The sequence below is a fragment of the Silurus meridionalis genome, chromosome 20 (genome assembly GCF_014805685.1).
Source record: "Silurus meridionalis isolate SWU-2019-XX chromosome 20, ASM1480568v1, whole genome shotgun sequence".
NCBI classification, from domain to species: Eukaryota; Metazoa; Chordata; class Actinopteri; order Siluriformes; family Siluridae; genus Silurus; species Silurus meridionalis.
In genome coordinates, this window is record NC_060903.1 from 2,239,629 (window position 1) to 2,356,159 (window position 116,531).

The 116,531-nt window shown below is 39.5% G+C and overlaps 6 protein-coding genes across 32 annotated transcripts in view; 4 read left to right on the forward strand and 2 right to left on the reverse strand.

Annotated features, from left to right (window-relative positions):
• Positions 1–1,260, forward strand: part of dlg1b (discs large MAGUK scaffold protein 1b) — a 70,344-nt gene extending 69,084 nt beyond the window's left edge. For 14 of the 17 annotated variants that reach the window (XM_046875986.1, XM_046875987.1, XM_046875988.1 and 11 more), the window contains one exon: positions 1–1,260. This exon is cut by the window's left edge and continues 248 nt beyond it. The gene's annotated coding sequence lies outside the window, so the exon portion shown is untranslated. The other 3 variants (XM_046875997.1, XM_046876000.1, XM_046876002.1) reach the window with 1 other exon arrangement.
• A 1,244-nt stretch (positions 1,261–2,504) lies between these two features.
• On the reverse strand, positions 2,505–3,304 carry si:ch211-162e15.3 (protein NCBP2AS2). 4 transcript variants are annotated; one of them, XM_046876783.1, is made up of 2 exons: positions 3,038–3,304; positions 2,505–2,959 (listed from the first exon to the last, which is right to left on the reverse strand). In XM_046876783.1, exon 2 carries the CDS (start codon positions 2,927–2,929, stop codon positions 2,669–2,671), a length of 261 nt encoding a protein of 86 aa, XP_046732739.1. In that variant the 5' UTR covers positions 2,930–2,959; positions 3,038–3,304; the 3' UTR covers positions 2,505–2,668. The 4 variants fall into 4 exon arrangements, with proteins under 4 accessions (XP_046732739.1, XP_046732738.1, XP_046732736.1 ...); XM_046876782.1 differs by having other exon boundaries at positions 2,505–2,964; XM_046876780.1 differs by having other exon boundaries at positions 2,505–2,936; positions 3,022–3,303.
• Positions 3,305–4,169: 865 nt separating this feature from the next.
• Positions 4,170–5,279, reverse strand: LOC124403210 (phosphatidylethanolamine-binding protein 1-like). The gene has a single exon (XM_046876860.1). It carries the CDS (start codon positions 4,963–4,965, stop codon positions 4,402–4,404), a length of 564 nt encoding a protein of 187 aa, XP_046732816.1. The 5' UTR covers positions 4,966–5,279; the 3' UTR covers positions 4,170–4,401.
• Positions 5,280–20,540: 15,261 nt separating this feature from the next.
• On the forward strand, positions 20,541–35,684 carry tfr1a (transferrin receptor 1a). 2 transcript variants are annotated; one of them, XM_046876136.1, is made up of 19 exons: positions 20,541–20,677; positions 22,874–22,939; positions 24,925–24,957; positions 26,030–26,267; positions 26,694–26,895; positions 26,987–27,209; positions 27,295–27,417; positions 27,528–27,623; positions 29,243–29,382; positions 29,481–29,644; positions 29,797–29,916; positions 30,005–30,090; positions 30,851–30,914; positions 30,999–31,066; positions 31,513–31,580; positions 31,663–31,747; positions 31,890–32,114; positions 32,693–32,845; positions 33,711–35,684. In XM_046876136.1, exons 3-19 carry the CDS (start codon positions 24,925–24,927, stop codon positions 33,951–33,953), a joined length of 2,331 nt encoding a protein of 776 aa, XP_046732092.1. In that variant the 5' UTR covers positions 20,541–20,677; positions 22,874–22,939; the 3' UTR covers positions 33,954–35,684. The 2 variants fall into 2 exon arrangements, with proteins under 2 accessions (XP_046732092.1, XP_046732094.1); XM_046876138.1 differs by lacking the exon at positions 22,874–22,939 and having other exon boundaries at positions 20,554–20,677.
• A 630-nt stretch (positions 35,685–36,314) lies between these two features.
• On the forward strand, positions 36,315–46,596 carry LOC124402842 (transferrin receptor protein 1-like). Of its 2 annotated transcripts, XM_046876139.1 has the most exons (17): positions 36,315–36,457; positions 38,783–38,991; positions 39,656–39,827; positions 40,033–40,255; positions 41,321–41,443; positions 41,527–41,622; positions 41,786–41,925; positions 42,010–42,179; positions 42,255–42,374; positions 43,220–43,305; positions 43,417–43,480; positions 43,582–43,646; positions 43,729–43,799; positions 44,244–44,328; positions 44,424–44,651; positions 45,493–45,645; positions 45,735–46,596. In XM_046876139.1, exons 2-17 carry the CDS (start codon positions 38,811–38,813, stop codon positions 45,978–45,980), a joined length of 2,223 nt encoding a protein of 740 aa, XP_046732095.1. In that variant the 5' UTR covers positions 36,315–36,457; positions 38,783–38,810; the 3' UTR covers positions 45,981–46,596. The 2 variants fall into 2 exon arrangements, with proteins under 2 accessions (XP_046732095.1, XP_046732096.1); XM_046876140.1 differs by lacking the exon at positions 45,735–46,596 and having other exon boundaries at positions 45,469–45,625.
• An 859-nt stretch (positions 46,597–47,455) lies between these two features.
• Positions 47,456–91,720, forward strand: tnk2b (tyrosine kinase, non-receptor, 2b). Of its 6 annotated transcripts, XM_046876810.1 has the most exons (15): positions 47,456–47,658; positions 55,969–56,125; positions 76,697–76,880; positions 77,082–77,152; positions 82,519–82,731; positions 82,970–83,122; positions 84,147–84,424; positions 84,943–85,069; positions 85,294–85,535; positions 85,688–85,882; positions 86,185–86,276; positions 87,184–88,526; positions 88,650–88,745; positions 88,892–89,019; positions 91,436–91,719. In XM_046876810.1, the coding sequence occupies exons 3-15, from the start codon at positions 76,718–76,720 to the stop codon at positions 91,440–91,442; spliced, it is 3,108 nt and encodes a 1,035-aa protein (XP_046732766.1). In that variant the 5' UTR covers positions 47,456–47,658; positions 55,969–56,125; positions 76,697–76,717; the 3' UTR covers positions 91,443–91,719. The 6 variants fall into 6 exon arrangements, 5 of the variants coding, with proteins under 5 accessions (XP_046732766.1, XP_046732764.1, XP_046732763.1 ...); XM_046876808.1 differs by lacking the exons at positions 47,456–47,658; positions 55,969–56,125 and adding an exon at positions 63,320–63,726; XR_006928853.1 differs by lacking the exons at positions 47,456–47,658; positions 55,969–56,125 and adding an exon at positions 70,977–71,780 and having other exon boundaries at positions 88,643–88,745; positions 91,436–91,720.
• Positions 91,721–116,531: the final 24,811 nt, after the last annotated feature.

Consider the following 116,531-nt stretch of genomic DNA (forward strand, 5'->3'; position numbering starts at 1 on the left):
CCAGTGGGTGTCCCACAGATCTTCCAGTTTTTTGGTTTTTGTTTTACAGAGAGAGGGGATGGATGCAGTGATGCCCAACCTGACATCCATTCACAGGACTTTGGAAACGGTACAGTTCCTTAATGTTTAAGGGAGGATACTTTTTACAGAAGAAGAGAAACATGGACTGAGCTGGATCTTTACATTTCCTTTTTTTGTTTTGTTTTGTTTTCTTCCCTCATTGTGTATGATGTTGATTACAGAGTTGAATCTCAGGCATCGGAAATCATAAAATAGCAGACAGGAAGATTATAAACGCAAAACTTTGCACGTTCTAGCTTTAAGAGCATGTCTTCTTTGACTTTTAGTTTCCTCCTACTTTTCTTTCCATCATAGTTCCATGTTTTCACATTAATCCTTGTTTTTTTGTTTTGTTCACAAATACGTCCTGTCGTCAATACTCGAACGCTTGTTCTTTTTTTTTTCGCATTTGTACAGGAACGGGTCTCATCGACGTCAATGTTTTATGGTTTTGTCCATTTTTCCAAAGTGTCTTACATACGGAACATCAGTTTACCTTTTTCCATGTAGAGAAGTCTGCCATTTGTAAGGAACTGCCATTTTGAAGGATGTCTGTGTACATCTGTCGCTGAAAAAAGCCGACGCGTAGCTAAAAGAAAATTTATTGTACAATGAAATCTTAACAGATATTTAACCCTCCACCAACTGCCTATTTTGTTATAATAAAAGTCTATAGTGAACTTTATGTAAGCACTAGTACTGCGGGAGTTATTTTCTTTACATTATAGGACGTAAACAAAAAAAAGGAACATGGGATTTTTCAGACTTATAGTACGGATATATATTTTTCCCTTTTTTTCCGTTGGCCGCCTTTATTTTCTTACACTGACGCAGCGTACTGATCGACAGGAAGTGAAGTGTTTCACTGTGAAGAGCCAAACCCTCTCACGCTGTCTTCACCTCAGTCGGCACTCTGTAGACGTCCGTGCTGTCTGTGAGAGCCGAAGTCGGCTGAGTTTTGGATCGGCCCGAACCTGAACCACCACCTGCTTTTCTAAAGCCGTCCAGGAGCTGCTCTGCTCGGGTAGCGAGACTATAGCGAGACTGATCGTCTTTTCACCTCAACACCTCTGCTTGTTAGGGACACTTTGGGGACTGAATAAATCAATCCATGTAAATAACCTACTGATTCATTCCATTGATCCGGACAAATCAGAGGAGGGGACGGCTAATTCAACGAATAAAACACTTTCTCATACAGCACGCTGTTTGTGTGGGTTATTTAAAGGTGATATCTCGTGTCAATGCTCTTATTTGAAGTAGATACATATTTCTTACAAAACAGTTTTGGGACATTTTATTATAATATTATTTTTTTAGTTACAGCAACCCAATCTTCAGAGCTTATTTCTAAACATTTTGAATTATTATGATATTACAGGTTTTGTGTAGCACTGGGAGGTTTAGATACAGCAGTGTTTGTTTGGTGGCAGTTCATTACCCTTACTTAAGCAGCTTTCGGATATTTGGATTGGTCTTCTCCTTATTGAAACTTTCACTGATTAACACATCAGGTCTGAGTTGACTTTGGTGCTTGGCCTCTATATCAATATTTCTAGATAAGAGCACTAATAAGAAAAAAAACTCCAATTTACAGATGGATAGAAGAGGGGGAAAACGTGCTTCTGTATTTGAGAATGTTTCGCACCATTGAGGTCCCAGAATCTGGATGAATATGAAACAAAAAAATATGGATGAAAGTAAAACCCCATGGCGGTATGCACCCCCAGAGTGGTCCAGAGGTTAGCGGGTGGTGCAAACGAGTTATCTCATTCTAATTACTCGTCACTCTGGAGAATCATTTTAGCCCAAAACAAAACCATCTCATCACCAAGAGTAAAAAAAATTGAACTAAATCTACACTGTCAAAGTCAGACTGAAAGTGGAAAATGTTGTAATGCATAATTTCTGAAGATCATGGGAATAAGAGGCAAGATTTGAGCAGAGGAACTCAAGCATCTTTGTGAGGAACACCAACTTCCTAAACCTCACTGGACATGTTTGGGATGACCTGGAAAATCAACCTGAATCCCAGACCCTCCTCATCAGGACCTGATCTCACTAAAGCTCTTGTAGCTGAATGAACAAAAATCCTCAAAGCGAGGAAAACTGTGGAAAGTCGTCTCAGAAAATTGGAGCTCCTTCTTATAGGAAAAGTTTCGAGACTAATGGCTTAATTAGTGCTATTCTGATCTAAGTGCATTAACACGTCTGTGAGAACAATTCACACGATATCACGTCCACACTCAGATGATCAGCTCAAAATTCACCATTCTGACACTATGATCCAGAGCAAATTGCAGAAGGAGCTTTTCACGCTTCGAAAACACTTCCAAGACACGTTCCAGATGTGGCAGAAACACTGGAAGTGCTGGGGGTTTTTTGTATAAGGGGACTATTTTGAAGGTGATGGTGTGTAAACAAAGTCTTGTAAACAGAGCCGATTTATTTATCATTATCCCCTGATTTATTTATTTTTTATTAATATTAAACAGTCAATCAGACCTATTTATATGCACATTTAGATCACTAATAATTATATATACACAGCAAAAGAAGCAGTTCTTCTGGAAACCCGACACTGAGAGTTCACACAGACTTTCACTGGTCACTTCTTGTCCTTAATTTGTCGGGACGCGTCTCTTATGCCCTCCTTCACCTCCCGGAGGAAACTGTCTCGAAGTCTCACGCCTCTCCGGCCAACCTCTCCGGAGCGGATCTGGCGGGCGGCGTCCTTGCCGGCGAGCTGCACGCGGGTGATGGCGAAAGCTGTGAGCTGCGCCGCCCGGCGGATGGGCCTCGACTCGGCCAGCCTCTCCACCAGCTGCGCGTTGTTGATCAACGCGTACACGAGCCTCCGTAACACCATGACGCCGCTGTTTACACACACACACACACGCTAAACTTCATTTCCATATAAATATGCAAATATATTATATTTTAATGAACAGCATTTCATACATCATTTCAGTCTCACCAGTGAAGCGGTCAAGGTTTCGAGCGACTAAACCAGCGCTCGGTGTTACACCATAAGTCTTCCTCGGCACTTCCGGTTTGGTTAAGTTCAGGTTTACTATCTCGCTCGAAGGACCAATTTTAAGGGAGTTTCACTATCTGGTGTGCGCTGATCAGGAGATTGTTCTCGCACCGTCGTGTCAGTAAAAAAAAAATACGGTACCAGGATTCAGAACACTCCAACTTTACTGGGTTTAAGATTGATCGTGTGTGATTCTGGCTCTTTATACTCTTAATGGAGAACGGTGCACTGTGACGTCAGAGAAAACGCTTATCATGAGTGGTAAACTGTGTCTCCCTCTAGTGGTGAAGCGTGGAAATACAACTAAATGGGAATCCTTTCCTACACTCAGGTAGAAATGATGTGCCTGATTTTTTTAGAGCATTAAAAAGAAACATAAAATGTCTCTTATCAGGTATTAAAACAGACCCGGATTATTTTACAAAGCTTAAAGCTTTTTTGTGTGTGTTAATATATATTGTAGAATTAATGCATTAACGAAAATATGTAATAAATGTAATATCCCTAACCCAGCCATTTTTCATAATAATTATAAATATTATTAAAATAAAAATATTAACACGTCTTTCTTAGATTTAAACTAATAGCTGAACCACTGAGGTACTCAATTAATTTGTATTTAATCGAGTGAAATAAGTATTTGATCCCCAATAAACCAGAAAGTATCTTTTTCTATATAAGTATTTTTTAGATTTATATTTGATTCTGTCTCTCTCAGCAGGGGATCAAATAATTATTTCTCCCATAAGGGGGCGCCATAGCAGATCATCTGTCTCCATATTACTGTATTACATATTACCTCTACATCTGCCTCTTTCAAACCAACTACCTGCATGTTCTCCCTCACCACATCCATAAACCTCCTCCTGGTGGCTTCATCCTCAGCATTCTCCTACTGATATAAGTAATTGGAGCTTTAACATTTTACTGATTGCTTTCAGGTGGGAAATATGACTGCAATTTCTATCATGTTCGCCAAAGACGTTATGACCAATCACGAGCCACCAATCACAAGATAGAACAAATTCTGCCTAGTAACAAGGATCTGATTGGACGTCGGCTCACTACAAAGTTTATATGCATTTTTTTATTGCTTTATTGAATAATACTGAAGTAAAAAAGCTTTTTTTTCCCTTCTTTTAAATGCTTTACTGCCATGCTGTTTGCATTTATCTTTAAAGCTCAAATCGTATCTCCCACTATTTTCATTTGGGCCAAATCATCCACCTCTTAAAGTAATTGGAGTAATTGGAGCTTTAACATTTTACTGATTGATTTCAGGTGGGGGAAAAAAAAACACTCCTTTAATTCCCTGCAAGCTGCTGGTAAATTTTGGGGACATAATCGTCCCACTCGGCCTGGTAACAGTTTCCAGCCACCGGATTGTCGAGGCCGTATTTCTTACGGAAGTTTTGGATTTGGAATTTTCCGCGATTGTCGCCGCAACGGTTGGACAGGACGGATTCAGTGCAGTTCAATGTTCCCGGCTGTTCATACACCAACCACACGTAACGATGGAGACCGGATCCTTTCGGAGGACAAGAGCCGACGTAGTCAGACATCACGCACCCGCTGGAGACATCGTTCCCTTTTATATTGACCACCAGGAAGTGATGCCATTCTCTGAATTTGGGGTCTTTCTTGCTCGGAACGTCCGGATCAGTCAAGGCTAAAGTGTACAGCTTGGTGGGGTCGCAGCCTTCCCACTCGACCACTGTGGGCTGGCTCTGCACCTGCGTGGGTGTGAGCACTTTCCCCAGCTCGTCGATCTCCAGAGAGCCGTATCTAACCGTCAGGGGTTTCCTCGGCTTTTCCTCCACCTCAGTCAGGGACAGAGGACCCGTCCACTGCTCTATATCTACCGGCATTTTACTTATTTAGTATTAGAAACCCTGCAGACAAACTCATACACCTTCTCCAGCTCAGAAGCAAAGAACCTCTGGTCCTTTATACTCCTGATGAAGAGAGAACGGTGCTCTGTGACGTCAGAGGTAACACTTGTCATGAGTGGTAAACGGTGTATTTCCCTCTAGTGGTGAAGCGTGGAAATACAACTGAATGGGAAATCATTTCCCACACTCATACAGGTAGAAATGATGAGCCTGATTTTTTTTTTTTAAGCATTAAAACAAAAACAAAATGTATTTTATCAGGTATTAAAACAGACCCGAATATTTTACAAAGCTACCAACGATAAGTCGCGTGCTTAAAGCTTTTGTGTGTGTTAATATACATTAAAGAATTAAAGCATTAAGGTGAATATGTAATTAAATATATACATTTATATATTAAGGTATAATCATTCATATTAATTTCATTTTATCACTAACCATTTTTCATAATAATTATAAATATTATTAAAATAAAAAGAATATTATATATTTCTTAGATCTAAACTAATAGCTGAACCACTGAGGTACTAAATTAATTTGTATTTGATCGAGTGAAATAAGTATTTGATCTCCAATAAACCATATCTTTTTTATATAAGTATTTTTTTGGATTTATATTTGAATCTGTTTCTCTCAGCAGGGGATCAAATAATTATTTCTCCCAGTAGGGGGCGCCAGAGCGGATCATCTGTCTCCATATTACTGTCCTCTACATCTGCCTCTTTCAAACCAACTACCTGCATGTCTTCCCTCACCACATCCATAAACCTCCTCCTTGGCCTTCCTCTTTTTTTTCTTTCCTGGTGGCTCCATCCTCAACATTCTCCTACTGATATACCTCATGTCCCTCCTCTGTACATGTCCAAACCATCTCAATCTCACTTCGCTCACCTTGTCTCCAAAATGTCCTACATGTGCTGTCCCTCTAATAAACTCATTTTTATTCCTGTCCATCGTCGTCACTTCCAACGAAAACCTCAACATCTTCAGCTCTGCTACCTCCAGCTCCACCTCCTGTCTTTTACTCAATGCCACTGTCTCTAATCCATACAACATCTCAGGTCTCACCACAGTCCTATAAACTTTCCCTTTCACTCTCACAGATACTCTTCTATCACAAATCACTCCTGCTATCACTCTTCTCCACCCACTCCACCCTGCCTGCACTCTTTTCTTCACTTCTCTAACACACTCTCCATTACTTTGCACTGTTGACCCCAGGTACCTGAACTTCTCCACCTTCTCCACCTCTTCTCTGCACCACTTCACTGCCCTCCCTCTCATTCACACACATGTACTCTGTCTTACTCCTACTGACTTTCATTCGCCTTCTCTCCAACGTGTACCTCCACCTCTCCAGGCTCTTCTCAACCTGCTCCCTACTCTCACCACAAATCACAATATCATCCGCAAACATCATAGTCCATGGAGACTCCTGTCCGTCAACCTGTCCATCATCACTGCAAACAGAAAAGGGTTTAGAGTCGACCCTTGATGCAGTCCAACCTCCAATTTGAACCAGTCTTTCGTTCCTACTGCACACTTCACTACTGTCACACTGTCATCATACATGTCCTGCACCACCTTCACATACTTCTCTGACACACCAGACTTCCTCATAAAATACCACAACTCCTCTCTTTCTCCACTCTGTCCTACGCTTCCTCTAAATCCACAAACACACAATGCAACTCCTTCTGACATTCTCTATACTTCTCCATTTCGCAACACACTCTCCTCACCAGTCAACACATTTCAATCTCCATCCGTTATTGCTCTAACTTGTAGCACATCCTTCCCAGCTCAGCTCCTATATATAATACACATGCTCCTCCTCATCAATTGTTCATGAAGACAAATAAAATTTCAGGCTGTTGCTGAAAAAAAAAAAAAAAACGAAAGTCTGTTCATGTCCAAATTGTACATCTTAAAAAAACAAACAAAAAAAACAAAAAAAAGATAAAAATTGTGTGTGTGTGTCATTCTTTTATTACTGTTTGCATTTTTTAATAGACACAATTATAAAATAAAATGTACAATTGCACAAAAGGGCTGCTTCCATATCCAGCTAGTATGACTCAAAAAACAAATCCAGCATGATTTCCACATGGTCATGGTCTCTGAACGACTTCATACGGGGTTTTTATTAGGATTCCACATAATCATGAAGAAATCTAGGAGTGAAAGAAATAAAATATGAGCGGAAACAAAACAGTTCAGTCGTGTACTTGTGTAGATTTTGTGTTTATCAGTGGTTTGATTAAATGCACTTTGTTACTGTACTTGAATAATTTCTTTGGCTATGTTCCAGTTTTACTGAATATTAAAGATTATGACCAACTTTTACTCTCTACTCATCTACATTTATGATTCGATAGATGTACTTTTTACTTCGCTCTATTTTAATGGACGATGATGTTACCAATGACATTTTGCACCTCTGTTGAAGATCAATTCAACATTTAACACTCCTCTACCCACATCTGCTTCCTGTGAGAGACCTTTTAGCACCGCTGTCCTCATTTTCAGTCCAAAATAAGCTTGAATTCATTCCAAAAGCTTTGAGAACCAGCTTTTGTTGAAGTTGAATAAAAAAAAAGTCCTTCTCTGAGACTCAAAGGTGCATCAAATCATTCATCTCTATTTGCTTTTACTTTATCAACAATTATTTACTTTCATTTAATTGTCAGTTGAATAGTAATCTTTCTTCGTTTGTGACATCATATTGTGGCAATATAAATAATAATAATTATATGATATATATTTTATATTATATAATAATATAATATAATGACAATATATCATATTGTCTTTTTGTTTGTTGAATGTTCGCTGCAAAACTTTGTCTTTTTTGTTAGTTTGCAGTTTGATGTGTATAATTTGATTTGTGTTTTAGGAACTTAAACTTTACAAATCCACTGTTTTTGGCTTCTCACTAACGTGTGTTTTGGTGTCGAAGACTAATGCATCTTTGAGTCAAATACTGTTCAAATCAGATACTTGAAGACTTTTTTAAGACTTTTACTTGAGTCATATAGGAATTTGTGATAGGAATTTTTGTCGGTTTTGCAGTAAAGTATCTTTATTTTTACTCAAGTGTGCGTTTCAGCTACTTTTTACACCTCTGGTGAATATATAATGGCTGGAATGAATTTCCGGAGTAAGAACGGGAGCTTTGAGGATGGATTTGGACTGTAGTTAATATCAACAGTCTGCTACACTGACTCAGGACTACAGTTTGCTTCTGATCATCATCACTGTACCCCTCAACATCGTATATCTGTAATAAATGGACATTCGGTGGCACCCAGATGAGGATGGGTTCCTCTTGAGTCTGGTTCCTCTTGAGGTTTCTTCCTTATGCATCTCAGGGAGTTTTTCCTCACCACAGTCTCCACCAGCTCATTCATCAGGGACAAACTTACACTTATAAAGAACATCTTCATTTTTTATCACTACATTATCTGTGTAAAGCTGCTTTGAGACAATGTTCATTGTTAAAAGTGCAATACAAATGAATTGAATTGGAATAGGAAAATGAAAAACTGGTGGAATAACTGATGCAGAACTCAAGTTTACTCAAATCAGTAACACTGCACTTGAATGGTTAAAACAAGCCGAACCCATGAACCCACTGAGAGTGATAGTGGCCTCGTGCCTCCTCCAAAAATCATGTGTAAACTCTCTACAGTTTGTTGAAAACTTTTACACCCAGTCATCCTGAATATGGATTATTTTTTAAATCATGTTTGTTTCCTTTTTTGCGTCTGCACAAAATCACTTAAAAATGAAGCTTTTTCAGAAAAAAACTCAAATAAAAATGTCCATCCATGTGAGGACTGGGTTTTCAGATGAAACAGCTGGTTCTAGCTGTTATTGGAGCCACCTAAAGATAAAACTGCCCCTGGCGCAGATCTTCAGTCACGTACACACCCATGTAAACAGCCCTATTCTGACCGTATCAGTAAAAATGGAGAAATGCTAAAGCTAGCATTCGGGTTTTAGCTTAGTGTACACATCGCTTTGTTGTGAACAGCGAAAAAAGTCGACTGTAGCAGTTTTAGTGTATGAATGCTTACTGTGTGTGTGTGTGTGTGTGTGTGTGTGTGTGTGTGTGTGTGTGTGTGTGTGTGTGTGTCTGTGTGTTATTTTGAATACTTAAACACACAAACACACACATTATAAAGTCTTGTGGCTGTACACAGTGTGTGTGTGTGTGTGTGTGTGTGTGTGTGTGTGTGTGTATATACGTGTGCACAAGGAGGCGTGTGTACATAATATGTGTGTGCATGGTGGTGTGTGTGTGTGTGTGTGTGTGTGTGTGTTATTTTGAATACTTAAACACACATTAAACTACACACATTAAACTACACACATACACATTATAAAGCCTTGTGGCTGTACTGTGTGTGTGTGTGTGTGTGTGTGTGTGTGTGTGTGTGTGTGTGTGTGTGTGTGTGTGTGTTAATTTCACATGCAGATGCAGATAAGTCAGTGTTCTTCAGGAGTTCCTGGACTGATACTTTATCTGCTTAAACCAGTCCCAGTGTGACCTTCTCTGGTCTATTCAGTGTACGAGTGTGTGTTCAGGGTTCACATCATTTCCTATGTCCAGGCACCGGGTGGGCAGGAGGTGGACAAAGGCGTGGTGTGTGCTGTGGTCCTTTTTATGACTGGGTGGGGTGAAGAGTTAACACTTTTCTCTGTAAAACTGGGAGGAAGATGGGGTTTATCTCAGACCCTGAGTCCTTGTACGTGTTCTGTAGCAGAAACTCCGCCTCCGATTTCACGTCACATTTTGCAGCTGAAAACGTTTCAAAAATGTCAAATTTACAGAAAAAGGTTTTCATTTGCATGTCTAGAGTTGAGCCTTTACCTCGGAATGAACATCTTTATGTCAACACCATTTTTACCCAATATTTTCTTTTAGAAAATAATCTAAATGACTGAGATCAAACGTGCGGCACCATATAATACGTTTTTGATGTTTTTAAAGTCAATATTTTCTAAGCATTCATATCAAAATTGGTAAAGAACATAAGCATTAAGAAAAAAAACATTCCAAATATCACAAGGTCATTGCAAAGTCATATTGCAGTCTTATTTACATACTTATTACTTATTGTGTATCCTGAAATCCATTTCAAATACCTAAGAAAAGTTTGATTAGTGGCTGTTAGTATCAGTGAGTTGATCACGTCCCGGATCAGATCCTGAAAAGTAAAAATAAAATAAATATTTAAATATAATTAAAGACAAATGATTGAATACTTCAACACAATTAACACTATATCATTTATATAAAATGATGTGGTTGTGTGTGTGTTTGTGTGTCTGTGTGTGTGCATATGAGTGTGTGTGGGTATGTGTGTGAAGGTGTGTGCATGGAAAAGTGTGTACAGGTGTGTACGCACATGTGTGTGTGTGTGTGTGCAGATTGAGGAGGATTGAATCTGCAGTGCGTTAGTGTAGTTTGCTTACACTGCTACTCTTTACACACACACACACACACACACACACACACACACACACACACACACACAGATATCTGTTCCTCAGGTTCTCACGGTTCATGTTTGTTTGCTGAGCTCTGAGCTTCACTCACACAGATAACGAGAAACACTTTAAATTCCTCTATGATCCTTCATAAAGGTTTATGAGGGCTTGAAGTCAGTAACCCAGATTTCCTGAGCCCAGTGATTAAAGCGTAGGTGGCAAGTGAGAAAATGATGTTGCAGAACAACTCCACCTCTCCCGCCACGCCTGCCTCACCTCTCTTGCCCCGCCTGCCTCACCTCTCCCGTCCCTCCTGCCTCACCTCTCCCGCCCCACCTCACCCCTCCCACCCCGCCTGCCTCACCTCTCCCGTCCCTCCTGCCTCACCTCTCCCACCCTGCCTGCCTCACCTCTCCTGCCCCGCCTCACCTCTCCCACCCCGCCTCACCCCTCCTGCCCCTCCTGCCTCACCTCTTCCGCCACGCCTGCCTTCACTCAGTTTCTGTTACACTTTTAGGAACTTTTCTGTATGACATTTGTTTTGAATGAGAACTAAAGCACTCTACAGGTTCCTGTTTTGGGAATCCACAGCACTGCACACAAGTCGTGACTGTTACAATAAACAACAGTTCATACTTTTCATTTCTCTGCTATTTACATGTTCAAAGGTGGCGCATACACAACAGTATTGGGACACCTGACTTTTCCAGCCACACATGGTTCTTCTCCAAACTTTCCCTTCACCTGAACCAGAAGACCCAAACCTGTTCCAGCATGATGATGCCCCTGTGCACAAAGCCAGTGCCATCTTTTCATTAGTTGGAAGTGTGTGGAAGATCTTGAGTGGTGTGCTATAGAACTCTGAACCTCAACCCTATTGAACAATTTTCCTTTCACCTAAAGTAAAGCCAGCTCCAGGAAGATTTGCTTTTCATGGGTTGGAAGAACATGGAAGATCTTACAACACGACTTTATCTCTGTATGATTTAGCGCAGAATCCTAGATCTGTTTATAACATAACTAAACACAATCAAATATTTTTTTTAAATCTTATTCAGTGACCAACCGGTTAAGACGATCAGTACAGATCTTTTTCATGTACCAGTGTGTTAAATGTCACTGCCTTCACTTGAATATTTACTTAAAAGTTTAGAAATGTTGATTGATGAGTAACCAGGGATTAAGGTTCTTTATTTAGCCGTACCAGAAAGAGCCTCAGATAAGGGCTTTATGTGTGAAATTAAATCCATGTTATAAAAGATATCAACAGCTCAATCCCTATCAGTCCTTCTAGTTTTAATAATATTTTTTTTTCTTATATTTCACAGCACCTGCTGCTACTTGTGTGTTCACAACACAATGCCTTGGGCCAGAGAAAACAAAATGAATCAGATAAACAATGGACAGAATATCACTTTCTCAGGCTTGACTTATCATCTGATTCCAGGTGCTGTTGAAACTCTCGTGTGTTTATAAAAGCCAGTGTGGTTGAAGAATGCATACGTTTTATAATCCAGGGTTTTTGAGATCACCAGCTCATTATTAACATTCAGCCATTTAACAGAAGCTTTTATCCGAACAGAACCGTGCAAGACATCATCTGCTCAGGTTTCCGTCATATGGATTACAAAAGAATATAAGAGTCACAGCAAAACACGAAGCGTTGTGTACGTGCAAGTGGGAAAAATGAGTTTATACAATATATTGAAGGAATAATTCACTTTAGTGTGTGCTGTTGAGGAAAATAATCAACAATAGGATTGAATTATGCATTTGAATCTCAGCAATCCATAAGACCAAAAACCGTATTGGACGCTTAAGACTTACACATTCTTTCCTAATGAATGATGACGGACCCACAACAAGTGCTTTTTGTGAAACACAAATGACCATAAAGTGTATATTAATAGGCTGTGATGCTCTTACCAACACTGGACAACACGTTTTACAATATATCACTTATTGAGGATTAATGTGAAGGCTCTTATATAGTTGCTGTACGTTAAAATACTGTAAAAACTACTAAAAGGTCTCACTTCACCTGCTATGACGATGCCATAAAAAATGTCATTGATGCTGGAATGGCATTAAAAGAACAAAAAATTCGGGTCTTTGCTGGACTCTTGAACAGGGCCCTTTACCCTCAACTGCTTTCAGTTGCTCTGGATAAGGGCATTCTGCCAAATACCATAAACATGTGTGTGGGCTTTTTATTCCTCTTGTAACACAGCTGTTTGTCAGCTATTGCATTTTTTAAAGCTTGTCATATCAACCTTAAATTTTGGATTCGTTTCTACTTCAATTCACAAAAGTCACAACACAAAACGAGCACAAAAAAATGATCTGGAGATTCTGAATGAGTTGGAGAATGGCCTCGGAGAAATGTGGAGTAAATTGGTAGCTTCTCAGAAAGAAAGAAAAAGAAAGAAAGAAAGAAAGAAAGAAAGAAAGAAAGAAAGAAAGAAAGAAAGAAAGAAAGAAAGAAAGATTCTTGTTAAGGGCAATGCTACCATTCATGACTCTCTCTCTCTCTCTCTCTCTCTCTCTCTCTCTCTCTCTCTCTCTCTCTCTCTCTCTCTCTCAGTCTGCTCTAAGTGTAAGTGTCAGATAAGCGGCCGTTCCCAGAAAGCACATGCACACTGTTGGGTTGGTGCAGGATGCACAGCACTGATACTGTTCAGAAGAAATAGGCGAGATGATATCCGTGAGAGGTGCGTTAGTGTGCGACTCTGTGTGTGTGTGTGTGTGTGTGTGTGTGTGTGCAGCAGCTGTAAAATGTTTATATAAAACTCTTGGCCATGAGGATGTCACCTTGAAAAGGAGCCGTTCCTTCTCACTGAAGGTTCTTACCGTCAGTCTGATGTCTCTAAAACGGTTGTGGTGTCTGTGACTGAACTTCTGAAACATAACCAAACACCACCTAGACAAGCACACGCTATTTTACTTTTACTGCTCCGATTTACACCAAATAGTCCATGATCTTGAACCTGCTGGATGTAGATCATTATTGCCAAGTCGATGGTCGATTATTAGACGCTCGAGACTTACACATGCTTTTCTATTGAATGGTGAAGAACCCCCAATATGTGCTTTCTTTGATTGCCAAGTCTGCAATCCAGGATCAACTTTTAAGAGAGTTAAGGCCAAGTCATCTGGAATCTAAATGAAAGGCTTGTTTTCCTAAAGAAAATGTCAACATGTTTTATTGGCTGCACGTATTATAATAATAATAATACTAAACTCGTCCGGTGTATTGTGCCTACATTGGGGTAAAATCCAGCTCCTGCACCATGAAAGAGACCTACAATTAATTAAAGACTCCTTCATTAAAAAAAAAAAAAAAAACACAGCAATATAAGTACATGTGAACGGATGGAGGTCATGTGAAAGGATTTTTCAGACAAAGCGAATGTTACAGAAAGTGATTTTATCTCGAAGAACAAAAAAATAATATTTTGCATGCACAATAAGTGCAAAATTACAGGGTTTTACAGTGTTTAGCATTGCTAAGAGTGTGTGTGTGTGTGTGTGTGTGTGTGTGTGTGTGTGTGTGGCCCTGAATGGATCTCATTAGTGTCCCAATTGTGATCTTAAATCCCGACATTTCCAGAGAGCCACTGTTTATTTCTTTATCAAGGTCTGAAGATTCAGCTGAAGATTCATTAATTCATACAACTGAGCACCATGTGGTTAAGGGCCTTGCTCAGGGGCCCAGGTGTGGCAGCTTGGTGTGGCTGTGATTACAGCACAATGAAATCTTTCCTTTACATATCCCAGCGATGTTAGCTGGGATTAGGTGGGGTCAGAGCGCCGAGTCAGGCATGAAATAGCACCCATGGAGCACAGAGGGTTAAGGGCCTCACTCAAGGGCCCCAACAGTGGCAGCTTGGCGATACTGGGGCTTGAACTCTTGACTTTCTGATCAGTTACCCAGAGCACAGATTTAAACATGGTATCACAAAGATAATCACCTAAACATTATTTTTAAATAAATTTTAGGAAATGGGTTTCAAGTTACTAAATATAATTTACTTTGAAGATAAAAATAGGGATGGATGAATTAAGAAGTGTGAGTTTTTATTTTATTGGACATAAAATATAAATATAGATGTGACAGGATTCACCCAAATTATTCACACCGTTAACACAAAGTTTTCAACATATCTACATATTTCATGGTTGATATTAACCGTCAGGATTATGGCAATTACATAATATTTCCTGCACATCACATGACTGTGTTATTTCACTGATCATACACACAACCATTGCTTATGATTCATAATTAGTACTAGTGATGGACAGTAAAAAAGTAAATGCAATTCGTTACTATACTTAAGTATGTTAAGTATAGTATCTAAGTTAAATATCTCTAATCTTTTTCGCGCATCTGTAAGTTACTGAAGTATTTCCGCACGATTGAACTTTTATTTTAACTTCACTACAATTCAAAATCAAATATCTTTCTCATCTACATTTTGCGAAATCAGTCGTTCCTTTTTAATTTACAAGGATAAAAACTCAACTGATCAAATACGCAGCAAGTCACCAATCATGGTTTCTGTTTTAAACTTTTAGGAAAAGTTTAGGAACATTTAAGGAGGAATAAACGATGAAGAAACTCCAGACTTGAACTCGCCACAACACACGTGGCCAAATTTACGTGATTTTTTGAAGTAGTTAAAAAAAATAAGGTTTTGGGTTTATGATCATTGTAATAGAAATCAATCAGTGTTTGAGTCATTAATATCATTCTATTAATAGATCAGTGTGCTGAGAGTCACATTCGAGTCTTTACACATAAACTGAGATGATTGAGTAAAGAGTTTTATGATATAAATAATAATAGGAACAATATAGTCATAATAAATCAGTATTTTGGATACTTAAGTACATTTGAAGGCAAATACTTTTGTACTTTTACCCAAGTGGAAGTTTAAAGGGACACTTTTACTGTTACCGGAGTCGTATTTTAGAGTGCATCTCTACTTTAACTCAACTACATGCTTTGTGTTCAATCACTGTTTAGTTTATTTCAGTCTCACTTCACACCTCATAGTTTCCATGGTTGTTGTTCCTAGAAGTTGAGTTCAGGATTTGGTTTTAATTTCTTTGTTACTTTTGCGTCTTGGTTTCTTGGTTTGTTTGTATGTTTTACATATTTTGCCAGAGTGACTTACATTTATCTTATTTATACCATTTGATGGTTAAGGACCCAGAAGAAGCAAATTAGTGATGTTGGGGTTTGACCTCATTATTCAAGCTCGCTTCCTGTCATGTTACATGGCATTAAGGTTTCACCTGAGGTAAAAGTTTTCCCATAGAGCCTGTTTTTTTTTTTATTTTGCACTCAGACTCCAGTGAACATGAGAATTGTGGTGGAAAATGAAGCTGAACCCATTTCCACATTCTTTCTCTCAAAATGCCAGCTGCTAGGAAGAAACAATTTACTGAGTCTCACAGACAAGGCAGAGGAAAATGCTAACATTGTGTGTGCCTGCGGTGTGGTCATGAATCCACACATCAGCCTTGGGAGGTTTTCCTAAAAATACAGCTTTTTTTCTTTTCTAAACACCACACCATTTTACATTGTACAGGCAAAGGTTTGTGGAGACCTGAGCATTAGATTGGTAAGTGCATTTTAAACATTACAGTCCACATTTTGTCCCCTTTATCCTTTCATAATAACCTCCACTCATCTGGTAAGATGTTCCACTAGATTTTGGAGTGTGCTTATGGAGATTTGTGCTCAGCTAAGTCAGCTGCTGATGCAGGTGAGGTGAGGAGGCCAATTCAATAGGGTTGAGGTCAGAGCTCTATAGCAGGCCACTCAAGATCTTTCACTCCAGCTTCCAGTTCATGGAGTTTGCTTTGTGCACAGGGGAATTATCATGCTGGAACAGGTTTAGGTCTCCTAGTTCAAGTGAAGGGAAAAATTCAAGCTACCACTTCCAAAGGCATCCTATACAATTGTGTGCCTGCATCTTTTTGTGTGGTAACAGTTTGGGAAAAAAACACATCTCAGCTGGAAAAGTCAGGTATCCCAATACTTTTGTTCCAATAGTGAACATTTACATCATTCAGCAGACATTCTTCTTCAGAGCAATTTATCATATATCTTATTTTCAGAACTGGGCCCTGCAGTGGTGGCTTGGTGGTGTTAGGATTTCAACACATAACCTTCTGAAAATAAGTCTACCATATCTCCCTTATGGACTGAGCTACCACCTCCTTCTAATGTATCTCCTTAACATCACCAAATTTTTGACTATTTTTTAGTTGTGTAATTTCTTCCAAGCAGATCTACTGTGAGGAAACGTTTAACGTTTTTTGGGTGGAGTTTTCAGTGTCATAAGTGGAGCTTTTACATTGGGAAAACTGAGCAGGGGAGGGTTAAGGGTCTTGCTCAAAAGCCCAGCAGTGGCAGCTTGGTGGTGGGATTTCAACTTGTGACTTTCCAAACCAAAGTCCATTACCACTGAGCTACCACCTCCCATCTTTAGATGAGAATGGGTTCTCTTTTGAGTCTGGTTCCTCTCAAGGTTTCTTCCTCACAGCATCTCAGGGAGTTTGACCACTTATTATTAGATACATTTATAGGGACTATTTTATGATACTGAAATTTACATTTGCAATCATTTTAATTCTGTAAAGCTGCTTTAGGACTGTTTTCCAATTCACTTCAATTAAATTTAAATTCTAATGAGTTTTTCAGAATAGACATTGTCTAAAAGCAGCTTTAGGAAATGTAAGAATTATAAAACAAAAAATGTAATTAGATGTAAATGTTTGTGTATTTATCCCAGATGAACAAGCCTTGGGTGGACTGTGGCAATTAACTACTCCTTTAGATGTTATGAGGAAGAAACTCTGAGAGGAACCAGATTCAAAAGTGGAACCCATCCTCATTTGGGTGACCACCAAGCATGTGATTATAATTCATTACAACATAATACACAGCAGAAAGTAAGAAATATCATGTGCACTGGGGTGTGATTATGAGTAATGTCCTTTCTATAGTCTTAGCTCAACATCTGTGATCATTATAGATTCAACATCTACTCCTACATACCAGAGCCTTAAAATGTTCGATGATGGAGAAACATATGAGGAAGGTTATTTTGAGTATTGATTAAGAGATTGTTTATACTCAAAGTACAATGTCTGAAATCTTCATTGAGTTGGATCCAACTGGAGCTGGTATATCTCTAGATGGCTCGGGATTCTCACGGGGTCGACGTGTTCTCTTTAAAGGTCCGAAATCTTCATGAGGTTGAACACAAACCAATTACAACCAAGTTGGAGACACAGAAGTTTATTGGTCGTATCTGGAATTTTCCCTTCACTTTAACTAGGAGACCCCAAAACTGTTCCAACAGTGCATAAAGTCAGTTTCATGAAGATATGCTTTACATGGGTTGGAGTGGAAGATCTCCTGCTATAGATCTCTGAACCTCAACACTATTGAACATGACTGAATGTGGACGCTGACTGCACTCCATTCCTCCTCACCTTCTCACCACACCTTCTTCAGTACCTGACTTTAATATCACCATTGTGGCTGAATGAATCTCTACAAATCTGCAAAACATCTATTGTAACATCTTCCCAGAAGAGTGGAGAGAAACATGCGAGCAAATTGATGTGCAAATGCGATGCTCAAAAGCACATACTACACCTATGACCAGGTGTCTGCATACTTTTAGCTTTATAGTGGATGTTCAAAGCTCATTGGTTCCTGTTGGGGTGTTGAATGGCACATCTTAGGAGGGTTTATCACCTCCTCTATAAGCAAAGCACTCTCAGATGCTTTGTGTATGCAAACCAGGAAAACCAATTCAGATGGTAACCCTCAAGAGAGAGAGAGTGAGAGAGAGAGAGAGTGAGTGAGAGAGAAAGAGAAGTCAATGCATGTACATGGTAATCTTGACTCACATTACTTTTGTTTGATCATATTCTCTGTTGTCCTCATTATCTGCTATAAGGTCTTGCAATCTGAGATGGCCCTCTCAGGCAATTCCCAAACCAGGCAGTGATCCATCCAGCTGCTCAGGATGCTCTCCGTGGTCCCTCCCATTAGATTCAGGGTACGTGGGAAAACAAGGTGTACATTGTACTAAATAAATGTTTAGTGCTACCGTGTACAAAGGCACACTACTGAGACCGGAGGGAGGGAGTGTGTGCGCAAATGTGTTTTTGTTGTTCATGTAAGAACAACATGGGATTAACTCTTATTAGTAAACCCTAAATTATTATTTTACCCAGTAATCCAGTAATCCAGTAATCCCCAGTACACCCCTAAGACTATAATCACTATTTGAGACACATTTGGACTTGAAAAGGTGAAGTCAATGGGCGTGTGAAACACAAGAGAGAACTGATACACGCCCATATTATCATTGACCATGGACCTGCACGTCTGTCTTCTTTCAGCTTCATTGATCAAGTGTATAATAAATAATTGACCTTTATAATAGTCATGGTTGTAATTAAAAGCAAAAGAAATGTTGAAAATGGCTTGTGAAGGACAAAGCTGATTAAGCACCAGCTGCGCTGCATTATATCATTTCTGTTTTAACAGGTGCCCCAAAATTAGGGCAACAAAATCCAAGTTGCATGTCTGCTTTCCACTTTTCCTGACGTGGATCCAGAAACCTGTTTTGGTTTGAGGGTTTTGGCGTCGGGGAGACGTCGTTCTATTTCAGGTGACCATGTAAAGTCTGCTGAGCAGACACGTCTGGAAAGAAAGAGATCCATTCAGCGCTGAATATTCAGCTTCTGAAAAGGCTCTGGGGCAGGTTTGCGGTGGGCGAGGAGGAAAATGTACAATGGGAAACGAGCCGGCTGCATGCTACACGACTCTGCTCTGGCTTCATCAAGAAACTAATGTGTACAAGCAGAAATGGTGTATTTTATGCATTTAGTTTATTCTATTATTATAATTCTATCTCTTTAAAGGGAACAGTTCATACACAGTGATATGTATGACCCGTGCAAGGTTTGTATATGACAAGGTGTGCTTTTTTTTTTTTTTTTTTGTCGTACCTTACAGACAGAGATCAAAGAGAGAGAGAAAAGAGCCAGGTGAAGGAATGACTGTGTATAGCAGCTATTACAGGAGCAAGACCAGGAAGTCATTTGTCTCATGAGCATTCATTAATAAATTTATCCCTGAAATGGACAAGGAACCTTAGAAATGGACGTTCTGTGCAACCCAGATGAGAATGGGTTCCCTCTCAAGGTTCCTTCCTCATGCCATCTCAGGAAGGTTTTTTTTTTATTTATTTATTTTAGCTCATTATCGATTAACTTACAAATTATTAGGAAAAAAAACTCTACATTCTTTAATACATTATAACTGCTTTATCTCTAAACTGCTTTGAGACAATGTGCATTTTTAAATGCTTTCAAAAAAATACAAATAAATGGAATTTAATTGAAGGTATTTTATTATATATTATATTATTTTATTTATATGGAGTCTTGTGAATGAAATGCATTACAGTTTTTTTAATGACAGACATTAAAAGGCAATGCAGCTGCATTTTCCACAACCTTTTTGACCCACCACTAGAAGTAATACTTCCATGCTCTAATCATCTCCAAATCATTATGTCTGCTTAAAAAAATTCAATAAAAAATGCAATTTGTTGGATTAAAAAAAAGGAAATGGTACATTTGGGAAATAATGCTAACGAGTTACTCTGCTGTTTCCATCACCGCACCATGATGTTGATGTTGATGTTTTGTTTTTAACAGCACAGAAACGAGGGTTTTGTTCAGACAGGATCACTGCATCCCCATGCATGTCGATTCTTATCACACAGGATACAGTAGAGTTTAGAATGAATTCTCCATGTGGAAAGGACATTTTTTTATGCATAGATCAGAGAAATCTGATTGAACTCCTGCATGGAGCATGCATGATCTCTGTCTAATCCAATCAATGCATCAATCTATCAATCAATCAATCAATGAAATATTCAAGTGCACGCGCGGGACTATCTACTCATGTCTCAATACCCGCACCTCATGCGCGCGCTCTGAGTGCCACTGAGCATGTATGGTGTCCGTGACGTTACCGGAAGTGACACACGTTCTCCCCCTTTATGGCTTGTATCTAGTAGAGTGAAACGTGCTTCAAGGTTGTCTTTCAATCAGCACGCCGGCTCGAGCGCGCGAGGACGCCAGGGTAAGAGCTTTCATTTTGCATTCTTGTTTTTTCTCTTCTTTCCCCCCCTCCTTCTTTAATCCATCTTAAAGAGAGCGTCTTTCACGGGAATGTACAGATGCGTGTTTTTTGTTTTGTTTTTTGCTTTAGGCGAACAATTTCGGGTTTTTTATTGTGCGACCTTTCAGCTTTATTTGACAGGACGTGTGTGCGCGCGCGTGCACGCGAGCACGTGTAGCTTTTATGGATCCGGTTTGTTTATTTAAGAAAATCGACACAAAAATGCACAACTGCACAAAAGGGTCATCGTGAAGGTGCAATGGAGTAAATATGGAGCTTTAGGGCAACACTGCACCTGACCTTCACAACTTTGACTCTTAAGTGCATCCTTTTATTTTATTTATTTTTAATAAATTATTTGTTAATTACATTGTTTTTGTCTCAATTATGTGCATTATTAGACTAGTTGTAGGTCTTCACGCATTTCTGCTGGGATGAGAACTTATCTGGAATATATAATATTTCTTGGTGTGTTTATTATGCAAATATATTTGGATTTTTTTTTTATTGATTTATTAATTGCACATATTAATCTATTAATTTTAAAGGTGATCTGTAACTGCACCAGCTGTTGTTTGCTCAACCTTCTGTTGTTTGCTATAATAAGAGAATTAAATTACCCTCGTACCTTAATTGGCTTCATGCCCTTTATGGTTCCTGTTAGAACCTCGAGCAACAATAACTCGGCTCCATGGGTTTTTTTGGGGCATGAAATGTTTAGAATGTAAATATGTAACTTTAAGATGTAGATTATTATGTTGTAGATAATTAACATTGGTGCAACTGTAGAGGAGTTTAATCATCACACTGAAATGACACACACACACACACACACACATGACCAATTAAAAGATGTATAAAACCCACCCACAGCCCACAGATATCTTGTGAAACTCTTGGTTCCTTATGAAACCGCACAATATTTAATACAGTAAACGTTATGGTTTTGTTGGCGGTGATTAACCGAATTGTGAAATTGTATTTTTCTTTTTTGCAATGTGACCCTCACATGATTGGACTTGAGATGGGGGTTTAATCCTCTAATGCAACTTCTCTACCTCACAAAAAAAAATCTAAACGTACGCCTGACTTCTGAATTTTTAAGAAAATATTCTTTGCAAATTATATTTCTAAAAGCATATTGTTATTATTCTGTGCTTTAATATTTCACGCCACCTTCTAATTAATGTGTTCTTGAAGTCCTCAGGCGATCACATGGTGCTGGGGATTTGGGTCGAGTACGTGGGAAACCGGACAAAAGCCATTTATTAGGATTCTGGCTTGAGAACAAGGAACACGCACATATAGAGCTGCACTGCTTCGACAGTTTTTGGGGGGCATTAAAAAGGCAAAAGAAAGAGTCCGCTATTGGCTTGTGATGAATTCCATCACCTTCAACACACTTGATGGGGTCAAACACTGCATACCTGCAGAAACCTGAGAAACCGAACACTTTAACAATCCCAAATTGAATAAAATAATGCTGATTCAGCCGTTTTTTTTTCTTGGTGAAAAACCGTTTATGTACCTATGAAGCACACTCAGATTGTACTTGATGAATTTGGATGATCATTTTTACACACTTCCCATCTCTTTTTTTCTTTTCTTTTCTTTTAATATATAAACGGATTCTTCCATTTTGATGATCTTAGAAAACAGCAGACTTCTGAAACACTGTTGTGCTACAGATCCTGCCTGAGCATGTTCACACCGACACTGATGTGATGTCAACAAAACTTGTATAATAATAATAAAACTTTTAAAATTAAAAAAAAAAAAAAAAAAAAGTTAGCCTCCAATTCAGATCAATATATTGTGAAAGCCTTGCTGCTTTCAGCTGGTTATCATGACCTGCATAACGTGAAGGTCGTCTAGGCCTCTATAGCCGTAACAAGTACAAACATGGATTTTTATTTTCTCATGAATGGGACTGTGAGAACCTCGAATGGTTTTATAAACTTGGTGCAAGCGACGTGGTGGAAATAAAATATTTTGGCGTTTTTTTTCTGATCTGATGTGTGCGACTCTCCCTGTAGGGTGTAACCCCAGCTCCATTCCTTCATACCTCTATCTCTGGGACGCACGTATTCCTGCGTGTTCAGATAGCAGTGTAGTAGAACAGTCGTCTTATGTTTCCTTTTTTTTTTTTTTTTGCAGGAGTAAAAAACGTGTGAAAGGTTTGCAAGCAGGTGTTTTCAGACTGAGGTGGTTTCCCGAACAAAGGTTTTTATTTTTTTATTTTTTATTTAAATAGTTCTGATACATTTTTTTTAATTTTTATAATTCAGTCTACTTTTATTTTATTTAAACAAGAATGAAATCAAATAAAAGGAATAAAACCTGCACTATTATTTTATAAAATCTTTGTGTATTTTGGTTTTTTTTTCTTCTTGTGGATTTTGACAAAGTTTAAAAAAAATAAATAAATTATATTTATTTATTTATTTATTTATTTATATTGTATTTTATCTCCCACGTTCAACAACATTGGTACTTGCTCCTTGAAGTAATGAAAAGCTGTATAATTACTACAGTGATGATGAAATACTCACGAAACGTCACATTCTCCAAAAAGTGTTATGACGTCATTCTATCGCTCTAAGAACAACATATTGTCTCGTCACCCAGTTCTTCGTACAAATCACGAATTTCTGCCTGCGTTAATGATATTGGAGCGCCCTCTGGTGGTCGCACGGTTTATATTTAAATAATAATAATAATAAAAAAAAAGATTTATATAATGTATTTTTTAACAGTTCTGTTTAAAATATAGTATGGTGTTTTTTTTTTTGTATTGAATGAATAAACTTGTCAAATGTTACTTGGTTAAAAAAGCATTAGTTTAGAAGTTAGACCTATACCAGAAATATAGAAATCCACTTCTTCTTCAGAGATGGACACATTTAGATCTTTTGTCTCTCTTTTGTCTTGTTTGAATTTTATAAACTACAGTAGCTTTCAGTTGATTATTTTTGTCGCTGTTAATATCTGTTGAAAACATAAGAATGGCATGTAACCTGCAACCATATATATCTGATAATATCTGCCTTATACATGCAGATATTAAAATCTCTTCTTGTGGAAATACAATCATAATTCAGGCTTAGCTGCATCTCGAGGAACAGAGTAGAGTGATTGGACGTGAGGCTCAGCGGGACCCTGAGATTTGTAGCTGTAGTTTACACCTCAGGGTTATTTACACTTCAGTATCTCACTGCAGCGACCTCCGTGGAATGTTCTGCTGTTAAAGCACAGCTCGGTGAAAGGTTAGAGAAAATGACCTCCTAAATTTCTACTGTACAGAGAAGTTCTAAGCAAATTTTACATTCGATTTACTGAAAGAATGTTTGGATTTTATAGTAGTTTTAAGTCCCTACAATTCACCTTGGCCACCATTAGTGTGTGTAGCTATATATATATATATATATATATATATATATATATATATATATATATATATATATATATATATATATATATATATATATATATATATATAATATAATTAGCCATATATAACTATATATATACCTCCTCAATCTAGAACTTTCGTAAGAACACTTTAGTCGCATCTTGTGTTTTTTTTTCTTCAGTAAAACTGTAGGTCGTGTAATTTGAAGCTACAGCTGTTGGATTTCTTTGTTACTAAAATTCCCTTTTAATAAACCATGAAGAACACGATTTCTTTAACACCTTGTCTATAAAGTGGAAATGATGGCGTATTGTAGTGTTGGATGAATTCTCTAAAGGTGCTGAAAGTCGTGTCTGGAGCTCATTGTTCAGCTGAAGAACACCTGCTCTTTGCCGATGAGGCTCTGAAGCAGAACGTCGGTTTTAGTGCTGGTTTAGGAAAATGAAATTCTGTGGTTATAATAAAAAGAGAGGCATTATTCTTTTATAGTTTCAGTCGTGTTTTTAGGTTTCCGTTCAAGTAAATGGGAAGTGAGGACATGTGCTAGCGCGGGACTTTTTTTCACAGATGGGAGACTTGCAATAAATGACTTATTATTTAAATAAACTTTCAAGTCATTTATATTATTGTTGATCAGAGAGAAAAGCATGTGATTTATCCAAAAGTCCCTGTTTAGAGTTGAGAGAGAGACGGGATTAAATTGTAACCTCGGGTCGTACGCAGTTAAATTAGTCGCATAAAATCAATAACGCTGTGAATTTTCTTTCCTTTTTTTTTTTTTTTTTTTTTTTTATAGATGGATCAAGCCAGGACGACTATAACAAAAATTGTAAGTTGTTTGCACTTTTACATTTTTTTTATTTTTAAATTTTTTTTTTAATGTTTGTAAATGTGATGGTCCTTTTTTCACTGTATTTTTGCAAAAACATGTTGATGTCCTGTAATTTTCCTTATAAATATATATTTATAATTATAATAATAATAATAATAATAATAATTAAAAAAATAATCCAGTGTTACATAATTAACTATAGGTCCATACTGTACGTTCAGGTTATACATTATATGGACAAAAGTTTTTGGACACCGGACTGTAAGATCCTTTGTGCTTTTTGAACATCCCTTTCTAGCTAATTTAGCTTATTCAGCTAAAGTCCGGTACTGATGTAGGTGAGGAGGCCTGGGGTGCAGTCAGTGTTTTTTAGGAGGCCACTCAAGATCTTTTACACACTTTACCAACACATGTGAAGCATATCTTCATGGAGCTGGTTTTGTGCACAGGGGCAGCGGAACAGGTTTCAAGTTCAAGTAAAGGGAAAATATAATGCGGCTGCATCCAAAGACATTCTATACAGTTGTGTGCATCAGTTTGGAGAAGAACCACATATCGCTGGTAAAGTCTGGTGTCCCAACACTTTTATCCTGATAATGAATAAAGTTTCTGAAGGTTTGGCTTCGTTACGAAACTGCGGATATTCACTTTTATTTATCATTTTTCAGCCACTTTTTATGTTTTATGGAAGATAGGAGCACCTCCTTCTACTGCGATTTTCATTTCTTGAGTATAGCTGTAGATCAGATGATCTGTTTTTTTTTTTTTTTTTTTTTTTTTAAGACTGAGGTGCTTTCCAGTGACACTGTATTTCCTTATAATTGTGTAGTTTCAGTTATTATATGAATACATCTGATCACAACCCTGCAAACTAAATTGTTTTTTTGAAATGTGGAAAATACCCCCCTTCCACACACACACACACACACACACACACACACACACACACACACACGTTAATGTACTGGTTCTTTTTTTTTTTTTTTTTTTTTTTTGAGCGTGATATGATACGTGAGCACTTTATACATCATTTAGTATAAAAGACAGAACGTGTTTCGTATCTCCTCAGTTCAATGGGACGGAGGGCACCTACACGCGATTCCTGACCCAGAACATGGAAGAAGACTCCAGTCATGTGGAGATGAAGCTTTCGTCTGATGTGGACGAGGAGGTCGAAGGGAACGGAGTGGCTGATCATGGAAAACACCATCACGCTCGGCCGGCCTACGTCAGCAAGCCTGGCCTGTGCAACCCCAGAAACATCTTCATAGCTGTGACCGTGGCTATTCTTATAAGCTTTCTGATTGGTAAGAAGAAGCTTCTGGTTGATATGTTTTGGTTTTACACAATGCTGGCAATACAATGGATTTTGTTTTTCAAGACTTCCTTAAGTCTTCATGGTGCTCACTTCATGCACAGGGGCATTGTCATGCTGGAGCAGCTTCAGGTCTACTAATTTGTGCATCAAATTTAACAGTTTCGAGGAGAAGCACATGGTTGGAAAAGCCAAGACTCCCAAAACTTTTCTTCAAAGTCTATTGTTTTAGCTTGATCCTGAGCTTAAGCATCTGGTCTAAAGGTCTCCTGGTTTCTTCCCACCTTCCAAAACCCATGCAGATAACGAGACTGCCATTTCATGCCATGTCATCAGTCCTTCCAGGAGAAGATTTTGTATTAAAGTGCTTACTGGAAAATCTGTAAACCTTTACTTAGTAACGCCTCTTGATTTGCAGGACTTTTGATCGGCTCTAATATGTATAAAAGATCGACTGAAGAGGCTTCAAGCTCTTGCAAGACTTCTTTTTTTACCCCTTCCTCTGCTCCGTCTGATGACGAGGCGATTCCGATCGAAACGGTTCCCAGTCTTGACTGGAGCGACATCATGGCTTTGCTGAAACGCAAACTGACCACAAGTGGCATTGAAACCAGCCTCAGGTAACTCGACTCTCCTTCTACCACATTTACGCTCATTTGAAACCCTGGTAAAATGTACAAGTTGAATTTCACTTTTCATGCGAATTTTTAGGGAGTTCTCCAGCGACAGTCATCAAGCAGGATCCGCAGGAGACGAGATACTTGCCAATAAAGTCTTAACCAAATTCAAGGATAACGGAATGGAGCCCTGGCTCGATACACACTATGTTAAGGTCCAGGATCGTCCTGCTAGTGGGGTGAACAAAGTGACGTTCCGTGGCAATACGTTTTCCGAACCTGGCTATTTGTCCTACAGCGCAACGGGAACGGTGCAGGTTTGTATCCAGAACTTTTTTCCCCGTTAGTCTTTCTAATTGCATGTGATACAAATGTGCTTAGTTTATCGATTTGATTTCCCAGGGTGCACTTTTGTACGCCTATTATGGACAAGAAGACGACTTGAGACGCCTGCAAGACATCGGCATTGACATGTCTGAAAGAGTCCTCTTGATCCGGGCAGGAAAAATTAGTTATGCTGAGAAGGTTGGTGATTTTTTTTTTTTTATTGATTCTGTGTGTAATTTTTTAAAGCGTCCCTGTCAGTTTTATAGCTAAAAATCAATTATTTGCCATCCATCATTTCAAAATTTCAGGTTGCTAATGCTGCCAAAGTGAACGCCAGTGCAGTGCTGATCTACCCCGACCCTGCTGATTACCCGTTTGCCGAAAACGTTGACTTGCTTGGCCACGTAAGTATCTGCATAAGGGTCATGGAAAAAACCAGCCTGTTGGGTGGATGAGGAGAATTGGGCCCCCAATCCTGCAAAAAAAAAAAAAACACGACCATCATCCCATTTAATTTTCTTGAAATGGAGAAGGATTTCTACAGAAATCCATTTAGTTTATTAACTGATGCGTTCGGTGCGTTTACATTTTTAGAATTGTAATCGGTTTAAAAATCCAATCCGAATGAAAATGCTCCATATAAACACCTGAATCGTAATTAAAAACGCCTAAACCGAATGAAATTGTAATCGGTTAGAGAGGGGTGGGATAAACCTTTTTATAAACGCATTACTTTGTGAGACCAATTAGTCGAGGGACAAAATGCGCCTCCTCAAATATCAGTGCGGTTTTCGGAAGCATCCTGTTCCCCTGGCATCCGTATCAGATCTCATAACGGTCCATTAATCATTCCCTTGCAGCAGATATATATTTTTGAATGCGCTCTTGTGAACATCGAATTGCTCACAAGCATGTAAAACAACCGTGACACGCATAATTGTGCAAACGTGTGAACGACCGGCGACTCGTTCGAAAGTTTAGTTTCCATTCCAGGTCACTGAATTCCAGCAATACAACCCGCTCCCACCAGTCCTCATTACGGATCTTCATCCACGTGCTTCTGCTTTTCGCAGGAGGGGAGCTGGGGGATTGAGATACTTCTCAGAGATGCAAAGCCAAAAATTTGCCAGCAAATTCACGCTGTTGTTTAAGAGCAACATTTTACGTAAAAACTCGTGCATAAGAACTAATGAAATTCCATGTTGACAGGAATATAAGGTGGCAAACAGTATAAAGTATAAATTGTCACATTAAGACAAAATGACTGATTAAATAATTGATATCTGTTTTTACTTCAGCGTTTTTGTTTTTTTTAATATATTTTCTATTCCTGTTGTTTAGAAGGTGTTTATTGATTTTTCTAAAACAGTAACTCAGACAGTAGTTATGGTTATATAGCAAATGGGGAAGTTGAGAGTAGCTCTGTGGTTAAGATGTTGAAGTTCTGCTTGGAAATTAAAAAACCACCAGCAAGCAGCTACATTGTGCAAGGCCCTGAACAATCATCATCTTCGTTGTATAAATCTGAGAAATGGAAGACGTCCAGTTTTGCATTAAAGTGTGCATCAGTGAATAGTTTATAACCTCAACATTGATTAGATGGACATTCAGGGTCACCTAGATGCAGACGGGTTCACTTTTGAGTCTGGTTCCTCTCATGGTTTCTTTCCATCTCATGGAGATTTTTCTTGCCGCCATCGCCAATGGCTTGATTGTACAGTATAACTCCTGTAAGGTGATGGACAGATGAAGGAGTCTCCAGTGTCGGTGCTTATCATCCTGGCTATTATAAAAATCATGTTTTTGAAAGTAAACTAAGGAAATGTATAGGGAGTTCCACAACATACACAAAAGTATGGTTAGATAACTGATGTGAGACTAGAAATAGCTAGCTGTCTGGCTGGATGCTAACTGGGAGAATCTGATGTGGGTCTAGTTTGGTGGAAACTATAGAGAAGGTGTTGAACATAGGATTTTTTTTCCCCTAATTTCTTCAGCGCAACATCTGGTCCTTTTTGCACAGGTCCATCTGGGCTCTGGTGATCCGTACACTCCAGGTTTCCCATCTTTTAACCACACTCAGTTTCCTCCTGCTAAATCCTCAGGCCTGCCAAGCATACCTGCCCAGACCATCCGCGCCAGTACAGCTGCAGCGATCATGAGGTGAAGCACGTCAATGTTTAGACTTTTCTAAAAATTGCTTTTTTTTTTTTTTTTTTTTTATCATACAGTAATAATAAAGAATCCTTTCTGATTCTCAGGGAAATGGAAGGTCGTAGTCCTCCTCATGGATGGGGTAATGGAGGTCTGCAAGATTACAAGCTCGGTAGTACTAACGACATTGTCTCCGTGGAGGTCAACAATCTTCTCACTGAAATACAGATCCATAATGTGTTTGGAGTCGTTAAGGGTTTCATAGATCCAGGTGGGTCATGTGACTTTCTGTGTACGATAACCATTGGCGTTTCACATCACATCAGTAGCTGCTTCATATGCATCGGCCTCAGTTATAGGAGATGCACAACCCTAATGTGTGTGTGTATATAGTATCTTACAACAATCCATCTTTTGGTTTAGATCGTTATGTGGTGATTGGAGCTCAGAGAGACGCCTGGGGTGCTGGATTTGCCAAGTCCACAGTCGGCACTAGCTTACTGCTCGAGTTAGCCCGAGTTATTAGCAGCATGGTACATGAAGGTGAGGTTTTAACAGAAATGTGGATCTTATTTTTTTTCATGTGTAAGAGAAACACATTTCTAACATTTTAACCAATTTTCCTCTGAAGATGGATTCAAACCCAGGAGGAGCATCGTGTTTGCCAGTTGGAGTGCTGGAGAATACGGCGCTGTTGGTGCTACAGAGTGGCTTGAGGTTTGAAAATTATTTAATGCGTTTATCCTGTGGAATATAATGTGCAAATTATTCAAGTACAGCAGAGCTGAATGCTCAAACCTGATTGGTCAGAAGGGGTTGATCGTCTTGTTCAGCTGTTCTAATCATAGTTTTAGCTGTAAGACAAATCTCAGATTTATTTTAATGCATATGTAGGAAGGTACCCACCAGGTACCTTCTAGTAAGTAATTATTGCCATAGTAACCACTCATTCGTAGGGCTGTAACTCAAAACGAATGTATAAATGGGATGTTTTCGGTAATAATTGATTTACAGGAACTAACAGATATCACACGTTTTATACTTGACCTCAATAATTTCTAAACTCTCAAGTGGTTTATTATAGTATTTGTAGTGTTGCAGCATTTGAGAGAAACATGTATGTATATTTTGTTGCTATGCAAAAAACCTGTCATTTACTTTGATCAAACAAATATATTAATGTCCAGATGTTCCAATTTATTATCATTGAAAAATCGTCCCTTCGCATGAATAACAGCTTTACACACACTCGGCATCCGGACAGTTCCTTTGTCATTTACTGTCCAATTCTTTGTTTTTGCCTTTTAGCTTTTTTGTTGTTGTTGCTTAGATGCGAAAGGAACATGTATCTCAAAAAACATAAGTCTGTGTTTCCAAACCTATGACAGATGCTATATAAAAAATATATATATATATATATATATATAACACACACTAAAACAATACTGTTTGTTGGAATGTTTGTTTTCCCCTACAGGGTTATTTGCCTTCTTTGAACATGAAAGCCTTTTCCTACATCAGCCTGGATGGAGTTGTTGCAGGTACTTCATCCATCATTCGCTTCAACATGAAGCACGAATTAAAACTATCAAAACTGACACTAAACACAGATTAATTTTGTACAGGTTCTGGAAACTTCAAAGCAAGTGCAAGCCCGCTGATGTATGACCTGATCCAGAGTACTTCAAAAGAGGTGAGAGTTTTCTGAACAAATTAATTATTTAGCATTAATTTACTAAAATTACATACAGGTGGTCCCCGAGTTACGATGGAGATGCGTGCCGATGACCCCATCATAACCTGAAAATATCATAAGTTGAGACATGGGCCAAACTACCCAGAAGTCTTAAAGAACGGTGATCGGTGCAATTAACTATACAGTATTTATGCATGTGGTAGCGGGTGCATGGACGAGTGGAGGGCGGAGCATACGCTGCTATGTTTGACTGCCACAAGAAAATTTTCATATTTTTACAATTTTGTCGTATATCCTATCGGAAGATCAAAGAATCGTATCTATCGCAACTTTGGGACCTTTGGGACTTTGTGTGCTTGTGTATATGTAAGTGAGTAACTTATTCCCATTTCTCTCTCTCTCTACTTTTTTTTTTTTTTTCTTTCCCAACTCCCCCAATGTAGGTTTCTTCACCCACTGACCCCAGCAGAACTATATTCGCACTGGCTGGATCGAACTTTGAGACAAATGTGTAAGTACTACATTCCCTTTTAAGATCGACTGCCTGAAATAGGTGAATACGGCATCATGTGAATTGTGGCTTCCTTCCACAGGATGGAGCCGATGAGGATGGATGATCCTGCCTATCCGTTCCTGACTTTCTCGGGCATCCCTTCTGTCTCTTTCCGATTCACTCAGGTGAGAAAACTCTGGATTCCCGTTGGAAAGAGGGTGTTAATATATCTTCTGTATTAATTCTGTAATAACCGTGTAAACTTTAGCTGGCTCGAGTTTGAGATGATTACTTATTGGCTTTTTTTTATTTATTTTTTTTTCCCAGGATAAACCATACCCATTCTTTGGTACTTTGCTGGATACCAGGAGAAATCTGGAGAGTAAAGCATCGAACGTACCCGCACTGATAAAGTCGGCAGGCGAGGTGGCGGGTCAGATGGCGCTTCGGCTGGTACACGATCATCTGCTGAGACTGAATACGGAAAAGTACCTCAACATCATGCGCTTACAAGTGAGCAAAATCAACAAGGAAGTGATGAGCCTGCAAAGGGTAAGTCTCAAAGCTGCATCGAATGAAGGACTTTTAAAGTCACAGGGAATATTGCATTATGTTTAAATCATTTTTATATATATATATATATATATATATATATATATATATATATATATATATATATATATATATATATATATATATATATATATATAATTAGATTTTATTTATTTTTCCTGTGAGACCATTAAAGGATTCAGATGGCAGGGCAGCAATAGTAATGCCGTACCTTCTACATAGGAGTATAGCTAATTTTGTTTCCCTGAACAGTCCCTGTTTTGGCCACGTCGTCATCAGCATTCAGTCCAGAAATTTCCTAATAATGTGGCCAAATTCTAATAATCTTTCTAATAACTGAATAAATAAAAAGTCCATGTGAGTGGGATGGAGGATTCATCTTGCCCCATAGTTAAAGGATTACAGGACCGACATTTATTTCCCTGCGACTTTAAATTCCAATACATTCCTACTATTGCCCTAATTACACTATTTGAACCAGTTTAAGTGATTTTTGAAGAAGAAGGAACCAAAAAAAAAGATGTATATCTCTATCGCTCTTTCTTTCTTCTATTTAGAGTGGTCGCCTTCCAAAGACTCTCCAGATGAAGTGGCTGATGTCAGCGTTGGGTTCGTACGGTCGTGCCTCCAGGAACCTGATCAGCACAATCCAGAATAGCGACCTCGAAGACATCGAGCAGTGTCGCATCATTAATGACCGGATCATGGGGGTAAATTTAAACCTGTTCTAATTTTAAATTGGTGAGGCATCACAAGCTGCAGCACCGGTGCTTTGAGTGTGTTTCGGGCCGTCAGGTTTCACTATGGCAACAAAAATATGAAAAATCAGGATTTTGTTTAGTCCCTTTTATCTCTTTGTGCACATGGTGGTAAAGCTGTTGGTGGTTTTTTTTTTTTTTTTTTAGATATTTGGTTTGTGACTTATTGATGCTTTTGAATTGTTTCTGCTTTTTTTTTTGTTTGTTTGTTTGTTTTTTTCCTTTATTTGAACTGACCTTTTTTTTTTCCAAAATATACTGTCTCTATACACACCAAACAGACATAACATTATGACCACCTGCCTAATATTGTGTTAATCCCCCTTTTGCTGCCAAAACAGTCGTGAGCCATTGAGCATCAACAGCATGAACTTCAGCTGAACTTCAAACTTCAGCAGTTTGAGCTACAGGAGCTTGTCTGTTGGATCGGACCACACGGGCCGACATTCCCACGTGCATCAATGAACCACTGTTCCTTCCTTGGAGCATGTTTGATGCATACTGGCCACTGCAGACCAGGAACAGCCCACAAGAGCTGCAGTTTTGGAGATGCTCTGACCCAGTCGTCTAGACGTCACAATTTGGCCCTTGTCTGCCTATTATATCCCACCCACTAACAGGCGCCATGAGATCATCAGTGTTATTCACATCACTGGCCATCGGTCATAATGTTATGCCTGATTGATTTATATGAGATGCAGGAAAAAACTTCCATTGACTGCTTAGTGTGCTTTACTTTCGGCTTCTCCCATTAGGGGGTCACCACAGCGGCTGTAGAACATGTGACCGTGACTCATCATTTTGTCTGCATCTACAGGTGGAAAGGGATCTGCTGTCTCCGTACGTCTCTCCCATGGAAACACCGTTCAGACACATATTGCTTGGCTCGGGATGGTGCACCGTTCAAGACGTCCTCACACAACTGGCCGTGATCAGAGAAGGCGTAGTCAGCGCCAACACCGACCTGCTGAAGAATCAGTTCGCTCTGACCACCTGGACGATCCAAAGCTGCGCCAATGCACTCGCTGGGAACGTATGGGACATGGACAATGAGATTTAGGTGAAATTCCGGTCCAGTTAATAAACGAGGCGCTTCAGATTAAAACTCTAGTCCCCTTGCGTAACAGATAAACCGGTCTGTTAGGATGCCTTAATCCGACACTGTGCTGTATTTCAACCAAAAATCTCGCTCGAGTAAATAAAGCGCTCGTCCATTCCCGTACAGGCGAGCGGCGTCATGACGTAGCCATTAAAGCGGTACTGTAAATCAAATGAAAATTACTGCTTTCAAACGGGTTTTTTTTTGGTTGAAATATTGAACAGTGTCATCCGATTAAAATATCCTCTCGAGAATCCCAAAATATACATGAAAAAATAATGGCAAAAGAATACCAAAACCTGGTGCTTAATGAACTCGGTTCTAATTTTGTAAAATGTTACCTCATACAGTATTTTTTTTTTTTTTCAACAATTGTGCAAAAAAAAAAAAAAAAAAAAGAGGTCAGGCTATTAAAGGTGTAGCTCAATTCATTTCAAATAAAAAAAATAAATAAAAAAAAAGGTTTGTTATAAAAATCTGAGCTGACGTTTGTTCAGAAACCTTTGTAATACAAAAGCTGGCGATTGGTTCACCAAGAAAACAAAAGTTCAGCATTCGTCACCCCCGGCACCAAACTTAACCAGTAACGGCTCATCCCCTGTTAAAGAATTGTATCAGGTGAGAGGGGGAGGAGAAAAAAAAAACGATCCAAAGCTGTTACACAACGAGCTGAACGCTAGCTTCACAACGTGGCACTGAGATCTCTATTTATTTATTTATTTATCAGTGACAGGGTTCACTATAAATAGCGTTTTGTACCACTTTTTTATAGAAATTTATAATTATCGGAAGCAGTGCCTTCCATAATTATGACAGTTATACTGTCGAAAAATGACAAACTATAGCAAAAGCAGCATCTGCTACGGAGGGAAGCTCGTTTCCGAATTAAAGAACGAAGAAAAGAAAAAATATTCACGACCAGGGACCGTCACATTGCATGGTTCGGTGCGGAGTTGCACACTCGAGTGTCGTCTACGTACACACGTACACACACACACACACACACACACACACACACACACTATCTGACTCTGGTCTCTGGTGTTTTTTTGTTTTTTTACACTCTTGACCTTAAGCATTATCGGGAGCAGCGTCTTCCATAACGCGAGTGAAGTCGATGGTAGTTTTTGCCTACCAGCGTGTTGATATCGAGAGCAGGGCCTCTCATATTTCACTGTATGGTGGATGTTAATTATCGGGAACAGTGTTTCTCATAATGATGTACATATTCTCTGCATGGACAGTGCAGTCATCTCGCTAAAACTCACCTGCTGTGTTTCAGCTGTTAGTGCTTTCTTTTTTTTTGAAATAGCAACAAATCTGATCAATCAGGAAGCTCTAGAAATAAATCTGCATTTATGATGGGCATTTCTATAATTCTAGAGATTGTGCTTCTCAACTCTCTTGTTTCTCGTGTGCGATTTATTTTTCATTTTTCTTTCCTTGTTTGTGCCTTATATGATCTGGTGAATGATTATATTTGTTTTGTTCCTAACAAGAACTAAAATTGTACAATATGATCAGCAAATCACCAAAGTTTTGCTGTTTTTTCTGCTGAATCTTTTTTTTCCTAATTAGAATTTTTTTTTTCTCCTCTAATCAAACGCAGTTGCTTGCACTCGGGCAATTGTAACCTGTTTTACAATCTGTCCAAATGCACATTGTTAAATGCAATAAATATGTACACCTTCATTTAAATGTCTCTGCTCAAGTGTGTGAACTGCCCTGGCCTACCTGCTTTCAACCGTTTATGAAGAATTAAATGTATTATTATTTTTATTTTTTTATTTTTTGTATTTACTATAAAGAGTGGAAAGGCTGCTTAATAAAATAATAAATAAAATGGAATAACTTTGGCATTAGATATGAGCAGTGTGGATTTGGGGTTATTATTTAATTAGAATCTGTGGAAAAATGTGTCCTGTTGTTCTGAAAATTTATTCCACTCTTTACAGGGGGGGAAAAATAACTTTTACTAAAAACTTTTTTTTTGTAATTTGAAAAACATCAAGGAAGCATTTGAGAAACACAGTTGAATGCAAAATCCCCTTTCACTGGCTTTATAATCCAAATTCATGTTGGATTACCTGTCCGTCCATCCTCCTGTACTTTGATACCCCCCCCACCTCATACCATTATAAATGTAAATTAATCAAAATGAGTAACAGTTTTTTCTTCATCTTGAATTGCAATGATGCAGATATGTTCAGCATTAAATTCATTTTATTAAAAAAGTAATATTTTTAAAACAATACATTAAAATTTCATATGTGCATTTACTGTACATACTAATTCCCATTAGGAAGGGGATTAATTACAAATGTAAAGGTTTGGACCCTGAGCCACAGTGACTTTTATGGCTGTTTTGCCAAACTCCAGGAAGCAGGATGTGACCCTCATCCCCCAGAACACTCACATGACTGCTGATATTTTGCAGAACTCTCTTTCTCAGGACGATTTTTCAGGTAATAAGCATTAAATGATTAGCTCAAGGTGAACTGTAGGGAAGTTTTAGGGGGATAATGGAGGGATGAGATGGATGACAGTGAGGAGGAACGTGTGTGTGTGTTTTCTGTTTACTTTTATCCGACTTTGCTGGTCACGTGACCTTGTCTCTGGTTCTTTACGCTTATTTATATATAGATAATGAATGAAACGGAGGTTGTATAAATATATACTTATTATTAACCTGCTGTCCTTTTCATTGTGCTTTCGGGTCTCGCATGCTTCCTGATCTCATAGATCTCACGGTTCTTCTATTTCATGTCCAAAATCCGGACATACATTAATACACTACACATTAAACTACACTACACAGTGTAGTGCACTTTCCTAGTGACGTAGTACGCAAGTTTCTCAAAAGCAGCCGTTCATTGAAAGAGACGCTGCATTGACCTTGATTTCATTCACTGCTCAATCAAACTGCAAACAAAAACATATATACACCAGGCACTTTAATAATCTGCTTCATAGAAGTATATTATTATAAAAATATCATATGAACTGACAATATTTACTGTATTTACAACCCCAATTAAACAAGTTGAGACACTGAGTAAAATGTAAACAAAAACAAAATTAAATTCTTTGCAAATCTCATAAATGTCTATTCTCTTCACAACAAAACACAGAAAAATACATGTCAAATGTTTAAAGTGACAATATATTTCATAAAAAATAAATATAATAATAAATAATATAAATAATAATAATTTTGAATTTGATGGCTGCAACACGTCTCACAAAGGTTGGGACAGGACTAATGTTTACCGCTGTGTCGTCTTCTATCCATGTACATCTGGGAACTGAGGACACCAGTTGCTGAAGTTTTGGGAGAGGAATGTACAGACAGACAGACAGACAGATCTTTGTTGTCATTGCATAGTACAGGTTCACAGCAATGAAATGCAGTTTAACATCTACCACAAATGCAAATAGTAGCAATTTTGCAAATCGACATATGCAGATAAATATGTCAGTGGTTATGTGTATGTATGTATGTATGTATAATACACTATTTATAGCCAATCATCCTTCTGACCTGTTGTCAGTTAACCTCATTAGTTGCAAAATGTTTCTCCAACTGATTCATTTCATATCAATATTTACTTTTTCCAGACTTTTGTTGCCCCGTCGCAACCTTTTTTTTGGAGATGTTTTGCAGCCGTTAAAATTCAAATTTACTTTATTACTTCCTTCAAATTGTACATTTACTCAGTGTAAACATTTGATATGGTTACTGTGTCCCAACTTAAAAACAGTTCCACAGGTGTCCTACAAGTTCTCCAGGTTCCTATTTATCCAGTTTACTGTGTACACTTTACTAATAAACAATGTGTGTGTGTGTGTGTGTATATATATATATATATATATATATATATATATATATATATATATATATATATATATATATATATATGAACTTTCTGCTTAGTAGAGCCAAAGAAACCTGTGTATTTGGTGGTAGACGCACACACAAAACACACACTCTCTGACACACACACACACACACACACACACACACACACACACATATATATATATATATATATATATATATATATATATGTGTGTGTGTGTGTGTGTGTGTGTAAGAAGAGAGAGTGTGAGAGTGTGTTTTGTGTGTGCGTCTACCAAATAGACTCTCTCACACACACACACACACACACACACACACACACACACACACACACACACACACACACATATATATATATATATATATATATGTGTGTGTGTGTGTGTGTGTGTGTGTGAGAGTGTGTTTTGTGTGCGTCTACCAAATACACAGGTTTCTTTGGCTCTACTAAGCAGAAAGTTCATACTGCATATTAAACAGAGATTACACATTATTTAAGATCTTTTTGAGGCTGGACGGATCGTGGCATTGGCTTTGCCATCAGTCTTTTTGTATCTTGATGGTTGGAAATTGGTTGTATTATTGATTGTCAAATCAAATTTATTAATATAAACATTTAAAATCATTTTAGTTGGAAGGATGCTGAGATTTAAAAGTAAATTGAAAGTAAAAATGAACATGCAGATAATGATAATACTAATAAAAAAGCAGACAGACTCAAATATAAATATATTGGTCTAAATCCTAAAGAAGGGAAGATGGTAAATTTTTTCTTTTAATGTGGAATTACATTGAAAAAACAACAACAAAACAATGAGAAATAGATTCTACAACATTTTAAATACAAAAAGATCCTGATCCACACTATGTATTACATAAAATGCAGAAAGATTGAACTTGTATATACAGTAAGTTTAACATGTGTCCATAGTTCATCAGGAACTTCCCATCAAACCCTCATGGAGGATAACAGCAGTCAACTGGAACTGATAATGTCTGATATGGATGTGGAAACTGAGGGGAACAGAGGTGAAGAAAGTGTCACTGATCACTTCCATCATTCCATCATCAGACCAAGCCAGCACCGTCTCAGGAACGTCTGTGTCATGATTACTGCTTCTCTTTTTATATTTGGCTTTGGTACGTAACTTTATCTGATGTTGTTTGGTCAAAATAGTTGTTTTGTCTGGTTGTTCTCTCCTGTTTATGCTTTAAACGGCCTACGTTGGATGGTGTTTTCAAAAGAAGACAGGCAAAGAAACTCTTGCAATACAGAGAAAGTCCAGCAGAGGAGGAAAAAAACATGCTAAATCACCGACACAATTATTAACGTAATTTTTTGGCAAAAATCTAATTTACATAATGTTTACATAACTCCGATGGCCTTAGGGGAAAGTTTAAGTAAAATAAAAATGATCACAAGCTCCCCATAGTGTGGCATTGCTACATGTGCCAACTTTCCTCACATCCTGGGAGTGTGTATGATCTATGCTAAAAAGTTTTTACTTGTTGAAGTCAAGTAAAGTTTTTTTCTATAGCGTTTTTTACAACAGACATTGTCTCAAAGCAACTTTACAGAATAGTTAAGGTGAACAATGTGTATTTATCCCTGATGAGCAGCCATGGCAACTGTGGCAAGGAAAAACTCCCTTAAATGTTATGTGGAAGAAACCGTGAGAGGAACCGGAAATAAAAAAATATATATTTTGTTCCTGGGCTTGATAAACAAATGTCTCAGTTTCCTGGTGGACAAATGGCTCGTCTCAGGATGTAAGTGTTTGTTGTTCTTGACTTTATCTTCCAGGATCCTTGATTGGCTACGTTGCTCATACAATGAGAGACGGAGACCATCCAAGCTGCACAGAGTCTACTTCCTCTGAAGACAGGGTTCAGACAGAACCAATCTTAGACTGGCACAGCATTGTATCCTTGTTAAAAAATCAACTAAACACAAGCAGCATTGAAAACAGTCTTAGGTATGTTTATACATAATTATCTAATAAATAACCCAAACTCCACTGCCAATATCTGGATTTCATTTATTGAACATAGTCTAGACTGTCTAGGGCTAGACGTCCCTGAAAAGGGCTAGTGTTGCTAAACCAGACACAACTAATCTACAGTTATGGCATTGTCTAGGTCTTTGAATAAAGTCTCTTTCTCTTTCTGCTTCTCAATCAGTGAATTCTCCAGTGCCAGTCATCAGGCAGGATCTTCAGGAGACGATGTGCTCGGCGAGAAAGTGTGGAAAAAGTTCATGGATTATGGTATGAAGCCTTGGACCGATTCGCACATTGTTAGGCTTCATGTCCGTCCTACAAACAGCACCAATACAGTGATGTTCCGCAATAAAACGTTTCCTGAACCCGGCTTTTTGGCCTACAGTCCAACTGGAAGAGCACAGGTTTGTGTTTTATATTCAGCCTGAATATGCCGTATCTCACAAAAGTGAGTACACCCCTCACATTCCAGCACCCAATTTAGTATCTTTTCAAGGGACTATAGAAATGAAACTTGGATATAATTTAGAGTGGTCAATGTGCAGATTGTACAGCAGTACAGATTTACTGTCCTCTGAAAATAACATACAGACATTACTGTCTAAATAACTGGTAACAAAAGTGAGTACACCCTCAGTAATAACAGCTGCAAAGTGACATGTCCTGTTCATCATGTTTATGTTTTTGTCTGCTTGACAGAACCATACAAATGTGTGTATCTTGTATTAGAGCAGTTAAAATTTGGTGCTTTGAGTCCAATTCTCTCATACTGACCACTGGATGTTCAACATGGCAACTCATGGCAAAGAACTCTGAGGATTTGAGAAGAAGAATTGTTACTCATGAAATCCAACATGTACTGTAATCAATGATATTTACTCACCGCTCATTATGTTATAATTTCGTAATATTTTGCCCGGTGAGTGTATCTGTATATTGCAAATGCAACAGTACCCAAAATAATACACAGGGTATATACAAAAAAATATACCAATATATAAAGATAAAATAGTATTTTTATCTAAATCTACAATTATACACAATTACATATTCAAAATATTCAGAATGGATTTATGGCCAAAAGTATTGGAACGCCCGACTTTTCCAGCCATATGTGGTTCTCCATGAAGCGGTGCTGTACATGGGTTGGAAGTGTGTGGAAGATCTTAAGTGGCCTGCTATCGTGCTCAAACTCTATTGAACACCTTTTGGGATGAATGTGAACTCTGACTGCACCCCAGGCTTTCTCACCTTCTCACCTACATCACTACCTGACTTTACTAACACCTTTGTGGCTGAATGAGAAAAAGAGAATCTCGAGGAACATATTCCCAGAAGAGTGGAGGTTATTTTAACAGTAAATAGTGAATAAATGTGGAATCGGCTGTTCAGAGAGCACATACCAATCTCAAACTTTTATCCATATGTGTACTTTCTTACAGTATGTATGCTTTTTTTTTTTTACACAGGGTGCAGTTCTATATGCACATTACGGACAAACTGAGGACTTTAAGTCCCTACAAGACTTAAATATAAGCTCAGATGGAAAGATCGTCTTGATCAGAGCTGGAAAAATAAGTTTTGCGGAAAAGGTTGGCACATTTCAGTTGTATACATATTTATAATTTATTTCTGTATTATTTTCTGTAGAAATCTTTTAACTTTTGTTAAACAGGTTGCTAATGCTGCCAGTGTGAACGCAAGTGCAGTGCTGATCTATCCAGATCCTGCTGAATATTCCTTTGATGAAGAAACCAATCTATTTGGTCATGTATGCATACACACACACACACACACACACACACACACACACACACACACACACTTGCTGCACCACCATTATACCTTCATGCTTTATTCTGCATTTTTTTTCTTATTCTTTACAAAAAGAGAGGTTCTTTGTTTCTTCAGATTGACATCTTTATTTTGCACAGGTTCATCTCGGCTCTGGTGATCCGTTCAGTCCAGGTTTCCCGTCTTTCAATCACACCCAGTATCCTCCAGCTAAATCCTCAGGCCTGCCTAGCATACCTGCTCAGACCATCAGTGCCAGTACAGCTGCAGCGATTATGAGGTAAAATTTGCAATTCTGAGAAGTTCCACAGGAACACCGTTCAGTTCTTGTGTGTGTTCACCGTGTCTAGATGATGATTTTCAGGAAAATGGGAGGTCATGATCCACCCCATGAATGGGCTGGCGGCGGTCTGAGAGATGTAACATACAAACTTGGTGGAGACGATGACGTTGTCTCAGTGGAGGTCAACGACAATCTCAGACTTACGAAGATCTTTAACATGTTTGGGGTCATCAAGGGTTTCGTAGATCCAGGTACACAATCAGTTTTGACTCCAGATTTAAATCTCCCATGTCTTCATTGAACTCATCTCTTTCTTCTGGTTTTAGATCGTTTTGTGGTGGTTGGAGCTCAGAGAGACGCCTGGGGGCCTGGATTCGCTAAGTCAACAGTTGGCACGAGCTTGCTGCTTGAGCTAGCCCGAGTTATCACTGAAATGATGAACAAAAGTGAGTCAGAAGTTACAATTATCTGATACAACACCCTAGCAACCCGATATCAACACCCTAGCAACCAGATATCAACACCCTAGCAACCACTTAGCAACACCCTAGCAACCACATAGCAACACCATACCAACCACCTGGGATTTTATATCACTGACAAAACAATCACAATGCAATAACAAACTAACCGCTTTGTAAACTGTAGCAACCACACAGAAACACCCTAGCAACCATATAGCAACACCCTAGCGACCACCTGGGATTTAATACCACTGACATATAAACCACAAAATAATACCAAACTAATGGCTTTGAAAGACAATAGGTCCCTGCAAGACTATAGCAACACTCTAGCAACCAGATTTTAACACCCTAGCAACCACATAGCAACACCCTAGCAACCACCTGGGATTCGATATCACTGACAAAACAATCACAGAGCAATAACAAACTAACCGCTTTCAATACTGTAGCAACCATACAGAAACACCCTAGCAATTACATAGCAACACCCTAGCAACCACCTGGGATTCGATATTACTGACAAAACAATCACGGAGCAATAACAAACTAACCGCTTTGAATACTGTAGCAACCACGTAGCAACACCCTAGCAACCACTTGGGATTCGATATCACTGACCCATCAACCACAGAGCAATAACAAACTAATCACTTTGAATACTGTAGTAACCTTCTAGCAACACCCCAACAATCACCCAACAACACCATAGCAACCACATAGCAACACCCTAGCAGGCTCTGTCAAGCCGACATCACGTTCATCCATGTAAGTTATTTCGGTTTGAAAAACTTTTTACCTCACGTACACCTGTTATTTTTAACAAGATGGATTCAAACCCAGGAGGAGCATCGTGTTTGCGAGCTGGACTGCTGGAGAATACGGAGCTGTGGGCGCCACCGAGTGGCTGGAGGTTGGAACAGGAGTGTCTGTGTAGTGTTTGTGTGTGTTTAGTTAAATGTTCAACTCATTGTGACTCTTCAACTGATCATCTTTTCTTTTTTTTTCCTTTTTACATCAACAGGGCTATTTGTCTTCTTTGAATATGAAAGCCTTCTCCTATATTAGTCTGGATGGAGTTGTCACAGGTGTACTTACATTTGGAAAATGAAAAAGAAACAAACTTAAACTCTGTAAGACCTTTTTCCACTTATTCATATTATTGTATTATTGTTATTTATAATGACAGGTTCTGTTTTCCGAGCAAGTGCAAGCCCTCTGATGTATGACTTGATCGAAAGTGCGTTGAAAGAGGTGAGCTTTTCCCGGCAAGACTTTTAATGATAATAATTGATTATACAGAGAGGATGGAATTAATACCTGGTTTATGTTGAAGGTGTCTTCCCCAAGTGACCCTGGCAAGAGTTTGTATTCGCAAGTGGCTGGAAAGAACTGGGAGGCGTCTGTGTATGTATTTCAATTGGTACTGTAGCTCAGTGGTTAATGCATTGGACTCTGGATCGGAAGGTCACAGGTCAAATCCCAGCATCACCAAGCTGCCAAGGGTCCCTGAGCGAGGCCCTCAAGCAAAGCCCTTAAGTCGCAACTGCTCAGTTGTAAGGCCCTCTGGTTGAGCCGTAAATGTAAATAAAACAACACACTTTCTGAAATTTGTCATAGTCAGGGTTGAGGTGGATCCAGAGGCTTTCTCAGAAATACTGGGTCTGAGAAAAAGTATATATCCTCGATTGGACACTTGATGGGATGGGATGGAATACACACTTGTGTACTGATAGAGGCAATTTAAAAACGTTTTTGGCTGGTGTGAGGAAACCGAAGAACCCTGGTTGTGCATAGAGACACAAACCTGAGGTCAGGATTGAGGATTTGAATTGTAATTTATTTCGACAGAATGGAGCCGATGAGGATGGAGGACCCCGCCTATCCATTTCAGACCTTTTCTGGTATTCCATCAGTGTCCTTCCAGTTTACTGCGGTACGAACCACAGCTATTAGGGTCATCATTATTATTATTATTGCCACACTGTTGTACTTTTGTATAATTTTGCAGTTCTCTTCCTTCCTTTTTAGAATAAACAATACCCATTTTTTGGCACCATGCTGGACACCAGAGAGAATCTGGAAGCTCAGATGTCTACAGGAATGCTTGTGTTGGTCAAGGCAGCAGGCGAGATGGCAGGGGTGATGGTTCTTCGTCTGGTGCATGACCACCTGCTCAGTCTGAACGTGGAGAAATACAAGAACGTCATGCGCATACACGTAGGCAAAATCAACAAGGAAGTGATGCGTCTGGAAAAGGTAATGCCTTTTTACGGATTTATGGAAAATCTAAACATCACAGATTATTCACAAATGTTTTGTTCTGTTCAAACAAACGATTTCTTTCATTCAATTGGATCCGAAACTAAAAAAAACACAAACCTCAATGTGGTTTCTAAATTATTCATGGTCAGCGAATTTGCTCGTGAAATAAAAGTGTCATATCAGATGAGTTTAAATCCAAGGGGTCAACAGCGCAAAGTAATGGAGAGTGTGTTAAAGAGGTGAGAGCCACAGGCAGGAGAAGAAGAGGAAGGCTAAGATGAAGGACATGGGAAGACATGCAGGTCGGTGGTTTGAAAGCGTTAGATGTTAAGGATTTGAGCGAGTTTGACAAATTGTGACGTCTAGACGTCTGGGTCAGAGCATCTCCAAAACTGCAGCTCTTGTGGGATGTTCCTGGTCTGCAGTGTTCAGAATCTATCAAAAGTGCTCCAAGGAAGGAACAGTGGTGAACCAGCGACAGGTCGTGGGGGACGAGGCTCGTTGTTGCACGTGAGGAGCGAAGGCTGGTCCGTGTCGTTCCGATCTGACAGATGTTTGTACATTGGTCAAGTTGGACCTATGAAATGAATCGATTCATGTGACAACAGCAGCCAGAAATGTGTCTTTTGATTAAATTTGAGACATCACGATTATTATAATACAATATAATATTTGTGTGTGTGTGTGTGTGTGTGTGTGTGTGTGTGTGTGGGTGTGTGTGTGGTTGTGTGTGCGGGTGTTAAACTCACTGGATCATGAATATTCATCATTCCATTAAGTGAGAATTGTCAGTAAAATGTCCTTCGTTCAGGTATACGTTTGCTGAAATTTTCAGTTCAGCCACCTCACAGAGCACGTGCAGACCCAGTGGTTGACGTCAGCTTTGGGTTCCTACATTCGAGCTTCTAATCGACTCATCACCAGCATACAAAACAGCGACCTTGATGACCTTGAGCAATGTCGCATCATCAATGACCAGATCATGGGGGTAAATCAAAACCGGTCCTGATCCTATCTTTGCCTGGTATGTAGACAAAAAAACAAACCATGATGTGTGTTTTCTCTGTGTGTCTGCAGGTGGAGAGGAATCTTCTGTCTCCCTACGTGTCTCCCCGAGACACTCCGTTCAGACACATTCTGCTTGGCTCTGGATCACACACTCTGGGAGCTGTGTTCACACACCTGGCCTCCATACACAACGGTACCGCAAGCATAGACGCAGTTTTACTGAATAATCAGATCGCTGCGGCTGCATGGATGATCCAGAGCTGCGCCGGGGCGCTCGCAGGGAACGTGTGGGACGCGGAAAACGACCTTGATTAAAAAATAATAAATGAATTGCACTATTGCAACCAAAGGCATTATAAAAAGTGCCTCTGATCAGGCACTTTCTTATCACTAAAAACTGTTACAAAGTGTGTACCATATCGTTGACGGCACACAGGTTGGCACTGTTTGAAGAATTATCTGCTTTACTGTTCCCTGTGAAAACTTCAGAACTACTGTCAGACCTTTTGTTATAAAAAATTTATGAGTCCTTTCTGACCAATCAGAAAAGAGGAATTTAAAAAAGCTTGTATATGATGATGATCTGAATATCATCCAGTGTGTCTGGGATTACATGAAGAGACAGAAGGATTTGAGGCAGCCTGCATATACAGAAGATCTGTGGTTAGTTGTCCAAAATGTTTGGAACAACCTACCTGGTGTTCCTTCAAAAACTGTGAAATTGTACTTCGAGGAAGAGGCAATCACCGAATACTGATTTGGATTTCTCTACTTTTCATTTACTTTTCTTTTTGTTGATTGATAAAAATAAAGTATTAACACTTCTATTTTTGAAAGCAGCCTTACTTTAGAGCATTTCTTCACCATAAATGCTTAAAGCTTTTGCATAGATTTGTATATATATGTATATGAATAAAGCTGATTATCTCTTCATCGTGTTAGTGGGTGGATATATTTATTAGGCAGAAAGTTAACATTTTGTCCTCAAAGTTGACATGTTAGAAGCAGGAAAAATGGGCAAATTGGCCAAATTGAGACGTCTAGACGTCTGGGTCAGAGCATCTCCAAAACTGCAGCTCTTGTGGGATGTTCCTGGTCTGCAGTGGTCAGTATCTATCAAAAGTGCTCCAAGAAAGGAACAGTGGTGAACTGGTGACAGGGCAGTGGTTCCGATCCAACAGACGAGCTCCTGTAGCTCAAACTGCTGAAGAAGTTCATGCTATTAATGTTCGATGGGTCAGAACTGTTTTGGCAACAAAAGGGGGATTATCACAATATTAGGCAGGTGGTCATGTCAATGTGTAATTCTCTGTGCCAGCCACAAAGGGGCGCTACAAAGCAGCAGCAATTTATATTTCACTTACACTTGTATAGAAATAAATAAAAAAGGTATTTAAAAAAAATTCTCCCCATGAAAATGTAATTACAATTAATGAAAAGGTAAAAAAGAAAGAAAGAAAGAAATGATTGTGCGGAAGAAATAAGGATGTCAAAATAACAGGGTATGTCGCGTCCCCTTTAAAAGTAGAGTCGTCACGGGTTGCCAGATTGTCGTTTTCACCCACTACCAAAGATGTTTAATCTGGACCTGCAATTAAAATACACAACATACTTTATATTTTATTTAGCCTTTAAAATAATGTATCACAAATGCAAGGATTATTTGACATTTGGAAATAAGATTCGTTGTATCATGTAAGTTGTATGACTTGTAACAAAACACAGAAATTTGGGATTACGGAAATCTGGCAACCCAGTTGCCAATGGAAGCGTATGGTCCGGGAGAAAAGGTATAGAGCGCGCAGGGATTGGAGCAATGCGGCGGGTGAAGGGAGATTAATGCGCGTAATCTCCGAGGAAATAATGTAACACCGCGTTTTATCGCGAGGAAAAAGTTACAACAAGTTATAAACTTCATTTGAACTGAAATAAGCACAAAGGAGAAAACTTGGAGAAGTTGTACCGCGGAGCGCCGCCGCGGATGAACTGACAGGTAGGACTCAGTAGTGGTGCGTCTGAACTGTTTGTTTGTTCTGTTGAATTATAATCACGTTTTATTTACCAAAACTACACTCAAAGCGAAGATTTTTTTGTTGGTAATAAGTAAATAAAACAAATGTCTTGAACCAGTTCCGTCCTGTCAATTCAGCCCCGTGCGCTGTCGCGGCTCGGTTTCAATCCGCGTCCTCTGGTACTAAGTAGTACACTAGAATAGCACGTGGAGTATATAGATTAAGGGGCCAATGAGGAAGGTCTTGGATTGGGTAGCGGCCATGGGCTCACCTGTGCAAACGAAGGCAAATGGCGCGAAATTTCAGCCAGGTATGATGATTATGATGTTTTCATTATTGTAAATATAACAAATACGTCTTTTGCATTGCACAGGACGCACTAATGAAAGAAACTTGTTCGAGACAATGGATGTGTCCCAAACGCATGCAAGTGCACAATTGGGGCCCTTGAGAAAGGCCCTCAATCCTCAGGGGCGCTGTATAATGGCCAACCCTGCACTCTGACTCTCAAGTAAAAAAAGAAATCACCTTTTTTTCTTATTTGTCACGTGTATTTTATTTAGATTACTAAATCTGGCGAGTAGAATGAATGCGAAAGTGGGATCATGTTGTGTACGTGACCAGGTGTGCACGTGGTAAAAAGAGCAGACGTTATAACCCACGTGGTCGGAATAGCACCAGTTGTACACAGACTTTTGGCACAATGACTTATGAAGGTCGGTGCTCCCTGCGACTTTGCGTGCAGCCTTGTGCTGCCACCTGTTGGTGAAACTAGTCTCGAAACCTTTTCATACCACCTTTCTCTCTCTCTCTCTCTCTCTCTCTCTCTCTCTCTCTATTGTTGCTCCAAAATATGTAAACAATTAGTTGGAAAAAAAAATAATAATAAAGAATAAATTGATATTCGTAGAACTTTCCATTTCTGAACTTTGAATCTGGCTTGAGATGTTGCTCTTTGGTTATCCATCGAATGTAACAGCTTTTATAATGTGAGTTGTGATTCCTACTATGGAACCAAACGTAGACCCCTGGAGACCCTTTATACCAAATCAGATTTGGATGCATTCAGAACCTTCTAAATATCCTGTGATTGTATTTCCAGGTTGTTCCATATTCAGGAGGTTTGAGGGTCTTGTTCAGCTAAACTCTGTAACTCGAGGCTACTTTTGGCATCGTGCCCTTAATCGTAGCAGTAAATTCATCAGGCGGTGTAATTTGCTTGCCTAATACTAGGGATAAAAAAAACCCAAAACATCTCATCATTTCCAGTCTGCGCTTGTGTTCTGACCGTACAGCATGACTCACGTCTGGCCTGCAGGTAGGGCTGAATAGCGTGTGAGATTAAATGTACCCGAAACACGGAGTCGACGTGAGCTTTCATGCCCTCTCGCAGACGTTTCTGGCGAGTTAACGCCGTGTTGGGACGAGGCCTCGGCTGCCGTGTCTCTGCGCGTCGCAGGAGGAGCCGTTGTCGAGCAACCGATGCCTCGAGGCTCCGTATCTCAACCGAGGCGCGATAAGAAGCCCGACGTGTAGCGACACGTCTCACAGAAGAGGCCGCAACACACTGACCCTCTGATCGTCACGCAATTCCACATGGGTGTTGCTCAAAAGCTGTGGTTCCCTCTGGAAGTCCGAAAGCACGATGGCGATTCGGACGTTTGCGTACGAGCGTCACGTGAATATACACTATAAACGACCATGCTGTATTAATTGTCTTCTAAAACTGAAGGCATTTATGTCAAACTGGGACATTTTATTTTACAGGTATATAAATGGATGCTAGCGTGGCGGTACTACACGCAGTAGTTAGCGGTGCCTTTCCCAGGGTTCCTACGCATTTTGGAGAGGTGTGGAATTTGATTCGAGCGATTCCCAGGTTTATTAACAATTATTTAAAAAAACGTGATTATGTTTACGTATTAATTTAAGGCGCATTTAGAAAAATGTGCGATCAAGTTGCGATTAATCGCGAGTTAACTCGTGACGATCACGCGATTGATCGCGCTTAAATATGTCTAAAATGTAAAGTTAAGGATTTGTAAAAGAACGTTTTTATAAAACAAAGGCTACACTGAAAACGTTTAAAAAGGTCGTTACCGCCTTTAAACGTTTTCCAAACAGTTTCGGAAGGTAAAAACAGAGAGAACGACGTGTTTTTAAACGAAGACGTATTCGTGTAGTGTGAACTGAATCCGCACAGCTGTGGTCGGTTGTTACTTTGTGACGCAGCAGTTGCCATGACGGTACAGCGCCCCCTACAGTATGACTGAACACATGCAAAACAACAGAAATCCGAGATTGTAACGTAAAGCGTTATTTCAGATTTTAAATATGGTCTTTATTATTGAATATTGAAATGAGAATTGTTTAGGAACCCTGTATTACAGAGTTTTTGCAGATTCTTTAACTCATGAGTCGACTAGTGAGAATTGCTTCAACGTCCTGAAACTGAGAATCCAGAACTGAGAAAAAGTCAGGTACTGATGTAGGTGAGGTGAGGAGGCCTGGGGTGCATCCAGAAGGTGTTCCACAGGGTTGAGGTCAGAGCTCTAAAGCAGGAGATCTTCCTCACATTTCCAACCCATGTGCAGCATATGTTTGTTCACAGGAGCATTGTCATGGTGTAACAGATTTGGGTCTCGTAGTTCACATGATAGAAAAATGCTATGTACCACATCCAAAGACATTCTGTACGATTCTGTGCCTCAAATTTTATGGTAACCGTTTGGAGAAGGACCACAAATGTCAGGTGTCGCAATATTTTAGCCCACGCAGTGTTTAACAGTCTCTCACATTTTGGTGTGATGAATGATGACTGTCGTAGCCTTGGGCCAAATTTATAACGGGCTCAAACCCGACCCGGGTCTCAGCGGCCAGTGGAGAACGTTTAGTCCATTTCAGTGCATGAGCTCGTATTGCTCGCCAATGCGCTCGTCATTTCTATAAGATGAGCAGTGATGAGAATATAAAAATATTGAATGTTTGTATAAGAAGGGATCGCTTCAGGGAATCTCCGGTTGATTGTAGGCGGTGATGTCATCGTCGAGCGATTCAGCAAACTCGAGATGTTTACCTATGGCGGGTCCTCTATAGAGAAGAAAAACACTTGGATAGAGATTATCCACGTTACAGCGTAGGCATAGATTAAAATAAAATAAAACCTTTAATTGAATTTTGGGGCACATGACGATATAATAATAATATTGTGAGACATTTGGTCATAGTATTTTTTTTTTCCCCTAATAAATTTTAATTCTATATGTTTTCAGTAATATTATTTTTTTATTTTTATTTTTTTTAAACAATTGACTGAAAGCAGCTTTTTAAATGCCAAAATATTTGTATATAATAATTTTTCTTTTTTACTTTTGTTAGGAAGGAAAGGCAAATGAAAGATTTAAAAAATTAATTAAATTTCTCCTGATTTTTCCTGTTAATTGTTTTTGTTAGTTTGTTTGTACAATGCACATTTTTTGTTGGGGGGAAAAAAAAGCGTGATTTTTTTTTTTTATGTATTAAACATTAATCGTTAAATTTTTTTAAATTTATACATTTTTTTAATGCAACACATGCAGTTTTGTTTTGCTCCCATTATACAAACACTTTCATTATATTAATTATGCATCGCAAAAAATCAATCGAAAAAGATCAATTTATGATTTAAAAAAAAAAAAGAAAAAGGGATTTAAATAGATTTTTGGGCCACATGACGATATATCATCATACATTCAGTCGTTTTTTATTTTTTTTTTTCTTCGAAACTGTGGCAATTACGATATGCTTTCAATAAAAGGTTTTTAAAAAAAATATTAATAATTGACTAAAAGCAACTTTTTTAAATGCTAAAAGTCAAATATAAGACCAAATATAATCTTTTTTTTTTAAAAAACCTTTCAGTGTTACGAAGGAAAAGTAAATGTAAAGCTGTAAAAATAATTCTGAATTAAAATCCGAATAATTTTTCCTGTAATTTATTTATTTATTTATTTGTACAATGTAAAGATTTTTTTTTAAATCAAAAATAAGTTTGTGTTCGATATTAATAATAAAACTTTTTTTAATACGACACTCGCAGTTTTGTATTAATTCTAATTATTTAAACACTATCGTTATACTAATTATGCATCTAAAAAAACCTTAAAAGGATCATGATACGATATTTTTGTTATATCGGCGAACCCTTAAATGCATTCATTGCTAAAGATTTCGGTTTTGGCATTAGCTTAGAAGAAAGGAACGATAATAAACACAGTAGTGGGTAACAAGGTTTTATTACAATTATCACAAACTCAATTAAATACTCCTGTAAAAGTCCAAACCTGTGTAATAACAAGTTTTTCAGTTGTTTTTATAGATACATAAACATTGATTATATGGAAAAAAGTATTGGGACACCAGGTTTTTCCAGCTACATGTGGTTCTTCTCTGAAACTGTCTTTCCCTTCACTTGATCTAGGAGACCCAAACCCTTCTGAAAATGACTGCACTCCAGGCCTCCTTACCTACATCACCTTTGTAACTGAATGGAGCACAAATCTCCACAAAATCCAGTGGAACATCTCCCCAGAGGAGTGGAGGTTATTATGATAGGAATTGAGGACTAAAAGTTCAAAAAGCACAAATTGTATTTTAAAATAGCAACAAATAATTGTTTTTTTTCTCCAGAAATCTTGTTTTTGATTAATGCAGTGTTTGTTTTTTTATGTATTTATTATTTTTTTTTTACATAGGCTAATTCTGACAAAGTTAGCATCAGGTACGGTGATGTCATCCTCGGCGATGAAAGGCGTCAGTGTACACTGACTACACATGACTCAGCAGCCATTCTTCATGCCATCTGAGTAATGTTTGGATACTAATCCCTGAAAAGCTGAGCATTCTCCCTCCCTCTCCTGTAGAACTCGGTTCAGATGAACAATAGAGAGGCACATGTGTGATCTGCTGCCTTTTGTTCATCGTGCAACAGGACGTGACTGGGCTCACAATTATCTTTATTGCCAACTATCATGGGTTTCACGTCTGAGGAATTTGTCATGGTGTGCTATAAAAATACTAAAACACTAGTACAATAAAATAAGAGATAAAGAGGATTGTTCAGGGGATCTACATGGGGAATCCCACTTCATCTAGAATTTTGACATTGGACTTCTTTGAACATTTGGAGGAGTTGGTGTTGGATTTATGATGATCTCAGATCTTGAGCTATTTTAGGAGTTGCTCAGTAGCTCCTGGTTCAGCTGGCTGTATGAGACTGTAGAAAGCACACATTACTCATAATCCCACGCTCCGGTGCTCATGGGCATCGTTCCTGAAATCTCATGGTTTGTTCAGATGCAGCTTTGCAAACCGAAACCGTGCTGCCATGCTCTTTTTAGAGAGAAGAATCTTTCAGAACCCTCGGGGGTTCGTCTCCTGTTCCGTTGTCGTTATGAGACTTCTCAGCTGTTCTTCAAGTATCCTTTTACTTCCGGGCGCCGGAAACGATTTCGTATCTCTGTGTATGTGGGTGTTTTTTTCTTCTTCTTCTTCTTCTCGGGTTTAAAATGCAGCTGGACTCGTGACACTGGAAGGTGACTTCTGGCCTTTTTCTTCACGACCATCCGTTTCAGATTTTGTTTCATTAAATTTTTTTTTCAAAGACTGACCTTGCTTTCGTTCAGTCTACATTATAAGCTGGAGTTTAAGGATCTTCTGACTTTCTCCGGTGTCTCCCCTAAGGCTGAGTAATCGTATATTGTGTGGTTTTTTTTTTTTTTTTTTTTTTTAGCCCCGCCCACTCCCCCTACTTTCTTGGGGAAAAGCAGCAAGATCTAATGAGGACTTTAAAAAAAAATGGATTGTTCATTTTAATTGTGCAAATTATGTTCATATATTTAGATTTTATAGTCAAGAGTAGAGACTTCCATTGAGGTGTAATATGAGACATACTGGTCACGTTGGCTTCATGGTTATTGGCATCATGTTTACCTTTATGCCATTTGGCAGACACCCATGTCCAGAGTTACATCTATCTTATTTATACACCTGAGCAGCTATAGGGTTTAAGGGCCTTGCTCAGGGGCCCAGGTGGGGCCGGTTTGCGTGACTGGGATTTGGTAGTGAAGGACGATGACAAGTGGGAGTCGTTAGGAGGAATCGATTTACATTTTAAAGCCACGATGTTCAGAACATCACACAAACATATAGAAGAAACTGTATAAAACATTTTAGATCAATAAACCTTTAAAATCAAATAGCTGCATAAAGGCCAGGAATTTCAGTCCACATCTCGGCAAATCAAATGAAATCGCTAAACTTTTATAAACTAAATATACTTAAATACTTAAGCATATTTACAGCTTTAACATACTAGGCTGTATGTTGTAGGTCTATATAACCAAAATGGCACGATCCGTGTTTCATATCGCCTCCACGAAGATTCGCTTGCGAGATCGGTTCAGGCTCCTCCTATCGAAGCATCGAATCGTCGACTTTTCAGGGTCACTCCTAATTTAGTCAAAGTGTTGAAATAACCTACAATTTAGGACACATTGGAAGAAAATCTGGATGGCGTGGATATTTTTTGGGATTTTATCTCTTATTGGCTCCTTGACTGAATGTCCAGTAAATAGCTTGAGGTTCTGCCTTCAGCTCCTCCAGACATCATTACAAAACACTTGTTTTTTTGGGCCTGGAAGTCGGTCATCTGTCATCCGCTCTCACAGTCGAAGCGTTCAGCCCGTGCCTTCGGAGGAAACGCAGCGCTTATACACGACGAGACAAAAGTGCTCTTTGTGTAGTGGACGGCCGAAAGGGGGCGGAGTCTCTAGGGTTTTTTTTCCACTCCAGGTGGGCGTAAAGTGGAGGAGTGAATCGGGCCGGCGCCAGAGAAATTCCCAAACGTCCTGATGATTGGCGGCTCATTAGAGACCCCGCCCACAAAGCGGTCTCGAGTGGGAGCTCTTCCAAAGCTGTTAACGTTACGTAGTACAGGCATAAAACATTTTTGTTTGTTACATTTGGAAAAAAATTCACCTGAGAATAAGTTTGGTAGGTACTTTTTGAACTCCCCATTCCACCTGTAGTCTCCATTTGCTCTTATAATAAGCTCCACTCTTCTGGGAAGATGTTTGCCTAGATTTGTGTGAGATCTCATTCAGCTACAAGGCATATCTTCATGCAGCTGTTCACGTGAAGAAGAAATTCAGACTTTGTGCTTTCGCTAACGTGTTCCTGCTCGTGTTCTACAGGAAGAGCTCCTGATATGTAAATTCCCAGCCTTTCCGAATTTGCTTATTTGATGATGTCAGACTTCGTGGCTACACTGCGTCTATTCATCCATCCTCCTCCATTTCTCTGGAAGTATAAAGCTGACCAGTGTTTCTTTAACTCACAGTTTTCCTGTAATTTATAAAACCTCCTCCGTCTTCTGCAGAAGAACAATAGCGTATTTACTGAAGCGGCCGAATTACGCTCGTCTTAGCGTACAGGTTCAACACAGCGGTTGAGAGATTGAGATTATTCAGCAGGAACACATTCGAACCAGAACACCCCCATGCACACACACACACACACACACACACACACACACACACACACACACACACACTTCTGTTTGAATGACACCATATGACATCACGTCCTAACAACAATACTGACGTTTACAGTCCTCGACTTGAAAAGACTTAATCATGAATTCACGAGTAGATCTTCACACACTTGTATTACACAATTCCAATTCTCGTTCGTCGCCCTTCGAGTACATTTCTGATCCAACTTTTTTTTGTTTGCATCTGTTGATGTCCACAAAACTCCTTAAAAGGCAGATTTACAGAACACAAACCACAAAATAAGCAAAAAAAAACAAATCGGCAAAACAAAAAGCCTCTATACACAAAACCAGCTCCATGAAGACTTGCTTTACATCGGTTACAGTGGAAGATCTTGAGTGACCTCTAGAGACGTGACTCCCCAGGTCTACTCACCTTCTCACTTCTGATCAGTACCTGCCTTTACTGAAGCGTAGAATGTATATAGAATGACGAAGAATATGTATGCGTCTTGAAATGTACGTTTATATATACAACCTATTATTTATCACACTTTGTTTTTTTTTTTTATAATTATTATTAATCTTGAAAGCATACACAACAATGCCAGGGGTATAAAAAAGGAACTAAAGTTAGCGCAGTGTCACTGATTTGCTTTGCACATGCATGAAAACACTAAAGAATCCAATTGTTATTGATACATCCGGACATTTACACTTAATAGTGTGTGTGTGTGTGTGTGTATGTGTGTGTTAATAGGCTGTTGCTGTGATGGCAGCCCTCACAGATCCAAACTCTTCTCCATGAGTTTTGAACCATGGTCTGGACTCACGTTGAACCCAGGCTCGCTTGAACCAGCTCGCATGCTCACACACACTGTGCCCAGTGAGTGGCGTGATCAGGAGCTACACAGCTGGTAAGAACACACTGTTTGTGTTACAATCGTGTGTGTGTGTGTGTCTGTGTGTCTGTAACCTCTGTTGTGGTGTTGTAGCATAAATGAATCCCAGTGTGGTACAATTTTAGTTCAGGATACCCATACATGTAAAAGTGTGTGTGTGTGTGTGTGTGTGTGTGTGTGTGAACATGCTCCTGTGTTCAGATATGCCTGTAATGCTCGTGTCACATAGTTCTCTCGCTTCGCCTCATCCATCATTAGCAGTAAGCTGTTCGGAGGCCGAAACGCAGAGCAAGAGCGCAGGGTATCTCATTCCCGTTCTGCCTGGAGTGCCGTTATTCGAGCCTCCACACCTCCCTCTCTCTTTCTCTCTCTTCAACGACCGACTGCAGCCTTGATCCGCGCTTCCGCACCCTCGCAGCCTTTCGCACGGCTCCTCTTTCCTCCGCGATGAAAACTTCACTCGTCAGACTGCCAGGTAGGCGTTGGGGTGGGGCAGGCACGCGGGGGGTAATTGAGCGTGGTGCACGGGGGCAGTTGTGTATCCGCACAATACAGCCAACAGGAAACAACACGCACGAGACAAGATTTCAGTGGAAATGCTTCAAAAGGTGGCCTGCACTGTGGTCTTTATTAAAGCTGAGGTAGGCTGAAGTGTGTGTGTGTGTGTGTGTGTGTGTGTGTGTGTGTGTGTGTGTGTGTGTGTGTGTGTGTGTGTGTGCGCGCGCACGCGCGCTCACCAGAGGAAGTGGTGTAAGCGAGATCCAACAGGTGTGCGCATCATGAAAACATGCCGAGGACGGAAATGATCCGACTGTTTCAGCACTCTGGCTATAATTAGAGCTGAGAGTTTAAAAACGGCCTGATTGCTGCCTCAGAGGTTTTTATCAGTACAGGAAAACGTTGAGACACACCAGGATGATGTGTGTGTGTGTGTGTGTAATCCGTGTGGAATGTTGTGTAATTAAACATAATGAAGTGTTCTGTATTTTATAAATTTTTTCTCTCCAAAGAGAAGTGTCACAGTGTAGACTTGGGGTCTGACAACCACAAGATGTTCACATGACCGTCTGTGCTTCCGTTTATTACTTTTTTTTGTTACACAGCTGTGTGACAGGAATAAAACACATCTCGGGGGGAAAAAAAAAAATCTGCCCTAAAAATATCAGTGTCAGAATAAACGTGTGATTTGCATCTGCACAGGAAAATTCCTGAACACCTTGTGTCTTTGAGTGGACATCATATGACCACGTGTGCAGTGCCCTCACCCTCACCCTCACCCTCACCCTAACCCTAACCCTAGATACGCTGAGGCTTCATGTCACGTCCTAAACGCTGTGGGAGCCTTTATACAGAGTTCAGTGCCACTGAGGGGGAAGAGCGACTATTTTTACTTGTGTGTGTCAAAAATAGCAGTAAGTGCTGCTGTAAATGCTGTGAGGGTGGAGGGACGAGACGGACAGCTCTGTCTTCTGTGCAGAGACAGAAGGAAGAGCAGCTCGGTCATTCTAACCCTAATGTCCCTGTCTCTCCCTCTGTCTACCCTCCTGTTTCTCATTTTTTTCACCTGTCCCTTTGCCTGTCTCTCCTCCTATCTCTCCTCCTGACTCTCTCCAACTGTCTCCCTTCCCCTCCTGATTCTCGTCTCACCCTGTCTCTCCTCCTGTTTCTCGTCTTTTCACCTGTCCCTCCGGCTTTTCTTTCCTTCTGTCTCTCCTACTGACTCTCTCGAACAGTCTTGTTTCTTGTCTCTACGCCAGTGCCCCCTTCTGTTTCTCGCCCCTCCGCCTGTGTCTCCCTTCTGTTTCTCATCTCTCCTCCTGCCTCTCTGCATGTCCTTTTACCTGTCTTTTCTCCTGACTCTCCGTCTCTCTGCCTGTCCCTCCTCCTGTCTCTCCTCCTGACTCTCTTCCTCTGTCTCTCCAACTGTCTCCTCCTTTTTCTTGTCTCTCCACCTGTCCCTCCACCTGTCTTTTCTTCTGTCTCTCCTCCTGTCTCTGTCCCACTCTGTCTGTCTCACTGTTTCCTGCTCTTTTCTTTTTTTCTTGGTTCCTTTCTTGTTTTTTGTTTCTTGCTTCTTGCTCTTTTCCCCATTAATTCTTTTTTCTTACTTGTGTGTGTGTGTGTGTGTGTGTGTGTGTGTGTGTGTTTTGCTCTCTCTCATCGCCTCACTTTTTACACTGCGATCACTTTACTCTCTCTGAGTTCACCTCCTGGGTCTGTGTCAGTAATGCTGCTGCCACCCTCCATGTGTTTCCACTGCTGGAGCATCTCCAATCCCTTATAATCCTAGAGCGTTTCCAATATCTTTCAATCCCTGAGTGTATCCAATCCCTTTCAATTCCCGGAACGTATCCAATCCATTTCAATCCCTGAGCGTATCCAATCAGGGCAAGTTGGTACTTTAGTGGTTAATGCTCTGGGTTATTGATCGGAAGGTCGGGGGTTTAAGCCCCATTATTGCGACGCAGGAGCAGGGCACACACTGCTACATCACACTGCTACATCAGCGCTATAACCTGACTGACCCTTTGGAAAGACACACACTGGTCTATAGAAGGTCCCACTGTAGATGCATGTCAGAGCACAAACCAAGACATGAAGTTTTGTACATGTGATTATTTTTTTGTTGTTGTTCGATTTTTTTGCTTCTTGAGGAAGCAAAGAAAAAAGTACAACACATCATGAAGGAATTTGTCCTTTAAGTAACCGCCCCCCCACCCCACCCCCTTGATCTCCTGGTCACTACATTTTCTTATCAGAAGTGCTTTTATTTCACTGTCCCCTGAAGAGGAAGTGTGGTGCAGGTTGACGAGGTCACACCAGCGTGATGCAACTGCTCGCACAGAGCGTCTCTGTTCTGACGAGTCCACACCCACGCACCTACATGTACACTCATTAACCCACGTGTGTGTGTGGTATGGCCGCCCACGCAGTCAAAAATCTGCTTCACTGCTTTTTTCAGTCGATAGCGTTATACAATGGCTGAACAAACTAAAGTCAAGTCAGACGAGTACCGAGGTTTCATTAGAGCCAAAAATTACCAGCGAGTAAATGAGAACTACATAGACAAAAGTTTACACCTGACAAGATTGATATGTTCTTTCTTTTAACATCCCATTCCACATCTAGTGTCCATTTCCTGTTATAATAACCTCTAATCTTTTGAGAAGAAGTTCCACTAGATTTTCTGGAGATTTTGCGTGAGATTCATTCAGCCACAAAGGGTGTTAGTAAAGTCAGGTACTGATGTAGGTGAGGTGAGAAGGCCTGTGGTGCAGTGAGCGTTCACATTAAACCCAGTTCATCAGTAGGGTTGAGGTCACAGCTACATAGCAGGATCTTATCCACACACTTCCAACCCATGAAAAGCAGATCTTCATGGAGTTGGTCTTCTGCACAGGGGTATTGTCGTGCTGGAACAGGTTTGGGTCTCCTGGATCAAGTGACACACACACACACACACACACACACACACAATATCCATCCAAAGACGTTCTATGCAGTTGTTCCTCCAGCTTTGTGGCAACCGTTTGAGGAAGAACCACGTGTGACTGAAATAAAATGGTGTTCCAATACTTTTGACTTGAATTGCTCTTAGCTCTTTTTCCTGTAACTCTGTTGCCTCTAGTGGCGATCGTGTGAAATACATTAACCTCATGCCACAGCTGTGCTGATGAAAGTGTGTGTGAAGGTCAGGCATGTGTGATGGAGTTCACACACTTCTTTTTCTTCTTCTTCTAACGGCTTCCCCCATTATTGGTGTCCCAACAGCGGATCATCCGTCTCCACACCCCCCTGTCTTCATCTGCCTCTTTCAAACCCACTACCTGCATGTCTTCCCTCACCACATCCATAAACCTCCTTCTTGGTCTTCCTCTTTTCCTCCTTCCTGGTGGCTCCATCCTAAATATTCTTTTACCGATATACCTCATGTCCCTCCTCTGCACATGTCCAAACCATCTCAATCTCACCTCCCTCACCTTGTCTGTAAAACGTCCTACATGCGCCGTCCCTCTAATAAACTCATTTCTAATCCTCTCCATTGTCGTCACTCCCAAAGAAAACTTCAGTTATCAGTGAGTGCTAAGTAAAGATATAGAAAGGAATAAACAGAGAGAGAGAGAGAGAGAGAGAGAGAGAGAGAGAGAGAGAGAGAGAGAGAGAGAGAGAGAGAGAGAGAGAGAGAGAGAGAGAGGGGAAACGAGAGCTTCTCTGCCTTGTGGTTTGGAACATGCTTTTATTAGGTTTCATATTAATTTGTAATGAAGTGTGGGATTATAAGATGCAGTATGGGACTTTGGGGTTGTGGGATGCAGTGTGGGATTGTGGGATGCAGAGGTAGCGTGAGAGAGAGATGGAGTGAGAGTGTAAGAGAGAGAGACTGAGAGAGAATGAGTGAGTGAGAGAGAAATAGAGTGAGAGCGATGGATTGTAATTCACACCTGGGTCACCTCGTCTCCCCTTTGCACCTCTCGATATATTGTGCACTAGAGGTCGACAGGCTGTCACTCCAAAAATCCATAATGATAGTTTTTCCGGGTTGCATTATACAGTACGAGAGCGACCTCTAGAGGTAAATCATTGACGCCACATGCTGTTTATTTGAAGTGTCTTTTATTTTTATTTTGTATTTTTTTTTTTTTTTTTGGATGGAACGTTTTTTATTTCTTTGGAGTGTTACTTTTTGTTTCAGTTTTAATACATGTCTAATATTTTCCTCAATATTTATTGTTTGTTATAAAATATTTTATTAAGTATTTATTTTTTTTATTTTTATTAAAGTTCAGTACTATTTTACATTTTTTTGTTTGTTACTTTTTCCACTATACATTTGAAAAACTATCAGTGGAATAATTGGTTATCGGCAAATAAGGTCGACCTCTAGTGTGGACTTCAGCTGCAAAATTTAGTTTACAGGAGACGTGTGTGTGTGTGTGTGTGTGTGTGTGTGTGTGTGTGCAGTCAGGTGTCACGTTCAGCTCAACCGTGCCTCCTGAGCCGCAGACTGGCGTCCGTCTACGAGGTCGTATATTACGGCTGGTAAACGTATTCCGCGTTAAACATGAAGTGCACATAGTTCTTTATGAGGATCAGGCCTCAGGCTGTTGAAACGTTTCCCTTACCTGCGCTCTGCTCTCATGTGTGGGGACGTAGAGGAAATTGCATTTATGTTGTATTATATTATATTATTAAGCGTGACCGTAACTGGAAAGCGGCTGATGCTTTGCGTTTATCATTGGGTTCATACGAAACTGCTCGAATTGAGCTTATGGATTTACGTGGGAAGGAATTTCAGATCCTGTGGTGTAAAAGGTGATGGAAACCTGAGCACACTTTGTTGAAGAACTTGAACCTTAGAGATCTTTGTTACCATTAAAACGACAGATTTTCTTGTGATTGGAGGATTTTCAGAACTAAAGACTAAAGAGCAAAATTTTTATTAGTAGTAATGGGCTGTATGTTGTATTTTGTGTGTGTGTAACCCAGTACCCGGAGACTCTCTCCTAACAGTAGGTGGTGATGAGGGGGTGTCTCAGATTTAATGATGTCACTGCTGATGCTTTAACCATCTGCTTCAGGACAGAGTAGGAGGAAGAGAGGACTGGGGTTTGATGGACGGAGAATTTAAAGGGAAAAAATGCAATCCCTGTCACATGATCATAGCACGGATGATTGGTTTTAGTATTTCGGTACCTGTCAATCTTTGCACACGACAGGCTTCTAAAGCTGAAAGGAATGAGGAACATCAGCCTGTGCAGGAAGCTTGGAAGGTAATGGTATTACAACTCGTTACAAACACGGTGTGCAGGGGGGGGGAGCGCCGGCGGTAGCCAGCCGGCGGTATCATGAACTCCACGGGTAGTAAATCCATCATGAAGAAATGTAACACGAGTCGGATAAACGTGCAGAACGTGAAGTTTGTTGTACGCGTCAGAATGTACGTTGTTTTTCAGCATTCAAAGTCCAAAATGAGCCAAAAGACTGTATTTGAAAAATGAGGCCTCGCCACTGCACCTGTGAGAAAGATGATATTGGGGAAGGAGGTGTGGCCTATCGTATCAGCCAAGGAGGCGTGGCTTTTGTCAATCTCCATAAAGGGGGTTTGGTCTCTGTGCCTGCCGATCTCAACAAAGATTTGTCTTCTGGTTTTGTTTTTTTTTGGCGGGGGGGGCTTTGTTTCCATCATAGTGAAGGAGGTGTGGCCTCTCAGTTTCAGTGAAGGAGGTGTGGCCTCTCAGTGTCAGTGAAGGAGGTGTGGCCTCTCAGTTTCAGTGAAGGAGGTGTGGCTTCCCAGTTACAGTGTAGAAGGTGTGGCCTCTCAGATACAGAGGAGGTGTGGCCTCTCAGTTACAGAGGAGGAGGTGTGGCTTTCCAGGTCCAGTGAAGGAGGTGTGGCCTCTCAGTTTCAGTGAAGGAGGTGTGGCCTCTCAGTTTTAGTGAAGGAGGTGTGGCCTCTCAGTTTCAGTAAAGGAGGTGTGGCCTCTCAGTTTTAGTGAAGGAGGTGTGGCCAACCAAAAGTCTGTGGTTTCTTCCTATCAGTGTTTGCAGTAGGCGTGGTCCTCATTATTAGAGCTGGAGGTGTGGCTTTTGCTTGTCAGTCTGAGTGGAGGAGGAGTGGTCTTTGCGCCTCATTCATAACAAAGGAGGCGTGGTCTCTGCTTCCTCTTCAGTTTTCTGGGGAAAGTGATTTAGGTGAATAAATTGACCAATTTGCACTATAACATTATTTTTGTGTCTCTTATAAAAACACATCATCTCTGAGTTATTAATGATTTTCTTTTCAACATTTTGATTTAAAAAATTTTTTTTAAAAGAAGATCGGATAATTTCAAAACAGGGCTGTGACCTCTCTTAAATCGATATTAGAGAGAGAGAGAGAGCGAGAGAGAGAGAGAGATGGAGAGGGTGAAGGAAAACACCTCTCTCTCTCACTCATTTCATCCGTCTATCCAGTTGATCTCCCAGATGGCCCTTGCATTTCTCTCTTTCTCTCTCCATCACTTAATCAATCTCTTCTTCTCACTGTATTAATTCCCCCTCATTACAGACAGCTTCTATCCCCCTCCTTTCCCTCACTCTCATTCTGATTGGTCGACGTGCCCTTTGCTCACTGCCATGTTGTCGGGGGGGGAACCGATCTCCACGAGCACAGCTCTGACTGAAATAACAGAATAAAACAGGAGGAATAGAATAAAGGACATCATGGGTGAAGAGTAAACATGGTAATAACCAGGGATTAGGATTAGGCTTTAGCCGAGCAATCGGTCCAGTGGATTTACGAGAAAAATCATACACACAAAAAAAAAGAGCAGATTACGTTCACGTGCAGATTCAGCCAATGCGGACCTGCTGGAAAAGAAAACACAGCTGCAGGCTTTAGGTGCAGTACGGGAGCACCAAGGCATGCGTCAGCACTTACACACACACACACACACAGGCTCCTGAGGATAAAGCAGGCATTCTCTCCAAGGGATGAACATGAACAGATTCAGTAAATCCTGACACCAGAGGCATGTCTGCGTGAAGGGAAAGCTGTGGAATTCCTGTCTGACCTCACCATGGGGGAGACCGCCGAGTACCGGCGCCTGAGCAGCAGCGAGTGCGACGATGACGAGGTATTTCAGCTTCCACATCCCGTACTGTCGATCGCATCCGAAGCCCAGCTGCAGTATTGACTTTTATTTGATTTTTTTTAAACCTGGCAAGTCAATAGGACATTAATTTACTACCAACGCGGTATAAAATAACATCTCTTGCAGTATGAACCCGAACACTTCAGGGGGATTATGCAAAAAAGTACTTAACGATCGACTGGTGTCATTAAGATCCATACCGGTTACCACTCTAAAGACGATGAAGATGGACTTCTCACAACTTTTTTTATTCCTCTTTTTATTCACTACAGCTATTAATGTTGGGGAGCATCCAGAATAAAACAGGGTAGTGTCAGTTATTACTGATTTTATCGTAGCTATATACATTCGCCTTGTAACGTTACTGAGAAAAATGCGAAGCTTGAAGACTTTCCTGTAGCTGAAAACTTTTACAGTTGTTGGCTGTAAACGTTAATCATATACTTTATTATATATATTTTCAGTGCAAGAATCTTATTTATATATACGTATATATTCATACATATAGCATTATACATATAACACACAGTGTGTTGAATGCAGTGTAAAGGCATTGAGGAGGTGAAGGTGAATGATGCTGTATTCTACAGACTTCTGTCTGGGCATTGCTAATGAATTTGATCTCCATTCAGTCTGACTCTCTTTGTGTGTGTGTGTGTGTGCGCACGCACGCATGCTGGTACTGTTTGCTCCGAGTTCTGCATGTGCTCAGCTGTGTAAATGAGACCGATTGATATCTTATTGTCTTGGCCCATAGAGTTTTAGAAAAGTGCTAACAAGGCTGTCTTTGGGCGCCTCCACATGTGCTCACTCGCACTCGCTCGCAAGATCGTCCGTCTGTCTGAGAGGAAAAAGAATCGCATTCGTATCATAAAGCTCATTAATCTGACTAAAGGCGGCGTGATGACTTCTCAGACGTGTATAACATAAATGCAAATAAACTTTCATTGTCACTAATCTCCATTTACACAGCCAAAGTGAATGAATTGGAAATAAACACCAGAAGCTGGATGCAGTAATCAGGTCAGGGACGAGTCGCTGAGACTTTAATCACCAGAGTCCATTCATTCCATGCGATTAGAGAATCAAATTACTGCCATGATTAATAAGCCAGATTGTAAATGAGTCGTGTAGAACAATGAAATCAAGTGAAAACTGAATACAATACGATTTCTGAACATCCTATTCCACATTCATACATTTTCTGGGAAGATGTTCCAGTAAATTTTGGAGTGTACTTGTGGAGCTTTTTGCTCATTCAGCCACAGTCAGGTAGTGATGTGGGTGAGGTGAGGAGGCCTGGAGTGCGGTCAAAGTTTCCATTCATCCTGAAGGTGTTTAATAGGGTTTCAGCTCTATAGCAGGACACTCATCTTCCACACACTTCTAACTAGAGGTCGGCTGATTTATCGGTTTTGCCTATCACTCAGCACCATTAGTTGATTGCTGAAACTATCTGCAAAAACCCGCACAGTTTTTCCGGGTTGCGTAATACTGTCCGAGAGCGGCCTCTAGAGGAGAATCACTGACTTGCTGCTTATTTAAAGTGGTTTTTTTTTTTTTTTTTTTTGGATGTAATTTTGATTTGGAGTGTTACTTTTTTTCAGATTGAATGCATGTCTTTCTTAATACATAGTTTGTTATCCGGTATCCATCTGGAAAAAATTATGTTGATTAATCAGTTATCGGCAAGTACGATCCAACTTAGCTATCGGTATCAGTCGATCTCTGTAAAGCAGATCTTCATGGAGCTGGCTTTGTGCACAGGGGCATTGCCATGCTGGAACAGGTTTGGGTCTCCTTGTTCATGTGAAAGGGAAAATTTCATACTGCGACCTTTGGATGCAGTATGAAATTTTCCCTTTCACATGAACTAGGAGACCCAAACCTGTTCCAGCATGAAACTATACTGTTGCTCACAGATGGTCACCTCTTCTCTCAGCCTGGCTTCCACTATTCTTTCCCATAACTTCATTGTGTGACTGATCAACTTAATTCCTCTGTAGTTACTGCAGGTCTGCTCATCCAAAATCTTGTTGAACAATCTTGTTTAAAACTCCACTGCCATCTCTCCTAAACAACTCTACGCTTTTACCGGTATCTCATCTGTTCCTACCGACTTTCCACTCTTCATCCTCTTAATTGCTGCTCTCACTTACTAATCCTATCCACTTCCATCTCCACACCATCCAACCTTCTCACTCTCTCATATTTTCCTCATTCATCAACTGCTCAAAATCCTCCCTCCATCTTCTCAACACACTCTCCTCACTAGTCAACACATTTTCACCTCAATCCTTTATTGCTCTAACTTGCAGCACATCCTTCCCAGCTCGGGTCCTCTCCCTGGCCAATCGGTACAAATCCTTTTCTCCTTCCTCAGTGTCCAACTTCTCCTACAGCTCCTCATATGCCTTTTCCTTTTCTTTCACCACATCCCTCTTTGCCTACTTTTCTCATCACTCTGTCGATCTCAAATCTGTATCTCCAACCTCTTTCTCCTTATGCTCTCCTGCACTTCCTCATTCCACCACCATGTCTTTGTCTTCCTTCATATTTCCAGATGTTACACCAAGTATCTTTCTAGCTGTCTCTCTTATCACTCCTGCAGTAGTTCCCCAATCATCCAGCACCTCTTCAGCACCACCCAACTCCTGTCTGACCTCTTCCCTGAACCTCAGATATATTTACAACAGAAAATATTAATCACAGCAATGTTTTACTTCTTACCAGCTTTAACTCCTTCCAGAAATGCTAAATAAACGCTTCTTTACCGAAGCTGTTCTGTATGATACACAATCCCTGCCTGATCTGCTGTAGCCACTTCACTACCTGACCAATCGGAATTGAGAATCCAGAATGGTGTGTGTGTGTGTGTGTGTGTGTGTGTGTGTGTGTGTGTGTGTGTGTGTGTGTGTGTGTGTGTGTGTGTGTGCGCGTGTGTTGCATATTCCTGGCATAAAGGCTGGGAGTGCAGTGCTCTCATTTTTCTCACAGTAAGCAGTATTTAGCGCATCCGGGATTGTGGTGACGTCTCTCGCTCTCTCTGTCTTCCTCCCACACTTTATCGCCCGCCTTTGTATTGACTCTGGTGTTGTTCTTTCTGTTCTCTCCGTCCTGTGTGTCATGTCCACCATCATTTAATCAACTGGACTGTGTGTTTAGAAAAGGGGAGGTTAGGGGTGTGTGCTCATCTTCTGTCTAGGCTTAAGGCTCCAATCCCTTTAAAGCACACACACACACACACACACACACACACACACACACACACACACACACACAGGCTTTGTCTGATTAAATAAAAGAGATAAAGCTGTATAAAAAGACCTTGATTACACGGGATATGCTTTAAAATGTCAGGTATATATGTATAATAACAGGTTTGTGATGTATCTATTATTGCTTTTAAAGAAATATTAATATTAATGAGACAATTTTAATCGAATTCGGGTTTTTTTTTTGACAACTCGTCACATCCAAGCAGCTTTGCAGAGATAAGGAGGTTATAAAGGTGTATAAAAGTACGTACAAGTTCAGTGCCTATTAGTTTGTTTCTCATAATTGTAAATTAATCCCTCATAAGAGCCAGCAGCGAAAGAAAATCTTCCTGAGACTTCGCGAGGAAGAACAGTTGAGAGAAACCAGACTCGAACGCATCCTCTTCTGGGTGGCGCCATTCAAGTTCCATCGTAGCAGACTTTTTGATCTTTGATATTTGAACTCATGATTTTTAGATCTAAAGTCCAATTCTTTAACCACTAATTTGCCACCTCCCAACATTTCAGGAGACTCAGGAGATGCGACTTTAGTACCATGTGACTTTAGTCTTTGGGTAAATGGTGAGTTTAGTGCTAGCTTGGTGACCCCCAGGACATCATGTGACTGACCAGCTGTCTATACAGGTTTAAAAATACGCCATAAAACGATATTGTGAAAAAAAATATATTTGTGTCAAAAATGTAATGAGTGAAAGTAAAAAGTACTGATACAAAAAAAAATCTACGTAAGTACAGAAGCGAAGTAATTTGTACTTCATCACTTCCCATCTGCTTTATAATCTCATTTAGGTGCTTAGGTTGAGACCTGGTGACTTATAGAATATGATGATATCACGTGAATTTTCTCTCTATCAAACCGTTTCAACGAGGACCTGAGCCCTGAGGATGAGGGCAATGTTCTCCTGTAAGATACAAAGTCCATTACCATGACTGTGTATATGCTGCCCTCATTTGGCTGCCTTAGGTACTGCATCTTCCCGAGTTAATCCGCTGCGGGACGTAAATTATAAAAGCGACACCAAGACTTTTTGTGTTAGAATGATGTCGAGTGATCAGCCCTGACCATAGATGGGATTTGGATGAGCAGATGCTTTTAGAGGCAGAGAGCACAGCATGCTAAGCAGAAGATGGAGGTGCTACATATGGAGGCACGGTGTGAAGTCTGCACCTCCTCACTGCACAACGCCAGTCACGAAGACGTGTCAAATCACTAGGGGCGACTGCTTCCTGAGCATACACGGACATATAGGGAAGTTTGTCGATATCGAACAGTGTGAAATAACATCCGTTTGTTCTGTAGGGGGTCAAGCTGAGGTTATTTGCGTTTTCCCAACTGGATTTGGTTTACCAGTGATTTCACATCCACTTAAGTAGCTTTTTTTCTTTTCTAAAGTATTTCCATTTGAGGGCATTTTAACTTCACTACAATTCATTTACAAATGTCTCACTTTCTACTCAACTACATTTCGCAAAATCACTCGTTCTTTTTAATTTACTGTCGATTAAAAAACTTTAACCGGTCAAACACGCAGCAAGCGACCAATCAGGATCGAGCGCACGCTCTGTTTTACACGTGTTCTGATCGGCGCTCGGTGTATCAACTGATCACCAACATACAGTTCAGCATCAGTTCAACATCAAGCAGAACGTTTAGAGAGGAATAAATGATGAAGAAACTCCAGACTCGAACTTGAAAAGAAGGTTTTGGGTTCATGATCATTGTAACAGAAATCATTTTGAGTCATTAATATCATTCTATTAATAGATCAGTGTGCTGAGAGTCACATTCGAGTCTTTACACATAAACTGAGTTGGTTAAGTAAAGATTCTTGTTATAAAATGCTAAACCTATGCTTTTCTGCATGTGCATCCCAGTGAAAGAGGAAAGAACTCTGGTCTCAGTTGTGGTAAAGGAGGTGTGGCCTTGATACCTGTTAGTCCTAACAGAGGAGGCGTGGTCTCAGTTGTGGTAAATTAGGTGTGGCCTTGATACCTGTTAGTCCTAACAGAGGAGGCGTGGTCTCAGTTTAGAAGAAGAAGAAGAATAGCCTTTATTTGTCACATATACAATACAGCACAGTGAAATTTGATCTTCGCATATCCCAGCTTGCTTAGAAGCTGGGGTCAGAGCGCAGGGTCGGCCATGATACGGCGCCCCTGGAGCATAGAGGGTTAAGGGCCTTGCTCAAGGGCCCAAGAGTGGAAGCTTGGCAATACCGGGGCTTGAACCCCCGACCTTCCGATCGGTAACCCAGCGCCTTACCCGCTGGAGCTACCACCCACTCCCCTTGTTGTGGTAAAGGAGGTGTGGCCTCGATACCTATTAGTCCTAACAGAGGAGGGGTGGTCACAGTCTGTCAGTGCTGTAACAGAGGTGTGGCCTTGATACCTGTCAGTCCTGTAAGGGAGGTGTGACCTCGATACATGTTAGTCCTATCATAGGAGGCGTAGTCTCAGGTGTGGCCTCGATAACTTTTAGTCCTAGTAGAGGAGGTGTGGTCTCAGTTGTGGTAAATTAGGTGTGGCCTCGATACCTGTTAGTCCTAACAGAGGAGGCATGGTCTCAGTTGTGGTAAAGGAGGTGTGGCCTTGATCCCTATTAGTCCTAACAGAGATGGTGTGGTCACAGTCTGTCAGCGCTCTAACAGAGGTGTGGCCTTGATACCTGTTAGTCCTACCATAGGAGGCGTGGTCTCAGTTGTGGTAAAAGGAGGTGTGGCCTCGATAACTTTTAGTCCTAGTAGAGGAGGTGTGGTCTCAGTTGTGGTAAATTAGGTGTGGCCTCGATACCTGTAATTCCTAAAAAACGAGGTGTGGCCTCGATACCCGAATACTGAACAATGTTATACGGTATCACAAAAATTAAATAAATAGAATCTTGCAATGAATTGTCAAGTTTATACCTTCTACATTGAAATGTCGATCACATCTCCAAATTTTTATCAATATTCTGTATGTTTATTTTGCCTTATTGCTTTAAAAAAAAGGATTGATAAAGAAATTACTTTAGCTAAATACTTGGTCTAATAAAGACACTTTTAACTGGATAATAAAATGGAGCAGCAGTGATTTTATCAATGTGAGTTATTTAAGATATTCAGCTCCTGGAACCTGGTTTTTTAATGTTTGCGTTAATGCTGAAATATTGTTAAGTGGCTGTGAAAAGGTCTTTTCATGATCTGTCCTTTGCTTTCAATTCAATCCTGTTTTTTGTTTTTTGCTTTGTATCCAAGAACATTCCTTTTGTGTTCTTATTGCAGTCTGCGGCGACTGGAGATTTATTTATTTATTTATTTATTTGTCAGGATGGTAATTAAAGGCAGACTGTTTCTGACTCACATTGTCCTGCTTTACTGCCGTTGTCCTTCACTTTAACACTGTCGGGGGGATTAAAAGAGCCTCCATAACTTGTACATGTTGTTTATCGCTTCAAGAACGTCTGATTTCATCTTGTCTGGAGAGATCAGTAAAAAGGGGAGGGAGCGAAAGAGGACGCAACTAAAAGGCGATCGGTCCCTCCTTCGTACATGCGATGACTGAGACAAAATGTCCAAAGAAAACGCTGGGGGCAGGTTTGTTTATATGCGGTCGAGGACATTTTTTGGAAGGAATGAGCAGAAAAGTAGAAACCAAATAAAGGAAAAAGAGTGGAGTCACGTGGGGGAAGGAAGAAACGAGAGCGAGAACGAGGGAGAAAGGCATCGGCTGGGTCAGAGAGAGGAGGGGAGATGGTAGTAGGGAAGCTTGTTAAGAGCCAAACATGCAAAGGGGGGGGTTGAGCCTACAGGAAATGAGCTCTCCATCCTGCAGTTAAATCTGACCTCTTGGCTCACGATCAAATGCTCTTCCATCCAAATACCATAGCGTCTCTGTCCTGGGCACGGGTTGAGGGAGGGACAGAGGGGAAAAGTGGGAGGGAACGAGAGAGTGGGCAGCCGTCTGGCTACGATTTAGAGATATGCAGAGACGGAGAGCGAATACTCGAATCCACCTTTTCTGCTTCAACACCCCAAACACACACACACACACACACACACACACACACACACACACACACACACACACTTCCACCGACTTCCACCCAGATTCGTACTGATGCCTTTGAGAGGGCTTTAAAAAGTCGACCGAGATACACAGATGTTTCTTCCTCACACCCACTCCTTAACTCGAGGGCATCGAGGTGAAAAAATAAAACGGGGCGCTATTATTAGCTGGATGCCGGACCAGAGCTGATGAACAGCGCTGAAATGAAACTTCTCGTCCAACATGATTCAGATCCTGCCTTCACTTGTAGTCGGACTGTTTTTTTTTCCTTCCCTTCCAGAGCCTAAACTTCGACTTCAATGGAAAAATTCCCACTTTGGTTTTGGGTGGAAACCTGCATTTGACGGTCTAGTTTTTTTTTTTCTCTCGCTCACGTAATTGCTTGCGTATCAGCACTAATTGGAGCTGGGCAGTTAGAGGAACGTACTGGGTCAGCCCGCGATGGAATGGAGCGTGTGGGTTGCGGGAGCTGAGAAGACCTCCTTTTGCCCGGTTGACGAGTTCTGGAGACCTTATTTCGCCTCAGCTCCACTTCTAGACCTTTATGTACAACGAGAGAGATTTGTTCGCTCTGATTCGGCTGAGCTCCTTCAGCATATTTAGCATCGGGTCAGCTTCTCCGGATCCGGTTTGATCCGTTCCCGGTTTAAAATGCGGCGCTTTGCCAAGCTGAAAAAAACCTTCCCGTTTCTTGCACACTTCCATGTGTACAAAGTAAGTAGAATTTGTAGTCATGTGTTTTTGTTTCACATCTCTGGTCGTGTGTTTTTCGTTTGGCCACGTCTGCCTGATGCTTGCGATATGTCCAGTGTATGTCTGTAGGGATGATATTACATCGTAGCAGCATTTGGGATTTTTCACTCTTTATAACCCTCACATATGTCTTTAATGTAGTTTATGTAGCTATACAGGAAGAGGTGCTTTTTGTGGATCTATTCAGACATTTCTTTTTCCTTTCCCATTAACCCATTATCTGGATGAACTAATTAGCAAACACTTCCTGATTTGATTTCGATTTTGATTCTTTAGTCCAAAAAAAGAAAAAGAAACAATAACGTCTTCGCCAGCCAACAAATCTATTTCTAACATTTTTATCGGTCAAAATCTATTCATTTATATATAATTACTAGTAGATGCGCTGTACTTTTATTATTTAGAAAATGACCAACGCTATGCGAATATGATGTTTCACAACGTTACGGAGACCAAGGCGTGTCCTGAGAGTCGCATAGAATACAGATTAACATGGCAGAGGTAGAGCTGTAACTTCCTGCAGTCTGGTTTTATTTCCTCATTTTTCTATTTATTTATTTATTTATTTATTTATTTATTTATTTATTGCACTACAAAGGTGTTTGTGAAAGGGCCGTGCATTAGAAGTCAGAAGGCACCTAAAGAAAATTGACGATATGCTGTTTGTCTGAACCAAAGAAATAAAATCTGTACCATATTGAATTGCGCAGCATCATTTATTTTCCATTACATCGTATGGAGTCGAATCGGATGGAAATAGGGGTGAATCGTATCGCACCGCATCGGCAGCTGCTTCATCTGTATCTTTACTGTATCATAACGTTGGCTATGCATCAGTTACAGAGATGCACATAACTACAATTAACTTGTTCCTATTCTTGAGAGTCTTTTTCTGAAATTTCAACTCTACAGGACGAAGGTTGGGAGTCGCTGACCTACAGAGTGCAACTTCTGAGCTTTAATCTTATACATCTCTGCACTGTGGTTCAGCCCGACCGGCCCCGTAGCACATTGTTTCTTCTTGGAATGACGGTTTGCGGTCTGAAGAACGTCTGTAGCCTAAGAACAGGTTTTTTTTCCAGTGGAGATCTGCATCCATTACATCACAATTCATTATTAAGAAACGTTCAGTGTGACTTTTCACCTTCCTTCTATACTTGATATTATTCTTCAGGCCTCGGCTGTGCGAGCTTTATACGTTAACTAGCACATGTTGCACATGGTGACTGCTTAAGTAAGACCCCAGGGAGTGACGCTGGTGATTTCAGCCTGAAAATATGTCCTGGTGAGAACATTAAACTCCTCATGCTGTTTATTTTCCCCTCCCTCTCCTTCACTCGATCAGTCCTCTGCCTCTGCTCTTCGTACATTCCCCGCATGCATTCCCCACTTTTCTGCGACAAGTGACACCCAGCCACCACTGCCCACTTCCCTCTCTTCACAGTCCCACCGAGAGTTCACTGTTTTTCTCTTCTCACATCTCTTGTCTTTTAAAAGAGGCCCTCTAGGAGTTATCCAAGCTTCCTCTCTTATGTCCTCCTCACAAATTCCGTACATCCTGTGCAAGTGTGGGTGCAATGATCAAAAAGAGAATTATGGTGTCCATTATTGAACTTTACTCTCTGGCCATCTGTCTGCCTGCTAGTCAGGAAGACAGGAAGCAGGGAAGGATAAAAGGGCACTGACCTCGGCCTTCTTCCCAGTTACTGTGTGGAAAGTTCAAGGGAGGAACAAGATGGATGAGGAGGATTGTAGCTCAGTGGTTAAGGCATTGGACTCTGGATCAGAAGGTCATAGGTTCAAATCTCAGCACCACCAAGCTGCTACTGCTGGGCCCATGAGCAAGCCCTTAATCCTCAACAACTACTAACTTAATCTGCAACTGATAAATTAGCTCAACATCTGATATCTTTATAAATTTAACACCAACTTCTCCATGCCAGAGCCTTTATATGTTCAACGATGGAGCAACATCATATTTTGAATGTATTAATTAAGAAGTTGTTTATCCTCAAAGTTGATTGAAGTCATGAAGTGGGATCCGACTGGAGCTGGTTACAAGATGCCTGAGGATCGTCACGGGTTCGAAATCTTTTTTTTGAAGATCTGAAATCTTCATGAGGTGGCACACAACTGGAGCTGGCACAACCGCAACATGTCTCGGGATGGGTTGAAAAAGAGAAGCAGTGGAGAGGAATTAGCGTAGCTGCTGTTCAGAATAATAACAAGCACAAGATGATCATTTCATTATCATATCAAGCGCACAAGGAAAAAAATTTAGCCATAAAGCTTCAGTAGCTTTTTGTGGATGAACTCAATTTGGGGCAAGTGAGAAATAATTTTGCTCAATCAATCGTATCCTCCACATTTTAGAAAAAAACAAAACCAAATGCCACACGCCCAAGTACCTGATAGTCACTGAGTGTTTGAGGTCTTTTGTCCTTTAATAAACTCAAATAAAAAAATCAAAGATTATGAAAATAATGTTTTGAGAAAAAAATGTCTTTGATCATCATCCTCATAGTCTCTTGTGCAACATCTCCTCTTAGGGAAGCACACAGATGTAACCATCGATATGCTTGGACAGAAAAAAAAAGAGGCGATTTCCTCAATGTCTGTCAGATTTTTTTTTTTTCTTTTACATTAATTAAGTTTTTTACAGAACCGCTGCATAAAATGTGCTTATTGCTAAATCCCTACCTAAAATAAGATTTAAATCCCCATAAACATTTTATGCAAAACAGCAAAAAAGGCTTCTTACAATCCTGTGATTTTTCTCAAAATATTACCACTTTAATCTCGTCTTGCTGCGATTTACGTATTTTTAACATATTCTGACTTTATTCTTGTAATTTTGACTTAATTCGCAAAATATTTCGACTTCATTTTCAAAAGATTTTTTATTTTTGTAATTTCTGCGTTTTTCTAAAAAATTCGTAATCCGACAAACAGACAGTAAAAGATGATGAGCAATTTATTTAATAGTATATTGGCCCAATTTACGCATGTTAAGAGAGGAGATATTTATTGTATTTTTTATTTTGCGTGACTCCATTGTGGTTCAGCTCTTTTCCCGCGTCAATGGCGTGATTGACTGGCTGAAGGAAGTGCCGCTCCAGATCTTAATGGGCGAACTGGAAGGGACGAGGCCGCGATCCTCGTGACCTCCGGCTTTTCATGTGTCAATACAGGAAGCTTGTGTTGCACAAAGACGTGATTCTGCTGCACGACTTCCAGCAAACCTGCGCACATCCACTCCCCTTCATTTTTGTTCTTCGAGCAGCTGCCAGCTTACTGGAGCGCCGACTTTCTCCGCACTCTACAAATTCGCATATTATCGTGTTGTGTAACCTAGCTGCAACAATCATGCTTCTGTTTAACACGCGGGGGCCTCTTCCTCCATCTCCGCGGCATGTCCGAGCTGAGGCTGCGCTCTGAGGTCCATTTTAAACTTCCCAGGTTTCTAAAATAAGGACTGCTACGTTTTTTCTGAATCGGAAAAAAATCTTATGATTTGATACAAAAAAAAATATATCAGACATCTGCTGGATGTTCAGGGTTTCCTTTTAAAGCCTTTTACAGACTTTGTTAATCTGTGTGACCGTTACCGATACCAATTAGATCGGACTGGGTTGGATCGTATTTGCCAATAGCTGATTAATCAACCGATAGTTTTTAAAATGGTTACTAGATAAAATCAAACATAACACTCCATAACAAAAAACAGCACTAAACTTTTATCACAAAAATAAGTGCAGAGTCAAGAAAATGTGGTAAATTAAAAATAAATATAAATGCGTATAATTATCATGAATGAATTCTATTGAACAATAAATATTGCGCTTTTCGCGCAGCGCGCCGTTTCGTGTAAATAACGAATAGCGCGTGATTCAGTGATTCGCCTCTAGAGGCCGCTCTCGAAATGACAGCGGACTTTCACAGTCGCTCCTGCGATGGACACAAGCCGGAAAAACTATCAGTATGGATTATGGTTGATAGCCGACAGTTCCAGCAATCAACTATTGGTGGTGTTTAATTGGGAAACTCGATTCATCAGTCGACCTCTACATTACAGCACTGTAGATCACTCTGTTTTGCTAAATGATGTACTGTAATAGACCCACCATACGTGGGTCTTAGCAGCAAGCTGTGAGAAGGACATTCTAAATTACTGACCCTGTCAAAAAAATCGCTTCACGCTGGCCGTCATTCGTCTGGGGAATCCCAAAACCTGTACATCGTACAGTAAACCACACATTAGGAGACAATTTGTGACATCAGAGCGGCTTTGACGTCCTCATGTTCTCTTTTGAAATTCCTCTGCTAACCTTGTTAAGAAAGCGGCAGACAGCGACTGGAAACAAGGGAAAGAAAAGAGGAGGGAATGAAGGAAAGGAAAGAGGAGGGAACGTAGTAATGAAAAGCAGCTGATGTCCGATACGAGAAGTCCCAAGAAAGGAACATCAAACAAAAACCCTTGCATTTTATCGCGACTCTTTCCAGCAGCGGTGCGTCAAAATCTCGGCGCAGACGTCTCGGAAAATTCTTGAAGTGACTCTGAAAATAGACGAGAGGCATTTCATCGGGTTTGGGAGGAAACAGAGATACAGATGTGCTCGATTTGAAAGGAAAGGCATGCAGTGGTTTGGGTTTGATTCATTCATAGAGTGAAGGTACTGCTGAAATGTTCCTCAGGACATCATCAGTGCAGGTTCAACAATGTGGCTGTTTACTGTAATGTAGAACCAACAGATTTCCTGCACTGAGAGAGAAACGTATTCTTTCTTTCTTTGCTTTCTTGTTTTTCTAGTTTTTATTGTGTGTTTGAGGGTTACAGTAAAGCAGATGTGTGTGTGTGTGTGTGTGTGTTTGTACAGAAGCTGGCCAGCAGTAGCAGTATGCAGAGTGAGGAAGGCACTGAGTGGCTGTTGGAGCTGCTGATGGAGGTGCAGCTGCAGCAGTATTTCCTGCGTATCCGTGACGACCTGAACGTCACGCGTCTCTCCCACTTCGACTACGTCAAGAACGAAGACCTTGAGAAGATTGGCATGGGCCGGCCTGGTAGGGTCTTATACATCAGTTTATCTTTTTATTCCTTTATCCAGTCTTCTCACCTTTCCCCTTATTTACCTTCACTAATCAACACACACACACACCCCTAAAGGCTGAGGTCAGAGTGGATAGAGTTTTTTTTTTTCTGTCTTATTTACTGCACTATTATTTATTCCTCTTTCTTTCATTCTTTCTTGCCGTTTCTCTCAGGACAGAGACGGCTGTGGGAGGCGGTGAAGAGGAGAAAAACCATGTGCAAGCGCAAGTCTTGGATGAGTAAGGTAGGCTAAAAGATACTACCACACGTGTGTATACACACACACACACACACACACACACACACACACACACACACAAAATAAAAATTTCACTTAAACCCTAAAGCTGTGTATAAATAAATCTCACCGCTCTTGTACTCTCACCCTGAGTCCTGCATTTAATAATAATAATAATAATAATAATAATAATAATAATAATAACACTAATACCGAGTGTGTTTAAACCGTGACGTGGAGGTGCTGATGGTGATGAAGAAGCTTCCACGTCTCAAAACCACATGAAGCTTCGTGAGTGTGTCGATCACAGGAAGCACTCTGTAACCAGGTTAATGTCCAAAGTGGGCAGGAAGAGATCTAATCTCAGACACGAGCAAATGCTTAGAATAATATCTGTGTGCGCGCGTATGTGTGTGTGTGTGCGCGCGTATGTGTGTGAGCGTGTGCACACAGTTACAGCCTGCGCAGGAAATGAAGTTATCGGCCCTGTGATTCTGATCAGACTCGGAACATTCCAGAGTTGTGTGAAATTTCCTGTCACGAAAAACACTTGAAATTAAAACGTTGTTCGATTGGAGCAGAATTTCGCCACAGTCGGATTCTGGCTTCTGATTGGCCGGGAGGTGTTTTTGTGAAACAGCAGTGGTGCAGCTGTAAATAACAGTCCTGAATAAAAGAGCAAATTTAAAGTGAGTAGAAGTGTGTATCAGCTTAGTACAGATGTGTGTTTTATGTGTGTGTTCGCTTAAAGCACGTGTATACAGATGTGCATCAGACAAATACAGATGTGCATTAGATGAATGATTGTGTATCAGAATACAGATGTGTACCAGATGCATACACATGTATACAGATTTGCATCCGATAAATACAGGTGTGTAGCAGATGAATATTGGTGTGCATCAGATAAATACACAAGTGCATCAGGTGGATACAGATGTGTATCAGATGAAAACAGATGCGCATCAGACAGATGGAGATGTGCATTAGATGGATGATTGTCTATCAGAATACAGATGTGTCTGATGAATACAGATGTGCATCAGAATACAGATGTGCATCAGAATACATATTTGCATTAGATGAATACAGATTTGCATTAGATGAATACAGATTTGCATTAGATAAATACAGATGTGTATCAGATGATTACAGATGTGCATCACATGAATACAGATGTTTATTGGGTTGGTAAGTTTCTGCCTGGAAAATATTACTGGCCCAGTTCTCCAACACTGACCTGCAATTTCAGGACACTGATCCGTTTTAGCACTGCGCATTCAGTGGCTCAGTTTTGCGTGTGTGTGTGTTGTATGGTGCAATTTGTGCATTTTGTTGCACTGCAGGGTTATTTTAGCTCTTTTGCTTGTGTGTGCGCGTATGTGTGTGTGTGTGCGCGCGTATGTGTGTGAGCGTGTGCACACAGTTACAGCCTGCGCAGGAAATGAAGTTATCGGCCCTGTGATTCTGATCAGACTCGGAACATTCCAGAGTTGTGTGAAATTTCCTGTCACGAAAAACACTTGAAATTAAAACGTTGTTCGATTGGAGCAGAATTTCGCCACAGTCGGATTCTGGCTTCTGATTGGCCGGGAGGTGTTTTTGTGAAACAGCAGTGGTGCAGCTGTAAATAACAGTCCTGAATAAAAGAGCAAATTTAAAGTGAGAGTAGAAGTGTGTATCAGCTTAGTACAGATGTGTGTTGTATGTGTGTGTTCGCTTAAAGCACGTGTATACAGATGTGCATCAGACAAATACAGATGTGCATTAGATGAATGATTGTGTATCAGAATACAGATGTGTACCAGATGCATACACATGTATACAGATTTGCATCCGATAAATACAGGTGTGTAGCAGATGAATATTGGTGTGCATCAGATAAATACACAAGTGCATCAGGTGGATACAGATGTGTATCAGATGAAAACAGATGCGCATCAGACAGATGGAGATGTGCATTAGATGGATGATTGTCTATCAGAATACAGATGTGTCTGATGAATACAGATGTGCATCAGAATACAGATGTGCATCAGAATACATATTTGCATTAGATGAATACAGATTTGCATTAGATGAATACAGATTTGCATTAGATAAATACAGATGTGTATCAGATGATTACAGATGTGCATCACATGAATACAGATGTTTATTGGGTTGGTAAGTTTCTGCCTGGAAAATATTACTGGCCCAGTTCTCCAACACTGACCTGCAATTTCAGGACACTGATCCGTTTTTAGCACTGCGCATTCAATGGCTCAGTTTTGCGTGTGTGTGTGTTGTATGGTGCAATTTGTGCATTTTGTTGCACTGCAGGGTTATTTTAGCTCTTTTTGCTTGTGTGTGCTTGTGTGTGCGCGTGTGCGTGTGCGTGTGTGCATACTCAGAAGATTCAGCTCATAAGTTCTGTCACTTTTTAGGGTTATGGATAGAGAGAGTAGTCCAAGCAACTTGAACCTTGACCGTGTGTGTGTGTGTGTGTGTGTGTGTGTGTGTGTGTGTGTGTGTGTGTGTGTGTGTGTGTGTGTGTGTGAGTCGTTGTTTGTGTGTGTATGGGTGTGTGTGATATGTTTACTGAATGTTTTGAGTGTAAGCATTCCTCTGTGTGTGGGATGACAGGACACTTTGACCCATCAGGAAAAAAAAACACACCTCCATATAAACAGGAACACTCAGACACATGAGACTGCAGACACTGTGGTGTGTACGCACACACACACACACACACACACACACACACACACACACACACTCCTATTCGACTTCAAATTTCACACAGGAGGGGGAAAAAAACTCTCTCCTCCTACACACTTATTCAGGGGTGATGCAACTCATACACACACACACACACACACACACACACACTCCTACACTCTGTAAGCTATAGACCGCGGAAAGGCTCTTGAGTGCCGTGTTGGCCGACGTCTACAGGAAGTGGCTGGAGAGGATGATAGCCTTCTAAAATTACACGTGTTGTTTCGGGGTCTGGCACCGAGCACTGGCCGAGTAATCTACCTCCTCAACCACATGTGTGTGTGTGTGTGTGTGTGTGTGTGTGTGTGTGTGTGTGTGTTTTATTTAAAGGTGTAGTCATTTTAAAGTTCTATCCAAATTAAATTAATAATTGTTACAGTTTTCCTGCCTTTTTTGCACTTTTTTTGTCAAGGGGTCATGTAACTTTAGCTTGTTTTTGCCAGAAGAGGACATGAAAATGTCCCTTTAGTGAATCTCCTTTTCTCATACATACGACCTGTTTTATTTATAAGTTTCTTTTTCATCATATAAGTGTGCAAATATCGTAAGGAAGTAATTATTGTAGATTGACAAACACACCCACTTGAATGCATTAAGTGAATTGGTGTTTATGTTTGTAGGGACTGGTCTGGTTTTAGATTCCTATATATATTTTTAATCGTTTGCACATCTATTGCATTCCCTCAGGATTCTGTTCTCTTCTGACCTTCTATTTCTGACCGCTCGAGGCCTCGGCTCTTACAGTCCCTGACTTTTTATTGCCCGAGCTTCATGGTAATGGCGGTGATTTAAACCTGAACTCAAGAAAAGGGTTACGGTTACATTTTGTACACATGAAGCCCACAATGATTCTGATTCTGATGCTGAGACCGATTTGAAATGATCTAATGGAAGATTTTCAGGAAAATGGTTGAAAACATTTGCATTCACTTTGCCAAATCAATTAGGGGTGTAATGTTACGGTGCACGTGTGTACCCAATGCAATCCTTGTTTTATGTGCAGAACATATTTACAATCGGAGTTCCCTCTCGAACTTATAACACGTCGGACTGCAAGCGTTTTTTTTAGTCTCTGTCTTGTGTCACTGTGCGTCACCACTCGATCCGTACCGGAAACACGATTTTCTTCGTGAATTCTTTTGTTTTATGTACAGCTCCAAGAATTTCTCTTAAAAAGAAAGAAGGAATTCCTGACAATTCTGCATATCCAGGGAGTGAATGAATGAAGGGTGAAGGAATTAGTTCATTTTTGAATAATTAAATTAATTGAATAAATAAATAAATAAATAAATATTTATCTTGTGTGTTTCTTAAATGAAGACATTTGTTAAAGTATGCTGAAATAAGTAGAAAAGTTACGTAGAACATATCTTTAGAAAATTAAATAAAAGAGAAAAACATGCGCTACACTGTACATTATTCCCCCTATAGTGTGTAATATAGTGTGATATATACACACTCTAATTACATTTTTCCATTTATTTAAATAGTTTAATTTGTGCCTATTTAATTGACAAAAAATGTATTGCATTAATTTGATTGATTCTATTTATTTATTTTTTCATGGGGTTCAACTGCTCTCTCTCTGGTTGTATTATATAATACATTTTTGTTTGTTCTCTGTCTATCTGTTCTTGTTGCCCCTTCGCCCCCTCAGCTGACTGCGTTTTTTCTGCCCACACCACAGCTTCGATAGCCTCCCTTTCCTGATCCGACCCACAGGCTCCTCGTACAAAGTGCCCCGAAGAGCCGATAGCGGGTTAAAAAGAGAGCGCTTATTGGTTCTTTCCACGATTACTACTGCTCGTGTTATTCAGAGGCGCCCACACCAAGGCACTGCTCGCTACGTAACCGAGCCGCTTATCTCAGACATACAAAAGCAATCGAATCCAGAACAGAGCAGCAAATACACTGCTGCTATTAAGACACAATGCTTATGACTGGCCTAGAAATCTCAGAATAGCTGTACTGATTGGCTGTACTTTCCTACAAATTTTTGGCAAAATAAATAAAGGATACATAGTTTATGGAGTTTTAAGAACCTTATATAAGTATTTGATTTCCAGCTGAATATTAGTCATGTCTCAAATCTAGAGGTCGACTGATTTGACCCATACTGATAGCTAGATTGGATTGTACTTGCATATAACCGATGAAATTAAAATGATACTGGATACTGAAAATGATACTGGATAAAAAAAAAAAAAAAACACACTCCAGAGGCTCTGGTACTGTATAGTGCAATCCGGAAAAACTATTGGTATGGATTTTTACTGATAGTTCCAGAAATCAACTATCGTTGCCAATTAATTGTTTTTGATTAATCGAGCGATCTCTACTCATGTTTAACAAACTGTTTGCCGTGGTTAAGATGTTGGACTTCTGATCATAAGGTCGTAATTTCAAATCCCACCACCACTAAACTGCCCTTGAGCAAAGCCCCTAACCCTCAACTGCTCAGTTGTATGAATATGATAATTGTTAGTCACTCTGCATAATGGTGTCCAATGTCGTAAATGTAAATGATTGTGATCTTCACTTCCCAAAACCCATAAGCGCAAGGGTAAGAAAACAAACGGGTCATCTTTCAAGTTCTCTCCTCTGTCTCTCAGGTGTTCAGTGGAAAGAAGCCAGATGGAGATTTCCAGCCGCAGGCCACCAGCACTTTCCGCAAGCTTTCGAGCACTCCTCCTCCTGCAGACGGCCAGCAGCAGGCGCTCACCTGCTTGATCAGCGAGAAGGAGCTGGTGTTGTGCGAGAAGCTTGGAGACGGCTCGTTCGGCGTGGTGAAGCGTGGAGAGTGGGTCACGCCGCCAGGAAAAGTGGTGAGATGAAAGGGAGAGGGTGTGAGCAAGGTTGTGGGTGTTAACAATCGAAAGAAGTATTTATATATATTAACAGTAATTATAATGAAATGTTTAATTTAGGTAGTATACGTTCTAATAAAATCAAATCCTTAGTAATTATAATATAGGTTTATTATAGTGCATTTTTGTAGAAATATCATTTTCTTTTCGTCTTGTTTTATTGATCACCCATTTCCTTGGTCCTTCTTTTCTCCAGTTGAATGTGGCAGTAAAGTGTCTGAAGACAGACGTCCTGAACCAGCCGGATGCTCTGGACGACTTCATCCGCGAAGTCAACGCCATGCATTCGCTCGACCACCAGAACCTCATCCGTCTCTATGGAGTCGTCCTCACACACCCCATGAAAATGGTAAAGCAAACTGTTTATTGATGTGTGTGTGTGTGTGCTTTTCCATTTTCAAAAGTATGTGCCCCCATTTAAGAAAAAAAATACATATACTGTATATATACTGTAATTACTGTATATTTCTGCTCTTTATGTTCATGACTAGCTATATATTTGTGTACCTTTGCTAGATTTCCTACATTTTTAAGATAAGATAAGATAAGATATAACGTCATTAATCCTACAGTGGGGAAAATTACAGCAGCAAAGAAATAGAAAATGTGCAAATATATTAAGTAGTGATAATGTACTAATATATACTTTACAATGTATAAATACAAAAGAAAAAGAAACAAACAATACAGTAGTTACACTTTCAAATTAATTGCACATAGGTAAAAATTGCACAGTTTAAAATGTTGTTATTGCACAGTTAAATAAGAGTAATAACAGTGTATATTATGGTGACTGGTTCACTGAAAGCAGCACTGATTGTTCAGTCTAATAAACTATTATCTTAGATCTTATTCCCCTCTACATCTGCTGTATGTTATTTCAACAAGTAGTTTTGAAAATGGCTACTAAAAACCAAACATAAGACTCCATGTAAAATCGTGCTGAACTTTATTGCAAAAGTTAAAAATAAAAAACGTACCGAATCATGAAAATGTGCTAAATGAAATAAATATATTAATTCTATTAATAAATATTAAAAAAATTCAACACATGCATTTAAACTAAAACAAAAAGTTACACTCCAAATAAATTAAAAACAGTTACATCCTAAATGAAAAAAGACATATAAAATAAACAGCATGTGGTGTCAGTGATTTGCCTCTAGAGGCCGCTCTTGTACTCTGTAGCGCAGATGGGAAATCAGAATGAATTTTTGCAGAAAGTTCCAGCAATCAACTATAGGTGCTGATTAATGGGCAAAACCAATAAATCAGTCGACCTCTAGATTTAAACAGTAAGAGAAAGTAAGAGGTTCTAGACTACATTATCTTTTATTTTTTATTTTTTATAATCTCGTTATTTTCTTCTCGAGGTGACCGAGCTAGCTCCTCTCGGCTCTTTGCTGGACCGCTTGCGGAAAACACAGGGCCACTTCCTCATCTCCACACTATGCCAGTACGCCATCCAGATCGCCAACGGTATGGCCTACCTTGAGACCAGGCGCTTTATCCACCGCGACCTCGCCGCCCGCAACATCCTGCTGGCCTCCAATGAGCTTGTCAAGATCGGAGACTTCGGCCTGATGAGGGCGCTGCCCAACAACGATGACCATTACGTCATGCAGGAGCACCGCAAGGTGCCTTTCGCCTGGTGAGTGTGGAAGAGAAATGCTGGGAAAATGGCCTTCTCTTTACCTCCTCTTAAGGTCGATTGATGGATTTGAATCGTACTTGCTGATAACTTAATTAATCTTTTTTTAATGGATACTGGATAAAAAAAACCACTGTAAAATAGTACTGAACCTTTTTACAAAAATAAAAGGAAAACCACTGTAAAATATCATAAATATTTGCTTAGTTGAATAAGTATGAATAGATTAATTAATAAATATAACTATATAATTAATAAATATTATATAGAATATAGCGCATTCCCCTAGAGGCCACTCTCGTAATGACAGTGGCCCGGAAAAACTATCGGTATACATTTTTGCAGATAGCTCATAGTTCAAGCAATCAACTATCAACACAAAATTTAATAATTTGCAAAACCGATTAATCGGTCGACCTCTAGCTTCCTCTATGTGTGTAAATGAGTCATGAGCTAGAAATGAATTAAAACGTGGATAGCGTTGTAAGCTAAAGCACGTTTGTGTGTGTGTGTGTAAGGTGTGCCCCAGAGAGCCTGAAGACACGTACTTTTTCTCATGCCACGGACACGTGGATGTTTGGGGTGACCCTGTGGGAGATGTGTACCTACGGCCAGGAGCCGTGGCTCGGTCTCAATGGCAGTCAGGTACGTGACTTTGAACTACGTTTTTCCCAATCAGCATTCAGAAAGGGTCTAGGGTCTGATTGAAAGTTTATTAGTTCAAATCCCATCACCTTCTAGCTGCTCCTGGGCTCTTGAGCAAGGACTTTAACCCTTAACTGCTCAGTAGTTTAAATAAGATTAATCGTAAGTGGCTCTGGATGAGGGTGATGAAGTCTGCTGAAGGTAACTATTTATCGTGTTTTTAGATCCTTCACAAGATCGACAAGGAGGGTGAACGGTTGCCCAAGCCTGAGGACTGCCCCCAGGACATCTATAACGTCATGCTGCAGTGCTGGGCGCTGAAACCCGATGACAGGCCCACTTTTATGGCTCTCCGCGAGTTCCTGGTGGAGACCATGCCGACCGACATGAGGGCGCTGCAGGACTTCGATGAGCCCGACAAGCTGCACATCCAGATCAACGATGTCATCACCATCATCGAGGGCAGGTCTGGGAGGAAAATAATGACGAAGGCAAACATTTTATACTGACACATGAAAAGACTCCCTATGATACTCAAGGCAAAAAAAAATTCTCATGAAGTTAATATCAACATCATGTTGCTATAAGTAGTAATGTGTGTGCTGTTTTACTGCGCAGGGCAGAGAATTACTGGTGGCGAGGGCAGAACAAGCGCACGCTGAAGGTGGGACAGTTTCCCAGGAATGTCGTGACCTCAGTAGCTGGATTGTCAGCTCACGATATCAGCCGGCCGCTGAAGAACAGCTTCATCCACACGGGTCATGGAGACACCAACCCTCACCGCTGCTGGGGCTTTCCGGATCGGATAGACGAGTAAGAGGATTTATCGTTCAGGATTGTTCAATTCACAGGATTTTATTTCTTTTAGAGTAGATTCCTCACTGAAAAAAAACAGACATAATTGAGATCTTTGTTGTGCTGATACTGGTGATTAATATAAAAATATAATTTTTGGAGTTTAAATCAATTAATTAAAGTCACAGATACTGTGATGAAATTACACACTTATTACACATTCCACTAGAGGGCAGCACACTGTCGCAGGTATTTTCGCTCACACTCTGCATTGCTTTCCACCCAGAGACTTGTTCCAAACTCTCATCTTCTGTCCACAGTCTGTATCTGGGGAATCCCATGGACCCTCCAGATGTCCTTGGGCTGGATCTAAACGCTCCCAGGCCCACGCAGCTTCCTGGGCGAGTCAAAAGTAAGTTTTTCATTCCCTGCTTAATAGTTTTCCTCAGTTGCTTCGGAGCGTCTTTTTTTATTTTTTTGATTATAACTGAAAGTTTCAAAACTACTTTTCAAGCTTCCACATCGTTGTAGTTACTTGTGCACACACAAAGCAATTTTTCATCACTCGTTAACAAATTGTGAATGCTTTGGTACAATTTTAAATAATTGTGTAAAATTGTCAGCTTTTTCCAACAATATCATGTTGTTTATGGCATGTGGATCAAAATGTATTAGACTGGTTCTCACCTGAACAGTCTCAACCCCCAAAACATCTCGGCTTTAGTTCATTGCGTAATTTTGAGAACTTCATTTTTGATCACCTGAGAAAAAAAAACATCTTTTCACCATCCTTAACTTTTCCCTCTCCCCCTTTTTCTCTCTTTGGTTGTACCTGCATGTTCTTTGTGCTTTCTCTGCTCTTTTTCTTGGGCTGTTGATACGCAGTGGATCCTCCCCCTCGATCCCCTCAGCCTGCTGTGCTCATGAAGCTTGTACAATTTCTTTTTTTTTTTTTTCTTTTTCAGCTTTGCTTCCATTGTTTTCCTTTTCCAAACGTCTGCTCTCTGTCTCCATGTAAGATCCTTTGAGAGCTGACATGAATAAAAAAATCCACAGAAATCGTTATGATGTTCCCTCAGGTGTTCAGCTTGTTCTCTGAGCTCACGGTCCCTTCTTCCTTAAGATTTATTTAACAGGATTTTTGCAGCAGGATGGTATCAAGATTTAAGACTTATTCGCATATTCATGCCCTTTGGTGCTGATCTCAATTCTGCTAGAAAGTGGACTTCATATGCTTGTATAAAGTGTTTATGAGGGTCTTGTACTACAAGATTTATTACTAAGTCCTTCCATTAACTTATATACATGTTTGAACTTAGAGCCAAACTACGACTCGGTTACGGACGATGAAGATCTGACGTCCTCCAGCCTGAGATGCCTCTCGTTAAAAAAAAACAACACAAAGTGTTTGAAACTGAAGCCGTCCGCTTGGGTTTCAGCCACTAAAATAAGTGATCGGTCTATTTACGGCCCCCGAACTCCAGGAGGTGGAACTCCCACTGAGGTCTCTCTTATAGACTTTGGAGAGGAAATGTTCTCATCTACCCCGTCTCCTGTTTTAGAATCCCAGGTGCCCAGTCTCGCAAGGCTGGCCCTGGAGGCGGAGAATATCTTAGACTGTACCCCACCACAGAGTCCGTCCCGGTCTCTGCCTCGTCCGCTCCACCCCACCCCGGTGGTTGACTGGGATTTAAGACCCCTTCCTCCTCCTCCAGCGTACGATGATGTGGCGCAGGATGAAGACGACATTGAGGTGAGCTCGATTAACAGCACGGACATAAGAGTTCCTGATGACCCCGGCTCCCCGTGCTCCCCCTGCACCCCTGCGTACGAGGATAAGCTCCGAGTAGAGGATGATCTCTTCCTGCCCAGTAGGCAGAGCCGGTCTCGCACCTTCTCGCAGTCGGCCGAGATCTTCCAGGAGCTCCAGCAGGAGTGCATGAGGCGCCTGAACGTCCCTGTAGGCTCCGTAAGTCCTGATCCTTACCGCCAGATCTTTCTGTCCACCTGCGATGACAAGCCACAGGTCCCACCTCGAGTCCCGATCCCACCGCGACCCCCAAAAAGCACGGGAAGCGACTGTACCCGCTGGTCACGTGATCTATCTCCAGCCTTGTGCGGCGAGATCGAGAAGGAGTGTCCGCCACAGATCCCGCCAAGAGATCCACTGTCTCAGCCTTGCTCTCGGACTCCCAGCCCCATGAACCGTACCACACACTACCTCTCCACCTCACCGGGCAAACTGATGCCCACCACACAGAGCTTTGCCTCGGACCCCAAATACGCCGCACCCAAAGTCATCCAGGCCCAGGGCAAGGACAAGGAAGCTGCCAAAGGACCCTGCATTCTGCCCATCGTCCGAGATGGCAAGAAAGTGAGCAACACGCACTACTACCTGCTGCCCGAGAGGCCGACGTACCTAGACCGGTATGACAAGTTCTTCAGGGAGGCTGAAGAAGATGGGAGGAGGCCAGTCAACACGGCTACAGTCCGACCAATGGTGCAACAGCAGGGGGACGTGAAATCAAACTTCTCCTGCAATAATAACAGCAGCCTTTTAGCACGAGCAGGCATTAGGAACTCCCTGAGCCTGACCAAAGTGAGCGCTGAAGGGGCAGGCAGCAGGGCGGAAGGAGCAGCTAATCCTGACAGAGTGAAACTGGTGAGCGAAAAGAGAAGCATTTCAACAAGAGCCTGAATGATTTATTAAACTATTTGGAAAACTATAAAAAAAAATAGGCAGAAGTTTTTTAGATTTGTCTATTGCTGATTTTATTGGCTTCAGGTGCAGGAGGCGGTGCACGGCGTGACGATCGAGGAGTGCCACACGGCGCTGCAGAACCACAGCTGGAACGTCCAGAAAGCCGTGCACTATCTGAAGGTGGTTTTTTTTTTTCATTATTTACGGTATTTGAAATGTAATAATAGCTAGTGAGGCGAGAAAATTCTCTCTCCTTCCCTCCATAATGGTAAAAATCAATAGTTCACGCTGTGAGATTCATCTTGTGTCTCAATTTCTTTCCACAGGTAGAGACGCTTTTCTGTCTGGGTCTGAAGTCCAGGCTGGAGTGTCACAAGATCCTGGAGATGTGTGACTGGAACCTGGAGCTGGCCAGCACTCAGCTGCTAGACTCTTACGGCTCGGTAAAACAGAGGTGAAACGTCATTTATTAATGCTTTACATACAATTTCCCGTAATCTATTTTCCCAGAGTGAGGGCAAATTCTCAAGTCTGGTTGGTCAGAAGGTATTTTCTGTAACAGAATCAAAATCTAAATATTTTATATTGGGAAATAGTTGGGAATCAGTTCCTCACAGTAAATATAAAGACACCTGACTTTCCCAGCCATACGTGTTTTTTTTCTCAAAGCTGAAGGCATACGATTGTGACCAAACCTTTGGATGCAGGAGCATAAAACTTTCCCTTCAGTTGATCTAGGAGACCCAAACCTGTTCCAGCATGACAACACTCCTGTGTACAAAGAAAACTCCATGAAGATATGTTTTGCATGTGATGGAAGTGTGAAGATCTACTACTTTAGAGCTCCAAATCTATTGAACACCTTTGGAATGAATGTGAACGCTGACTGCACCACAGGCCTCCTCACCTTCTTACCTACATCAGTACTTGACTTTATTAACACCCATGTGCCTGGATGAGCACAAATCTCCACAAAATCTAGAACATTTTCCCAGAAGAGTGGCAGGAATTATAAGAGTAAAAAAATTGGGACTAAATGTGGAATGCGATGCTTAACATGGCACATAACCAGGTGTCCAAACTTTTGGTAGATATACAAGATATTGTGTGTATATATACATGTAACAATTATAATATTAATAATTATTATTATTGCACACAATTGCCCAAGATTTGAGCATTATATAACTATAATCTATAACAGTAAGTACCTTGGACAGCAATGCAGCTACAGTACAAGTCACAGGTTTAAATCAGCATAACAACTCATACTACATGCCCAATCCAAGGCTGATTAAACTAAATGTTCAAAAGAATTTCCGTAAAAAGCGTTCAAAATGAACGGAAGGAGTCTCCAGTTTTAGCGCTTTTCAGAGTTTTTACTTCCCAGTGAACAGAAATGATAGACAAGCTGGTGATGGAACAGCTGTTTGTAGATGATTTTCCATAAGATACATAAAAATCGAATGTACAAAAAAAATCTAAATAAATGACGTCACTGTTAACATTGTACTCGTACAAGTGGCTGCAGTATCGGAGGAGGGGAACCACTTCAGGACGTGCCGATAGAGGAGTCCGCAGAAACTCTTATGATTAATACTCTTACCGATTATTTCCTACTGCGGCACGACACGCTTTTTTTTTCTTTTTCTTCACACTAATTTTTAAGCGCCGTGACTTTACATCAACGCTGAGCTATAAATCCGACCTAAATACGAAAAAAAGTGTTTCTTTTTCCCACTGTGAGTTTCTCAGCACTGAGTCGTGAGCTGGTGTAATTTCATTTCACTCTGTGTCCTATAATACCCCCGGAGGCCTTTCTTTCCCAATTTCTTGAACTTTTATTGCTTTCGGTTTTGTCCCACTTGGCCGTCTGGGCGCGGCGTTGAGCAGTGTGCCAACTCCCACACAGGACCTTTTACAGGGGGGAAAAACTACTCAGCACATTTCAATGTAGTACTTTGAGTGAAAAATGCAGCACTTGCATTTTAAAAAAAACTCTGTTTTGTTTATCTTTTTTCGTCTTTCCCTTGTGTTTGTAGAAAATATTACTTCTTGTCACCTCCCTTGTGTGTGTGTGTGTGTGTGTGTTGGAGATGATTTGAACTCCCATTGGGCCTGTTTTCTCAATTTTTTTTGGATGCCATGTAAAGGATGGAGTGATGAAGAAGCAGCAAAAGTATACAGACAAAAAAATATTGGACACCTTACTTTTCCATCCATATGTAGCCAGACTGCAACCACAAAGCCGGAGACGCACAATTGTCTAGGACGTCTTTCGATTTGGTAGCATGAAATTTGTCCTTCATTTGAACTAGGAGACCCAAACCTGTTCCAGCATGACGATGACCCTGTGTGCAAAGGCAGCTCCATGGAGATTCCAGGAGTTGGAAATGTGTGGAAGATCTTGAGTGGCCTGCTATAAAGCTCTGACCCTAATGGAGATTACAGCATTTTTTTTTCACTCTCAGCATTTTTTTTATTAGTTAAAGAAAAGCAAGTTACATTAATCAGTTTATAGTTATTTTCAATGTCGTCAAACTTTGTGTTTGTGGTATGAACATTGTATCATTGGATAGAAAAGATCTAATAGATAATATCAATAAATTTACTACAAAGTTTAATTTACTAAATTTACTACAGCTTTTAAAAAATATCTAAACAAAATGTAAACTCCTTTGAACTGTATCACACTGACACTCTTTTTATAAATGGTAAATAAATTTTATGTTGTTACTATAGAAACGATGATCTATGATATGTACTTCTAGAAAATCTCTCGGCCAATCAGATTTGAGAATCCAGCTGATCAAATGTTGAAAATCTGTGAAACATTTTCTTTCTTTTTCTTTCTTTTTTTTGTTCACCAGGCGATGAGGAACCTCCAGAGATGGATCATGTCTTTATTTCCTCTTCCTCATCACTGACTGAACTGAAGGGCGTCTAGAAAACACTGGGAATGAGACGAGGGTCTTCCCTAATCCCAGATCTTGAGTTCCCTCTCCTCTCTGATATGCCGAGGGACTCGCGTTGTGCTCGTGTGTATCCTCAGAACCGAACGTCTTCCTCCAGAACTTTCTACTCAAGGTGCACTACTGAGTTTAGAGGTCAAACGTGACGGCCGCGATTTTTATTTTATATATATATATATATATATATATATATATATATATATATATATATATATATATATATATATATATATATATATATATTATATATATATATATATATATATATATATATATATATATATATATTTGTTCTCTGTCTTGAACAGAACGAAAGGTTGAAACCAAAGTGCTGCTGGTCTGTTCTTTTTCTGTTTTTTTTTTTTTTTTTTTTTAGATACAGAGATTTATTTAATAAATAATTAAATGAAACTATCAGATGGAGAACTCCGAGACAGTGTCAAAGAAGTGTATATATTTTCCAGAGTTGTAGAGTTTATACGTTTGTCTCAGACGGCGTCGTGTCCAACTGCAACAAGGCTATTGAAATTGTTGTGTTCCAGTTTTGTTATTTTCCTTCTTACTTTTTTTATTCCTGTTTTATATATATATATATATATATATATATATATATATATATATATATATATATATATATATATATATATATATATATATATAAATATTTCATGCAAAACTGTTGCCTAAACCCGTTCCTGACTCGTGCCGGCAAATTTCCCAGTTTCCCAAGTATTTAAACGATTTCCTCGTACCTTTAAACCGACCGCTGCTATCTGATGTCATCAGGCGTTTTCCTGTGACTCCTCCCACTCATGACCACGGACATATTCAAAAAGCGCTCTTAATAGCATGGAGCTAGCAGAATGTTTGGAAACGCATTTCAGTCCATAAATTTGAGCAAATCCTTGATTTATGAAAACGATTGAATTAAATTGAGTAAATAGGAAAATAAAACGATTGAATTAAATTAAATAAATAAGAAAATAAAACGATTGGCTCCAGACACGTTTTTAGACAAAAACTCCAGCTCAGTTCGTCTTATTTCTACGAATTTGTCTCTGTACGAAGTAACTCTCTAGTATTATAATTAGAGCAGACTCTCTACAGGATTTAAAAAAACTATTTACTGCGTTTAATTAAAAGTAGCTACATAATCTAGTTAAGCTCCTTGAATACTTACGCAACCAAGCATACATTTCTGCATGAGAAGGAGTTGACTGTAAATCTGAATATCTGGCAACAACACCGAGATGCATCACAGCATATATAAATATAGGTAGCAAATAAGAGCCTTTACTTTGGGGGAAATTGATTTCTTTAATACAAGAGATACACAATATGACTAAAAGTACTGGCTTTTCTAGCTATATGTTGTTCTTGCCCAAACTGTTACCATAAAATTGGAGGCAACGAATTATATAAAACATCTTTCACTCGAACTCAGAGACCCAAAACCTGTTCCAGCATGAGACTACCCCTTTCCACAAAGCCAGCTCCATGAAGATGTTTATATGGGTTGGAGTGGAAGATCTTGAGACATAACCCTCATGGAAAGACGTAGACTGTATGTACAGAGACTGTATGTTGTTAAATTGCATCAATATACATAACGTAAACTACAGTCACTACACTTGAACATGTTCATATGGAGTTTTATCCAACTTTCAGCATTAAAAGTCTCTCGGCTCAAACGCGCTCTGTCTGGAAGTGAACAAAAGGTTGAAACCAAAGTGCTGCTGCTTTGTTTGTTTTTATTTAAAATCTTTATAAAACTGATTTATTCGATAAATAATTAAAGGAGACGATCAGATGGAGAATTTGAACAATTTCTTTGGTATATCATCAGATTTCTTCTCATCATTATACGCTACAGGGCTTCATTGGATTTGTCTAATCATTTTGCCGAGTTCCACACACACGAGTAATATGTTTAATATCCTAATTAGTGCAGTAGCCTTTGATTTGCCCCCCAGCAGGGTATGTCATGTTGGAAGCCAATGTTCTAGACCGGCGTTAGAGATACCGATGCGCACAATCAACCACACAAAGCAATCGCACACTCGTTGTGTAGGTGACTCCGGCTCGGTTTATTTTCCAGACAGTGTCGCGTATCGCCTCGGATCCGCTACGTTCACGTCTAGCGCTGACTAATCGCAATAACGACACAGTCACCCGCGACCAGAATCGTTAATTAGCCTCCATTATGCTGTTTTTATAAGACTGAATTGACCTGGTGTTGTCCTTTTTCCCTCGCCGTCCTCCTGTTCCAGCTCGGCTGCGTTCTTCTTCCTGTATATTACTGTTTTAAACTTCTGTAAAAGCTTTGTGTTTATGCAGACATCGGATTTCTCTATACCTGATATAAATATATAAATATAAGAAAACATATTTTTTATTAAAATGTAACAATTTTTATCTTTTTCTACAATCTCTTTGGTCTTTATCCTTTGTGTTTAAATACATCATTTAAAAAAAATGCTTTTATTGTACAGTATATTGCTTTATATGGACAAAAGTTCTGGGACTGGTTCTTCCCTAAACTGTTCCCACAAACTTGGACGCACACAAATTGTATAAGACGTCTTTTTAATGCTGTAGCATTCAGTTCTCCATTCACTTGAGCTAGGAGATCCAAACATGTTCCAGCATTACAATACCTCTGTGCACAAAGCAAACTCCATGATGATCTGCTTCACATGGGTTTAATGTGTGTGGAAGATCTTGCATGACCTGCTATAGAGCTCCAACCCTATTGATCACCTTTGGGATGAATGTGAACACTGACTGCACCCCTGGAACCTCCTCATCTGAACTACATCAGACTTTACTAACTTGTTACTTACTGGCTGAATGAGCACAAATCTCCAACAAAATCTGGGGGAAAAAAATTCCCAGAAGATTGAAGGCTAAATGTGGAATGGGATGTTTGAAAAGCACGTTATGCTCAGGTGTCCACAAACACCATGTCCATATAATGTATATATAACGCCCATATATATCAAATATAAATTAGTATATATGAGACATGTACTAATTTCATCCAACATGAAGCAAACATTTGAAGGAACATGAAGCAGTAGCAGGTATTTTATTTTCTCTAATACGACAGCAATTTGCTGTGGGTTCAGTTTATGTATTAAACTTCAGCTCATGCAGTTTTCGCTATTTATATTTATACTTTAACAATGGATAAATCCCACAAAACAACTGATCACTTATAGCAGTTATAAATGTTTATTCCTTCATCAGTGTTGTTTTTCTTTTTTTTTTTTGTCTTTTGAAATATAAGACAAAACACAGCATGTGACCGAGAAACCGTACCACAACAATGCAAACTCTTCTATCCTGAAGACTGTTACAAGGGGCCGATACTGGAGACTCCTTCCATATCCATTAATGCTGAATAAAACTTCACCATATCAACGATGATGCGTTTTCTTTTGTTCAATAAGAAAGTTTGTAAAATATTTGATTTCTGTAGTCTCGGTTTGTTTGGCGCATCTGCGCTACAACCTCCTGTGTAAGTGGTTACTATGGAAACGTAAATCCGTACGACTGTCACTGATGCTGTTTTAGAAAATAAATCGACACCTTCTGAACAATCAGATTCATGAATTTGAAGATTCAAAATGAATTTACTGACTTTATACATAATATGACTATAATTATGAAATATTTCTTTAATAATAAATGAACATACAGCATTCGACAAAAGTGTTAAACACACCTGTGTGTGTGTGTGTGTGTGTGTGTGTGTGTGTGTGTGTGTGTGTGTGTGTGTATATATATATATATATATATATATATATATACTGAAACGATTCCTTGAGTAATTCAAAAACAAAAAAATCATCCATTTAGTTTAGTTTATTTAACAAAACACAGGGTAGTGTTTCCACACGGACTATTATGACTGATGCACCACCCGCTAAACTCTGGATCGCTCAGGACAGACAAAAACAGAAGACGCTGCATTATGAAAAAATAGAGGAATGAGGAGCAAACAGGAGAAGATTCATATTGAAGTGCATTTTTGCCACATAAAAAAAAGAGCCTAATTCCAACTTTATTTCTAGCAAATTCTCTGTAGTGCACGAAATCTTTACACATTGAAAATGAAAAAGGCTACAATCAGTAGAATCGCATGCTATCAAACTAATCCTCAGCTCTGGAGAAAACGGAACAATGCAGATGAAGGAGAGGAGCCTCGTTCATACACCAACAGCTCCAAACTTCACTGGTGCACCAGAAAAAAAAAAAGGAAAAAAAGGCTCACATTCCAAAATTTGGAATAATTTCAAACTAAGACATAAAAACAAAACACCGTACAGTTTAATTAAAATAAAATCATTTTTTGTATATATTTTTATTATATTAAAATTTAAACCTTCAACGAAACCCACATTCACGACATCCTTTTTTTACCCGGATATAAAAATAATAAACTCCGGCGAAATGTTAATAATAAAAAAACGCATTAATAAAAAAATCGTGTTTTCTCTGCATTGTGATGTTTGATGCGATTTCGAGCTCTCGCGCTTACGCTGCACTGCTGCCGCATGATTGGTTGATTGGGTAATTGCATGTTAAAAATGAGGGTTGAAGATCACTCATTTGGATTCCACCTAATTAAAGGAGCCTCTGCTCCGTAAACAACAAATAAAAGTTTGTTTTGTATTTACGCTTTCTTTATTTTTTTGTCTTCGCTCACAGAAAAAGTGACGCTTTTGTGCGGAGTCTTTATAATGAAGCGTCCGCCGCCTTGGCTCATTTGTCTTACTGATCTGCGCCATTGTTTCAGCGTAGCTAAATATTAATAACCGTCAGCGGGATAATTACCCGAAGCAGTCGCAATACACGTGAGCTGTCACGCTCACACGTATCACTGCTGAGCCTTTTATACCCGCATTCGTTGCTAATAAATCTGAATTGATATGATGGGTTTTTCTGTTGCTTTTTCATGGTATTAAAGGATTTTCTTTCCTTCACCACAGCAAATTGTCCACAATTTAGTAAGAAAGTGACCAGACGTTTATCTTCATAAAGAATCTGCTGCATGTTTGTAGGAATAAGAAGACGTTCCGATTATAACGAGCAAATGAACTGATGAGATATTTCAGTTTGATCCAAGCAGTTGCAAGGTCACTGCAAGGTCAAACGTATGGAAAGTTTTTTTTTTTTCTTTTTGGTTGCTATACAGAGGCCCGTTTTTCTTTTTTTTCCTTTTGCCTTGAGATTGTCTCGTGTTGTGCATCTTATTTTCTATTACTAGATGTTAAACCAACAAATAACCCAGACACGAAATATTAGCTTTGGATGATTACAACCGTAAAAAGATGTTGCAGGAGTTGCTGAGTGGTTAAAGTGATCTACTGTTCGGTTACAAACCGTTGAATCGCAGTTCAGCCTCTGCCTCAGGATCACTTTATCACTTGCAAACAAAACAGTTTCAATGTGCTCTTCTTTTCTGAGACGATTCTGTCAACTTTACACAATCATTATCCTACAGGCCGTAGTTCTAATGCTATAATTAGTGTCGTCCTACTGGACCTCTCAGTGCTGAGACGTGCATTTTTTTGTCTGCTTTGCGTTTTTCAGGTCTAATCACAGCTGAAGGGAAGCTGTGTAGCCCGTAAATGGAGGTGTCGAAACTGCTTTGTCGTCCTCAGGCTGGCCGTGCACAGCATGTCCCGGCATTAGCATTAGCATTAGTCTTTGATGAAAATCGGCGGTGTAAATGACCATCCTGAGGATAAGAAACACTTACAGTATGACATAGGGCAGTCTGAGCTTTTAGTGGGACATGGTTTTTGTTTTGGTGCACCAGAGTTTGTCGTCTGTCACGTGTTTGAGTGAGTACGTTGAGTGAGTCGCATGTTTTTAGCCTCACTGATCATTTTCTGACCAGGATTTCAAAACTTTTTTTGTACCACTATAAGGCCAACATATATAGACATCGTTATCTCCTACAACGATCTCTATATATAGACATATATAGAGATCGTTGTAGGAGATAACTAGTTCTAATTGCTAGACACCACTTTCCTTGCCTCGTTATAAAGTCTGCTCGTCTGCTTTTTGCCCGCAGGTCAGCAGGATGGTAGTCAAGAACGCACGCATTCTCTTGATGGGCAAAATCGAGTGTAATTAGAACATCGCTTGGGGCCATGCTGTGCATTTTGGGTCAGTTCAAGTGATTTTACCGGACACGTTCTGATTTTGATGCTCTCTGCCATGTGAGTGCATGAGGCAGCATTCAGACAGTCAGGCAGACCTTTTATTAGAGACCTAGATACCAGGCACCAGTCTTCTTTTCTTCTGAGTCTATGCAATATGTGGCGACCCTTTACCTCCCAAACAGAAGAAAGTGGCCAAGTGCGCAACACAAACACTTATAATACAATGTACTCTACTTCAGGTTATAGAATTTCTTCATTTAGACGAATAAAGGAATATAATAAATAAATAACATTCTCGAGAATCCAAGAGGCTTCCCTTTTAAAATGCTCTGAAGCATTCCTCTGCATGAAGGAGAAGTTATTACACTATGAATGTGCATTTATTTGGCTCATACTGATTTACGAGTGCTGATCTGTTTTTCTTCATAACGATTTCTTGTGAAATTTGAAGCTCTGGTATAATCATCCTTAGCTACAGTAGCAATACAGTACATTAATATGTATGTGTGCCATTCACTGTAAGTTGTTTAGATGTATGTATTAAAGGTTGTAAAAACGTAACTCGATTCCTCCTGTCGTTTTATACAGGTTTATACAGGTTGATATACCTACCCAGGAACAATGTTACTAGTTGTTTTTCCAGGTAAAACTTGGTAAAAACTTGGTAAAAATTGGTACTTGTACCAATGTTTTATCCTGTTTTTTTTGCACTTTTTTAAAGGATGTCATGCTTTTTTTCCCTTTGCAAAAAGACTAAAATGAGAGCAAGGTCAAGGAATGCTGGGAAGTGTCCATGTAAACACAAGCAGATAAACCAGAATGCAGTTTCCACTCATGTGGAATCCATGACTTCAACCAGGGGTTTTTAACGTGGATTCTGGGACCTGCATCCAAGAAATCAATATATTGTATATACAATAAATTGTAAAGTAGAATGTCATGAAATGTAGGAAATTTTGATCAAATCTTGTGATGGACAAGTTTCTGGATATCATACTTTAAGGTCTTCAGTAGAACCTGTCAAAATGTACATTTGGTTTGAGTTGAAATTATAGAAATTAGAAGAAATGATAAGAAATATATTAATATTGCTGAGGAAAATGTACAATATATTGTGTGATTGTCATTCGTAAAGAACCGAACGGTTTCTGGGATTTTTTTTTCTACATACGATGGAAGTCAATGGGGATCATCAGCTGCTTGGTTATCCACATTTTTCCAGAAATGATCTTCTCTGTTCAGCTCATACAGATTGGGAATGAAATAAAGGAAGTAAATAGTGTCAGAATTCTCATTTCAGGTAAACTTTTCCTTTATTGTTAATTTAAATAGGTAATTTTAAAGTCTGGTTGAGAAAAGAGAAAAAAAAAAAAGGTTTGCATAAAAAGCTTTGAAAATAAATTAATTAAGTATAAATGCTTCCGATTCCAAATACAATTTGAATAAAATGACATTCTGGTTAAAATTATATAAGTGGAATTAACATGATCAATATGCGTTTCTGTTTATTACTATGAAACAAGTCTGAAGGGTTTAGGTTTCAAAAATAGATCCAATATCATCCACCAGTATAAACTGTGTTAAGCTTATACTTAGTTATTGTTCTAATTATCTTGGAAACATTTTCCAGACTGATTTCAAGGTTTGTAAGAAATCAAAAATAATATTAAATAAATCAAAATCGCTCAAAAGATGTTACTTGTTTTTGAAACAGTTCATATGTTGGGTTTTGTTTGATTTCATGTCACTTTAATGCTGGAAAAACTTTCATTTCTTTACATTACTTTCAAAGAATGTAATGTTGTTGATGAGGAAAAACCTCAGCAATGAGGGAGAACTTGTGAATACGCTCTGAAAACCTTTTTCTTCAGCTACGGAATATAAATCTAAAACGTCTAGCTTTGTTCTCAGATAAATGTTTATTGGCAGAGACACAGTCATGGATAACAGACTAACAGATTTTATTGCCCCCAAAGAGTGTTTTAGGTGGAAACGGTGAAGCAGGTTCCTGTGAAGATGGACTCTTAACCCTGAGGCTCAGATTCTGCTCAGGTATTTTTTAGTCGACCTGTTGATTAATGAATTGTGTTGTGTTAAAGGAATATGAGTGAATAACATGGGTGTTACTTTACCGTTGACTGAGAAAACAAAAATCTCATTTCAGATACAGCAATGGTGCCGTGACCCGAATCCGACCCAGGGATTGTCAAGTTGATGCATCAGATCACAACTGGACCATGGACCATTAACAACGTTTAAAGGTTTGTTAATTTCTTTCACTTCATTCACTTTTTCCAGATAAAGAAAACTAAAGGCAATAAGAAAGTCCTTGTAAAGTGTTCCACACCAGCAAGAAGCAGTACGACAATTTACCACTGAGGCATGGAATAAAAAGTGCATAGCGCAGCTACTATTAATTATATATAAACAACTAATTTTTTACGATGTGTATACGTTAAAAACGATGCATTGCGATACAAATGCCAACTTGTTTCCAATGCACACTTTTAAATCGATGCATCACATCGTGAACTTTAATGTCGATGCACTGATGCCAATCGGTGAAATTAGTGATTAAGGGTTTCAGCCCTGTTTAGGCACAAACTGAAAAGATCTCAGTAGTAGCTGATACAACTGTACATAAGTGTCTTAGTCTAGTGTCCTTTACTTTAATGCAATGACTATTCCTCCAATTCCTCTCCTGCTACACCCTGAACAAGTGCTATATTTGATAAGCCACAGAGCCTGAAGCTAAATTAAACCCTTTATCGCAGGTGTTTGACAAGTGTTCAGCAGATAAACTAAAACCCCACACTACACACTGCAGTGTTTTTTTTTTTTTTTTGATGCAAATCAGTTCCATTTACTCAAAACCGTGTTTGCCTGTGTAGTCTTTTCCTAGTCCCTGAAGTGATCATAGTTCTGCATATAGATACTTGTACACCCGATGAAGTCCACATCCTTTACAGGCCTCTCAATACAACACCTGATTTAAATAAGCCCCATAAAGACCTTATTACTGCTCTGTTTGCGGTCATCATGAGCCACACGGGTGCTTCCCCAAATAATGGGGAGTTGCATTCAACAAAAACAGGCCCAGATGTGTAGCCTACATCTGTGATTACAAAAGAATTCTTCGCATGAGTTCCAGTGGCCATTACACTCTAATTAACAGTCTGGGATTTCGGGAGCACAATAATGCACACTTTATGCTAATTCTGCTTCATTTGGACAAAGAAACATGATTATGGCTCCTACAAGGGACATCCAGGGGGTCTTGAGACTCCTAAAAATCACAGCTATAAAAGTGAATTGGTGACATTTGTCATTAAGTCCATTGTAGGCGGTGATGTGGAAAGCTGCTGGGACTCGCAGTTTATAATTGTTCACCTTCCTGCACTAAACAACTGCATGTAGATAATTCGGAGAAATCTCAGGGAAAAAAACATGGCGTAACTAGCGCCTAGATTTTGCTCAGTGCCGATGTTCGAATCCTGGTGATGTCACTGATATCCATAGCCAGAAATGCGTGTATTCCCAACACATTTTCCCAACAATTTGTTCATGCACCATTTTCCCACTCACCATCTCGCTGTTTCTAATTTCCTGGGTGTTAGATTTTTATTCTTGGAGAGCTTTATGGGAGGTTTCCAAAGCAATCCACGATGCCTTTTCAAAACAGGGAAGAATCACACAGCAGGAAACAAACAAGTGTATATTCACAATGGACAAAACCTGAGCTAAAACTGTTCCTGATTGGGAAACAGGACATGGTAATCAGAGATGTGTGAGCCGAGACAAAGCCCCTTTGTATACCTTATGTACTCGCAGAGTTTAAATCCCAGCCACACCAAGCCGTCCCATGAGCAAGGCCATAACCCCATAGCTGCACTCTGGATAAGGGCAGTTCATCAGGTTTTATGAGGTGGTATTCAAAAGGATTCGAGACTCACACTGCTTACAAGAAAGCACTTTATTTATTTATGTTCAAACACAATTACTGCCACACACACACACATTGTGTTTTTTCTGATATGTACTGTCATCTCCTCTACATAGAGAGAAGTGTACCTTTCCAAATCATGTCCAATGCAATTAATTTACCACAGGTGAACTCTTAGCAGGGTGTAGGAACATCTAATTAATGATCAAGAGAAATGAGAGGCACTTGAGCTCATTTTTATTTAATAATGTTTTGTTGAATACTGAATACTTTATGTACATGTAATATTTCTTGTCATTATGGTGTACTGAGTGTAGAAAAAAAAGAATTTGAACCATTATATTATCAGGATGGAACATAATAAAATAAAATAAAAAGTGAAGGCTTATATATATATATATATATATATATATATATATATATATATATATATATATATATATATATGTGTGTGTGTGTGTGTGTGTGTGTGTGTGTGTGTGTGTGTGTGTGTGTGTGTGTGTGTGTGTAATCGTGTTTGAACATAGATAAATAAAGTGCTTTCTTGTAAGCAGTGTGAGTTTATATATATATATATATATATATATATATATATATATATATATATATATATATATATATATATATATATATATATATGAAATATGACTATGAAAATTGTAGAGTCACACTGAAGGCATCAAGGGCTATTTGACCAAGAAGGAGAGTGATGGGGTGCTGCGCCAGATGACCTGGCCTCCACAGTCACCGGACCTGAACCCAATCGAGATGGTTTAGGGGTGAGCTGGACCGCAGAGTGAAGGCAAAAGGGCCAACAAGTGACAAGCATCTCTCAGGGAACTACTTCAAGACTGTTGGAAGACCATTTCAGGTGACTACCTCTTGAAGCTCATCAAGAGAATGCCAAGAGTGTGCAAAGCAGTAATCAAAGCAAAAGGTGGCTACTTTGAAGAACCTAGAATATTTTTCAGTTGTTTCACACTTTTTTGTTATGTATATAATTCCATATATAATTCCACATGTGTTCATTCATAGTTTTGATGCCTTCAGTGTGAATCTACAATTTTCATAGTCATGAAAATAAAGAAAACTCTTTGAATGAGAAGGTGTGTCCAAACCTTTGGTCTGTACTGTATATATATATATATATATATATATATATATATATATATATATATATATATATATATATACAATATACTAGAGGTTGACTAAATGATTGCTGGAACTATGGACTATCTGCAAAAATCCATACCCATAAAAATGTAAAGTTTTTTTGCCTTTCGATCCGCTGTCATTTTAAATCCAGCCTCTAGAGGCAAATCACTGACACGATGTGACTGTTTTTGCACGTGGGACTGCTCACTGCACAGAGAGCGCTATCATATTTATTACATATAATTGATTAATTTCAGTGTTGTTTTTATTTTTAAATGTAGTATCCATTTGAAAAATTATCGATTACATTAATAGGCAAGAATTATCCAACCCAGCTATCAATATGGGTAAAATCCACTATTGTTCGACCTCTAATATATACTGTATATAGCTTATCATTACAGTACTGTAAATTGAAACTCCATTTTTATAAATTATGTACTGTCATTTCTAAAATTATAAAAATAAATGACAGAACACTACCCCATACTAATCACCATTCTTTAAGACTCCTGGGTAGACTGGGTAATGTCTCGACTTACATCACGATAGGGTCATCAGAGCACATCTTCATCGTAACTAGTGGTCTACCTGTACATTCATTTTTATGTGAATTTCCCTTTTTAGAAAAACTTTTGCATTGTGTAGTTTGCAGTCTGCTTTGCTCTGATTGGTCATGTGCACTAGGATTGCAAAAAAAAAAGAAAAATCGCTCTGAAGGCTTTACTGACCTGCTTTTCGAAACATCCTTTGACGTGGACATTGAGCAAAAGAAGCTGATGGAGAGGTTCTGGTTTTCAGATGGCAGACAGGGAGAGAGAGAGCGGTCAGTCAGAACACTGTGTCTCCGTGAAGCTGCCGAATGTCAGCCTTCGATACTGTTATTCCGTATAAAAGAGGAAGGTCATAAGTGATGGGTCATAAATATTTCAACCTACTCCTGAGAGAATATTGTTTTGCTGAACTTTTCAATCTCTTTCCTGCTTTTTTTTTTCTTCAGGGTTTGTCCCTAGTTTACATGTTTTTCCATGACTTTTCTTAAAGAACATAATGAAATTAGACTTTTTGTCACATTTCTTTACAACATTACAATATGTAATGTTTCCTCACAGCTCATTTCCCTGGATGATCGGTTTATTCCGCTCACATACAGTAACTCACTATGAAATACACTCGAACACCACACCTAGAGTCGGTGACCCCCAAGACTTCATCTTCCAAAGGACTTAATAATAGAGAGAATTTGCAGTGGATGCTTTGCAGTGCACCAGCTTTTTGGTTCCTCTCTGATTGTGCGAAGCTGGAGAGGCATCTAGACTTTCCCCCCCATTTTTACAAGATGAAATGAGTCATTCTGGATAATTTCTTGTTCCATCTCTGTCTCCAGCTCTTTGTGACACTCAATTCAATTCTCACTTGCCGCTGCTGAGACAGGGCCATAAAAATGCATCATGTATCGAGAGCAAATGGGCTCTCAAAAAAAAAGAAAAAAGATATGGATTTCATTTTGTGTGTACCAGGAATCTTATTGAGTGTGCAAGCCTGAATGGCTCTAAGATATGCACAGCTTCTAGAGGCAGGAAAAGAGGGGCTGCTGTTGTGGTGTTAGTGGTACTGCAGGAGCCGATTCAGCTTTATGAGGATATTTAGCTTTTTAAAAAAAAAGCTAATCAATATTAAGAAAATGAAGTCTAAAACCATCTGGTGTGAATTCAGCATACAAAGCTTGTGACCTTTATTTGACCTTAGGTGGGTTTGTACTAAACCGAACGTCTGGGGTACTTCAGAGGCTTGTTTTTCCTTCGATGTGCAGAGCAGAGCAGAGTAGAGTAATGAACCTGCTTGTTTATCTTCTGTACACTGCATTAGCATGTGGAGGCCGTGACATGTTCCAGTCTGAATTATTATTCCTCTCATGAGCTTCCACTCTGTCTCTTTGTATTTACTCTGTATTTCTCTCTCTCTCTCTCTCTCTCTCTCTCTCTCTCTCTCTCTCTCTCTTTTTCCATCTCGTTCTCTCTCTCATATTTTATGATGTCTCATGGTCTGGTTGATCTCTACATCCACTACAGTGGTGAAAATGCTGACATCTGATTTATTGCATAACTGATAATATTGCAAACTATTTCGCAGGCGCACTGCAGCAGGTATTGAGTGTTATGGATTTTTTATTTGATTTCCAGCCTGAAAACTTTAAAGAACAGCTTTTACTATACAAAAAACAGCTACATTTTTATACTGTACATGTCTAACCGAAAAGCGACAAATCAGAATGTAAACTTAAAATTTTTTTAGAAATTACACTTAATAAATCAGAATATAAATCAGAATATACAGATTAAAAAATTAATCAGAAAAATTAATTAGAAAGTGCTCATGCATTTTATTTCCTTTATATAACAATGTCTTTCAATTCAGTGAAAAAGAGCATGATTAAATACAGCATTACACACAAGCACACTCTGGATGGATGGATGGATGGATAAATGGATGGATGGATGGATGGATGGATAATTGGAGTATAGTTGGATAGAGAAAAATGGATTGATGAATCGATAGAAGGAAGAATAGATAAACAGTTGTATGGAAGGAAAGAACGAAGATGGATGGATGGATGGATGAATAGTTGGATGGATGGATGGATGGATGGATGGATGGATGGATGGATGGAAGAATAGATAAATAGTTGGATGGAAAAAAAATGGATTGATGAATGGATAGAAGGAAGAATAGATAAACAGTTGTATGGAGGGAAAGAACGAAGATGGATGGATGGATGGATGGATGGATGGATGGATGGATGGATGGAAGAATAGATGAATAGTTGGATGGAAAAAAATGGATTGATGAATGGATAGAAGGAAGAATAGATAAACAGTTGTATGAAAAAAAAAGAAAGAAAATGGATGGATGGATGGATGGATGGGTGGATGGAAGAATGATGAATAGTTGGATGGAAGGAAAGAAAGAAACATGGATTGATCAATGGATGGATGGAAGAATGAATTAAAAGATAGATGGAAGGAAAGAAGTATAATGGGTGGATGGATAGAAGAAAGGATAGAAAACGCTGATATCTGGTTTATTGCATAGCTGATTATATTGCTGGTTATAAGGCATAGCTTTTTTTGCAGGTTCACTGCAACATTATTTATCCCAAAGGTATTGAGTGTTATTGGTTTTTTATTTGATTTCCAGCCACAAACCTTTAAAGGACCCTTCAAAAAAACCATTGAGAGACAATTTATCGAGTAGAACCTGGAAACAACAAAGACAGGCAATTGTTTTGTCTCTGAAAATAACACATCAGAACAGTTTATAGTTTGTCAGAACTGCTTATGAAAATGGTCCAAAATGAACTGTGGAAGGTTCTAAGCTCAGTTCCTCAAGCTCAGCTACATCACTTCAGTTTAATCTTAAGATTTCAGATGTCCCTGATTCATTCTCATGAATTTAAATAGTTTCCCTTAATATAAGCAAATCAGCTGCCTGTAGCAACCATGACCCCAACCAGGCACTTGCTAAGAATGCATTTGATGAACATGGTCGTTCCTGCTCCTGACCCGTCGTATCTATTATCTTACAGATTTCCTGTGGGCCAATCTGGCAAGCAAAAAAATATCAAATAAATTTTAATTTTATTTAGTATTTGTATCTATTTATAACACATGATCTGTTAGATGTGAATAATGCATTCATAATCAGCTAAATTTTCATACTGTACATTTCTTACCGAATAACAATGAATCAGAACGTGAACAAGACAATGTTTATTCAATAAATCAGAATGTGAAACAGAAAGTAAATCTGAAAATAAAATCTCATGCATTTTATTTCCTTTGTCCTCTACTGAGCTGAAAAACGCAATGGATTAGCATTCAGTGGAAAAGAGCCCGAGTGAAAACGACACTCACAAACACACACTGCACCGAATCTGGGCTTCACACTCAGCCGAACAGCACGTTGTTGAGTCAGATATTACTCTTATTTATCAGAATATTCACACTGCTGTCACGTCCATCACATTCTGTTCGACGTTCTATACAAGACGAGACTTGTGCTAATGCATTATGTGTACATTATTCGAAGGGTTATTTATTTCTGAAGCACGTCACAGACCCAGCTAACATTTTTCTCTCAGATGTAACTCACTACTGCCCAAGTGGTCTATTACTAGCTTTTGGGTTCAGGCGTGTTAGAGCTTGGAAAGCATCATTACAACCCCAAATGCAAAAAAAAGTTTGAGCTCTGTGTAAAATGTGAATAAAAACACAATGCAATAATTTGCAAATCTCAAAAACCCATATTTTATTCACAATAGAAAGAAAGAAAGAAAGAAAGAAAGAAAGAAAGAAAGAAAGAAAGAAAGAGAGAGATGTATAGTTAGATGAACAGATGTATTGATTGATAAAAATCATTCGAATAAATACAGTGATAAAAAAAAGACAGTAGATTGTGGAATCAATAAACAGACAGACTAAAGAAGACAGACAAACAGATGGATAGATAGATGGATGGATGGATGGATGGATGGAGAAACAAAAATGAAAGAATGCATGTAGGAAACAAAGCAGCACAAAAGGAAGAAAGAAATGGATTGACGGATGGATGAAGGAAAGGAGAAATAGAAGAATGAAAGGCTGCATGTAAAAAAAAAAGGAAGATAGAAATTGATGGATGGATGGATGGATAGATAGATAGAGAATGGGATGGATGAAAGGATAGAATAAATGTTGGATAAAAAGACAGATGCAATGATGGATGAATGAATGGATGAGTAAATGTCTAGAAGGAAAGAAAGAAAAACAGATGGATAAATGGATTGAAGGAAGGAAGAAAGAAATTATGAATTGATCGATATCTGTTCATCCACCCTTCTATCAATTCATAAATCTACATCCATTAAATTAGCTATCGTCGTAATTTTCTAATTCATAATTATTTATTTGCCTTTATTCTATCCATCGGATAATTTTACCATTCTTTACTTTTTTCTTAGATTTTTATCAATGTATTTATTTATTTATTTAGAATTAACTGCTATATGCTGTAGTGTCATCCTCAGAAAAAAAGATGTGACCAGGACCAGCTCACATGGCGGCTAATGTGTGCAGGAAGTTACAAATCTAATCTAAAGTAGACATAACAACAAACTCCATAAAAATCACAGACACAACATGCAGCAAGCAGCTAAAAACCCCAACCCCCGACCCAATTACACTTCCAACATTGTGTTTCTGTCTACGTACAGTGTTCCACATAATGAATGAGCCACAAGGCTTTTTGTTTCTGTGTGTGTGTGTGTGTGTGTGTGTGTGTGTGTGTGTGTGTGTGTGTGTGTGTGTAAACGTAGATGTAGCTTTCAGCTAAGCGCAGGTGACAGGAGAGGTGTTGGAACGAGTTAGCGCTATCGTGCCATTTATCAGGGTTAGAACATGCATAACGTTTTATACCATTATAAAGAATACAGGGCAGGTTTTTTTTCCATCAAGGACACATGAACTTCCAGCAAACTTTCTTTCACTTGATCCAACTTTTCAACTTGAGCGTTTCCATAATTCACTCTTTAAACTAATTCTGACAAAAGTATCACCCGGTGATAACATTCTCGACGTTACATTATAAATATCTCTGAAAGGACAAAGCTGTCTGTCAAAAGAGAAAAAAACCCACCTGCTTCTGCTGCTCTGCTTTCTGAAATTTATTCTGTCCCGATAAAAATATCTAGAGCTTTTGCAAGTGCACATTCGCAGGCGTTTATTAGGAGCTTCTCGCTTCGTTTGTCTCCCAGGACACGATTCGAGGCGACCCAGAGGAGAAAACGCACTGCCAGTCAGGAGCGTGAGATGGACACAAATGCCTACAGATGAATTGATTAGGTTCCTGAAGAGCCTCTAAGAATGACAGGAAGAGGAAAAGGTTGCTGACCCTGAACATGAGAGATGTGTCGAGGGTAAACATTCAGTGTGGGAATTCAGCACGGATTTAGAGGAGTATTTTTTCCCAGACAGCTGTAATTTACCAGGAGCCTTCAATACTCATGTCCTTGAGTAGACATGACCCACATGATGGATGAGCTAAAATTCTAGAGCTACACCAATCATCATTTTCTTACTCCATCCTCCTGTGTAAAACTAATCCTGTTTGCATAGAGCGGGAAAGCAGCAAAAGCATGATTACTCTAAAAAAAAACATTTTGGATCTTCTCTGTTCTTCAGACCTTGGGTTGGTTTGTTTAGGATGGAAAGAGCCTATAAAGTGCCGGGTTAGGGCCCAGGTTAGAGTTAGAATTAGGGTCAGGGTTAGGTTCAAAATTAGACCAGAGCTGGAGCTGGAGAGCTGCAGAGCTGGAGGTAAGGATTAGGTTTAAAAATAGAAACAGGGTTAGGTTTAAAAATAGGGTCAGGGTAAGGGTTAGAATAAGGAACAGGATTAGGTTTAAAAATAGGGTAAGGGTTAGAATTAGGAACAGGATTAGGTTTAGAATTAGGAACAGGTTTAGGGTTAGGTTTAGGTATAGGATTAGGAACAGGATTAGGTTTAGAATTAGGAACAGGTTTAGGGTTAGGTTTAGGTATAGGATTAGGAACAGGATTAGAGTAACAGTTAGGTTTAGAATTAGGACCTGGGTTAGGGTAAGGGTTAAGTATAAAATTAGGAACATGGTTAGGGTCAGGTTTAGGTTCAGAATAAGGGTTAGGGTTAGGTTTAGAATTAGTTACAAGGTATGGATCTGGTTCAGAGTTGTGAGTTAGAATTAGGGTCAGGTATAGGGTTAGGTTCAGGTTTAATATCAGAAGTAGGGTCATGAACAGGGTGGGAATTATGATAAAGGTCAGGGTAAAAGTTAGTGTAACCCCAGTCTCCCTAAAAAGTTCTCTAACTATGTAAAGCGTCTAATATAATTTATTCATTGCTGATGTTTTATTATGAATGAGGGTAAGGGGTAGATTTATGGTAAGGGCTAGGTTAAGGTTAGGGTCAGGTAAATGGAACCAGGACTGATAGAGCAATGAGAGTTACCTGCTGACTGAACTACAGTATTTGTTTGTTGTTAAGTTCCTGGCTAATGATTAGTTGTTAAGAACTTTAAAACATCTCTTTACTATATTAGGGCATTTCTATTTGGGCTTTTACTGTATAGTAAAAGAAAATACCAGATTGTAGTTGCTGTTAATAGCATAAGTTTTTTGTGATAGATAAATCATTGCTTTGCTGTAGACACACACACACTCTTCACCAAACTTCTCACCAAAACCTATGATAAGTATAAGTGACTGACATGCCTGTTTATATTGTTCTCTAATCTAATCAGAATATGTGTCACTTATAAATAAAATAAAAATATGAAGAACAGGTGCAGTCATTTCTTCAGTGCCAAAATCCTCTGGGCATCGTGCCTGAGCTGAATGCCAGTGTGGCCTCTGAGATCAATACGAGTGTGGATGGTAAGGTCATCTGTTTCCCCTGCTCAGCCTGACCTGCTTTGACAAGCACAGCTGTGGTTATTGAGGCTTTAATGATGCATGCTGGACGTCAGCTCGTTGGCAACACCTCCGCTGATGAGTGATGACCGGTTCCTCAGCAGCTGGCCTTCAAGGTCTGTCAGAATTATCCCAATGTCTTCAATTAGTCCTAACCATAGTGTTAACACTCCACATTCCTCTTCTTCAAGTTTCTCAGTTTTCTTCATTTTGATTTTTCATCACTTGGGAAGTTCATTGATCACTACAAATATTCCAACATATTCTCAAAGGTTTTGGAATATATCCATAGAACATCTGCAAGATTCTGGAAGATTCTTCTTTACTCTTCTCTACTCTTCCACTCCATTTAAAGGTCCACAGCTTGGAGATCCTTCCAGGTCCAGCTCATGAGGTCCTGCCAGCAGAGTGTATACCAAAATAATAGACATTTCATAATGAGTAATAATCAGACCTTCATCCTTGTTGGAGATTTGAAATATGTTGGAATGAGAGAATATCCCCTGGTTGGTACACCTTAGGGGCAATTAGCCTGTAGGTTGGATGAAACCAGAGAACTGAGGGAAACCCATAATGGACAAAGGAAGAAAATGTAAAACTCGACCTGAGCTCAGGACTGAACCCGAGACCCTGGAGCTGTCAGGCAACAACTCAAGCTTTTTTTCACAGCTGTAGTGTAATATTTGTTTTGAAAACTCTCTATCACTATCTCAGCTGCCCCCTAAATTTTGTAAATGCCAAGTAGTAAGTGCCAAGTAGAATATCACAGACTCTAAAATCCATTTCATAAATCAAAGAAGTGACAAGCCAGCAAAGGCAATAATCCTGAACAGAGCACATACCCATGTTGTTATTTTTTGAATGAATTGTTCTGGTGAAAATGGAAGCGTCCTGAAGAATAGCTCTGCAGAATCAAAATTGTGGAGAGTTGGAGATCGTACTTGATGATATGGAACTGAGTAATGGGAAAAGAACACCAAGAGGAACTGCTGAGGAGGCATTTGAAGGATTGAGTTGAGCAGCTAGGTCTTTGCTCAGGGGTCCATTGCTGGCTCTCTGGCAGTTTAATGTGTGATCACCCACTCAGAACTCCAATCACCGAGCTGCTGAGCTGCAAAAGTCATTTCAGTTCATAAAGGAGACAAATAGAAAGTCGTTTGAGGATTTGGTCTTGTTGGACGTTATTCAGGATGTAAAAACACAGTTAGAATTTTTGAGTTAAATTTGAGTTAAATGACTTCAGCATGTTGTTGATCTAATGAACACTGGTATGTGATGAATTTTGAGTCTCTCTCTGTCTATTTAGTGGAGTTAAGACTATCATCTAAATTGTGAATATAGTTTTCCAAGTCCAAATATGTTTTTTTGTCAATACCACTACTGATCTTGTATTAAAATCAGCATTTTTTGGGTGTTCAACAATTTAATTTGTCCTGTTTTGACTTCTGTGTACAACTGACTGGAACACTTCATTCAGATATATTCAGATATTCAGAAATCTGCTGCTGGTCTGCTTATATATATATTTTCTATAGGTATCCATATATATATAGATAATATATATATTTATTTATTTATATTATGATTTACAACTTTTTATTCTTACGGCAATATGACACAATTGTAAAAATATTTTATGTATATACAGGGAGTGCAGAATTATTAGGCAAATGAGTATTTTGACCACATCATCCTCGTTATGCATGTTGTCTTACTCCAAGCTGTATAGGCTGGAAAGCCTACTACCAATTAAGCATATTAGGTGATGTGCATCTCTGTAATGAGAAGGGGTGTGGTCTAATGACATCAACACCCTATATCAGGTGTGCATAATTATTAGGCAACTTCCTTTCCTTTGGCAAAATGGGTCAAAAGAAGGACTTGACAGGCTCAGAAAAGTCAAAAATAGTGAGATATATTGCAGAGGGATGCAGCAGTCTTAAAATAGCCAAGCTTCTGAAGCGTGATCATCGAACAATCAAGCGTTTCATTCAAAATAGTCGACAGGGTCGCAAGAAGCGTGTGGAAAAACCAAGGCGCAAAATAACTGCCCGTGAACTGAGAAAAGTCAAGCGTGCAGCTGCCAAGATGCCACTTGCCACCAGTTTGGCCATATTTCAGAGCTGCAACATCACTGGGTGCCCAAAAGCACAAGGTGTGCAATACTCAGAGACATGGCCAAGGTAAGAAAGGCAGAAAGTCGACCACCACTGAACAAGACACACAAGCTGAAACGTCAAGACTGGGCCAAGAAATATCTCAAGACTGATTTTTCTAAGGTTTTATGGACTGATGAAATGAGTGAGTCTTGATGGGCCAGATGGATGGGCCCGTGGCTGGATTGGTAAAGGGCAGAGAGCTCCAGTCCGACTCAGGCGCCAGCAAGGTGGAGGTGGAGTACTGGTTTGGGCTGGTATCATCAAAGATGAGCTTGTGGGGCCTTTTCGGGTTGAGGATGGAGTCAAGCTGAACTCCCAGTCCTACTGCCAGTTTCTGGAAGACACCTTCTTCAAGCAGTGGTACAGGAAGAAGTCTGCATCCTTCAAGAAAAACATGATTTTCATGCAGGACAATGCTCCATCACACACGTCCAAGTACTCCACAGCGTGGCTGGCAAGAAAGGGTATAAAAGAAGAAAATCTAATGATATGGCCTCCTTGTTCACCTGATCTGAACCCCATTGAGAACCTGTGGTCCATCATCAAATGTGCGATTTACAAGGAGGAAAACAGTACACCTCTCTGAACAGTGTCTGGGAGGCTGTGGTTGCTGCTGCACGCAATGTTGATGGTGAACAGATCAAAACACTGACAGAATCCATGGATGGCAGGCTTTTGAGTGTCCTTGCAAAGAAAGGTGGCTATATTGGTCACTGATTTGTTTTTGTTTGGTTTTGAATGTCAGAAATGTATATTTGTGAATGTTGAGATGTTATATTGGTTTCACTGGTAAAAATAAATAATTGAAATGGGTATGAATTTGTTTTTTGTTAAGTTGCCTAATAATTATGCACAGTAATAGTCACCTGCACACACAGATATCCCCTAAAATAGCTAAAACTAAAACTACTTCCAAAAATATTCAGCTTTGATATTAATGAGTTTTTTGTGTTCATTGAGAACATGGTTGTTGTTCAAATTAAATCCTCAAATAAAATTAATCCTCAAAAATACAACTTGCCTAATAATTCTGCACTCCTGTATATATATATATATATATATATATATATATATATATATATATATATATATATACACATTGTATAAAAATGTATTTTTTTTTTCTCCCCACAATTTTATATATATATATATATATATATATATATATATATATATATATATATATATATATATGGCCACCATGGACTCCAACCAACGCTAATACTCTGCTACTTTCTAATACTTAGTTTTACTTCTTTATATTTGCTTGATCCTTAATATTAAGCTTGTGATTTCCTGACCCTCCCCTGTACCCCTAAAAATCTTTTTTTGGTCTCCTCAATGTTTAAGACATGGTTATAGCTTTGTAATCTACTAAAAGCATGTAAGTCAATAGCCAATCAATTTGGAGGTGTGTTAAAATTTTGTTGTTGTTATTAGTGTTTGATTTTTTCTTTACGTTGACCCTTCCTTTCCCACTCCATCAATAAATGTTATTCGGCTTAAAACTAGTCTAAAGATGGCAAGTATGGATTGTCTGTTAATGAAGGCTGTTTTTATCCACTATTCAGAGGTGAGTTGTTTGACAAACATCTTCTTCCTAGCTTTAAATGTACTTATGGAGGGTCTTCTTTCATCATGTCTATGTTTTGATACAAAATGATGGTCTTTTGCATCTTTATTATTTTCTGCGATCATTACTGGGGCAGAAAGTCCAACCCCCCCGGACAAAGAAATCAATTCTGAGTGTTGTGATTCCATCAAACCAGCATCTCAAACACTGCTTTGACTCTCACTAGGATGTCTGTAAACACACTCAGGCATTGAATAGATGCTTTTATTATAACACTCGTGGAAGAAACAAGATCTGAAAAAAATATCATTAAACCTAGAGCTATCATCTGGCTGTCAATCCCATCTCTTAAATGGCGGTCTGAAACAAGCATGCGAGATGGACAGGCAAACACAATGATTTAATCCTGAATGGACTGTAGCTCAAATCTGAGCTCTTTTTATTGCAGAGATACTGAAATACAAGTCATACTTATTTTAATGTATTTTTATTTTTAATGAAATAACATTTTGCTTCCGACCAAAAAACTTAAACGTTTCAAAAAACGCAAGTGGAGGCTTTTTAAAATGAGATCTCACTCCTGTAAAGTACAATCACAGTCATGTGTTTGGGAAGAGCTTCAATCAAAAGACTCTGCATCTGCATCTATTTGCCTCCAGCTCCTATTCAATACACAAAGCCTACTCTGGTGTGCGAAAGTAATGAGATTCAACTCTCAGACTTGAAAAAAATGATAACATTTATAAACCGCATGGCAACAAAAAGTGATAAATTACACCCACAAGCCTGAAGAAACCCAAGGTTTAGTAATAGATAATAATTTTAAGATTTATAGTTTCCTTGAATAAGTTTCAAACTGAAGTGTTTATTTCTGCAATACTCCCTAAACTGAATTTTTAAATAAGACTGCAGTGGGACTCTGCTTTATAGGTCCAGGCCATAATTAATAGTTATTTTAGTAAACAAATTTCACATGGATTTTTGGGAAAAAAATATACACTTGGCAACACTGATTTAAACAAACTTATAATAATTTTTAAATATGAAATCATAATTATGAGCTAAAAAGTTATTAGCAGGAGATTCTGTAATTATTGAAAGGTTTGTGTACACAGGATAGCTGATTCCTCTGGTTTCAGTCTCTTAGCAACAATGGATCTAATGTAAGAGAAAATCCTAACATTCTGATATCTCAAAATTATGAAATAGTATTCCCAATCTATGATTTAGTATCTCAAAATAATGAGATATGAGATAAAAACGTTGACCTGGTATCTCGAAATTATGAGATAGTATCTCAAAATTAGGACCTTGTTATCTCAAAACTAAAAGATAGTATCTCAACATTGTGATTTGGTATGATGATGATGAGACAGTATCTCAAAAATCTGATCTAATATCTTGTACTGGCTTAGTATCTCAATTATGAAATAGTATGTCAGTCTTGACATTATAACGTATGTGTTGAAGTTATGACATAGTGTCTCATAATTATGACTTCATAAATATCAATAAAACTGTAGTCCTTCACTGTGCTCCAGACACCATATTTCCCTGTGGCTTTTCCAACTCACTCTATAGTCATTATTTAATGTTAAACCCTTCATAGCATCAGTTTTTACTGCACTTCTTCACACTATTAATGCCTTTTTACAGCCCCATTTCAGTTCCACATCGTTGTGTATTTAACATCTCAATGTTAAATCAATGCTGCTTGTTTAATTGTGTTGTTTCAGCATGGACATTTTGTTGTGCACCTTTTGTTAGGTCCCCTGAGAAAGAGCCCATAACAATTCGATAGGATCCTCGCTTCTGTGTGCATCTGATCAATAGTACATCCCAATAGGTTTTCATCTCACTGCTTCTGGAGGAAACTACAATGTATCTGCGATCCACTACAGAGAAGGAGTTCAGAAGAAATTGAGAGGAAAATGGAAGTGAGGATGTTTAAAAAACGATTCATAATGCCACTATTATGCAGCATGCACAATTTAATATGCAGCATATATGGGTTGGAAGATCTTGAGTGGCCTTCTATAGAGCTCTGACCTCAACTCTATTAAACATTGAATGTGAACCCCAGGTCTCCTCACCTCAACCTCATCAGTGCCTGAGAGGCAGTACCTGGCTGGATGAATCTCCAAAAATCTCTACAAAATCTACTGTAACTTCTTTCCAAAAAAAGTGGAGGCTATTATAAAAGTAAATAGGCACTAAATGTGGAATGGTGTATCAGGTGTCTACAAAGTTTTTGGACAACTCATCATAAGATTCGTGTGTGTTTTTTGAACATTTAATTCCACATGAAGTCCTCGTTTGCTGTTATAATAACCTAACATAACAGTTTGGGGAAGAACCACATATAGTGAGGTGTCCTAATACTTTTCTTCATATAGTGTATTATATAATATAATATTATATCATCGTATCATGTTGTATTGTATTGTGTGAAAGTTTAAATTTTACACCTCTATTTAAAGGCAACTACAGTGAAAATT

Coding starts and splice junctions, on each gene's coding strand:
- tfr1a (XM_046876136.1), top strand. CDS start 24,925: ATGGATCAAGCCAGGACGACTATAACAAAAATT. Junction 27,624..29,242: donor ACGTTGACTTGCTTGGCCAC/GTAAGTATCTGC, acceptor CTTTTTGCACAG/GTCCATCTGGGCTCTGGTGA. Junction 31,748..31,889: donor TCTCTTTCCGATTCACTCAG/GTGAGAAAACTC, acceptor TTTTTTTCCCAG/GATAAACCATACCCATTCTT.
- tnk2b (XM_046876812.1), top strand. CDS start 71,718: ATGCGGCGCTTTGCCAAGCTGAAAAAAACCTTCCCGTTTCTTGCACAC. Junction 71,781..76,696: donor CACACTTCCATGTGTACAAA/GTAAGTAGAATT, acceptor GTGTTTGTACAG/AAGCTGGCCAGCAGTAGCAG. Junction 77,153..82,518: donor GCAAGTCTTGGATGAGTAAG/GTAGGCTAAAAG, acceptor TCTGTCTCTCAG/GTGTTCAGTGGAAAGAAGCC.
- LOC124403210 (XM_046876860.1), bottom strand. CDS start 4,965: ATGCCGGTAGATATAGAGCAGTGGACGGGTCCTCTGTCCCTGACTGAG.
- LOC124402842 (XM_046876139.1), top strand. CDS start 38,811: ATGGAGGATAACAGCAGTCAACTGGAACTGATAATGTCTGATATGGAT. Junction 42,375..43,219: donor CACTGAAATGATGAACAAAA/GTGAGTCAGAAG, acceptor ATTTTTAACAAG/ATGGATTCAAACCCAGGAGG. Junction 44,329..44,423: donor TGTCCTTCCAGTTTACTGCG/GTACGAACCACA, acceptor CTTCCTTTTTAG/AATAAACAATACCCATTTTT.